The sequence below is a fragment of the Scyliorhinus canicula genome, chromosome 2 (genome assembly GCF_902713615.1).
Source record: "Scyliorhinus canicula chromosome 2, sScyCan1.1, whole genome shotgun sequence".
Classification (NCBI taxonomy): Eukaryota; Metazoa; Chordata; class Chondrichthyes; order Carcharhiniformes; family Scyliorhinidae; genus Scyliorhinus; species Scyliorhinus canicula.
In genome coordinates, this window is record NC_052147.1 from 218,414,007 (window position 1) to 218,558,185 (window position 144,179).

Below are 144,179 nucleotides of genomic sequence, written 5' to 3' on the forward strand. Positions count from 1 at the left end.
ACCTTAAAGCTTTGAACTGCATTGCTTGAATTTAGTTTCACTGTCATTAATTAACGTCGACAATCATGGACTTGGATTCCCTGGTGTTAATTTCCAATGAACGGGATTCCAAGCTGGCTGTGTGCAATTGAAAAATACACACTCAAATTTTATGTCACCCTAGAAATTGTCAAAGAAGCAGACACAACATTCTAAAGGTATGCAGCTGGGGTGAGGGTGTGCATCAGGGTCTGGGAGCAGATGGTCAATGGCATGTGTGGTTATCAGTCATGATCTTATCGAATGGTAGAGCAGTAGCCAAATTACCTATTCCTGCTCCTATTTCTTATGATCTTATTATGATAAGTCCAGAAAGAGTAGGCTTCATGGACCAGATAGTCTTTTCCCATCATTTTCATATTCATAGAAAGTTAATTATGTTCCTGAGTGAATATCGAAGCAGAGACAGCAGATAAAAGAGTTCTTAAATGACATTCAGTCATTTGTTCGCACATAAGTGCTTCAGTAAGTGCTTCAATTCTGACACATGGTGCAAAGGTACACTTGGGCCTGCATTGTCACACAGATGGAATGGATCTCCGTCTGCACAAAAATGATGTCAAAGGCTCAAATCTGGAGGTTCTGCCTCTGCCATTTTCAAGGGGTTTGGAGAGATGGGTGGGGTTGGAATGGGGCTGGATTCTAAAATATTTGTGTTTCCTGGAGGCTGCTGCCAATATTGATTAGTTGCCTCCATTGACGTCTGTTTTTGAGGATGGTTTGAAATCTGAAGTTTGCAGATTAAAGGAACAGGACTAAAACTTGTGGATTTGTTTAGATAGCCAGGCCACTGCTTTTGGATAAACTCCCTAACACCTTTGGGAGGAGGTTAGGTCCCTATGAGATTATCAGAAGTAGAGATGACTGTGCTTAAAAGGTGAAAGCACTCATTGGAATTGTCAAGCAGACAAAGAACTGTCAATGATGGAAAATAATTTTCAAGCTCTCAAATTACTGTCAAAGCTGTCAAAGAACTGGCAAACTCATTGGAACTGTCAAAGATTCTTGCAGCTGTTAAAGCTGTTAATGAATTTAAATCTGCTGGTCTTCAAATGTTAAAAACGTATGTGGAGTTTAAAAAACGTAGTGCATGCTCAGTCACTATGTCTGTTGGCATAAGACTACCATTGTAGGATTTGTGCTGCATGACTGACTGTAAATCTAAAATTATCGCAGTGGGGTGCCTGTTAAGTGAGCAGTTTGATTGAAAGTTTTTATAGGATAAAAATGTTTGTATTCATAAGAGGTTAAGTATTTCCGTGAAAGGTTTATTTTTAAAAGAGATTAACTGAAGCAAATTCAATGTTTTTGAATGTTTGATTTATTGATGAGCATGTTGTTTTTTAAAATGGTGATGTCATCAGTAGACACATGATTTATTTTTCATCAATATGGCTCCCGAGGTTGTCCATGGTAGTTACTGGGTGAGTTGGCATGGGAGTGGCGTAGGGAAAAGGGTGGTTGGTGGGGGTGCATAAGTTGGCATGAGTTTACACTCAGTATAGGGGCTATAAATTGACATGGGGATGAGAGGAGGCATGGGCAGGCATAGGTAGAATGGCATAGTGTGGAATCAAAATTATGAGGGGTCCTTTAGTGTGATTAGAGGGGCATAGGTTGCCATAGGGATAATAAGGGCCATGGGAGAATGGATAAAGGGGCAAAGGTTTGCATAGGTTTGCATGGAGGGAATGAAAGGCCAGTCAGAGTGCTTAGGGGCATGTGGTGGCACAGGTTAGAATGGATGGGGCATGGGGAATGTGAGGGGGTGGGTGGTGTGGGCAGGAGGGTTGTTTTTTATTTCACTAATTTTATTAAGGCATTTTGGTATAGTATACAACAATACAAAACAGTGTGCAAAACAGTGCAAAAACCAGCTCCCCTCCTACAAGGACCCCCCTAACTACCCCCCAAATCTACGTTTCCCTGACCACTCCTCCCCCCCTCGCCCCCGCTGACGATTAATTTTCCGCGGAGAAGTTGATAAATGGCTGCCACCTCCAGGCGAACCACGACAGTGACCCTCTCAGAGCGAACTTAATTTTCTCCAGACCGAAAAAGCTCGCCATATCCGATAGCCAGGCCTCCGACTTCGGGGGCTTTGAATCCCTCCATGCCAGCAGAATTCGTCGCCGGGCTACCAGGGAAGCAAAGGTCAAAACATCAGCCTCTCTCTCCCCCTGGACTCCCAAGTCCTCCGAAACGCCAAAAATTGCCACCTCTGGACTCATCACCACCCTTGTTTTCAGTACCCGGGACATAACGTCTGTGAATTCCTGCCAGTACCCCCTAAGTTTTGGACATGCCCAGAACATGTGGACATGGTTCGCTGATCCTCCCGAACATCTGGCACACCTGTCTTCCAGTCCAAAGAATTTACTCATCTGGTACACTGTCATGTGGGCCCGGTGGACAACCTTTAATTGAATCAGGCTGAGCCTAGCGCATGTTGTGGTCGCGTTTACCCTGCTCAACGCCTCCGCCCATAAGCCCTCTTCTATCTCACCTCCGAGCTCCTCTTCCCACTTAAGCTTCAGCTGCTCCGTCTGCGATTCCTCTGTCCCCATAGGTTCTTTGTATATATCTGAGACCCTCCCCTCCCCCACCTATCCACTAGACACGACCCTGTCCTGGATCCCCCTAAGTGGCAGGCGTGGGAAGGATGGAATTTGTCTGCGTAGAAAGCCCCACACCTGCAAGTACCTGAAATCATTCCCTCCCGCCAGCCCAAATTTCTCCTCTAGCGCCCTCATACTCGGGAAGCTCCCTTCCAAGAACAGATGCCCCATCCTGTCGATCCCATTCCTCCGCCATGTTCGGGACCCACCATCCATATTTCCCGGGGAAAACCGGTGATTGTCGCAAATTGGGGACAAAACCGATGCTCTCACTTCCCCCACGTGCCTTCTCCATTGGCCTCAGATCCGTAAAGTCATCACCACTATGGGGCTGGTGGAGTACTGTGCCGGTGGGAGCGGCAGGGGCACTGTAACCAGGGCTGCCAAACCGGTGCCCCTGCACGAAGCGGCCTCCACCCGCCCCCAAACCCACCCCGCACCTACCTTCCACTTCCTTATCATCGCTATGTTGGCCGCCCAGTAGTAATCACTAAAGTTTGGCAGCGCCAGTCCCCCCTTCCCCTCGGTTCCTCTGGAGCACCAATCTCCTCACTCGCGGGGACGTTCCCGCCCACACAAATCCCATAATCATTTTATTGACCTTCTTGAACAACGACCGTGGAATGAAAATGGGGAGATACTGGAATATGAACAGGAATCTCGGGAGGATTGTCATTTTAAACCGTCTGCACTCTCCCCGCTAGTGTCAGTGGGAGCGCAACCCACCTCCAGAACTCGACCCTCATTTGCTCCACCAACCGCGATAAGTTCAACTTGTGCAGCCGCCAGTCCCACGCCACCTGTATCCCTAAGTATCTAAAACTGTCCCCTACTAACCTAAACGACAGCCCCTCAGCTGACCTCCTGGTCCCTCACGTGGGCTACAAGCAACTCACTTTTTGCTATGTTTAATTTATACCCCGAGAACCGGCCGTATTCCCTCAGGATTCCTATGATTTCACCATCTCAGCCACTGGATCCGTGATGTATAAGAGCAGGTCGTCGCCGTACAATGAAACTCTATGTTCCACCCCTCCCCATACCAGCCCCTTCCAACCCCCAGAAGCTCTCAGGGCAATTGCCAGCGGCTCTATTGCTCGCGCAAACAACAGTGGGGAGAGGGGTCACCCCTGCCTTGTCCCTCGGTACAGTCTAAAATAGTCAGATGCCGTCCTATTCATCCTTACACTAGCCTCCGGAGCCTGGTACAACAGTCTGACCCAGTCGATAAAGCCCTCCCCGAATCCAAATTGTCCCAGCACTTCCCGTAAATAGTCCCACTCAACCCAGTCGAAAGCCTTCACAGCATCCATTGCCACAACTACCTCTGCCTCCTTACTCTCCGGGGGCATCATGATCACATTCAACAGCCTTCTTAGGTTGGCCACCAGCTGCCTGCCCTTGACGAACCTGGTTTGATCTTCCATAATAACGTCCGGCACACGGTTCTCAATCCTAGCAGCCAATAGCTTGGCCAGCATTTTAGCATCGACATTGAGCAGAGAGATCGTCCTATAGGACCCACATGCCTCCGGGTCTTTGTCCTTTTTCAATATCAGGGAGATGGTGGCATGTGGCATCTTCGGGGGTAAAACCCCTCTGTCTCTTGCCTAATCAAAACTCTAACCAGCACCGGCCCCACTATCTCAGAGAACGTTTTATAAAACTCCACCGGATACCCATCCGGCCCCGGGGCTTTACCCAATTGCATGGCCCTCAAGCCCCTCAGTATTTCTTTGGTCCTAATCGGGGCCCCCAGCCCGTCTACCAACGCCCTACCCACTTTTGGGAAGGTCAGTCCATCCAGAAAGCGCCGTTTCACGACGGCAGCGACCAGGTGTGGTTGCCGCCGTCGTGAAACAGTCGCGAATGACAGGCCGTTCGGCCCGTCCGGGTCGGAGAATCGCCGGTTGCCGTGATAAACGGTGAGCGGCGATTCTTCCGAGGGGGGGGGGGGGGGGGGGGGGGGGGGGGAAGAGTGAGGGGGGCGTGAAATTTGTCGGGAGGCCCTCCCGTGATTCCGTGATTCTCCCACGCGGCATGGGGAGTGGAGAATTGCGCTCTCTACGTCTGTCACCCCCGCCAGAAATCAATTTGGGAATACACCTTATGAACATGTGAATATAATGAAAACTCCTTCCCCGTCGGAAGACCACCACTCCATGGATCAGCACCCCCCCTTTTGCTCCATAAACCCCCTCAGTTCTTTTGCCATTGCCTGCACCTTACCCGTTTTTGAACACGACCGGTCTCGGCCGGAGTCAAGGACTGTGTTAAAATCACCTCCCATAATCAGCCTTGCGAGTCCAGGTCAGGTATCTTCCCCAGCAGTCTCTTAATAAAATCCCCTTCGGCCCAATTTGGGGCATATACATTGACTACAACTACCCTCATCCCCTCGAGCTTACCACTCACCATGACAAATCTGCCTCCCCTTGAGATTGTGCTACCCATCTCGAATTGCACCCGTTTGTTAACCAAAATCGCGACTCCCCTGATTTTAGTGTCCAGCCCGAGTGGAAGACCTGGCTAATCCAGCCCTTCCTTAATCTGACCTGATCAGCTACTTTCAGATGAGTCTCCTGAAGCATTATTACGTCCGCCTTCAGCGCCCTCAGATGCACAAACACACGTGCCCTTTTTACCGGCCTGTTAACCTTCTAACGTTCCAGGTGATCAGTCTGGTTGAGAGGCACCATGTCCTCCCCCCCCCCCCCCCCCCCCCCCCCACCTCGCCAATCAGCCATCTCCTTTCTTGGGGCCGCCCCTAGCCTCTGTGTCTCGCTTCCCCTGGCCCGCCTCCTGGCAGCCCCCACCTCCGATCTCCTCCATGTTACCAAACCCAAATCCCTCCCTCGTCAACAGATCAGCTACCCCCCTTCCCCCCCCATAGCAACAACACCCTGTAACCTAATCCCTGCCATAAACTAGCTATATACACACTCCCCCACCTGGCTTCCATAGACCAGCTCACCCAGCTAGCCTGGTGACTCTCGACTCCGGTACCAACAAGTCTCCCACCTATTGTTCCCTCTGACCCATCCTCCCCCCACCCCCCCCCCCCCCCCCCCCCCCCGCCCATCAACACCACTTTCCCAAACCAGCCATTCTTGAGCAATTGCTCTGAAAAAAAACCCACAAGGAACAAAGAAAACCCGAAGCGAGTGCAAATCGAATAAAACAAAATATGTAATAGGCACTTCCAACCACCCCGATCAGCACACAAAAAGCCCCCGCCACCAAATACCTTAACTACCCTCTTTTTCCAGTGAAAACTCAAATACTGAAGAGAAAAAAGAAAAGAACACAACACAAGCAAAACGTGTAAACATCGCTTAGTGACTTTTTCACGCAAGTCCAACGTGTTCGGCACCGGCCCTTCTCTCTTGGCAAAGTCCATCGCATCCTCGGGCTCCTCAAAGTAATAATGCCGTCCCTCGTGTGTGACCCACAGGCACGCCGGTTACAGCAGCCCAAACTTCACCTGCTTCTTAAACAGAATCTCTTTGACTTGCCTGTAGCCTTCCCTCCTTCTGGCCACCTCCACGCTCAGGTCCTGGTAGATGTTGTTCCAATGGCAGCTCCATGTGCGCTTGGCCCACTGTAGCACCCGCCCCTTGTCTAGGAACCTGTGGAACCTGACCACCGTCGCTCGGGTTCGGGGGGGGGGGGGCTCGCGGCTGCCTCGCCAGCGCTCTGTGCGCCCTGTCCACCTCCACCGGGCGAGGGAAGACATCATCCTCCAACAGTTTCTGGAACATGTCTGCCACATACGTGGCAGCATCCTCTCCCTTAGCCCCCTCCGGGAGACCAACGATTCTCAAATTCTACCGACGGGACCTAGTTTCCAGGTCCTCCACCTTTTCCAGGAGCCTTTTTTGTTGGTCTTTCAACCTCTCCATCTCCAACTCCACCACCGTTTGGTGATCCTCCTGCTCCTCCAGTGCCTTTTCCAGATTCTGGATTGTCTGATCCTGGCATCCAGCCTGTGCTCCAGGCGCTCGATTGATTTCTGAATCGGGTCTGAACTGTCCCGTTTCAGCACGGTGAAGCCTTCTTGGATGACCTTCAACAGATGCTCCGTTGTTGGCTGGGCTGTCTGCACCCGGGTCCAGACATCAACCATATTGTCCTCAGCAGCAGCCCTTGTTTACCCACGTCTTCAGCTGTTTGCAAATCGTTCTGCTTCTGAATTCCATACACCTATATCTGGAGTCAGTGCCTGAGTGCCTATGCCTTCAGGTCCAGCACTCAAAAGTACAAAAAAGTCAGGGAAAAAGGTCCAAAAGTCCAACTGGATCGAGAGCCACCAAATGTGCGACTTACCCCTCCATAGCCGCCACCGGAAGTCATCCTGGGCCTTTTTTTCTTGAGTAGGGAAAAAACCCTTATGTACAATGAAAATCTGAGCTTTAAGGTCTGGCATGCCAACTCTATCCAATGTCTTATAGTGTATGAGGGACCCTTTACAAAAAGATGCTTGAATTGAATGTAGAATTCCCCCATTAGGAGTTTCTAAACAAGATAAAATTGCCCAGTTCTGTGTAGATGATTGGAAATGGAATGATCCGACAGAAGCTGATTCATACTCCTCACATTAAAGAGCTCTTCCGAAAGAAGGGAACTAAGTACCTCATGAATCTCAATTTGATCAAAGGTCACTTGCATGAGGAAAAAGTGTCTCTCACACTTGCCACACCCTGAGGATTATACAAGATCACAGCTATGCCAGAAATATATCAATCACATTCCAACATCTGTTGTGTTCTGCCCTGATGAGGTTAGGATAACAGGGTAACATATATGAATGGAAATACTACTTTCAGTAAAGTGTGCAATTAACACTGCATCCACATTGCAGACATATTCGTGTGTATAGTCAAAGCAGGTGCATCTTATATGTACATTATATTTTGATAACTATCACATAATGCTATTTATCCTATGGTATTTCACAGGAAATGAAATGCTTATCAAAGATACCAGGAAAGTTCTCCCAGACTCTGTGTGTGTGTGTGTGTGTGTGTATTCTCAGTAGAAATGTAAAAGTTTGTTTCAGTCATTTCGCATTAAAATTCATGCTGTCCAGATGCGCTTTAGGCCATGTTCGTCTGATGTTGCTATAGATTAGTAACGTTGAATGCAAATGCAAACATTGATAGTGATTGTCGCTTCCCAGCCAAGGTCCACAAGCTAGAATAGTTCAGACAACGAGTGGACATAAAATAATAACATTTATATGAAGTACTTTAAAAACACAAATGTTTACATTTATATTATATGTTGATTTACAATATATGGACTTTACTGATTATATATTGAACGTTATTTTGCTGCTTTATTGCTGTTCATTTTGGCATCTGACGTCATGTTCATTTCCAAGTGTTAAGATGGGCTCAAATTGGAAAATATTTTTGGAAGCATTGATGTAGAACCAAGAGTAAGACAAAGAAAAGCTGCATTAAGGCTGCGATAGTGCAACGTTATCAATAGTAAGAGGGACTTGCTCATGAAATGAAGGTGCACAAGCTGCTTTAGCTTAGTAGATGAGAGCATTGTGAGTAACAGAAACCCCGGGCGGGATTCTCCGATTGCCGACACCAAAATCGCGTTCGCCGATTGGCTGGAGTATCCCTTTTTACTCCAAAATCAGGGGCCGGAGACGTTTTTCTAATGCTCCGCCCCTCAAAAACAGTCACGCCATTGGGATGGCCTCAGGACATCACCTGAGGCCCTCCCCCAATGCTCCATCCCCGATGGGCCGACTTCCCGATGACGTCGGTCGCATGTCCTTTCAGTTTTCGTAAACCTGACATGGCTGCTGTGGACTGTGTCCAGCGCCGCCACAGTCAGGGGGGGGGGGGGGGGGGGGTTGGGCCATTCTGCTGGAAGGGGGGCTTCAGTGGGGGCTGGGGGTTGGTAAGGGGTTGGTCTGGGGGTGGCGAGGCTGGTTATAGGTGGGCAATTTTTGGCAGGCCGGGTCCACGCATGGCCAGCACCATGCTACATGGCGCAGCCACTGCAGGCCACCGCCGTGTGCATGCGCGACCACGGACCTGGACATTCTGCGCCCATATCGGCAGGTACGCTAGGGGCATTATGTGGCGTGGCTGCTAGTCCCCCACCGGACAGAGCATCGGTGCGGGGACGGCGCCAACTTTTTGGTCGTAAGACCAGATGCATCCTCCGGACATAGCTGCAAAATCGGAGAATACAGCCCCACAAACCTTGTGAAGCTGAGAAGCCAGAGCAGAAAACTAGAGGAAGAAAGTGACGGGGAAACATCTCTGGTTAACTTACGACTTCTATAAAGGAGGAAAATACAGGTCTAGTGCAACCTTTAAAAATAACAAGTGTGGTAGTTTGCACAAAGGGAAATAACAGTGTTTATGAAGTCGTTGTCGAGTGTACTTGGTGAATGGGATTGCTTAAATGAATTTATGTGGAGTCTCTTGACTTCTCTGGTTCCATTGGAAATACATGAATAGTGTGAGCCTTTTGAAAAAGCATCAAGACCGTGATATAGCAAGGACTAACAATTATAGCAAAGGTCACATGATGTTGCCGAGAAGGATTATAATGTAAGAAAGTTTAATAAGTTAGTTGGGCTACTGAAAGCAACCTATTCTGGGGGAAATGGGCTGAAGATTATATAGCATACCAATGACATATTTCCCTTATAGTCTCCAGTCGGAAGATCATCCTTCAGAGAAGTCTTTTGGTCTGTAGATTGGATTGGATTTGTTTATTGTCACGTGTACCGAGGTACAGTGAAAAGTATTTTTCTGCAAGCAGCTCAACAGATCATTCAGTACATGGAAGAAAAGGGAATTAAACAAAATTCAAGAAAATACATGAGAATACATAAGGGCAACACAAGATATACAATGTAACTACATAAGCATTGGCATTGGTTGAAGCATACAGGGTGTAATGTAAATGAGGTCAGTCAATAAGAGGGTAATTTAGGAATCTGGTGAAAGTGGGGAAGAAGTTGTTTTTGAGTCTGTTTGTGCGTGTTCTCAGACTTCTGTATCTCCTGCCCGATGCAGAAGTCTGAGAACACGCACGAACAGACTCAAAAACAGCTTCTTCCCCACTGTCACCAGATTCCTAAATGACCCTCTTATTGACTGACCTCATGATCCTGGTGACTGAGTGTTCATATATAGGAACAAGATGTATTTGATAATACCTAACTTTGAGTGTGGAAGGTTGGCGGGTGGGGGGGGGGGGGGGGGGGGGAGAGGTGGGAATGTACATTTTGTGGCATCTTTCCCACCCATCTCCCATGCAGGCAAGCAATCACCAATCTTCAGTATGCTCTCCCCAAGCTGTATCTGTTTCAGATATAACTACTACAGTTATGATGGCCAATATGCTTTTGGGGGAGAACCTATATTTTATGTTGGGGTGATGGGTGGGGTTCCTTTAAGAACTAGGTTTCTCTCAAAGATGACTTCTGGTATAGCATCTTGTTTCCAGTAGCTGATCAGGTGACCAAGTTGCCTGGGAGGTAAACAATAGAAAAAAGGCCAGCAAGTAATCAATTGGGAGAGGAAGTACCTTGTGAGTGTTGTTTTGTTTCAAGAAGGGTTTTAGAACAATCAAAATGCAGGAAACATGTGTTTTAAGCAAAGTTCAGTAAAAATTCTGTGTAATGACTTTAAAAAGTGCAGAAACTTTGTTGATCAAATGATTTCTAGTGGTGACTTGGATGTCCAGCTCAGCTGAGGAGAGAAAAATAAATTTTAGATGCAAAACTCCAGAATTAAAGAATACTAAAACTAGGGTAGTTCTGATCTCAGGTGGCTATGCTACAAACATTAGCTATGCTTACGTTGAATGGGGAGACTCCAACCATCAAACATAGAAACTAGGTTCAGGAGTAGGCCATCCGGCCCTTCAAACCTGCTCCACCAAAAACCTGCACAAGCCAGGCTGGAGTTCAACCTGCAATCTTCTTACCCGTAGTCAGGCATGTTATCCATTGTAACAATGGCCCAACCATGTGATAGTTGGAATGGATTCGAAGGGATAACCTTACCAGCAGTAAGCAAAAAGTTCAAGAAATCTCAACCCTTATATGAATCTTTGCAGCAAAACCAAATGGTTCATTTCTAATTTCTGACTTGAATTATTGGTGGTGTAGCTCAGGTAGTTCCAGAAGGAAAGCTGAATTGAGAAGTTTGCTTTGGAGTAAAAGTAACTGTGTTAATTGCATTTTTAATATCTTTAATTTAACTATTTATTCCAGAGTGCAGTTTATTTCGTCCTCGTGTTCTTTGATTTTTTTCGTAAAATTCTTTTGTTTTCAGCTGTGACCCTGGTGGCGTAATTCTTTTAGTAAATACCTGGATTCTAGTCCACCAGCTGCACCCTCGCCTCCAGCGGGATTCTCCATTCCTGTCACCAACCAATGGGATTTCCCATTGTTAGCCACCCCACGCCACCGGGAAACCCATGGGCTTGGGTGCGTTGCCGGCGCAACAGAGAATCCAGCCATTGTGGAATACAACCCCTGGGCTTTTGGTTTCAAATAGTTATTTTAAAAAACGTTGCTGATTTCCACTGCGATCATAACACAGTCTTTACCGCAACACACATAGTGGCACGAACTGTTTGGGGCAGGTTTGGCATTGAAATGAAAGGTAATTGATTAGAGTGACTGTAACTCTAGGTCACATTTGCTTGGGATGGGGTAAGAGAATAGATATGTTTTTGGGAGGAGTATTCAGGGACAATTCTTGGGGATGGATTTGAAATGGTAGCCTTGAAGACTCCATTCTGCTCTTCTTATTAATGACTCCTGTGATGATGAACCCACTCATGCAGGCACAACATACAGACTTGGACTGACAAAGTATTTGACCATCTACAAGCTTTAAGTCAAGAGTGTAATTGTGTACTTACCAGTCCCCTGAATGGGTGCAGCTCCAACAATTCTTAAAAAACTCAGTAGCACTCATGACATATCAGAGTTCACTTCATTAATACCCCTACTTCTTCATAACCACTGGCACATTGTGGTTACAATATGCACCACCTACAGAATTCAGTGCAGCAACTCACCAAGGTTACTTTTGAATCACCTTCCTATTCTGTGAACTCAATCAATGAACTCTATCACTGAGAAGGAAATGAGTTCTAATGACATAGGAACACTAGTTACCCTTCAAATCAGATACCACCCTGATCTGGTCTATATCACTGTTCCTTTATTATAATTGGGATAATATCCAGGAAATACCTTCTGAATGCCTCTGTAGGAGCACCACCACCACATGGATTACAATGTTTCAAAGAGAATTTCAGTATTGCTGTCTCAGAGCAAAGAATGGACAATGAATACAACGTTTCCAGGCTCACCCATTCCATGACAACAAATATATATATATTATATATATATATTGATCTAAAACAGGTATGATTGTTACATTGGAGCATTGCTTTGCAGATATGTAATATAGTCATCAAATATAGATTAATGGCAATGGTTTATCATGTTAAAGAGGACTAGTTCATGCAGATACTTGAGTGAAGCACCTACCAGTAAGGAAAGGCTGACTAATTGTGGTCCAATGAATGTTGAAAATGTTTCATTTGTGGTCACTTTCAACTTAAGCTGAAACCCAGCCTTAGCAGGTACGATATAGGACCATAGCTTCCTGGTTCCCCAGCGTCACATTTAGGAGATACCCCAATCATGCTTTGGGAAATCCCTTGAGGAAGTTTCCAGATAAGGGTTTACTGGGCAATTGTCCAGAGGTGCTAACTTCCTGGACAATTGCGCTGGGCTGGGAATTATCCGACTGAAGCGATTTAAATCGCTGACTTCGGATTGTTCTGCCAGTTTTACCCTGATAATTATTCTGAAACAGTTAGAAGGAATATGTACTTAATGCCAGAGTAATTATTTTTTAAAAAACAGACCCAGCTGTGACAGGGCACCCTACACACACAGGACACTCCACAAGGGACACACCACCTCTCTCCCCTGCCCAACCAGTTTCCCCTCATCCTGTCTGACATTCCTCATTGGTCTGACTTCCCCCTCTTCCCGGTCCCACCCAACCAGTGCACCTCTTCTGGTCTGCAACCCCCCCGCCCCCGGACTGTTTCCCCACCCCCCGACTGATCCCCCCCCCCCCCCCCCCCCAACCCGGTCCGACCTCTTCCTCCTGGTCCAACGCCCCTTCTGGTCTGGCCCCAACCCCCCTCCTGGACCGACCCCACTCTCCCTTGTAGACTGAAGCCCCCCTCCAGGTCCCCCCCCCTTCCAGGTCCCCCCCCCTCTCCAGGTGCCCCCCCCTCCAGGTCCCCCCCTTCCAGGTGCCCCCCCCCCCTCCAGGTACCCCCCCCCCTCCAGGTCCCCCGCCCCCCGCCCCCTAGGTCCCCCCCCTCCAGGTCACCCCCTCCAGGTCCCCCCCTCTACGGTGTCCTCCGTCCCCGCCCCCCCGACCTAACCTCATCCCTGTTGAATATTGTCTGAGACCAGATAAAGGCACTTGTGTTATTCATTTGCATGTATAGTAGTTAGCCCCTTTAAGCTGTGATCTTCTAAAAGGTCATGTGATCTGCTCATCTAATCAGTCATTAGCAAGCGTAATCGCTGAGCAGAGTGCAGGCTTTGGCCAGTTTGATCCAGGAGGCAGACTGGCAGCATCGTGGCTGCACTACTCTGTACACAACATGTTGTGCAAATAAATGTTTGATATTTGTACCTAACTGGTGGAGCCAAATTACTACATTTGATGATGAGGCAACAGAAAGCAGCAAGTGTGCTTGCAAGATCACCGGCTCAGAACCTGGTCCAGTTGAAGTCAAGCTTATGAAGTAGAAGGTAGGTGCAGTCATGTCTGTCTGCGGAAGAGTGGGTTCCTTTGGCGCCTCAGCGGAAGATTGGTTGCCGTATGTAGAGTGACTAGAATTTTTGTTCAGAGCAAATGAAGTTGAGGAGGGGTCGAAGAAGAAGGCAGTAGTGTTAAGCGTGATTGGGACCCAAATTTATAATTGAATTCATAGTCTTACGTCCCCAAACACACCCAATGCAAGCTTGTTTATCGAGAACGGAAGTAGAAATGGGAGTGTCTGCTTCTGTAACAGGGAGCAGATCTCCAGATATCTTCGATAAAAGTGGTTCAGCCTCTGAGGCTCAGAACACATCAGCTAGATTGGTTACCTACACAGGGGAGGTCATTAAGATAATAGATCAAAACATCTGTGAGCTAGGGGCAGCAATCTCCCCAACTCCATTAATCATGGAGTCTGGCCAAGGATCAAGTCTAATGGGCCATCACAGGCTCCAAGAAATTAAACTAAGCTGGTTTGACATTCTTTAAATTAAGGAAGAAGGACGGCAGGAAGTATTCCGGAAATATCAGGATGAACTGGGAAAACTCAAAAGTTTAAAGGCAAAAATTCACCTAGACCCAAAAGCCACCCTAAAAGTGTGTCCTATCCATTGCTGGAGAAAGTTGAATCTGAGCTACAAAAACTTGAAGAACTGGGTATCATCCAGCAAATCCACTTCATTGAATGGGCAGCCCCCATAGTACCTGTTGTTAAACTAGAGAAGACACAGCCTGCATCTAGGGGACTATAAATTAACTGTAAACTAAGGAGCAAAGCTGGACAGATATCCAATCTGGAAGATGGCGGATTTACAGGCAAGACTGGCTGGAAGTCATTCATATACAAAATTGGATATGAGTCAAGCACATCAACAGTTGGAATTGGATGATACTTCCAGAGGACCTGTGACTATAAAGATCCATAAAGGATTATATCAGTACATACGCTTGCCTTTCAGCATTTTATGGCATTTATGTGCCATATTTCAAAGAATCATGGAAGGTTTATTACAGGGCTTGCTGCGTGTCGCTGTGTATTTGGATGTCGTATTAACTACTGGTGCAACTGAAGAAGACACTTGGACAATCTTGAAAAAGTATTGAGAAGGTATCAGGAGGCGGGAGTTCACCTAAAAAGAGAAAAATGGACTTTCCAGGCCTGCAAGTATTTTACTTTGGTTACCCTGTGGATGCCCAGGGATTGCATCCTATGGAGTTCAAAGTAAAGACAATAAAAGACACATCAGATCCTAAAAACACCTTGGAACTTAAATAATTCGTGGGGATGGTTAATTATTATGGGCATTTCCTTCCAAATCTGTCAACACTATTAGCCCCTTTACATGTGTTATTAAAAAAACACCAGAGATGGTTCCGGAAAGCATCACAGGGAGAAGCATTTAATAAGATCAAGCAACTATTGCATTCATCTTGCCTACTGGTACATTTTGCCTATCCAAAATTTAGTGCTAATGTGTGATGTCTCCCATACAGAGATGGGGCAGTTTATCTCACAGAATGGATGATGGATCTGAGAGGCCTGTTGCATATGTGTCAAGAGCCCTTTCAGAAGCTGAGAAAGGTTACTACAGTTGGAAAAAGAAGGTCTATCAGTTGTGTATGGAGTGAGAAAAATTCCACCAATATGTCTATGGCAGGCATTTTTGTGTTGTAACAGACCACAGGCCATTTGTAGGTCTTTTCAAGGGGGGCAAGGCAATTCCATTGATTGCATTGACCAGGATTCAGTGCTGGGCACTGATCTTATCAGCTTATAAATATACATTTGAGCACACCAGGGGCACAGATACCCAATGCTGATGCCCTTTGTCATCTTCCACTATCAGAAAGTATGCCATACCCCCCAGTGACACAAGAAATCAAGACGGTAATGAATTTTCCAGATATTTTGCCAGTGTCAGCACAGCAAATGTAATTGTGGATCAGCAGAGACCCGTTGTTATCAAAGATAAAACACAAGATTAACAGGTTGACAGAATGGGAGGATTTCTGAAGACCTGAAGCCATGCCACATTAGGAAAGACATGCTCAGCTGTGAGGATGAAATCATTCCCTGGGGAGTGAGAGCAATTGCCCCAATGCAGGGGTGGGAATTGCTCCTTGCGGAGTTGCAAATGCCCTTCTGTCAAAAAGGAAGCTGCTTGACAGAAGCCACGTTCGTCGGCCAGGTATGGATGCCGATATCAAGAGATTAGTGAAGCACTACGATCAGAACCAGTTCCAGCAGAGGTTACCTGCTGCAGCCCTTTTGACCCTTGGGAGTGACCAGATCAACCATAGATGCGGGTCCACTTCGATTTTTTCAGACCATTTTTTTGGCAAGACGTTTCTACTATTGGTAGATGCCAACTCCAAATGGTTGGAAGTATTTGTGAGGAGTTCTACAACCACGCATGCTACAGTCAAAATCTTTTGCCAGTGCTTCGCACTCCATAGGTTACCTGAATTATTCATGTCAGAGCTGCACCATATCACCCTTCATCCAATGGATTTGTTGAGCGGGCAGTTCAGATTTCCAAGGTCGGCTTAAAGAAATAGCCAGCTGCATCATTGGACATGAAACAAGGTTGGTTCCTCTTAGCGTACAGGACCACCCCGCATTCGACCACAGGTATATCTCCAGCAGAACTATTGATTATCGACGGTTAAGCACCAGGTTAAGCCTGGTATTCCCGAATTTAGCGGGGAGGGTAGAGGCAAGACAATGCAACCAAAAGAGGAACCATGATTCAACTAAAGATGGAAGGGGCTGGATTCTCCGTCGCAATGGTCCCGTTTTCCGGTGCGGCGCACTCCCGCCGGCAATGGGATCCTCTGTTCCGGCAGCTGGTCATTGTGGCAATCCCACGCTGTCGGGAAACCCGCAGGCATGGGTGCGCTGCCAGCGAAGCGGAGGATCCCGCCGATGGAGAATCCCGCAGAAAATCTTTGAAAATAGATGATCCAGTTTGTGGAGGAACTTTGTGAATGGCCCAAGCTGAGTTCCAGGAATCATTGTGGCCAAGACAGGACTGTTATGTTATGAAGTGAGTGCACTGGACAGGATTGTGGGGAAACATGTGGACCACCGATGTGGGTGGGAGTCATCCCAGAGCCAGTGTTACAGCCTGATTCGTTGTTGCCAGGTGGAGGTGTTGTTGGCTGCCCGAGAAATAAAATGTCTAATCAGCCTGTGACAGGCATGAGAATGGGTCTGACCAAAACAGAGGAGATTGGAGCCTCAGTTCCCGAAGGGAGAGCTAGTGTAACAATGTCTACAGGAAGTACCACAGCAGAAGTACCCCAGCTGGGGGAGTCGCGCTGCTCTATGAGGAAACGGAAGCCAGCAGAAAGGCTGCGTTTTTGATGGAGTGACTAAAAATATTCATTGTATATTATGGGATCTGTATAAGTTAACTATCATTTTGTGAATTAAGGACCTTAGAGAGGAAATCTTCTGAAGAGGCATGTGACCCGTTCATCCAATTGGTAGTTAAAATGTGGAATTGCTGAGCAGACTGCGGGCTTTTGCTCAGTTCGATCTGGGAGGCAGACTGGCAGCATCATGGCTGCACTATTCTACATAGCGTGATGTGTAAATAAACATTCATTGTTTCTACCTAACTGGTGGAGCCACATTACTACAGTTTGTTTTTAATTCTTGGATTATGTCAAAAGTTGAAATTGACTTACTTAAAAACAAGATGTTATGGCAGTCAACACTTGTAACTTTGGCAGAGGCTCCATTGCCAAGTTCCTTCAGTCTTCTGTTAATAATGTCATTGAGCAGAGTAGAAGCTCCACAGAAATGCTTGATGTGGTACACGGAAGAGATTTAAAAAATTAAAAAAAAAATTAATTTAGAGTACCCAATTCATTTTTTCCAATTAAGGGGCAATTTAGCGTGGCCAAACCACCTACCCTGCACATCTTTGGGTTGTGGGGGCGAAACCCACGCAAACACGGGGAGAATGTGCAAACTCCACACGGACAGTGACCCAGAGTCGGGATCGAACCTGGGACCTTGGTGCCGTGAGGTTGCAGGGCTAACCCACTGCACCACCGTGCTGCCCAGGGAAGAGATATAACAGAATGAAGTCTGACAGAATTCGGACAAGATAATCGGTCTTTAGAAATATCCATCACAAGACTGCGGAATAATTTGAAATTACCCTACATTCTAGCTCTCCCTGCTGAATAAACTATTTATTGCCAATTAATTGTCAATAACCGCATTAGTTATTTTAAGCTGTAAAACTTCCGGTCACTTTGGTAGTCTACTGTACCAATGTGACAGTTGACAATGCACAAGTGTATCGATTCCAATATGCACACCTCTCCAAAATAGGGGGCTGGATTCTCCGCTGTCGGGATTTTCCATTTTGTTAGCAGCCCGGAGATTTCCCAATGGCATGGACTGCCCACAATGGAAAACACCATTGCCCAGCTGGTGAGACGGAGAATCCCGCCCAGGGTATTTGTTAGCCCAGATTTCATGCACTATGAGAAGACAAAATGTAAAGACTGTAAAAAGACTGTAAAAAAACTAGTCTTTACATGGTATTATCTATTCATTCATTGGTATTGCTGTGAAATTGTTGAGAGAGGTGTACTTTAAAGGACAACCCAAATGAAACAATTTGCCTAATGGGGAAAAATCTGCGTTTGTCTCCTTTTCAAATAACAGCATAATGTTCAAATAAAACCAAATAAACAATCATATACAGTAGTGGATTCCTATCCATTTTGTAACAGATCCTTAGCAGTATTTTAGATATGCGTGCAACTTCACATCCTCTTTCTGAGTGGCCTCAGGTAGGCTAGCAAGAACACACAGGTATTATTTCTAAATTTGCACAGCTATCTTTCCCTTTATTTAAAAAAATACTTAATGGAGCAAAATTAATGTTACTGCCCCTCATTGCATGCAAAGCATCGAGCTAGATTTTTTTTTACCCATTTTTAGTCAGTGGACAGATAATATCTTGCACTGGGAAAAGAATTAATGAGATTAACAGAACAAACATCTGTCCATTATCAATTAAGTAATTAAACTTTGGCTCAATTCATATCCTGCGGTTGAGAAGCCCAATCTCAGTGGTGGTGAACACTTTGAACTGCTAACCACATCTCTAATGAGATTTTTCATTTCTCAGACAAATCATTTAGTGAAAATGCTCTAGAGAAGTGTCAGATTGTTCCCAGTTTGGTGAAGAGTAAGCAGGAAAGAAACTTGCATTTTGTCTGCTGCCTTCATGCTGACTACTAGTTACAAAGGCTCATTAGTGCTCCTGGAGAAGGAAATAATATTGCAAATATACCTACCCTTACCCCAGCTGAAGATTTATGACTACAGGCAATAGCTGGGCATTAAAATATTGACTTTGAACACATACCGAAGTGTCCCTATAGAGAGGAAGTATGGCTTCCACCGTGACTCTTTCATCTTTGAGCTTTATGGGAAGGTTTATCTCTATGCTGGCTTTAAGTTCTCACTTGAAATTAATTTGGCTCACATTGAACTTTGATCTTTATGCACAAGTGATTTTTAAAATATATGGGTTTGCTTAATTGGAATGTAGAGGCAGGTTTCAGGAAGCAAGTTAAGATGTTATGATTATTAACTGTAAAACTGGGCTGGATTCTCTGCATCGCGACGCCGAAATCGTAGCTGGCGCCAGGGTGGTGAGTCCAGTTTGACGGCATAATCGGGCTCGGCACTGGTTTGTCAATTCTCTTGGAAACGAAAATTGGCGTCACCGGGCAGTACGGTGCACCACCGGAGGGCCATTGCCAGAGGCCCGCTCAGCAATCCTCTGCCTCCGACGGCATGGAATTAACCTGCTATTGCCGGTTGGGATGTTCGCGTGGCGGCTGTGGGCTCAGTCCATGGCTGCCCTGGACTGGGGTGGGCAGATCAGAGACCAGGGGGGCCTTATAGGCGGCCGGGGAATCTCCTTCTTGGGTCTGGCTCCACGGTCCGAGTCCACCATGGAATGTGACATGGCGCCGCCGCCGCCGTGCGCATGCGCGGTCTCTGAACCGGAAGTGCGGGGGCCCGTATCTGTAGAAAAAGCTGCGAGATTCACTCGGGTCCCTGCTAGCCCCCTGCAGGGCTATGACTTCATTTCACTTTTTTGCAGGAATTTCAGGAGTAAAACTCCACCGTTTTGACACCGGCGTGGGGGCATAGTTTTAATAATGAAGAATCCAGCCCCCTATTTCTCTGTTGCTAATGTGCTTAATTCTGTGTTTAAATTAAAGTTTGTTTTACCATAAAAGCTGTCCGCTGGTCAGTGTTGTCACTCATGTGATGCAGTAACAGTTAAAAGTTGGGTTCTCATTCGGAATCCCATAACATATTGGGGTTCTCATTCTTGGACCCAAAACATTAGCACATGATTTCCCCTCTAAACATGTGGACATTAGGAAATGTGCGAATCCTTGGTGTGTGTCAGTTTATTCAGGAGAATGGTTTGAACACCAGTACATCCCTGAAGCTGAACAGACGGAATTTAACTTAAAACCTACTGTATCTGACCTGGAAATAATTAAGGCTTAATATGGGCACCAAAATTCAAAACTGTTCTATTCCACAGGAGATATCACTCACAAAGTAAGAACGAAGATATTAAGTTCAAAATTTTCAGCTGAAGAACAATTAATGTGGCTTTGGATTATTTGCTTGTGGTACAGATCGATTTAATATACATTAATGCATAGCAGGTTAGATTTTGTTGTTTTAAACACATTGGGCCGAGTTTCAGTCTGCGAGCGCCATCAGAGAGAATAGTGACGCGGGCCTAAAAATCCAGCAATGTCACGAGGTACCCGCCCTCCATTTAAATGCATTATAATAAATGTTAATATTATTAACAAGCTCCCCAACATCTGGGCCGGGAGTCTCCAAAATCCCGGCCAAGTGTTGACGCCGGCGTAAATATCGGAGTGTTTCACGCCGCCGTCATCGGGCCTCTTGGCCCAAAGATTCAGTGGGCCACAACGGCTCAGCACAGCGCCGGAGTGCTGCGCACTGCTCCAGTGCCGATATGCGGTCCTGCACTGCTGGCGTTTATCTGCGCATGCGCATGGTGGCCGTTTACGCGCCGGTGATGCGCAACATGGCAGAGCCACACAGCGGGCTCGCACAGAAGGAGGTAGGCCCCCTCCAGATAGCACGCACCCGCCGATCAGTAGCCCCCGATCGCAGGCCTGGCTGTCGTGCAGGCCACCCCGGAGTCTGATCCCCTGCACCCCCCATCAGGACGGCCACCGCGGCTGCGGGTCCGAGCTCCCGCCGGGTGGTACTAGGTTGGAACCATACCATCGGAATTCGGCTGGTCGACCGCGGAGAATTGCCGCGGAACCCGCGACCGGCGCAGCGTCGATCGCGCGCGCGTGTGACTGGCGGCGATTCGCCGGTCGCCGGGGAATTGCGTACCGGCGTCGGAGCGGCGTGGCGAAAATTTCCGGTGTGTCCAACGATTTTTCGACCTGGCGCGGTCTCGGAGAATCCTGGCCATGATGCCTCCCTTACCAAATATTCATATATCAACGAGGTTTAGAATAGCTTTTTAAATACAGAATTCAGTCAAGAGGACCCCTCCTGCGGTGTGAAGTTAAGTATATCTCCCTGGGAGAGAGGGATATGCCTGGGAAGTGTCGGAGGCAGTGCTGGGAGGGTCCTCGTGGTAGTGGGGGGATTACATTAATGGCTGGTGGGGAGGGTAGGCATGGTGGGCTGTGAAGGGGGATCTTGCAGGAATGGGGGGAGCGGTCACTGAGGGCAGGGGTGGGGGGAGACGCTGGCAATGCATCCGCGGTAGTGGGTGGTGCTGGAAGCCTTCGAAGATTGTCTGGGTGTGGTGGGAAGGCCCTGATGATTGTCTGGGGCCGTGGTGCGGAGCCGTTAGTACCACCTTGGTGGGGGATGGGGCCGTTCAGTTTCAGTTCTGATTGGCGCGCCATTTAAAGGTGGCTCCCCGATCTCTCTCGAGCCAGGTGCTGACTATTGGGCCCCACCCCGCCAGAGTGATAGTGTAAACCCCGCCCATTCATTGTTTTTATATAAAGAGGTTGAATATCTGGAGAGAAAACTGACCTGTGCAACTGGGGAGTTACAAGCAAATTTTCAGTCTGAGCCTGACACTTTGAAAAAATATGGAAAGATTCCACCCAGCAAGTTGGTTTAATTACTTTAATTAGGGATTGATTGGTGTCAGTGTTTTGATGTCCATACCACTAACAGTTGGCTTGGTGTAAATTGATGTACCATATGCATTAAGTTGTGTTTTCTTACATAAAAACTAATCCATTCTTTATTAATCAGCAGCTGCTTTAGTGTGATCCAGTTCGGTCCATCACAATTTTGTTTTTGTTCTTTTATGGGATATGGGCATCCCTGGCAATGCCAACATTTATTGACTATCCCTTAATGCCAGGAGAAGGTGGTGGTGAGCTGTTTTCTTGAACTGCTGAAATCCATGTGGTGTCGGTCCATCTACAATGCTGGTAGGGAGGGAGTTACAGGAATTTGACCCAGCTGCAGTGAAAGAATGGTGATGTAGTTCGAAGTCAGGATGGTGCGTGGCTTGGAGAGAAGATCCAGGTCATGATGTTTCCATCATGGGCAGCACGGTAGCATTGTGGTTAGCACAATTGTTTCACAGCACCAGGGTCCCTGATTCGATTCCCGGCTTGGGTCACTGTCTGTGCGGAGCCTGCACATTCTCCCCGTATGTGCGTGGGTTTCCTCCGGGTGCTCCGGTTTCCTTCCACAGTCCAAAGATGTGCAGGTTAGGTGGATTGGTCATGCTAAATTGCCCTTAGTGTCCAAAATTGCCCTTAGTGTTGGGTGGGGCTATTGGGTTATGGGGATAGGGTGGAGGTGTTGACCTTGGGTAGGGTGCTCTTTCCAAGAGCTGGTGCAGACTCGATGGGCCGAATGGCCTCCTTCTGCACTGTTAATTCCTACAGCCTACAGCCATACTAGTCTGAAAACGCCCAATCTCATCTGATCCTGGTAGCTAAGCAGACTCAGGCCTGGTTAGTGTTGGTCGTTCTGATTTAGTGTGTTTAACACTCCTCCAACAGAGGAAGTGTGCTTAACACTCGCTTGGCTCTGTTTCTTGTTTCTATGCTCTGGAGTCGCCAGGTGCCATAAGAGTCACCGTCACAAGCATCAAGGTCAAGTTCAAAGCAATAAAGCTATACACCAATTAGTAAGTCCAAACAGTTAGAGTTTATTATAACAATTATAATAAATACTCATGCACACGCTAAAGACTAACTTACTTCTCTACCATTAAACGACTAATACTTATCTAAGAAGGAACAGCCAAGGTCAGGGAACAAGGCCTTTGTTCCGTTCTGGTCTGCAACTTCTTGATACTACTGGTCGGCACGGGTATAAGTAATGCCTGGGTCAAGGTAGCGATCGTCGTTTTGGCACTTACTTATCGATGGCTGCTGCTCGACGGCTGGTGTAAAAGACAGGATCTGGAGTCGGAGGCCGGAGACAGGAGAACGAACCATGTGCGGGACCTTCTTTTATAGGTTCCAGGAGGTCCGTGCCCCTTGGGGCGGGCTTCCTCACCTGCTAGGGATCGATTGGGCCTTTTCCCAATCGATATTATTTGAACCCCCCTATCCTAGGGTCGTTCCTTGATGGCTGGGGTGGTTCTTAGGACTCAATTCCTGGTTTCGCTGGCTCCATCGTGTCTGCTTCGCTATTGAAAGTATCGATTGATACTTGAGTGTATCTATTGTGCCCGGGACTGTCCCGGTATCACCTCATTAATATGTAAACTGTTTTCCCATTTACAGCGCTGCCTGAACTCTGCAGCTGTCGGGAAACCGGTTTTTGCAAGTGTCTCAATGCTGAAAGCTTCTGCAAGCTGTTTGCTCTTTACTATGTCCGTTTTTCCCTGTATTCTTTGCAGTCTTCCATTTTGTGTTACTGGTGTCCATCTTAGATGGCTACATTAGTACTTGGATGGGAGACCGCCTGGAAATACCAGGTGCAGTAGGCTTAAATCACCTACAGCCGTACTAGTCTGAAAATGCCTGATCTCATCTGATCTTGGAAGCTAAGCAGACTCAGGCCTGGTTAGTACTTGGATGGGAGACTGTCTGAGAATACCAGGCTTAAATCTCTGGGGCTGGTTTAGCACACTGGGTTAAATCACTGGCTTTTAAAGCAGACCAAGGCAGGCCAGCAGCATGGTTCAATTCCCGTACCAGCCTCCCAGAACAAGTGCAGAATGTGGCGACTAGGGGCTTTTCACAGTAACTTCATTGAAGCCTACTTGTGACAATAAATGATTTTCACTTTCACTAATTGTGACAATAAATGATTTTCACTTTCACTAATTGTATGATCTATATTGTCGAGGTTATGGGTTTGTAAGGTGCTTTTGAAGAATCCTCAACGAGTTGCTGCTGTGCATCCTGTAGATGGTGCGCACTGCTGCCACTGTGCATCGGTGGTGGAGGGAATGAATTTTAAAGGTGGTGGTTGAGGTGCCAACAAGCGGCTGCTTTGTCCTGGATGGTGTCCAGCTTCTTGAGTGTTGCTGCATTCATCCAGGTAAGTGGCAGGCATGCTATCACACTCCTGACCCTTGCCTTGTAGATGGTGGATATGCTTTGGGGAATCAGAAGGTGCGTTATCCTCCACAGAATTTCCAGCCTCTGACCTGTTCTTGTAGCCACAGTATCAATATGGCTGGTTCATTTTAGTTTGTGATGAACAGTAACCCCAGGATATTAATACTGGGGGATTCAGCAATGGTAATGCCATTCAAGGGGAAATCGTTTGATGCTCTCTTGTTGGAGATGATCATTGCTTGGCATTTTATGGTGCGAATGTTACTTGTTACTTGCCACTTATCAGCCCAAGCCTGAATGGTGATCCAGCTCTTGCTGCATATGGGCATTATCTGAGGGGTCATGAATGATGCTGAACATTATGCAAGCATCAACAAAAATCCTCATTTCTGATCTTATGATTGTGGGATGGTCATTGATGAAACAGTTGTAGATGGTGGGCCTAGGACACTACCACGAGGAACACCTGCAGCGACTAAAATGATTGACCTACAACAACCAAAAGCATCTTCCTTTGTGCTATGTATAAGTCCAATGAGTGGAGTGCTTCCCTGATTCCCTTTGACACCAATGTTGCTCCTTAATGCCACACTCGATTAAATACTGTCTTGATGTCATAGGAGTTTGTCTCACCTTACCTCTTGAGTCCAGCTTTTTTGTCCATGTTTGGATCAAGATTGTAATGAGGACGTATTACTTTAGAGACATTAAGGGTGAAATTGGTCTTGGGCACTAACATAAAACAGGCCATAGTGAATGGAAAGTTTGTTTGACACCATGTCCAGTTTTGAAGTCAATGGAATCATGGAGCTGATTTAGACTACCACCAAAAAGCAATTACACCACCACAGTAATCAAATTACGTTTGAAAAAAATTGCTTTGAGAACTTAATTTTGTCAGTATTGTTGTTTAACATTAATACGTTACAGTGTAACAAAAACACGATGTAAGTTGAATAAATTTGATTTTATGATTAATATGACAATTTATCAAGGATGTTAATTTAAGAAAATGGGTTATTCAACCGTGACTACATTTCTACTTTTGCAATACATAATGTGTTACAGATAGCAGCTTGTTGACAGGAGTTGGTGCAGCATAAAGTATCAGTAGTATCTTATAATTCATAGAATTTAATTTGATGTAATTCTCAAATAGGTTGAGTCTGGTGCTGTGCATGAAATGATGTGTAATGGTTTCATCTCCATGTAATCAAGTATCCTATTTGAAAGACGGTTGCCTAAGGTCACCACATAGTAATTTAGATTGCAGTACTTAAATAATAGTAAGCAAAGTAAATGAGAAGTTGTACATTGTAGTTGAATACAATCACACAATGCATCACAATGCTGTGCCCTTAATGTATCTAAAGTAATGCAGCTTTGGAAATTTTACTTTACATATTTAATTTGCGTGTGTTTCAGCTTTATATGTGCTGAATATATAAAGATCTGATTGTAGCAGACACAGACTACAATGAAATCTGAAAAGCTGATAGATGCAGTATTCAGGATTATATATCCTGATACAATCCTATATAAACCTCTCCTGCTGTAGGCCGTGACAATGGTACTTACTGCACAGTATTCTCATCAAGCTACCTCCCCACTTTTCTCTCCATTGACTGTCACATCCAGGCTAGATTTTTCCAGTCTCCTCTTCGTGCGTCTCCTTTTTAACTTGCTTGAAAAATTCCTAATTCATTCAAATCTTTACTGTTTTGAAGTTGTCCCGACAAGGTTTAATTCACTCATCACCTCTGTCCTTACTGATTAACTCTGGTTCCTGTAATAACACTCACGAGACACACTGGGAAGATCCCATTGATTTCCCCGTGGGGCTTGTGGAAAAAGAGCTTTCCCGCTGATGGGTGGAGGCCTATCAGCTGGGGCTCAAAGAATCAACCCTTAAAAGCCGGCCTAGATTGTGACTGGCATGATTGGTAGTTCTGGTTGGGACCTATGTGCTGTACGTTGCGGCTTTTTCTGTTGGCTGAAAATAAATTGCTGTTTTGATTCACCTCCTTCGATCCCCTGAGCTTTTATAGTTCCCCATCTCCAAACATATTGGGCAGGATTCTCCGTCCCGCCAGACCCGTTTTCTGGTGTGACGTGCCCCTGCCAGCAGTGGATCCTTCATCCCGGCAGCCGGCCAATCGGCTTTCTCATTGTGGCCACCCCCACGCAGTCGGGAAATCAGCTTGAGTGCACTGCCGGCGAAGCGGAGGATCCCGCCTGCCGAGAATCCTGCCCATTGAACTTGAAACCTCAATTTCATCTATTTTCAATCACGGTTTCATTTACTCTTTAATCTCCTCAGGTGTATGGCCAGAACTTTACATTGCCTGGGCAAGCACGCCCAATGGGTGAAAACTGCAGACCTATATTTACTCCCATGTTCTTTGTTCCCTGATTCTAGTCTTCTGTGCATCCCCATTTTTTTGCTGTACCAATGGTGGCAGAGCCTAAACTTACTATAATCTCATTCTCTGCAGTCCCCTGTCTATCCCTCTATCTTTGCTCTACAATTTAGGAACTTTCTTAAATATTAGAATGGTTTCTCCGTTGCCCAGCACCGGTCTTGGATTCCTGATTGGGTGGAAAATAGAGCTTCGCACGAAAAACGGGATCAGTGCCAGGTGCCAAACCCACTGTGATGCTCCGATTCCTTGCTGGCAGCAGCAGCGGGCCACCTGCCCCGCGCTGACGGCACTATGCAAAACCACAACGTGCATGTATTTAAACCTGATTAACAGGCTGGAAGCCCAGTTTTCCACTATCCCCACCCCTCATTGTGGCCACCCCCACGCCGTCGGGAATAAGGCAAGCATGATTTGGTGCAAGTATTTACAAGCAGGGCCCAGGCGCCATGGTCATTAAAGGGAAGCAAGGAAGAAAGCAAACCATTGAAGCATTTCGGATTTGCTCGGGGGTGTATGCCTGGACCTCAGGGAATAGCAGGAACAACTTGGTGGCAGTGCGTGGGCTCTTGGGGCTGGATTCTCCGCAGCTCTGCGCCGGAATAACGTTTGGCGCGGGGGCGGAGAATCGACGTTCCCGACCGGATCGCGATCGGCACCGCTCCGCCGCTCGTCCGTCAATCACGCAGCGCGGCTGGAGAGCCATTGGCAGAGGTCCTCCCAGCGATACTCCGATCCCGACCGGCCGATTTCCCGATGGCGTGGTTCTAACCACGTGTGGCCGGTCAGGACTCACGCACGGCAGCTGCGGACTCAGTCAGTGGCCGCCCTGGTGGGGGGCAGGGATATCCAGCACCGGGGGGGGGGGGGCTTATAATAATAATAATCACTTATTTTCACAAGTAGGCTTCAAAGAAGTTACTGGGAAGGCCACTAGTCACCACATTTCCGCCGCCTGTTCGTGGAGGCTGGTACGGGAATTGAACACGCGCTGCTGGCATTGTTCCACATGGCAAGCCAGGTATTTAGCCCACTGTGCTAAATCAGCCCCCTATAGGAGGCCGGGGCAGCGATTGGGCCGGTCCAATGCAGGGGCGCGGGGACGATCGGGGGTACCTTGTTTCTTGATGATCCGCGGTCCGAGTCTGCCATGGGGCTCGGCGCGGCCGCTGGAGGCTGCCGCCGTGCGCATGCGCAGACTTGGAACCCAAAGTGCGGGGGCCTGTATTCGCTAGCCCCCTGCAGGTAAGTGAATAGCTCTTTATTTTTTGCAGGAAACCGGGTGTCCCCTCAGGTTTGGGGTGCTCTGGTTGTGACCCCATTACCGCATAAATTCATTTAAACCCACCCCCAAGCTGCAACGTATAGGTTCCTGGCTGCTGACAGTGCCAAAGCAAGTCCAGAGAAGACCCTGCAAGAGAGGAGCCTGTCCCAGAATCACAGGGGCCAGCCAGTAAGGCTCACGTACTGGCCATCCACCAGCTTAAGTATAATCTATCTTTCTTATCTTTAGTGGTCATCCAAGTGTTTCCCGTGATAGCACATCAGGAGTGGAGGTGGCCTGCTGTTTGTCTTGCCCTCTGCCCTGTGATGGCCTTGATGTTTGTTCTCTGGAGGGCCTGGGCCTGGATGGGCCTAGTTGACTTTCAGGTGTCACTGGTGATGACATGTCACCCTTTTCCACCCACTGCCCAGCAGATGCGGCTCCCCTGTAGGAGGCGCTGGGATAGCTTCATTTCCTTCTTCCTCGGTATGCTAGCTGGCCTTCGAGCTACAACCCCAGGATGGAGGGGAGAATGGAGCGAGTTCTGGAGGCCTGCCCGCGTCTGAACCATGGTGTCAATGCCCTCAGCCATGGTGCATGAGACTGGGTCATGTCCCTCAGCAAGTGAGTCATATCGCTCATAGCCTCGGTCATGTCCCTTTGTGCCTGTGACCTGTACCTCTCTGACTGGCTAAAGTGAGTCAGCGCCTGACCAATGCTCTTGATGCCCTCAATCATGACCCTTTGTGAATGGGCGAAGCTCTGGAGCGCCACAGCAATGTCCATATGAGCCTGAGACATGTTCGCCTGTGACTGGGCCTCCTGTTCTACTCCTTGACCATGGACAGCGCAGTGTGCCCCAAGCCTTGAACGTCCTCACACATGGCCTTGACGCCTTGCCCCAGGCCTTCCACCGAAGTGCCGCCCTTTCAGTGTTGGCTCGGGTGCCATGCATTGTCGGCACTATCTCCTGCACCTGAAGGCGAGTGGACGCTTCCAGCTGGACTTGCAGGCGCCGGAATGTTGCTGACACCCCCTCCTCTATATTCTGGCTCTGCTTCTATATCTGCATCAGTGATGGGATCATCTTTTCCAGAAACACAACATCTGTCTGGATGACAGCCTTTCCCTGGGATCGGCAGCCCTCGGGCCATTCGCTCCCTCGGGAGTCCCTGCCTCCACATGATGTGCTGCAGCATGTGTGTGGTGCTCACCAGAGGGTGACTGACATTATCCACCGAGGTGACAGTATCTGCGATGTTGGATGGTGCAGGTGAAAGCAGTGTCGAAACGTCGATGTCTCCCCCAGAGTGGTGCTCCGGGGTGTTCTGAAGGTCTGGATGGGGGCCAACGACCCCCAGACGGCCTCATCTGATGGGGAATCTGCAAGACAAAGACATGGGTGAGACCTTTGGAAGATCTGGTCTGTGGGGTGTTGTTGGCCTCGAGGGAATTTGGGGGCATATGTGAGGAGTGAGGGATGGGCACAGAGGTAGTTACTCATTCAAGCTACTGAAAGGAGATTGTTTACGACCTTACAGCATTGCATACCAGTCATCTTGGTGATGGTGGCAGCACTCACAACCTCTGCTACCTCATCCCAGGTCTCATTCAGTATAGCGGGCTTCAGTCTCCGCCCCATCCTGAGGAAGAGGGTGTCCCTCCTCTCCTCAATGGTGTCCAGTATGTGTTCAATATTAGCATCCAGGAACATAGAACATACAGTGCAGAAGGAGGCCATTCGGCCCATCGAGTCTGCACCAACCCACTTAAGCCCTCACTTCCTGCCTATCCCCGTATCCCAATAACCCCTCCTAACCTTTTTGAACACTAAGGGCAATTTAGCATGGCCAATTCACCTAACCTACACGTCTTTGGACTGTGTGAGGAAACCGGAGCACCTGGAGAAAACCCATGCAGACACTGGGAGAACATGCAGACTCCGCAAAGATAGTGATCCAGCGGGGAAGCGAACATGGGACCCTGGTGCTGGAAATCCACTTGTGCTACCGTGCCGCTCTTTTAGAAACCATCTTCGTGGCCAGAATGATAGTCTGCTGAGTGGAGCTCTTAAAAGCTGCTGCAGCTTGTCAGGCTCTGAACATTGTAAGAGTGCTACCTATTTGTTCTTCTTTAGCCTCTGTTTATTCCCTTATTTCCCCTCTCTTTTACTTTTGTTGTTACATTTTTGATCCATGGATGTTTATGGACCAGTGGCTTTAAAGCAAAGCAGCCTGAAGCAGCCGGAACCTTTAATTTAAACAGTAGGATCAAAAAGGCTGTGCTGTTTTGGACTGGTGATTTCAGGCTGGCTGACGTCAGTGGTGACTCAGTTTGATTGATTTGGCTGGTAGCTAATGAATTGGCCCAAAGGGCTGTGGTCTGCCTGGTAACAGGTGGCGATTGGATCTGATCCCAGCGGAATGTTTTTAGAGTCACAAAGTTCCAGTTTAGTTTCACTTTTGATTCTGCAGCCTGGATGGAGGAATCTAACTAATCCTCTCCAAAAATATCTAACTAATCTTCTCCATAAGGCCACTGTGAGGGCTGACGCTCTATCCAGCAAAACTGGGTGTCTCAAGACTGCAAAGGCTTGACGTCAAACCACAAGCTGAATGCAAGGTCAGAGGTGAATTAAAGTGTCTCTCCAGAAAGATAAGGGCCAGATGTGAACCTCGAGCTGAAGGCCCAGTTTGATTTTCTTTTAGAAATTTGGAGTACCCAATCCATTTGTTTCTAATTAAGGGGCAATTTCAGCGTGGCCAATCCACCTACCCTGCACATCTTTGGATTGTGGGGGCGAAACCCATGCAAAGACGGGGAGAATGGGCAAACTCTACATGGACAGTGACCCAGAGCCGAGATCGAACCTGGGACATGAGGCAGCAGTGCTAGCCACAGCACCACCGTGCTGCCCAGGCCGTTTGGGAGACTAAGTCCCCACGCCAGCATTAAAACGGTGTTTTACATCAGAAAAACAGGCGCAAAACAGCCAATGATTCGTCGTTTTGCTGGGGGCTATCAGGGAGGCATTATAGAGCTCCCGGCTCTAGTTGCCGATATGGCCCTGAGCATTATGGCCCTGAGCATGCGCACAGCAGCAGCCTGCAGCGGCTACACCGTGCTTCATGGCGGACTCAGCCCACGGACACGGACCACAAAAATAGTACACCCGTTCGACCGCTCTCGCGGCCCAGATAGCCCGCCCCAGTGCCGCCAGCACCGATTGAAGGCCTCCTGCCCATGGATCGGCCCTCCTCCTCCTGTGGCGGTGCTGGACCGAGTACGCAGCTGCCACGCTAAGTTCCCGACGAGTGAGACCACACGTGTCCCACGACCTCGGGAACTCGGCAGGTCGGTGACGGAGCATTGTGGGGCAGGCCTCAGGCAATGGCCGGCTGCCTGTAAGTGCTGTATTGCATGAATAACTCAGCAAGGCCGACTGTTATCAGCTGTGAACCAGAGACTTTAATCGACCAGCATGCTGTGAGGAAAGCGTGCTGAAGAACCACCATTGGAAGCAAAGACTCTTATCTTTTGACCTTCATCCTTATTATTTTTACCCCTTCCCCCTCTGTGTTTGTCTGTCTTGTGTGTGTGGATAGAGGGTGTGACAGTTAAAGGGGGTGGTAGGTTAGCTTGTGGTTATCCAGTTGTATTTACTGCATTTTGCATCATTATTCTTCTAATAAATAAACAGTAATTGGGTTTCAACTTACAAACCTGGTGACTGTAGTTATTGAGCAGCTAAGAATTATTGGGGAATTCACTTGTGTTGTGACTCCGGGGCATGTGGGGCTGAAATTGATCACACACTTACCCAGGGTGGCGTAACAACATGATTCCCGATCCCAGCGAATGAGATGCCTGTGGAGCCGAGTCTCGGGTATGCTGCACGTGGGCTGCGTGCTGGATAATTTGCATAACATAAATCACTCCTCACTGGTGCTCCTAGAAGCAGTTCCTGTGATTCTCCACAGGCGGCCGCACTTAGTCTCTAGAATGGAGAATCTCGCCCATTGAATATCGCTATGAATCGCAGAAATTTGGTTTGCAGGTGCAGCAGGTATTTAAGAAGGCACATGGAATGTTGTCCTTCATTGCTGGAGGGATGGAATTTAAGAACAGGGAGGTTATGTTTCAGCTGTATAGGGGGCTGGTGAGGCCATACCTGGAGTATTGTGTACAGTTCTGGTCTCCTTACTTGAAAAAAGATGCACTGACACTGGAGGCTGTGTACAGGAGATTCACTAGGTTGATTCTGGAGTTGAGAGGATTGACTTATGAGGAGAGACTGAGTAGACTGGGACTATACGCATTGGAATTTAGAAGAATGAGGGGTATCTGATAGAAACATATAAAATTATGAAGGGAATAGTTAAGAAAGAAGCAGGGATGTTTTTTCCACTGGCGGTGAAACCAAGACTTGGGGACATAGCCTCAAACTAAGGAGGGAGCAGATTTAGGACTGAGTTGAAGAGGAACTTCTTCACCCAAAGGGTTGTAAATCTATGGAATTCTCTGCCCAGTGAAGCAGTTGAGGCTACCTCATTGAATGTTTTTAAGGGAAAGATAGATATATTTTTTAACAATAAATTAAGAGTCATTAGGGGCGGGTGGGTAACTAGAGCTGAGTCCACAAAAAGATCAGTCATTAGCTTATTGAATGGAGGAGCAGGCTCAAGGGGTCAGGTGGCCTACTCTTGCTCCCAGTTCTTATGTTCTTTTCCTTTTGAACAATTTTCAGTCATGTGTCCTGACTCAACCGTAGCTTCTTATTTCTTTTCTCCATGAGGTTTTTTGAGGTATTTTCTGTGGTACGAGCACTAAATGCTTCAAAGTGCCTTTTGTCCACCTGTACTCACATGGGACAGAGCATGTTGCCATGCCAAATATTTCTCTATTGAAGACTATCAACACTTAATAAATTGTGTAAAAAAATGTGGGCGAGGATTTTATCCCTGTGGGATATTTATGAAGTAAATGTCAATTGAAATGCCCCGGTGCATCGGCAAGTGGGAGGCATGTTGCGGTGGGGCCATAAAAGGCTGGCCATGGTGAAAGCTAATCTCAGAGTGCTTCAATATGGGCAGTATTGGTCTGGCTATCCATTGTAGTGTCTGATTCACCGTTTTGTTAATGCCAAGGCAACTGTGTAACAGGCTCTGCATATAACAGGAGGCTCATTTATACACTGCTCGTTTTACACCATCACTAGAGATGACCTTCTGTCCCCATGTATTTGCATGGGAAGAATATTCTATATATTAAATTGAATGTGAAAGCCATGGATCTGTCGATTGGCTATTTTGAGCTGTGTATTGACTCTGGTAGTAACAAAAATGTGCAATGCCATTGCTATAAATATATATTAACGTATGTTCATTTATTTTGAACTATCAGCTTTGACAAAGAGTCATCGGACTCGAAACGTTAGCTCTTTTCTCTCCCTGGAGATGCTGCCAGACTTGCTGAGATTTTCCAGCATTGTCCCTTTTGTATTTTGAATTATAGTTCAACTCCATAGCGCCTTCCATTACAACTGTGCGTAATTCAGCTGTACATCAGTGAAAATGGCATGTCTGATTTTACATGTCCCTCGCTGGTGACATAATTAGGTTCACACCCAGAAAGGGTGAGAAACTCAATTAAATGCATTTGTATATGTCCACCGACACCCCCCCCCCCCCCCCCCCCCCACCCCACCTCACTCCCTACTGCAAGGTCCCATCCTTACTGAACATTCATACCTGTGTACAACAGGTTTGGAAAAATGTGAATCAGCCTGGGGGAGAGGGACATGTCCGGGTCATGCCCTCGTACCTCCCCCTGACATTGGCCCCTGGAACAGATTGGCAGTGCCAGGTTGACATTGGCAATGCCAACCTGTGCCAGCGAGCAATACTGTGCGGGCCCTCTGGGGAGTCCCATTGGGGGCGGGATCATGTTCTATTTGTTGGGGGTGAGGAGCCTCCAATGCTGATGCTTGTGGTGGGGTGTCAATCTCTGAAGGAAACCCAGTGTGTAGCTCACCAGCTGGAACGGCACGGTGGCACAGTGGTTAGCACTGCTGCTTCACAGCTCCAGGGACCCAGGTTCAATTCCGGCCTCGGGTGACTGTCTGTGTGGACTTTGCACTTTCTCTCTGGGACTGTGTGGGTTTCCTCCAGGTGCTCCGATTTCCTCCCGCAGTCCAAAGTTGTGCAAGTTAGGTGGATTGGCCATGCTGAATTGCCCCTTAGAGTCCAAACAATTAGGTGGGGTTACTGGGTTACGGGGATAGGGTGGAGGCGTGAGGTTGGGTGAGGTGCTCTTTCTGGGAGCCGGTGCAGACCCGATGGGAAAATGGCCTCCTTCTGCACTGTAAATTCTATGATTCTCTGAATCAATTCGCCAATCACAGAAGGTTGCACAGCCATGCTTTCTTTCTCTTAAAATATTTTTATTCTCCTCCTTTTTCACATTTTCTTCCAAATTTGCACACACCAACAATAAACAGTAATGAATATAGAAAAAGAAAGAAAATTGCTTTATTGTCATGAGTAGGCTTCAATGAAGTTACTGTGAAAAGCCCCTAGTCGCCACATTCCGGCGCCTGTCCGGGGAGGCTGGTACGGGAATATAATGTCCATCCCCATATCAACAACAACAATCCCATCCTCCCGCCAAACCCCAAACAACTGCCCGCATGTTAACATAAAATGATTCACATTTAGAACATAGAACATTACAGCGCAGTACAGGCCCTTCGGCCCTCGATGTTGCGCCATCCTGTGAAACCCCTCTAAAGCCCATCTACACTATTCCCTTATCGTCCATATGCCTATCCAATGACCATTTGAATGCGTTTAGTGTTGGCGAGTCCACTACTGTTGCAGGCAGGGCTTTCCACGCCCTTACTACTCTCTGAGTAAAGAACCTACCTCTGACATCTGTCCTATATCTATCTCCCCTCAATTTAAAGCTATATCCTCTCATGCTAGACATCACCATCCGAGGAAAAAGGCTCTCAATGTCCACCCTATCTAATCCCCCGATCATCTTGTATGCCTCAATGAAATCACCTCTTAACCTTCTTCTCTCTAACGAAAACAGCCTCAAGTCCTTCAGCCTTTCCTCATAAGATCTTCCCTCCATACCAGGCAACATCCTTGTAAATCTCCTCTGTACCCTTTCCAATGCTTCCACATCCTTCCTATAATGTGGCGACAGAACTGCACGCAATACTCCAAATGCGGCTGCACCAGAGTTTTGTACAACTGCAACATGACCTCATGGCTCCGAAACTCAATTCCTCTACCAATAAAAGCTAACACACCGTACGCCTTCTTAACAACCCTCTCAACCTGGGTGGCAACTTTCAGGGATCTATGGACATGGACACCGAGATCTCTCTGCTCGTCCACACTACCAAAAATCTTACCATTAGCCCAGTACTCTGTCTTCCTGTTATTCCTTCCACCTCACACTTTTCTGCATTAAACTCCATTTGCCACCTGTCAGCCCAGCTCTTATCTATGTCCCTCTGTAACTTGTAACATCCTTCTGCACTGTCCACAACTCCACCGACTTTAGTGTCATCTGCAAATTTACTCACCCATCCTTCTACGCCCTCCTCCAAGTCATTTATAAAAATGACGAACAACAGCGGCCCCAAAACAGATCCTTGTGGTACACCACTAGTAACTGGACACCAGTCAGAACATTTCCCATCAACCACCACTCTTTGTCTTCTATCAGCTAGCCAATTTCTGATCCAAACTGCTAAATCACCCTGAATCCCATGCCTCTGTATTTTCTGCAATAGCCTACCGTGGGGAACCTTATCAAATGCTTTACTGAAATCCATATACACCACATCAACTGCTTTACCCTCATCCACCTGTTTGGTCACCTTCTCGAAGAACTCAATGAGGTTTGTGAGGCACGACCTACCCTTCACAAAACCATGTTGACTATCTCTAATCAAATTATTCCTTTCCAGATGATTATACATCCTATCTCTTATAAACCTTTCCAAGACTTTTCCCACAACAGAAGTATGTCTCACTGGTCTATAGTTACTGGGGTTATCTCTACTCCCCTTCTTGAACAAGGGGAAAACATTTGCTATCCTCCAGTCTTCTGGCACTATTCCTGTAGACAAAGATGACTTAAAGATCAAAGCCAAAGGCTCAGCAATCTCCTCCCTAGCTTCCCAGAGAATCCTAGGATAAATCCCATCCGGCCCAGGGGATTTATCTATTTTCACACTTTCCAGAATCGCTAACACCTCCTCCGTATGAACCTCAAGCCCTTCTAGTCTAGTAGCCTGTATCTCAGTATTCTCCTTGACAACTTTGTCTTTTTCCTGTGTGAATGCAGACAAAAAATACTCACTTAGCACCTCTCCTATCTCCTCGGACTCCGCGCACAAGTTCCCACTACTGTCCTTGACTGGCCCTACTCTTACCTTAGTCATTCTTTTATTCCTGACATATCTATAGACAGCTTTAGAGTTATCCTTGATCCTACCTGCTAAAGACTTCTCATGTCCTCGCCTGGCTCTTCTTAGCTCTCTCTTTAGAGCCTTCCTAGCTAACTTGTAACTCTCAAGCGCCCTAACTGAACCATCACGTCTCATCTTTACATAAGCCTCCTTCTTCCTCTTGACAAGTGTTTCAACTGCTTTAGTAAACCATGGTTCCCTCGCTCGACCACTTCCTCCCTGCCTAACAGGTACATACTTATCAATGACACGCAGTAGCTGTACTTAAACATGCTCCACATTTCCATTGTGCCCATCCCCTGCAGTTTTCCTCTCCAGCCGATGCATCCTAAGTCTTGCCTCATCACATCATAATTGCCTTTCCCCCAGATATGACTCTTGCCTAATTTTTCCAAACCTGTTGACATATACATAAACAAATAACACAATGGAATCAGGAATCACCCATAGTCACCATGAACACATACAGTCCCCCTCCCCCCAACCTTCCCAACCCCCCCCACTAATGTTCGATGTTATCCAATTCTTGAAAGCGCATAATGAATAATGCCCATAAATTTGTTGCTCTATTTATTTATCTTGGTGAACCACAAGTCTTTGCCTTAAATCGATCAAATGACCACACAACCAATTAGTTAGTTCAAAAGATGGTTTATTTACATACACAAGAGTTATCTCAACATACAAACACAATCTACCATGAGTTAAACTACACCTATCAGCTACAATAACCGATACTTAACTTCAGGGCAACCGGCACTGTGCAAATGGATAAAGGCATTTATATGGATTTCACTTAGCTGGTTCGAAGAAAGTGGCTCTGTCTCTGCTGGATTCATCCATCGGCTAGCAATCATTGGTCTTGAACTTAGCTGGCTGTTCCTGCTGCAATTGGCTAGGCACAGGCCAGATCCAAGATAGACAGAACACATGGCTGTGCTCTCTTTTATCCCCCGCTCTTTGGGGTGGTCCTTAACTTTGGGCCCAATAGTTCGACAGGGCTCTGATCACAGTCTTCGATTTCGGCCAATCAAGGGGCAGGTGCCTTGGTAGCTGAGCGGGTCCTTAGGGATCATTGACCTTAGGAGTTGTGCTTTCTGAGCAAGGGAGTGGTGCCGATCAGTCTGTGGCTGTACCGGTTGCTTGATTGGAGTTCTATTGTCCTGGGAAAATGGGCCATTGAAATGTAAATGAGTGGGGGGTTTTGGTCCGGTCTGGTTACCTGTGTTTTAGATACACACAGGCTGTGTATCTACCTGTCTGAGTCCTGGGTTGGCCATAATTCCCATGGTCCTTTGCAGGTGGCCATCTTAGATAGCTGCAAACTGTAGAACCCCTCCATCCTTCCCCTCAGTTCAAACTTAACATTCTCAAGAGTCAAGAATTCCAACAGGTGCCCCCGCCACACCAGGGCACAGGGTGGAGAGATTGCTCTCCATCCCAACAGGATCCACCTTCGGGCGATCAACGAGGTGAAGGCTACAACATTTGCCTCCGCACCCGTTTCCAACCCCAGTTGGTCCGACACCCGAATATGGCCTCCCGAGGACCCAGGTCCAGTTTCATGTGCACCACTTTAGAGATTACCCTGAAAACCTCTTTCCAGTAATCCTCCAGCTTTGCACAGGACCAAAATATATTAACGTGATTTGCGACCCCCCCCCCCCCACCCCCCGCAACGTTCACACACATCTTCTAACCCCTCAAACATCCTCGCCCTTGTGACGAGTGCTCTGTATACCACCTACTGCTGCATCAGCCCCAAACTCGTGCATGAGGTGGAGGCGTTCACTCTCCGGAACACCTCACACCACAACCCCTCCTCCATACCCTCTCCCAACTCTTCCTCACACTTTGCTTTGATCACTTCCAATCTCTTCTCCTCTTCCAATATAGCCCCATAAACTGCCGACACTACCCCCCTTCTCCAGTACCCCTGTCGTCAGAACCTCCTCCAGCAACGTGGAGGCCGGCACAACCGGGAAGCTCTGCATCTCCTTCCTGGCAAATCTCGAACCTGCATGTATCTAAACATTTGCCCCTGCTCCAGCCCATACTTCGCGTCCAGCTACTTCAATCCTGCAAACTGATCTCCAAGAAACAAATCTGTTAGTGTCTTAATCCCCTTCTCCTCCCATTTCTGACAATTTCCGTCCCGCTTCACCTGGCTCAAATCTGTGGTTCCCCCGAATCGGCATTTCCCTTGACCTGCCTCCAACCCAAAGTGTTGGCGAAACTGCCTCCAAATTCTCAATGAAGCTATTATTACTGGACTCCCTGAGTATTTCCCCGGGGCCATCGGGAGCAGCGCTGTTGCTAGCGCCTTCAATCCCGACACCCTACACAAACTCTCCTCCATTCTGACTCACTGGGAATGAGCCTCACAGATCTAGCGCCACACCTTCTCCATGTTCGCTGCCCAGTAATAATACATCAGGTTCGGAAGACCCAAACCCCCTGCCCGCCTTCCTCTCTGGAGCACACCTTTCTAACTCTGGCCACCTTCCCTCCCCATATGAATGAGGTAATCATTCCTTCAGGCCCTCTGAAAAATGCCTTTGGCAGGAAAATTGGCAGGCATTGGAAAATAAACAGAAATCATGGCAACACGCTCATTTTAACCGCCTGTACCCGACCCGCCAGTGACAGAGGGAGACCATCCCACCTTGCCAGATCAGCTTTCACTCTCCCCACCAAAGTAGAAACAAAGCCATGCTTTTTGTTCAGATTTTGAGCCTCTCTGAAAAAGGGATTAATTGGGTGTGGGTTACACTGTCAGTGTGCAGGGGTAGGTCCCAAGAGAGACGGCCTTGCCGGCTTCACAGAGATTGGGGCGCCGTTTAAAATCAGCACAAAAAAACCCCTCTAGCCGTCCTGCCACAGACTCAGGCGACTCCCCCAATCCGCACACACCACCACCACCAACATCTCGATTTTCGATTCTCGTTACATGTTCCTCCATGTTGCCGTTCTCGTTGATGGATAGCGCAGACTGAAAATAGCCCTCTCTGAAAAGATACAGGTGCATTCAGCCCATAGGTCTAAAATACATTCAAAATGAGACTTGGCTATGTTACCTTGACAATCAGAACGTTTCATGACTCTACTCTGGTTACTGTGAGCTATAGTTCTTGCTCTTTGTGTTTCAGTTGAGCACTAAGTTTATGTCATTTTTCTCTTCGTCATTCTCTGCTTCCATTTCATACTATTTGAAATTACCTCATGATTTTCTTCTGCATGACCTTCCAATTTGAGCCTAATTTTTCCCTCTAATCTATTTACCCATGAAATCCACAGCTTTGACACTCTCACTTTATTCTTAGTTGTAATGCAAGCTTTACTGCACTCGTAAAATATTTTAGATTTTTCTTACTGCTGGTGTTTCATTAAACTACGTTCTAATATTTAAATAAAGCTGGTCATTTTCAATTGGACCACATTTAGACTAATCTAAAAACCTGCTGGTGATAAAATGGTGCAAAATAGTTCTCAGTCAGATTTTCCAGTCCTCCAGAACCCATTCTATTCATGCACCTCCAGATAATGACCAGAAAATATATCTCACAGTGTTTCATAACATCAATAAGATCGGTACTGTCTATGTTTATATATCATAACATTAAAAGAAACCCAGAAATATATTTAACTGTTGGCTCTGTCTTAACTTACTGGAACGACAAGTTCCCAAATCTGGAAAGGATTAATACTTAAATAAATGGATTTATATCCGTTTTAAATGTGTACATTGAATATTTCACAAAGCAAATGATATACTGTAGAATGGCTTATAATCACTCAAGGAATAATTATGGGAGCAGGAGACATCGATATATTCATGGAGATTTAGAATTGAGTGATAGGTTTGACTGCCCTCTGACTGTACACAGGTCTACAATATTTGCAATGAGAATATCTTCGCTGGTCGCTCGCAGTAGGCATCTAACAGATCTTTAAACAAACATTAGCATCAGGTGAATTACTAAATGGATAAATGAAATAATTATTTAGGTGAACGGATTATTAATGACATTTTCTTATAAATTGCTGCATGTTCAGAATACAATATACGGTCTGGAGAATATGTAGGATTCTATCCCTGTCTTTTTTTGTTGCTCTCTGTTACTTTTAGTTAGCAAATTAAATCATCTATTTCTGAATTTGAAATTGGCCAGATATTCTAAAACATTTTTTCTTTTCAATAAAAAGTCTTTGGTTAATAGAGATGGTTTATGCATTAACTTATTTTCAACTTACAAGTACTGAAAGTGGCTAAATTCAGAACTAATTACCAAGGTTCTGTTGGTAATTTTAACTAGGATAATTATTATGCAAAGCATACCCACCCAGAATGTTTGCATAACTATCACAAGCGCTTTTATAAATGATGCTTTAATTAGTCTTAATTAGAATTTGTTTAAGTCAGCAGGGAATGCAGAGCCCGTGAAATGATGTATGTAATAAGCATCAGGCTCACTTTTTTACTTGGGGAATAGAGCTGACAAAATCACATCACATTAAATTGATTCAGTCAGAATTAAAATTCTTATGGTATTAATTAAATGGGGTATCTCATTAGCAAGCTGCAGGGCGACGGAGCGACTCTTCTGTGACCAGATGTGGTAGAAGTACTGGAGAACACTAACAGACCCTGCAGTGTCCAAAAAACACCGTGTTAAGACTCAAGTCAAAGGTGCCATTGGCTGATAGCACCTCTATCTAGAATTGTGAATTAAATCGTTTATGAATATTAAATAAATAACATGAAGTAAATATTAGCCTTTAAGTCATTACCTTTCTGTTTTTCAAATTGGAGGGAATCCTCTACCCATTTTGAAATATTTATTTACTTTTATTAAAAGTAATTGATACGTTTTAAAAATGTTATCATCTGCTCCAAGACTACATTAAGAACCAGTTACAGGAGAGTTTAATGCTGCCCTAGCCCAACTCTTTGTCATAAATCTGAAGTTAGCTCTGCTTTACTAAATGAATGTAATCTACTGACTATACTGTTCCTGTAAGATATCAATATTTCACCATTTTTATTATCATTTTTCCATGCTGATTTGATAAGTGATCTGGATTGGCATTGTTAGCAAAACAGATGAAAGATGCGCGTAACACTTATTCAAATTAGTGGCTGTGCAACAGATTTTCTATATTTGTGGAATATTAACAGATTGCTTCTTTATATCTGGTCTGACACAGTTTTGAGAAGTATTTTGCCTCATAAGGAGTCATTACCATTGGGCCACTAGATCATCTTGATTGATTGAAAGCTTGTTTTAGCATGAAATAAAATGATAAAGTGTGATTCTCTCTTGTCAGATTCACAATCTCAGCTACATCAACAGAAGAAGGCATTGGACAGGGGCAAGAAGAGCAGGACATTTTTAGGGGCGGCACGGTGGCCCCAAGGTCCCAGGTTCAATTCTAGACTTAGGTGACTGTCTGAGTGGAGTTTGCGCTTTCCTCCCTGTGTTTGCGTGAGTTTCCCCCAGGTGCTCCGGTTTCCTCCCACAGTCCAAAGATGTGCCGGTTCGGTGGATTGGCTTGATAAATTGCACCCTGGTGTCCAAAAGGTTAGGTGGGGGTACTGGGTTATCGGGATAGGGTGGAGGCATGGGCATAAGTAGGGTGCTCTTTCCAAGGGCTGGTGCAGACCAGATAGGTTGAATGGCCTCCCTCTGTACTGTAAATTCTATGATTTTGTGATTGTTGCTCAGCACATAGCTGACTCAAGACTAGTGGCAACTAAAGTTTTAAAGCAGATCTTCTATAATCTTGGCTAAGGAATCAGGAAATCTGAAGGCACCTTGAAGAGAGCGAATAAAATAAATTGAAAATGATTTGCATAGGCACACCATGGCACTAAGAGGTTGATCACATGTTCCTGACTGTTAATTCCCACACCTAAGATTCTAGAAATATCACTTAGTTCCCAATCTTAACTTTGCTAGTGCAGGTAGGTGTTACATACAGCCCCGAGGATAAAATAAAATCAGGCAGTCCAGGTACATTGTGCCAGCTGATGGCATATCCACATGTTACTGACCATTTGTACCACTCTTGAATTGTGGAAATATAAAGCTTTGATATAGATGTGTGACCAAGGTTCTTCCTAACAGGTGACATTTTGAACATTATGGAAGAACCAACCTTTCTTGTGGCCCCTTTCCTTTTAATTTTTTTCTACAATTAAGGGACAATTTAGTGTGGCCAATCCACCTATCCTGCACATTTTTAGGGTTGTGGGGGTGCGACCCACAGAGACATAGAGGGAATGTGCAAACTCCACATGGACAATGACCCGGTGCCAGGAGCTGTGCAATAACTAATATTTAAAATTTGGCTCTGCAACTATTCGTTAGTGGTGCCATGACAGAACAGATTGAGGCCACCAACATTAAATGGTTTCACACTCATAAAATGCTGAGACCATTTTGCAACAGTGCATAATGGTCATTGTTACATAGGAACATAGGAATTAGGAGCAGAAGTAGGCAATTCAGTCCTTTGAGCCTGCTCAATCAGGTCATGGCGGATCTCCTCCTGGTCTCAAATCACCTCCCCACATGTTTCCCATATCCCTTTAACCCTTTTCTTATCAGAAATATTTCTATCTCTTTCTTATACAGTTTAACGACTCAGATTCCACCGCACTATGGGGCAGCGAGTTCCACAAATTCACCACCCTCTGCAGTAAGAGAGATAACCTGCCATTCATGCATCTTAAAACGTCAGTTCAGAGTGTCTAGGACAAGGTTAGCTCCATCTAGTCCATATGCATGCTGAATAGGAAGATGGGGGAATCTCTGATAATAGAGGGTTCCTAAGCTCACAGTGTGAGGTAGCTGCTACATACATTGGACTTCATTTTTCGAGAAAGAAAATCCTGTATTTTAATCATAATGATTTTGATATCCCTTTAAAACGCATTTGTTGATCTCACCATCAAGTGCATCTCACCATCTTGTTTACCTCATTTATCATGAATTCTTATCGTAAATACCATTAACATACTGACAGAAACATGAGTCACTGAATTATTTTCCAGGCCTATATAGGTTTAGTGAGATTTTACTAGATTAGAAATATATCACTTGAACTTTTGTGAGAGGGCCATAATGGGACTTCTGCTGGGAAGATCTCAGAATGACATCTTCCCTACTCCCTCTCTTCATAACTAAAATGTTCCATCCCAGGCAACAATCTGTTGAATCGCATCTAATAATAATCTTTATTAGTGTCACAAGTAGGCTTACATTAACACTGCAATGAAGTTACTGTGAAAATCCCCTAGTCGCCACAGTCTGGCGCCTGCTAGGGTACACTGAAGGAGAATTCAGAATGTCCAATTCACCTGACAAGCACGTCTTTCAGGACTTGTGGGAGGAAACCGGAGCACCCGGAGGAAACCCACGCATACACAGGGAGAACGTGCAGACTCCGCACAGACAGTGACCCAAGCGGGAATCGAACCTGGGATCCTGGTGCTGTGAAGCAACAGTGCTAGCCACTGTACTACCGCAAAGTGTCTGAAGATCTGGAGAGAGAACCCAGCACACACCGGTTCTCAGTCAGAACCTGACACTTATTTGGGAAAAATCTAGCTTTTAACTTGAAAATGGATGCTGTGAAGATTTAACTTGTTATTGTCGATTGTGACCTAAACAGGCTAGGAAGTAGAAGTCTGCATATGTTGATTGTTTCTATTAGAACAATTGAATACTGAAGAATTAAAGGTACAAGCTGTTATGAATAATAGATCTTTAATATTCTTGAAAATTAAACTGCTTACAATAGATTTACAAGAAAGTGCGAATTGTCATAGATTAATAATTTACCACAATTTAGGATCAGACTTCATACTCAGACAGAGGATGGGTTATTCAATAACAAGCCATATTATCTCATTCATCATTGCTCACCTCAGGTACTTTAGTCTGCAGAGAGCACCTTCTTCAATTTCTGTTAATATATTGTGAACTGTTGTGAAATCAATTGAAAGAGGGGCCTGGTGCTTACTGAGTGTTATTTGAGTAGATTGTGTTGCACGGTGCACCCATTATGGGTTTACTTTTGGTTAAAGAGAAAATCATTGCCGATGTATTTGCACAAATCGTTAACCTTCAGTGGAAGGTATATTATCACAAAATGCTGTATTTTTTGCATGTTCCCTGATCAAAATGCATGAAATTATCATTGGCATTATTTATATATATGACTTTGAGTTAAAATGATATATAATATGAGGTCAAAGCTCAGGTATAATAGTTGATTTGGAACCATCTGGAGTGCGTATCTTTTTAACCATGCTTGGATGAGTTGGCCAGCAACCCAATAGACCAGCATACAATAAAATCTGAGCAATTTGATTAACTCACTGTTCAGAACAATATTCCATCTCTCCTATTTACCCAATAACTCAATCAAAAACATGCCCAGTATAGTTGTTCTACATCACATCATGTGAACAACACGTGTAGACCTTTATTGTCAGACTCTGCTGAGCTTCTAATAATAATAATCTATATGGTTCTTATGATTTTGTTGTAGAACCTTGTACGGTAATGGGATTTACCCATTTTAATGCTTTATTTTCATTAAGAAACTGTCAAAACAATGAAAACGCTGGCTCATTTGGGATTTAACTCATGAGAACACAGTCCCATGGGCTTTCTATATATTTTGTTTTACGCTAATCTCTTAACAGTGCTCAATATGATTGATTATATCACAATTTGATTTTTAAATGCAGAAATCAGTTTACAGCCATTCTGTTTAAAGTGCTCTTCTTCATAAGGGTCTTTCAAAACAGCAGTGAATTAAATGAATTTATCCTGTTCATAGTTGAAATGTGAAGTGCCTTATTTATTATAGATTTACCTATGGTTGCTTGTTCATTTCAGTTTTTCCTCAGATCGAATCAATTTTCATAAATAAAAAAAATGATAGGGAGTTGCTTGCTGGGAGTAAAACTCAAACTATTTTGGTTTCTATGATTACTTGACACCATGTGATTAAAATTCACATTTGTAATTTATTTATGAACATTGCAGGGCCATAGATTTATCAGTTTGTTTCTATTTTCTGATTATACTTTAGAACTCTGTGACTGAAATCACTCATTGTCTGTTTTGGTACCCGAGTTTGAACTCAAATAATTGTTTAGAATAGAAATTTAGTGATTACCTCTACAGGTCAGCGCTGAAATGTGTTTTCAGCCTCAGCTCAATCCCCAGTAGACTTTACTACACAGCATGACATAACACTGCTACGGATTTAAGGTTGGAAATCGATGCAATATTAGTCAGGGCAGGCAGTGCTGCATCTTCATACCTGATTGTGGGCAACAACATAATGTGTACCTCCAAAATCTGTGATTCATTTCCAAATTATTCAATTAGTTCTTCTTACTGCCTGTGTCCCGCTGGTCTAATCCAATTGATTTACACAAACATATTGTGTATTGATATAAATTGTTTGCCAGCAGGAATCTAGTTCTGGATACAGACAGTTTCCTGTGGACTTTTCATACTGAGTTCAGTGGAGCTGAAATTGGCAGCTTTATAGCATATCAGAGTGAGGACTTTCCTGTACCAAGCAAGTTCTTGTGGGTTTGCACTGTTTCCACAAAGCTGGAGTGTTGCAGGTGGAGCACTGTTGCTTCACAGCGCCAGGGACCCTGGTTCGATTCCTGGCTTGGGTCACTGTCTGTGCAGAGTCTGCACATTCTCCCTGTGTCTGTGTGGATTTCCTCCAGGTGCTCAGGTTTCCTCCCACAAGTCCTGAAAGACGTTCTTGTTAGGTGAATCGGATATTCTGAATTCTCCCTCATTGTACCCAAACAGGTGGCGGAGTCTGGCGACAAGGCGGTTTTCACAGTAACTTCATTGCAGTGTTAATGTAAGCCTATTTGTGACAATAATAAAAATTTATTTTATTTTATTTTACAGTTTACAGGTAATGAATTGTTCATCTTCCACCCAAAACAAAAAGTATTTCTGGTCTACAGAATTAATTATTGACTAAACTGCAGCAGGCATATATTGTGACAGGTTCACACACTCACTGCAAAGGTAATTATTAATAGCTGGAGAAACACAGTTCGTGACTGCACTTGTTGTGACACAAATAGTAGCTCATAGCTGAGTCAAAATTATCCATCTCGTAATGGCAAGGAACACCTAGGGCCCCCATTGTGCCCCATCCAATACTTAACTTGTTCTTAAATTTGCAGCTGAAGTTCCTGCAAATAGTCAGGAAGAAACTACCTTATCATGTTGTCCCAAAATGCTTTGCAATTTATTAATTACCTTTGAAGTTAAGTCACTGTTGTTATTTAGGAAAACACAGCAGCAAAACAGCTAACTACACACAGCCAAAGTTCAAATTGTAAATTAAATGGATGGCCCGTTTGAAGTAAACAGCAAAGATGGAGTCCGAAGAGTTCATAAGAAAGACGTTTATTCAGTGTAACAGCAGTATTTACACAGGAGCCAGTTACACATCTCAGGGTCCTCACACCTTTCTGTCAACTGCTACAGCAGCTGACCTGTTATACTAGTGCTGGTTAACTCACAGTCCAATCAGCACAAGGGAACAATCATCCCCAGCTGGATGAGTCCCATGTGGGTTATGACACCGTTAATCTGCATTTTGGCCATGTTGTTGATTAAGAGAGGAATGCTGACCAAGGCACTGGGCAAACTTGTACTTCATTTTCAAATAGTCCAAAGGGACCTTTAATACCACTCCAATTGCTAATTTTAAAGGCAGGAACACTAGCAATGCAGCACCATCGGCATGATATTGAAATGTGTCAGCCCAGAATTTGTGTTCAAGTCTCAAGTGAGATTTGAAGCATTGCTTCTTGATTCAAAGGCAAGCGAGTTTGGAATTGAGCCAAGAGTTCGTAGAAGCATTTTGGAGGTAAAGAAGAATTAACAGCATACAGTGGTTATTGTTCACAGCACTAGATTGCGCAACCTGTTTTTAATCCCCATGAAATTGTGAAATAAAATTCAATTAATCTAGTCATGTGAACTGCTATCAGAAAACAAAATTCTAGTCCCGCAGTATGTGGTTGATGCTTGGATTACTTGTTTCTGCCCCTACAGAGTTGGAGCTTCCATCTGCTAACTTGGTTCTGACATGACACCAGCTGGGTTTTCTGGATTAGGGGTCAGTAGGTTGTGAACTCTTTTCAGGGTGGTCTGCCAATGGCCCTCAGGAAAATAAATGTAGTGCCACAGTGGGACCACTGGCTCTCTAAGAGATGGAAGTCAACATTAAAAGTATCTGACCGCCAGTCGTCTAGATCAGCCCATCTGAGACTGTGACCTTCAGCAGGTGAGGCATCAGACAGAGGGGAATGAAAGGAGATCTCTACTAAACTGTCTCCTTCTACATCTCACAAATGAGACTGTACCCATCAATATCCCAAGTCCACTGTCCTGGTTCACTTGGTGGTCTTGAAGGAAAATAGGAACATGGAAGAATGGGAGAAAATGAGCTGGAAACCTGGGCCAGAAGGTGGGTGAAGAGCAGCAATTTCTGGGCAGAATAACAGAGAATCCATTCTTTAATAATCCTCAAAGTGGCTGAGCAAGCCATCTAGTTACGGAACCAATTGCATTGAAAAGCTCACCCCACTTTCTCAGGGTAACTAAAGATAGACAATAAATCCAATATCGACAACTTTGTGAGAACAAATAAAGATATTCTGCAACAAGAGCACAGCGCCAAATGTAAACATTGGTTTATCTTTCTTCAAGAGTGACTGGAGCATAGATTATTCATATCACCCGTTAAGGAAATGAATTTGTTTTTTACTTCAGACTTCACACTAGAGTGGTATCCATGACTCTGTTTATTTGAATCTACTTGCTTTCCTTATGTAAAAATTGATTTGGATGGGTTGCGAACTTTAGTGAGCTATATTTATCTTAATGCAATGGTGTCAGTCTTAAGATCATTTGACAGAGTACATATCTTGAAGTAAAAAAGAAAAAAAAAACGAGATCTAATTTTGACAACTAAACTGCTATATTATTTTCTTACCCAACCCTTGCCCCACACCGCTGCTTAATGCAAGTGCTGCATTGGTCAAAAGCAAAACCTCTTTCTTCCTGTTGGAGCTTTAGCTTGTCAAGAGATTTATCCACTTGAGGAAAGTTGTCATTCTCACTGATTCTTCAATATTATTCCCAACAATGCCAATAGCTGTGCCATCTGTGTTTAGACACTGTAAAAGAAACCTCCCTGCGACTGTCATACAAATCAGGGTCACCATCAAGGTCACACTAAAGGGAGGTTCAGGACACTGAGAAGATGTTCAGTCACATGATATTCTGAAATACAGCATTTCAGTACAAGTCCTCCAACATCCCAAGCTGCTCCCAGCCTGGAGCTGTCTGCAGTCCACTGGGATATGTGTATTATGGCTGGGTTAATTTACTGATTAATCTCCAGTCAGTGGTTTGTTCTTTCCCCAGATGGCCAATTAAAATTACAACTGGCAGAACAGTGCCCTGTTGGCAGTCTGCTGTGGGGCCAGAGCTGGAGGCACGAACAGAAGGTGTAGGCCCATCCTTGCTGAAACTGTCGGCTTTAATCAAAGACACTGCCTTCTCAATGCTGCATGGATATTGGGATATATGGCACAGGCTGCAGCTCTGCTGTTATTTACTCTCAAAGCCACCATTCCCTGAGCTGCTCCAGTATTCCAAGCATCACTGGCTTTCACCAACAGCAAACACTGCAGATAAAATAAGCCAGAGGGTAAAACCGCTTTAACAGCTTCTGAAATGTAATAGCCTTTCTCCTGATCCCAGCCTCGAAGGATTGATGATCTAATATCATTCACTTCCTCACAAATATAAAAATAATTTAACAGTTGTTTGCGTAAATCAAACACAAAACACCCTTGTGAAGCTACTAAAAATATGTCCATGGAATGTATTTAAGAGCTTACAGTACCGCAGTAGCAGTAATAAAAACTAGCATTAACCCAACTTCTATGATCAGCTTTAGACTTGCTCAAGATTGTTTTTTTCTCAAGTTATGTATGGAGCACTGGCTCCAATGACAAGGCCACTTACACCTGTAGGTAACTGACAGTTAACCCCAATTTTCACTTCTTTGTAATTCAAAGAGATTTGTTCCTGCTCATATTAAATAACTGGTAGAATTGACTGCATGATCGACTTTATCTGTGGGAGGATAAACCTAAGAATCTTATCGTATTTATTGGTTGATTTATGAAATTTAACTGGTTGTTACTTTGTCACCTAGAAATTTTGTGCTGTTGAATACCCGGGCTGAGAAGAATCACTTTAATCTTCATAAAATAACCATTTTGTTGATGAAATGTATCAGCTGCCATAGCTAAAAAATCTGTAAACCATGTGTTCATTTAACAAGGTGATATCAACTGAATTGAAGCAAAAGTACGGAGGGTATCATTTTATTTTACAAATACAGCTCACATTTCATTACAGCTCATATAATCTCCATACGCATGTTTATATGCACCTATAGTCTCTATGGCAACCTAATGAATGCTATGGCTACAAGAGCAGCCGCAGATCAGTGCAAGCTCACCTAAAAAAAGGAATTGTGATTAATGAACATGCTCGCCATTAAGACTGATGCAAAGGTTTGTACTGAGGCTATTGAGAGAAGCCTAATACAGCAACACTTAATTGTACCATGTTTTAATTCAAGGAGTCTGTTTAAAGCCACTAACATCATAATTTAACAATTGAAGAGAATCTTTATGGCATGGACTGTCCATTTTTTGGTTAATTTGCCAATTCAGCTAGATTTCATTTCATTCAAAATTACAACAATTATTTTATTTGATTCTTAGCAGAAATTTATCAAAAGCAATTTCACAGGGCTGCACGGTGGTGTAGTGGTTAGCATCGCTGCCTCACGGTGCCGAGGTCCCAGGTTCGATCCCGGCCCCGGGTCACTGTCAGTGTGGAGTTTGCACATTCTCCCTATGTTTGTGTGGGTTTCACCCCCACAACCTAGAGATGTGCTGGTTAGTTAGGTGGATTGGCCATGCTAAATTGCCCCTTAATTGGAAAAAATGAATTGGGAACTCTAAATTTATAAAATAAAAGTATCATTCATGATTTCAGGAAAGCGTCTCAAAGTGTTTTACAACTAATAAAGTACTTTTGATGTATGGATACTGTTCTAATACAGAAAAATAAGGCAATCAATTAAATATGAAAGAAATGACATGATCACCTATTTTTAAAGCATGATTTTCACTTCGGAGGTGATAGTTCAAGTCATGAAATTTCCTAACTTTGCCTCAGTAGGAAGTGTCCTGTCAGACCCAATTTTCACTTTGGGAAGGCAGGGATGGGATATAGGTGGGTCCGCCTTCCTGGATATAGATCAAAGGCAGCCAAAAAGGTGGGCAAGAGTCAAGGTGAGATAGTTAAAAGGCCACCTTAGTTCTCTGGGACTTTGTCCCAGTTGGTGCTTATATTTTACGTCATATAGCCCTCATCACTCACATCCCATCACTGCTCCCCATTCCCATGTCACCCTCATATCTTCCAGAGGAACTCATGCACCCTTCCATCCCCAATCGCTCCTCATTCTCTCTATGCAAACTCATGATACTGACATGCCCATTCAAACAGTAAACATGCTCTGCAGAATTGATGAATCCAATAGTAACAATGGCATTTGTAAAACTGTTTAAAACCACTAATTCATAATTTTCTTAATACACAAACTGTTTTTGAGAGAACCTTATAAAAGTGTCAATCAACCTAATCGATACAGTATCAATAATTGGAACAAACCCAGTTGTCACTTACTTATCTTGTGCAAATAGACACTGAGCCATTGACAAAAGAGATCAAAGAAAAAACAAATTATTATAACATCATAAAGTTGCCAATCATTCAAAGTTTCACTTCTCTGTATTGTCAATAAAGTTAATCCTTTTATGGGAGTCTGGGCTCTCAAAAGATGTCATGTGCTTATAGCTTCTGTTCTTCATGACATGAAGGTCTGGTTGATTGCTTTCTAGAATTTTAGAAACAGCAGCTTTCAAAAGAAATCTATGAATGGATGTATTTTAAACAGTCTACGCATCCCATTGGCATGGCTGAAATGAGGGACCATAAGAGTGGGGTGCATGAGTTTGCTTGAGTTGATGTGAATGAGGCATGGGGGTTATCCAAATCTAGATTTGAAACTATAGGGCCATGGTTCATGACTCCTATGAGGGGTTTAGAAGCAGAAGCTAGTCTGACTCCATAAAAATTAGACAGGGGGCGAGGTTGGGTGCGGGGTGCTAAGAGGTGGTGGATGTGTTAGGGGGGTTGGTTCGACGTTGACTGCAATTGGATGCAGGGAAGCTAGAAACAAATGTCTAACACCGGAGATGATCCAACACAGTTTTATTTAAACTATGAACTGCTGTACATGTTCAGCTGTGGGTTGACACTCTACTAATCCTACTGACCACCTCTTACTGGCTCGACCAGACCTACTAGCTATCACATGGCAATAATGTCCACTGCCTTGTGTACTCTGACTGTCTCAGTGTCTGGGTCCCGAAAAGAGTGGGAGTCTTAATGCCCTGTGGGCTTTATAGTGGTGGTGTCCTGTCTGGTGATTGGTTGTTCTGTGGTGTGTGTTCATTGGTCATCCTATGTGTCAATCACTGCCTGTCTGCATCTCATTATATACATGAGTGGCTATTATGACATTGGTTACCCCATTGGTGGAGCCAGCCAATTTAGGAATACTGGTGTGGGCTTGCTACTTACCCATGTTTTCCGCTCCAGTGAAAATTGAGGCACTGCCACGATTTTTAAATAGTTGTGGCGTCCTTACAACTCAATGGAACTTTAGCCCTATGTGTTGTTTAGGGGATACAGACTGCTGGCATCATGGAGGGGGACAGCCTATTACATAATTAAGATTCCAGTTAAGGGCCATTTTACTGACATGAGCACTTTGCTGGTGCACAGAGACTGCCAGCTTAATCGACTCAGCTTCCATGCAGCACATTCGGGGGGGGGGGGGTCACCAAATTCAGAGGCCACTAAATTATTGGCAATGTAGAGTCAATGATTCTACATAATTGAACCTGACTTTTTCAATGTCTAACTGAGGAGGATGGTCTCCCCATCATTGTTTTCATAATTATCAAACAATGACTCAAAATTCTTCAAAAAGAAATCCTCCAATCAGCAAATACAAAATAGTTTATTTTTGCAGACTTCACCGCAGTTTAAACAGAGTGGCAACATCAGAGATTTTAAGTAAGTCCCCATTAGGCTGTTAAAACCTGCATATGAACCTATTGCTCTGCACATTAAAAACTTCATCAAACAAGAATACAAAATGGGCATGATTTTCTCTGCCATCTGATTCTTAGTTTCTCCTTGTTGAAATAAGTATGTTAATGACTTTCCTGCAGACATTATACATTCAATTACCTTATTCAATGCCTGCTTTGGAAGAGGCTCATGGTTTGCCCTTGGTTTGCCATCTTTTAAGGTGCTTTCTGGAAAGTGACTATATGCAAACAGTACAGATAAAATGGTTTGCACAGTAAACAGAAATCCAATATTGTTTCCAGGTAGCAAAGTGTGCACTGTATATAATGCAGAGATTGTTTTGTTGTTATATGCCTTTAAGGGATACCAGCATTATATTATTAGAAGGGAAATGTGTCAAGTGATGCAGTCTTAGTTTCATTTTTGCTTTGACCAAGGCAGAAAATAGCTCTGATACTTTCAAGCTTTGTAACTATGTATAACTGTTCTTATGTGCCTCGTCTGAATAACTGAACCCACAGTGCTCACATAAAGAGCTGGTAAGCAGAAAGAACCCTCGTGGTGAGATTGGAGTGCATAACCTATCAGTTCAGTGAGTAGGTCGGTGTGTGTAGAGGACCAGTACCGGGTTAGCTCAGTCGGGAAAGCTGAGTGAACAGGGTGTGGGCTAGGTCTCCAACGAGAAAGAGAGAATCAAACAATAAATAAGGCATTAGCATCATGCCAGAGGTGGTTGTGATTATAACAGGCGGCTTTGGGTGTTTCTGAACAATAAATTGAATAAAAAGCAAAGATGCTATTGCTCCATGTGAAGACAATTCACCTTCATGGGCGGAGCTTTGGAAAAGCATGTGAAAGTGTCTCTACAGTAACACTCATCCCAGGCAATACCGAAGAAGCAATGTCAAAAGGATATTGACAGAAGGTTCACAAAATTCCCTGACCTACTGTCCAAATTCACTGTTTAAACAGTGCATACAGCTATGAGACTGAATATTAAGGGATAGGGGAGGTGCTCCAGGGTTGAGGGGGGGGGGGTTATTGGCTGCGAATGGCAGCCAGTCAGTCAATGCTGCTCAATACCAACACACCCCGCACCCATAACGTGCCGTCGAGGAGCTAACAAAATCAATTGGGACTTCCTCCCCTCGCTGGAGAGGCAGTCGCGGCCTCAGGAGCTGCTGGACAATCCAATTGCCCGGCAGTTTCATCAGTATCAACGGTGCCAAGAGCACATTGGCGGGCACTGCTAATACTGCAAGAAAAAGGAGGAAAAAGGCTCATGGATCCTCCAAAACAATAAAGTTTGAGCACGGTGGATTTGGGCAGTTCAGAGAGATGAGTGCGGGGGACAGGTTTAAGGCTGTGAATCAGTAGGAAGAAAGGGAATTTAGATCTTACTTGGGCTGCCCCCAATTGGCAAAGGAAGCTCCCAAAGATAGGACACCCCCTTCCTTCCCACCCTTTGAGGTGATTATTTATGAAATCAGGGGGTGGATTCCCCCCTAACCGGCGGGGCGGGGAGGTCCCGGCGAGACAAACTGGCGTGAATTACTCCGGCGTCAGGCCGCCCAAGAGGGGAGGAATCCTCCGCTCCTTTAGGGGCCAAGCCCTCATCTTGAGGGTGTTGGAACCAACAATTCTACGGACACCTGCTTGTAGGATTAGAATAGCGGTTTTAATATACTTACAACAGAGCCAGCCTGTTAGCCGTTGAACTTTCGGTGAACTGGCCGGCTGACCCTGTGGCAATGATCTTTATACAGCAGCTCCCAGGGGAGGAGTCCTGGGCGGAGCCAAGGGTGAAGCCCTGTACAACTCTCGAGCATTCCCAGAGCTACTCCCCCTGGAGGTCAGGTAGTGCAACTGCACTTACAATATAGACACATGTATATACAGGTTATAATCCGGTGTGAATCACATTCACCACATTCACCCCCGTGAAAAAAATCGAGTCCAGCGGGGGTGGTGGCTCACAGAGTTAGTCTGTCCAGTGGATGAATTGTTCTTTTCGATCTGAGGAGCACCGGGTTGCAGCCTCTTGCGGTGGCTGGGTGGGTGTTGAGAGCTGGGGTACGATGGCAGACTCCGGGGCGGGTCTCGTCCAAACTTTATACACCTCTGGCTCGACCGGAGACTGGGGGCAGGCTGGTTCTGGCGCGTGGAACCGGTGGGGTGAGCTTGCGGAATCGGGGGCGCGAGGGGGCGGCAGCATAGGTAACGGGGTAAGGGGTTCCTCAGCGGGGGTGGGGGGGGGGCTGGATCCAGTGGGTGCCAGGTCCCGAAGGGATACTGTGTCCTGGCGACCGTCCGGGAATTCCACGAATGCCTACTGGGGGTTGGAATGGAGGAGGTGCACCTTTTCAACAAGGGGGTCAGTTTTGTGCCCCCTCACATGCTTCCTCAGGAGGACCGGGCCTGGTGTCCTCAGCCACGCCGGAAGTGAGACTCCCGTGGTAGTGCCCCTAGAAAAAATGAAGAGTCGCTCGTGAGGGGTTTGATTTGTAGCTGTACAGAGGAGGGATCTGATAGCGTGGAGCGTGTCTGGGAGGACTTCTTGCCATTGGGAGACTTGGAGTTTTCTAGACCGGAGGGTCGCGTTCTCCCTCTCCACCTGTCCATTCCCCCTGTGGTTGTAGCTGGTAGTCCTGCTCGAGGCATTGCCCTTGCGAGCAGGTACTGACGCAGCTCGTCGCTCATAAAGGACGAACCCCGGTCGCTGTGCACGTAGCTGGGGAAACCGAACAGGGTGAAGACACTATGCAGGGCCCTAATGACTGTGTGGGAGGTCATATCAGGGCATGGAATGGCAAAAGGGAATCGGGAGAACTCGTCGATGATGTTGAGGAAATAAATGTTCTTGTTAGTGGAGGGGAGTGTCCCTTTGAAATCGATCGCAAGGCGTTCAAAGGGCCTAGAAGCCTTGACCGGGTGGGCCCTGTCTGGTCTATAGAAGTGTGGTTTGCACTCCGCACAGATCGGGCAGTCCCTGGTGACCGCTTTTACCTCCTTGTTGGAGAAAGGCAGGTTTCGGGCTCTGATGTAGTGGGCTAGCCGGGTGACCCCTGGATGGCAGAGGTCCACGTGGATGGCTTTCAGATGGCTGATCTGCGCGCTGGCGCATGTCCCGCGGGATAGGGCATCCGAGGGCTCGTTGAGCTTCCCCGGTCGATATTTAATATCATAACTATAGGTGGAGAGTTCGATCCTCCACCGAAGGATTTTATCATTTTTTATTTTGCCCCTTTGCGAGTTGTCAAACATAAAGGCAACGGATCGTTGGTCGGTGATGAGGGTGAACCTCCTACCTGCGAAGTAGTGTCTCCAGTGACGAACAGCCTCCACGATGGCTTGCGCTTCCTTCTTGACTGAGGAGTGTCGGAGTTCTGAAGCGGATAGGGTACGGGAGAAAAATGCAACGGGCCTCCCTGCCTGATTTAAAGTGGCTGCTAGAGCTAACTCTGAGGCGTCGCTCTCAACCTGAAAGGGAGTGGATTCATCCACCGCCCGCATGGCTGCTTTGGCGATGTCTTCCTTGATGCAGCTGAAGGCCTCAGCAGACAGGGGAAATTGTGTGGCCTTAAAGAGTGGGCGGGCTTTGTCCGCATATTGAGGGATCACTGGGCGTAGTATGAAAAGAACCCCAAGCACCGTTTGAGGGCCTTGGGGCAATGAGGGAGGGGGAGTTCTAAGAGGGGGTCCGGATCTGGGCCCAGGACTCCGTTCTCCACGACGTAGCCGAGGATGGCCAGTCTGTTTGTGCGGAAAACGCATTTCTCCTTGTTATAAGTGAGATTTAATTTCTGTGCCGTTTGGAGAAAACGGTGGAGGTTGGCGTCGTGGTCCTGCTGGTCATAGCCGCAGATGGTAACATTGTCCAGATACGGAAATGTGGCCCGCAGCCCGTACTGGTCTACCATTCGGTCCATTGCTCGTTGGAACACCGAAACCCCGTTGGTGACGCCGAAGGGAACTCGGAGGAAGTGGAAGAGGCGGCCATCGGCCTCGAACGCCGTGTAGTGGCGGTCCTCCGGGCGGATTGGGAGCTGGTGGTATGCAGACATCAGATCCACCGTGGAAAATAGCCGATATTGGGTGATCTGGTTAACCATGTCTGCAATTCTGGGGAGGGGGATACGCGTCTAGGAGCGTAAAGCGATTTATGGTCTGGCTATAGTCGACGACCATGCAAAACTTTTCCCCGGTCTTGACGACCACCACCTGAGCCCTCCAGGGACTATTACTGGCCTCTATGATCCCCTCACTGAGCAGCCGTCGGACCTCCTATCGGATAAAGACCATATCCTGTAGGCTGTATCGCCTGCTGCGAGTAGCTACTGGCTTGCAATCTGGAGTGAGATTGGTGAAGCGAGGAGGGGGGGAGATGCGCAGCGTGGCTAGGCTGCAGATAGTGAGTGGGGGCTGGGGCCCGCCAAAGCTGAGGGTGAGGCTCTTGAGGTTGCACTAGAAATCCAGGCCTAATAAGAGTGGCGCGCAGAGGTCGGGCAGGACATAAAGTTTAAATTTAGAATAACTAGCGCCTCGAATTGTGAGCATAGCGACGGTGAGTCCTTGGATTTGGACTGAGTGGGAGCCCGAAGCGAGAGCGATAGTTTGGCTCACCGGAAAAATAGAAAGCGAACAGCGTCTTACCAGTTCTGGATGGATAAAGTTCTCGGTGCTCCTGGAGTCAAAGAGGCATGGTGTGCTGTACCCGTTGATCTGGACCTCCGCAATCGAACTTCGTAGGTGCTTGGGGCGGGATGATCCAGGGTGACCGCGTTGAGTTGCCGGCCGCGTGGTGAGTGCCCGAGGAAGTCGTATTCTTGAGATGAGCTTTCTGAGCATGCCGATGCAGATGGGGCCCGTGGATCGCACGTGGTGAGCAGCGAGGAAGATGGCGGCCCCCATGAGTCGCACGTTGCCCGCCGCATGGTGGGGGTTTGCCAAGATGGCGGCCTCCATGGATCGCACGTGGTGGGAGGGGGGGTGAGTCAGGGCGTAGGCCGCAGCGTTTCAGGCCCTGCGGGCCCGCTGGTGTTGGGAGCGATTTGTTCTCTCTGCAGGGTAGTTACAAACTGGGGCCCTTTTCGCGAGGCACACTCTGGCATAGTGGCCTTTCTTCCCGCAGCTGCTGCAGGTCGCGGATCGGGCTGGGCAGTGCTGCCGCGGGTGCTGGCTTTGGCCACAGAAATGGCAGGCTGGGGCAGCTGAGTAGCTGGCTGGAGCAGCTGAGTAGCTGGCTGGGGCAGCAGAGTAACTGGCTTTGGCAGCGCGGTAGCTGGGGGGCCATGCGGCACAGGCCTGGGGGGACTGTTGGTCGGGGGTCCACGATGAGGTCGCGGGGTCCGCGGGAAACAACATGAGTCTGCGGAAGGAAACTTCCATAGTGGTAGCAGCCTCCACAGTAGTGTCTAAGTCCTTGTCCCCTTTTTCTAGCAGTCTTTGGTGCACATAGTTAGACCTAAGGCCCGCTACAAAAACGTCCCGCACAGCAAGCTCCCTATGTTCAGCCGCGGTAAGGGCTTGATAATTACAGTCATTGGAAAGGTTGTTCAATTCCCTCACAAACTCGGCAAGCGTTTCCGTAGGCCGCTGACGGCGAGTCGTAAACACGTGGCGTGCATTAACCTCGTTAATGGGCCGAACGTACATTTTGTCCAATATTGCCAGCGCTCCGGTGTAAGAACCGGTCGGATTCAGCTGTGTGGAGATTCTGTGGCTTACCCTCGCGTGCAATAGGCTGATTTTTTGTTCCTCCATTGTTCCGGCGGTGCTGGCTTCTGCCAGGTAGGCTTTAAAACATCTCAGCCAGTGGGAAAATATTTCTTTAGCCTCTGCATCCTGTGGGTCGAGTTCTAGGCGTCCGGGCTTGAGGGCTGCTTCCATGATTTCTTCGACTGTTTCCTAAGTATAATAAATTGTTGGAACCAACAATTCTACGGACACGTGCTTGTAGGATTAGATTAGCGGTTTTAATATACTTACAACAGAGCCAGCCTGTTAGCCGTTGAACTTTCGGTGAACTGGCCGGCTGACCCTGTGGCACTGATCTTTATACAGCAGCTCCCGGGGAGGAGTTCTGGGCGGAGCCAAGGGAGAAGCCCCGTACAACTCTCGAGCATTCCCAGAGCTACTCCCCTGGAGGTCAGGTAGTGCAACTGCACTTACAATTTAGACACATGTATATACAGGTTATAATCCGGTGTGAATCACATTCACCACAGAGGGGCTAGGCCTGTGCTGGAGTGGTTGGCGCGCCGTCGGCCGGCGGGAAAGGCCTTTGGCGCCACGCCAGCCGGGGCCGAAGGGACTCCGTCAGCCGGCAGAAGTCCGCGCATGCGTGGGAGTGTCAACGGCTGCTGACGTCATCCCCACGCATGCGCAGGGGGAGGTCACCTCCGCGTCGGCCATCGCGGAGGTTGATGCCCGACGCAGAAGGAAAAGAGTGCCGCCACGGCACAGGCACGCCCATGGATCGGTAGGCCCTGTTCGCAGGCCAGGCAACCATGGTGGCACCCCCCAGGGCCAGATTGCCCTACCCCCCCCCCCCCCCCAGCACCTCGGAGCCTGCCCGCGCCTCCTGGTCCTGCCGGTAAGGGAGGTGTTTTAATTCACGCCGGCGGGACCGGCATAACAGCAGTGGGACTTCGGCCCATCGTGGGCCGGAGAATCACCGGGTGGGGGGGCCTGCCGACCGGCGCGCGCAATTCCCGCCCCCGCCGAATATCCGGTGCCGGAGAATTCGGTGGCCGGCGGGGGCGGGATTCAAGCCGGCCCCCGTCAATTCTCCAACCCAGCGGGGGGTGGGAGAATGCAGCCCCAGATTACCCACTGCAACCTGACTGCCCACACCAAACGTTTATATGTCATAGGCAGCATGGTATCAGGGTTAATTGGCTAGGTAACAAGCTTAATTGACCCTTGATGATTTATTTAAATATAGCGGCCAGGTTGCTGATTTCGGCACCACCCCCTCCCGATATTATGGGGGTGAGTTTGGTAGTGTGTTGAAAAGGTGGTGGGATGGACACTCACCTTGTTTTACATGGCCCCTGCCAAAGACAAGCCTATGGCGGCATGTACACCGCAGCCTATGGTTTCTTGATTCAACTGTGTCTAAATCAGACAAGCCATAAAAATTCATCGATCGATTGGGAATGAAGGTCTACATAGGCTTAATAGATCAGAATTAACAGGAAAACAGCTAAAGCATAGAGATATGGATCACATTGGAAAACTAATTCAGAATGAAGTTAAACTTCTGTATTCTTGACTTGAGTTCATGTCATTTCTACAACAGCGTACAGAATCCATAGACCACTTTGTCAATGAATGTAGAGAAAATGGTATATGTGATTTTTCAAACGCAGAGCTTGCAGACAGAATTGTTGAGTTAGTGGTCACATCCACTTCCATGGAAATATTCCAGAAAGATATGCTAGGCAAACCCAAAAGATCTAGCATTGCAGAGCTACATCAAGGATGGTTATAAATACAAAATGATCCTCGCAGGTTGACAAAGCTTACAGGTCTTAAGTACAGCTACAATTGTTGATGTACTCACTGGAATGCCCGAACCTAGCAAGACATGTGGAAGGTGTGGACTTCTCTATGCACCAGGCAAATTACCAGAAATTACCAATTCTGCAAGGCATGTGGTGGAAAGAGCCATTGGCAGTGGCAGTGCATTAGAGCAAAGGCTACAGAAAGCCACAAAGAGCTGTGCACTGATCCAAACAGACCGTACACAATATGCACATTCAGGAAATAAGAATGACTACCCGGTATCCTGTCAGAAACATATAAGGGGAATGTTGTAATATGTCTTTAATGGATATCAGCATAACAACACTAGAGGGGAAATCTACCACATGATCCAGTCTTAGTTTCAGTTTTGCATTGAGCAGAGCACACACCTGGCTCTGATGCCTTCAAGTTTTGTACCTATGTATTACTGTTTTCATGGGCCTCGTCCCAATAAATTAACCCACAATGTGTTTACCAAAGCCCTTATGAGCGATTGGTGCCTTACACAGTCGGGCCTTTTCATTGTAACTTCATTGCAGTGTTAATGTAAGCCTACTTGTGACAATAAAGATTACTAATATTATTAAACAGGCCCAAGCTATTATGTCATTATAAAACAACACATTTGACTTATCCTCCTGCCTTAAGTGGTCATCAACATGCATTAACCATTTTCTCCAAGGTGCCCCGAAGAAAGCAAAAACTAAATATTTTGCAATAGGGAACTGATGTTGTTGTTCGATGGTTACCGAATTGAGTCAAATGTTTGGTCTATATGTTTTTGAAGTGTGTGATTTAATTTCCTTTCCTGTATCACTTCATGAATCTAGTGTGATTAACATTCTTCAGCACATTTATAGATTTAGTAACAGATTTGTTTCACCTGTTGTTCCATGCTAAGATTGTGGCCCCAATATTTTAAGTTGTGGAGAGGAATCACAGACAGGAAACCCAGAAATATTGGGCTGAATTGGGAGGCAGAGGGGTCTTTAAATAACTTTTTTTGAGTTATCACATTGTTTATTCCCCATACCAATCTGTATCGTAACATTTTGGTCACGATGGCCGAATGGCCTTCTTCTGTGCTGTAAATAACAAAAAAGAAATTATGAGAGAAAGTTAGGGAGAAATGTCTGCTGTCTACCTGCTGCCATGTCATCTTGTCACTGGTGGTAAATTGCAGGCAGCCCTCCCATCCAGAGGCCAATTAAACCACTCAGCAGGCCAACAAATGACCGCTGTCCTTTTAGCAGTGGCTGGTGGGCCTTGCACTTTGTGGGGAGACTGCCAGGTAAGGCCTGGAGTGCTGCCAACAGGCTTGCGGGGGTCTATCTTCAATAGATCTCCCTAGGCTTCGTGGAATATGAATTCCGTTATTATGGTGGGCGGGAGCTAACCCAATGCGGAATGAACAGTGGGAGCTCAAAATCCCCTGCTTCAACACAGGCTATTATACTGTAGGTCCCCAAGCTTGGACTCATGTGCTATAAGCCACTGCAGTGGCCTTTTTCGTTACTTTAATAAAATGGAATGGTGTTGGAACACTGGCCTTGGCGAGGTTATCACATTGGCAATGAGCTAAACAAATTTTTTCTTTGGGCAACCTTCATTGTTGAAAACAAGTGGCTTCTCCGGTAACAAAAAAACACCTCTTTGGTAAACCTGAACCCTATGATGAAAGTGGAGAAGACTGAGTCCAACACACAGGACATCTTTGGGATAATAATATTGCGGAAAATGAGAATCAGAAAGTGATCTTGCGATAACATTCAGCGTGATAAACGGCCTGACCTATCCAGGTGTCCCTGATTCGAAGACTTTGGCGAGTTAGTAGACTTAATTTAAAAATCACTATCAGCCAAAGCTCTCTGTTTTTCTCCAGAGATATTGTTTTAACACGGCTGGGCGAATCCGAGGGAACCCCCATTACCGTGTTTTGGAAGTTATGGAAACTGGCAGAATGTTGTGAATTCAGACCATCCCTGACCAAAATGTTACGAGACAGATTGATATGGGGAATAAACAATGTAACAACTCAAAACAAATTATTGGTAAACCCAATCTGGATTTTGAAAAAAAAATTGAAATAACTCTCACTGAAAAATGGAGAAGTAGAGGTGCAGGAACTACAAGCGGCATTAGACACTGATGTCCTCCAGTCAGGGGAGGACGTTGTGTAAAAGTGACCATTTCTCAACTGAAAGCCCCTGCATAAGTATGATGCTAAGTAGTCCATTACAAGATTGGAGCTCAACTTACGTCAAGGAAACGAGATGTCAACCCTATGAATGCTAGGGAAACTGCTCTAGAGGGTTGTAGATGTCAGAAGGGGGGCTATTGTAAGCACTGCCAAAGGACTCAGCCAAGACAAAATCATAAGAATAGGCAAAATGTGTGTTACTCAGGGAAGAAGCCAAGACCAGTCCCACACCATGCAGGTATACTGGGAAAATGCACTTAAACAGCAATGCCATGACTATGGTGGCCCTGATAATGGTGGAATGGCTGGTAAATGGTCATCCATTAAAAATGGAGGTCGACACGGGAGAGCTACTGTCTTCGCCATTGGCGAACAGACATATAACTACCTCCAAACTGGTATTCATCTCTTGAGCTTAGAAGATACAAAGGTCAGACTTAGCCACCTACATGGGAGAAACATTATGAATTAAGGACACCACGATGACCCCAGTGACTTGCAGACAGAAATCATCCTGTCAATGGATGGGAGGTAGGTTTGTATGATGGATTGGGCTATGTTCACGACTCTCTGAAGTTTCTTGCGGTCTTGGGTCGAGCAGTTGCCAGACCAGGCTGTGATGCAGCCAGATAGGATGCTTTCTATGGTGCATCTATAGAAATTGGTAAAATTGTTGTGGACTGTTGTTGAAAACTCACCACTATTCTTAGAACTCCCCCTATACCAAAAAGGGCCGACGTTCTAAATGGTGACCAGGGATTCTCACTCCTTGACTCCGATGCAGGCTTCGGTGGGTGCTATTCAGGTCAAACTATATTTTCAAGTTATCCCCCGGTATAACCCATACCTTCACCGGAGATTTCATCTACTTACCACTTAGTAGCACCGATCCGGGGTCCCGCATTGCTAAGTAATTAAAGTAGACTTTAGGAATAAACCACTGTTTCAGGTTAAATTAAGTTATTTTATTATTATATTTTTTCTTTTAAAAGCTGCAATCACTTTCTTTACAGAAAGGTAAAAAGATCTTGCTTCTGGATCCTGCTGGTTGGTTGAAGGGACCTTCAGGCCCAACTTGGCAATCAATCTTCTTTAAAGTCAGTTCTTCTTTAGATGTATTCACTGGTGAGCTCAGTTGCTGTGTCTTGTCGATCCCATGTACTGAGCTATGAGAGCTGGCTCTGCTGGCTATCTCTGAGATGACTCTGAGCTGACTCTGCCGCCTCTTTAAATTCTAGTCTTCCTTAGATGTATTAGCTGTTTTAGCTCGGCTGCTATGTCTTATCTTTCCCATGACCGAGCTGGCTGTAAGCTGACTCTGCTTTTCTTGTTCCTTCTCTCCTTCTCTCTGAGTTCTGGTTCTGGGTTTATATTCTCTTTCTAACAGTTATTAAGTTTTTATGACCTTATTGTAAAGTAACTATTATTTCACTTTGATTGTAAGACGTATCTTTGATCTAAACATTCTAATACAACTAAGTATTCATTTTGGCATGGCCTCAGCCCTCAGATCTGATTACATTGTCCTTTGTGATGTTCAAAGTTCCTTTGTGATATTCAAAAATGCTTTGGTTTCAAAAGGTGTTACTTTTAATTCCTGTCATTTCTATAGTTTTATTTTTTCCAATTTTGTCCCCAGCTCATAATTTTGATTTGATTTTGGCTTTAAATTATGTTTCTCGTAGACAGTTTGTCTCCAATTTTCTTTAATTTTCCTGATATCGGCAGAACTTCACACTCAGAATTGTCAGCAAATTCAACTGAACCTCATCCTTTCCTTTTTCGCTGCTTACTAAGAGAGTTAATTTCAATGAAGGTGTGAAACATTGCTTTTAGCTGTATGCTAAAATCCACTTAGTTATTACTTGAAAGGTTTACATTTATCACTAACTCAACTGAAACTCTCATCCATGCTTTTCCAGATGCTTACTAAGATAGTTACTTTCAATGAAGGTGTGAGCCATTGTCTTCAGCTTCATACAAAATCCTGTGTGTTTGCTAAGCCTGCTTGAGAGAAAAAATCTGCATTTTATAATCCTGCACTTTGCAGCTGCTATTAACCCTTTGTGGGATCTTTCCCTATATCCTCTCATGTTTCTCTCAGACCAGATATTGCCAGACTTCCATGTTTCAAATGACAGATCTTTCCATATTTTCAATAACAGGACAGAGGAATTGTAGGTGCTGTTGTGCTTTCATGGTCGTAACGTTGACGTAGGTGGACCAGGACAGATTGTTGATGATGTTTACACCTATGTGTAAGCTGTCCACCATCTCTCCTCAACACCATTATAATCGCCTGGATGAACTGATAAGCCACTGACATACCGCCAACAAAATTGGGAGAGGGAGCCGAGGACCCGGATTCAATCCTGCCCCGGGTCACTCTCCATGTGGAGTTTGCAGGTTCTCCCCATGATACATGGGTCTCATCCCACAACCCAAAGATGTACAGGCTTGGTGGATTGACCACACTAAATTGCCCCTAATTTGAAAAAAAAAATAATTGGGTGCTTTAAATTTATATTTAAAAAAATTGGGTGGGCAGCATGGTGGCATAGTGGTTAGCACTGGTGCCTTACGGTGCCGAGGTCCTAGGTTCAATCCCGGCCCCGGGTCACTCTCTGTGTGAGTTTTGCGCATTCTCCCCATGTTTCCGTGGGTCTCACCCCCACAACCCAAAGATGTGCAGGGTAGGTGGATTGGCCACGCAAAATTGCCGCTTAATTGGAAAAATATGAATTGGGTACTCTAAATTTATTTTTAAAAATTGGGAGTGGGCACATTTGGGTTGCATTTGGTTTGACATTTTTACATTTTCATTTGCATCCGACTGAATTCTGCTTGTTCTGACGGTTAAAATAATCCTATCTCAGAAATAGGGAAGAGTAATAGGGCGCCACCCCTTTGGATTGGTGGGATGGGAATCGTCCAAGGTTTTTAGCAACCCCATGACTGCTGAACCTTGTGTGGATGCCAGCTACGCAAGGTATGAGTAAAGTCGCCATATTCCCAGATGGTCATAGGCTGCTTTCCCATTTGAGGTTTAATCACACCTCAGGTGAGGGGCAATGTTGAGAAGGTGGGACCTTTATGAATAACCTCCACTATTGGCTTTGGCTGCTGCATTCCAACAATTGAATATATTGCTGAAACTTGAGGCTGGACTTTTTTTTTTAGGTGTATGGAATAAACTCTCAATTATAATATGGCATGGTGATTGCAGTTGTTGAAAAAAGGTGGATAAATATTTAGGATTATAAAGTGTAAAAAGAGTAATAATTACAAATATAATAGGATTTCAAGACAGCAGAAGACAATCAATCTCTCTACATACCATATTGGTTTGTTTGGGCTGAGGCCAGAGGCATGTCATCCATGAAATGCAGCTAGTCAAGGTCCAGTAATGCTGCCCTCTAATAGTTGGAAATTTTGAGTATTGCAAGAAAAGCTGGCCAAGGAGGAAAGATGTAAACACGAGAGCACAAGTCTTTTTCTAAAGCCAAAGTCATACCAAGAATGAAAATTGCTCAAGGACAGTATTGGTTTTGATAAAATGTTTGTCAGTATTCCCATCTAATTTGATAAGGCCATTTCTTCGACATGGAAATTAATCAACACAGTGCTGTTCAGATAGACAAATTGAATACTTGTTAGCCGATATTAGCATTTAATTTTAAAGTGGCCTTTTCCTGACAACTAGCAATGCAACAGATGTAGGAAAGCTTAGTCTTTTTTCAATCATTGGGCTTGGAAGGCTAGGCTGTGCTGTCCATATCGTATATTTTTCTTGGACAGCAAGTTGGTTAGTTTACTGGAATAAATTATTTGCCGTCTGATATCATAAAATAGCTATTTTAAAAATGCTTCCATTAATATGTGATTTGTAACATTCTCAGAATGTCCCAAAACACTTCATACATTTGTTTTGAACTGGTGACTATTGTTATATAGGCAGCATCCAATTTGTGCGCCACAAAATTCCACAAACAGAAACTGGATGAATGACCAGATTCCAGTAGCATTAATTGAGGGGAAAATATTGCCCTGGACATCGGGGAGAATTCCCCTTGTCTTCTTAAATAGTGCCTTGGCATCATAAACATAGGTCAGAAAAGGCAGGTGGGACCCCAGTTTAATGTCTCATCCAAAAGATTGAATAATCTTGAGTACGCTATTGAAGTGTTAGCCATGATTGTGCGGTCATATCGCAGGAGAGGGTCGTGCACATGCAACCTTCTGACTCAGATGATACAGGGATGAAATCTTTATTGTCAATATTAAAAAAAACATGCCTCCACACTTCAAATGCTTGCTGCCAAACAAATTTGGCTACAATATTAGCCAAATGTGTTGTATTTCCAAATGTAACATACTTGAAAATTGCCCAGTGTCAGAGTCATTAAATAGAAATAGTTAACACATTTAATATAAAAATAAGTATCTAATTGTTGACAAAGTGGCACTAAATTATGCAATATATGCCATTTTAATATACTTAGCATGCTTATGTCGATGTTCAATACAGCAAATAAAATACTCCAGTAACCTTGTGAATAGAGGTGAGTTGGATTGTTGTCATTGCTAATTATGCAAAGCATCCTTGACAGTATCAAGCTCTTTGTAATGTAATACTAGCTCCTACACAGTCTCCAATGACTAATCAACACCCATTTACATTTGTTGTACACTTTGTTGTATGACAGGTTTGCTTCCAAAGGATTCTCCTATGATCTGCTATCCCGTAATGTACATTATGGTGTAGATTTTACAAGAGCAGGGCCTGATTATGTCAAGGCTGGGAAATGGTGTGAGAATGTGACTTTTCTACTTCACCCACCTAATTTGCAATTACCTGGTGATGCAGAGGTGGCCTAAATTTGGGTAGGGTGGATTACATTTGGAGCTTTTAACATGGGCAGACAGATGCAATGTTATGTAAAGCAATCAATGTGGTATTGCTGGATAACGTCTTATGTTGGCCATGCTCTGTAATGTGTGGTACTGGACAATTAACAACCAACAGGCAGGCGAGGGTCCATGAATATGCACATCCTAAATGATGGTAGAGCTCAGTACATCAGTCCAAAAGACTGAGGTGTTTAGAACCAGAGGTGCTGAGTGAATGATCCATCTTGGCTTCCTCCTGAGATTCCCACCATCACACAAGCCAACATTTTTCAGTCAATTTGATTCGCTACATATGATATCGAGAAATGGTTGAGGAGTGCCAAATGGAACTGACGACTGTGATCATCCATAAACATCCCCATTTCTGTCCATACGATGGAGAGAAGGTCATCAATGAAACAACTGAAGAAGGGTGGGACCTGTCATAATATCCACTCATGTATATAATGAGATGCAGACAGGCAGTGATTGACACACAAGATGACCAATGAACACACAACACAGAACAACCAATCTCCAGACAGGTACCACAACTATAAAGCCCACAGGGCATTAAGACTCTCCCTCTCTTAGGACCCAGCTACTGAGACAGTCAGAGTGCACAAGCTAGTGAGCACAATTACCATGCGGTAGCTAGTAAGTCTGGTCAAGCCAGTAAGAGGTCATCAGTTGGATTAGTAGAGTGTCAACCCACAGCTGAACATGTAAAGCGGTCCATAGTTAAATAAAACAGTGTTGGATCATCTCCTGCGTCAGACGTCTGTTTCTCGCTTCACTGCATCCAGTTGACAACATCGAACCAACCTGCCTAATACATCATGGTACCAGAGTGCTATTAATCCTACCGAACCTACCTCGAGTGAATCTGCAACGACCAGCAAGCAGCCATCCAGCGAAATGGAAAATATCCAGCCTCCTCCGCAACTCTCCGGCACCCTTGCAGCCAATTGGAAAATCTTCACGTAAAAGTTCCTCCTGTAGGGCAGCATGGTGGCTCAGTGGTTAGCATTGCTGCCTCACGGCGCCGAGGTCCCAGGTTCGATACCGGCTCTGGGTCACTGTCCGTGTGGAGTTTGCACATTCTCCCCGTGTTTGCGTGGGTTTCGTCCCCACAACCCAAAAGATGTGCAGGGTAGGTGGATTGGCCACATTAAATTGCCCCTTAATTTGAAAAATGTATTTTTAAAAAAGGTGCACCTGTACATCAAGGCCTCCGACCTCGAGTCAGCATCAGATGCCAGGGAGATCGCGCTATTCCTGTCGACTGCGGGGGATCACGCCATCAATATCTACAACTCGCTTACGTTTGCCGATGGCGAAAACAAGACGAAGTTCAAGACAGTTTTGCTAAAATTTGACAGCCACTGCGACATTGAGGTGAATGAGAGCTTTGAACGGTACATCTTTCAGCAGAGGCTTCAGGTTAAAGATGAACCTTTTCAGTCCTTCCTGACCCATCTCCGCATCCTGGCGCAGTCATGTAATTATGGCTCGACAGCTGATTCCATGATCCGGGATCAGATCGTTTTCGGTGTCCACTCCGACTCCCTGCGGCAACAGCTCCTCAAAATCAAACAGTTGACACTCTCCGTTGCTATCGAGACGTGCGTAGTCCATGAGCATCACAAGAATCATTACTCCCACATCAGGCCGGCAGAAACTGCAAAACTGGCCTCCCACAAGGCAGAACGGGTGCAGGCCATTACAAAAATGCAAGGCCTGAGCATCGAGGAGAGTGGTCATTTTGCGCGCTTTTCCTGGGTCCCGACGCATGCGCGCCACGACCGTGTGGACGACAAGGCCAAAAACCCGAATGCGCAGGTGCGAATGTCGGCTGACCGCACTGCGCATGCGCGATGGCGCACGGAACACGCTGACATCAGCGTCATGATGTGTCCGAATTGTGGCTCCGCCCATTTAAAGCGGCAATGTCCAGCCAAAGGATGGCGATGTCGACAGTGTGGGAAGCCTGGCCTTCTGCAGGTCTGCCCCACCGATTATCAGCCAGCGATCCCAGATGCAGTGCAGAAGTGTCCGCTCGGTACAACAAGGCATGCAGTAATCCGATCCCGACAGCCCAACAGACCCCATTGCTGACTGCCTCGAGTCTCCAGATTGGGTGGGCATCATAACCACACGTGAGCTGGTCTCCACTGCACCTGCAAACCGCCTTTCGATCCTCAGTGTGGATCCCGACGACAAGTGGTGTGCTGTCGTCACAGTCAACCAGGCTCGCTCCCGATTTGAACCCGATTTGGCAGCACGGTAGCATTGTGGATAGCACAATCGCTTCACAGCTCCAGGGTCCCAGGTTCGATTCCGGCTTGGGTCACTGTCTGTGCGGAGTCTGCACATCCTCCCCATGTGTGCGTGGGTTTCCTCCGGGTGCTCCGGTTTCCTCCCACAGTCTAAAGATGTGCAAGTTAGGTGGATTGGACATGATAAATTGCCCTTAGTGTCCAAAATTGCCCTTAGTGTTGGGTAGGGTTACTGGGTTATGGGCATAGGGTGGAGGTGTTAACCTTGGGCTCTTTCCAGGAGCCGATGCAGACTCGATGGGCCGAATGGCCTCCTTCTGCACTGTAAATTCATTGAAACTGGACACGGTGTGTCTGCGAACCTCATATCACAGTCAGATCTCGACAGCATCCATGACCAACCAAGCATTCTTCCCCCAGCCTGCCAGCTCCTTGACTCCAATGGCAATGCCATAGTTGCCAGTGGATCATGTCAGCTAGGGGTATCTCACAAGGCAATCAAGGCAACATTACGATTCAAGATCGTCCGGCCTGACAGGGCATCTCTGCTCGGTGCTCGCACCTGCAAGCTCCTGAATCTGGTCCAGCGAGTCCACACCATGTCCTCGACACCGGCTACTGCCTCGCCCGATGTGAATCTCCAGGCCGAGATCGACGACATTCTCACACAATACCACAACGTGTTTGATGGAATGGGCACGCTCACATATCGCTACAAGGTATTGATCAAGCCGAACGCCATCCCAGTGATCCATGCACCACGCCGGGTGCCGGCTCCACTCAAGAATCGTTTGAAAAAGAAGCTACAAGACCTCCAAGACCAGGGCATCATCTCAAAGGTCACGGAACCAACAGACTGGGTCAGCTCCATGGTCTGTGTAAAAAAACCCTCTGGTGAACTCTGCATTTGCATTGATCCCAAAGACCTGAACCGCAACATCATGCGAGAGCACTACCCTATCCCAAAGAGTTAACCAGTGAGATGGCACATGCCAAATTCTTCACCAAGCTGGACGTCTCCCGTGGCTTCTGGCAAATACAGCTGGACGCGTCCAGTCGGAAGCTGTGCACGTTTAACACTCCTTTCTGCCGCTATTGCTACAACCGCATGCCTTTCGGTATCATATCAGCTTCCAAAGTATTACATTGCATTATGGAGCAAATGATGGAGGGCATCGAGGGGGTGCGAGTCTATGTGAACGACGTGATCATCTGGTCCACAATGCCCGAGGATCACATTGCCAGCCTCAAACAGGTCTTCCAGCAGATTCATGAAAATGGCCTCCAGGTCAACAGGGCCAAATGCTCATTTGGTCAATCCGCTGTCAAGTTTCTGGGTGACCACATTTCACAGCAAGGTGTGCAACCTGACGCCGACAAGGTGCTGGCGATCAATGCCATGAAGACCCCAGAGGACAAGAAGGCGGTCCTCCGCATCCTCGGGATGGTAAATTTTCTCGGGAAATTCATTCCCGATTTGGCAGCCCACACCACGGCCTTCCGGCATCTCATAAAGAAGTCAACAGTGTTCCAGTGGCTGCCCGCACATGAAAAGGAATGGATTGAGCTGAAGGCGAAGCTCACCCAGCCCCAGTACTGCCGTTCTTTGACCCAACCAGGGACACCAAGATATCTACTGACGCAAGCCAGGTCGGCATTGGGGCGGTGCTCCTCCAGCGAGATGACTCCTTGTCCTGGGCTCCAGTGGCATATGCCTCCAGGGCCATGACGTCGACTGAGCAACGGTATGCCCAGATCGAAAAGGAATGCTTGGGTCTCCTGACAGGAATAGTCAAGTTTCATGACTACGTATACGGCCTGCCGAAGTTCACGGTGGAAACAGACCACAGGCCTTTAGTCCACATAATCCAGAAGGATTTAAATGTCATGACACCTCGGCTACAGCAAATTCTTCTTCGTCTCTGCCGATATGGCTTCTAATTTGTCTACACACCGGGTAAGGAGCTGATCATCGCGGATGCCCTATCCCGATCCATCACCATGACGTATGAACAGGGCGACTTCATCTGCCACATAGAGGCACAGGTACAGTTGTGTGCCAGCAACCTCCCAACCACTGATGAATGAGTGGTCCAAATACGCGAAGAAACTGCCAAAGATCCTCGACTGCAGCGTGTGATGCAACACCTCACCCATGGCTGGCAAAGAGGGAAATATCCCCAGTTCTTTAACGTTAAGGATGAGTTAACGGTTGTTGAGGGAATCCTTTTAAACTGGATAGGATCGTCATTCCTCAAAGCATGCGAGCTATGGTGCACAGACAGATCCATGAGGGTCACCTTGGGGTCGAAAAATGTCGACGCAGAGCTCGGGAGGCGGTTTATTGGCCGGGCATCAACCAGGACATTGCCGACAGGGTCCTCAACTGCACAACCTGCCAGAAGTTTTAACCAGCTCAGCCCAAGATAACACTGCAAAGGCACAAAATTGTGACCTCTCCGTGGTCTAAAGTGGGGATAGACCTCCTTCACACCAATGGGTGTGACTACGTGCTCTTGGTCGACTACTCCAGTTACCCGGAAGTAGTGAAATTGTCGGACCTCACATCCAAGTCAGTCATCAAAGCCTGCAAAGAGACGTTTGCCAGGCATGGGATACCACTCACAGTAATGAGTGACAACGGTCCATGTTTCTACAGCCACGAATGGTCCGACTTTGCACGATACTACAACTTCAGTCACATCACCTCCAGTCCCCATTACCCGCAATCAAACGGGAAGGCCCGAAAGGGGTCCATATTGTCAAGCGGTTGTTGTGCAAGGCTGCAGACCCAGACTCCGATTTCAACTTGGCGCTGCTGGCTTACAGGGCAACCCCTCTGTCGACTGGTTTGTCTCCGGCGCAGATGCTCATGAACCACAACCTGAGGACGACTGTTCCAGCCATCCATATTCCAGACCTTGACCACCTCACAGTGCTGCAAAAGGTGCATCGGTCCAGGGACCAGCAGAAGATCACGTATGATGTTCATGCCATGGATCTGCCTGTGCTGGCTCCAGCAGATGTTGTTCGTGTCCAGTTGCCTGAGGGAGGTTGGTCAGCCCCAGCTGTTGTTGTCAGGAAGGCTGCCCCAAGGTCTTTCATTGTTCAAATGGCTGACGGCTCCATTCTCCGGCACAACAGGAGGGCGCTGCGGAGAGTTCCCCGCCCACCACCTGACCGCATTGCTCCGCTGACTATCATGCCTCTTCCGGTTGTCTCCTGCCACGAGGCCACCGATCTGCCAGCAATCCCGCCTGTCCACGACACCACCGCAATGGCAGCATCCCGCCTGTCCAAGTGCCGGCGTCTCCTGCTCCCCCACTGCGGCGATCGACAACAATTTGTCGCCCGCCTTGTGGTGAATTATAAACCTAGTAATTCACACTGCGTTGTGTCATATGTATTGTGTCCTCGTGGGCTCTGTATACGAGCCGTTGCGCGGCTCTGCCCATAGGGGGAGATGAAGAGTTTGTACTGGGCTCCACCCTTGGCTCCACCCATGGCTCCTCCCACTAACCAAAAGTATAAAGATCTGCAGTCGTGAGCCTGCTGCCAGTTCATCTCGTTGCAGGCAGGCTCAGTTGTAAGACTATTAAAACCACTGTTCACTTCCAATCACATGTCTTGTGAATTGATGGTCTCAATTTAATAGTCTTAGGAAACTTGAAGAAAACTACAATGGAATCAGCCCTCAAACCTGACCGGCTAGAACTCGACCCGCAGGCTGCAGAGGCGAAAGAAATCTTTCTACACTGGCTTAGATGTTTCAAGGCCTACCTGGCTGAATCAAGCACTTCAGAAACTACGGAGGAGCAGAAACTCAGCCTACTGCACGCAAGGGTGAGCCACCGTATCTCTACTCAACTTAACAGTACTACCTCGTATATGGCGGCCCTGGCCATGCTCGATCGAATGTACGTGAGGCCCATCAACGAGGTCTACGCGCACCACATTTTTACGACCCGCCGCCAGCGCCCTGCGGAGTCGCTGGACAAATTCCTGCACGATCTAAAAGCCTTAGCTCGGGACTGCAATTATCAAGCTGTATTAGCCTACCAGCATATGGAGCTCGCTGTCCGAGATGTATACGTGGCAGGGCTCAGGTCAAACTATGTGCGCCAGCGGTTGCTTGAAAAAGGGGCCCAGAACTTGGACGACACTGTAGAGTTAACTACAACCATGGAGGTCTCGTTCTGCAGCCTCACCTCGTTCCCCGCGGTCGCGGACCAAGCGACCCCATCCTGGGCCCCCGACCAGCGACTGCCCCAGGCCTGCACCGCGCGGCTACCCACCCACTACGCAGCCCCAGTGTGCCATTTTTGCGGACACCCTCAGCACCCACGGCTGCACTGCCCGGCCCACAACGCGACCTGCAGCAGCTGCGGTCGCTAAGGACACTATGCCCGGGTCTGCCTGGCGAAGAAATCCCCCTCTCCAAACTCTCCCGCAGCCCAGGGCACTCGCTTCGAAAACTCGCAGGCCCGCAGGCCCCGAAATGTTGCGGCCTGTATGCCGACTCCGCCCCCACCCGATACGTGCGACTCATGGGGGCCGCCATCTTGGCAACCCTCCTCCACACGGCCGGCCACATGCGACTTATGGGGCCGCCATCTTGGGCACCATCTTCCTCACCGCCCGCCACATGCGATCCATGGGGGTGGCCATCTTGGGACCCATCCTCTTCAAACTCTGAAACTCACCTCGAAGACTACGACCTCGGCGGACAGTCATCACGGGGCCACTCCAGCACAGCTGATCGAGCCGCCAACTACCCGCAACTCAGCGCGGTCACGTTGGACCAGTCGCGTCCGAAACACCTCCGCAACTCGATGATGACCATTAAAATCTACTGGTACAGTACACCGTGCCTCTTCGACTCCGGGAGCACCGAGAGCTTCGTACACCCAGATCTGGTAAGACACTGTTCGCTCCCTATTTTCCCTGCACGTCAAACGATCTCCCTTGCTTCGGGCTCACACTCTGTTCACCTCCCTAACGATTCAGGGCACCAGCAACTCGAACTTCCAGCTATATGTACTCCCCGAACTCTGCGCCCCACTCTTACTGGGACTCGACTTCCAGTGTAATCTCAAAAGCCTCACACTCAGCTTCGGCAGACCCCTACCTCCACTCACTATCTGCGACGCTAAAAATCGACCCCCCTCCACTCTTTGCCAACCTCACTCCAGACTGCAAATCCGTAGCCACTCGCAGCAGGTGGTACCACCTGCAGGACAGGGTGTTTATCAGAACCGAGGTCCATAGGCTCCTACGTGAGGGGATCATAGAAGCCAGTAATAGCCCTTGGAGAGCTCAGGTGGTGGTCGTCAAGACCGGGGAAAAATTCTGAATGGTAGTGGACTATTAATCGGTTCATGCTCCTTGATGCGTACCCCCTCCCCAGGATTGCAGACATGGTGAATCAGATCGGCCAGCATCGCATTTTCTCAACGGTGGATCTGAAGTCTGCATACCACCAGCTCCCAATCCGCCCGGAGGACCGCCACTACACGGCGGTCGAGGCAGATGGCCGCCTCTTCCATTTCCTCCGGGTTCCCTTTGGCATCACAAATGCGGTCTCGGTGTTCCAACGAGCAATGGACCAAATGGTGGACCAGTATGGGCTGCGGACCACGTTTCCGTACTTGGACAACGTTACCATCTGCGGCCATGATCAGCAGGACCATGACGCTAACCTCCATTGATTTCTCCAGACTGCCCAGAAACCCAACCTCACGAATAACACGGAGAAATGCGTTTTCCGCATGACCAGGCTAGCCATCCTCGGCTATGTCGTGGAAAACGGAGTCCTGGGCCCCGCCCGGACCATTTGCAACTCCCTCTCCCTCATTGTCCCAGGGCCCTCAAAAGGTGCCTGGGATTTTTCTCGTATTATGCCCAGTGGGTCCCTCAGTATGCGGACAAAGCCCGCCCACTATTTAAGGCCACATTCTTTCCTCTGTCAGATGAGGCTCGCCAGGCCTTCACCTGCATCAAGAAGGACATTGTCAAAGCGGCCATGCGGGTGGTGGATGAATCCGTCCCCTTTCAGGTGGAGAGCGATGCCTTAGAGGTCGCTCTCGCTGCCACACTAAACCAGGCAGGGAGACCAGGCACCTTCTTCTCCCAAACTCTCTCCGCTTCGGAACTTCGACACTCCTCAGTCGAAAAGGAAGCACAAGCCATCGTGGAAGCGATACGTCACTGGAGGCACTACCTCACAGGTAGGAGGTTCACCCTCATCACCGACCAAAGATCGGTTGTCTTCATGTTTGACAACTCATAAAGGGGCAAAATTAAAAATGATAAGATCCTATGGTGGGGGATCGAACTCTCCACCTCCAAGTACGATATTATGTATCGACCGGGGAAGCTCAACGAGCCCCCAGGTGCCCTGTCCCTGGCACGTGCGCCAGCGCGCAAGACGACCGCCTGAAAGCTATCCACAATGACCTCTGCCACCCAGGGGTCACCCGGCTCGCCCACAACGTCAAAGCCCAAAATCTGCCTTTCTCCACCGAGGAGGTAAAAGCCATCACCAGGGATTGCACGATCTGTGTGGAGTGCAAACTGCACTTCTATAGACCAGACAAGGCCCACCTGGCAAAGGCATCCCGGCCCTTTGAACGCCTAAGCGTCGATTTCAAAGGGCCACTCCCCTCGACCAATCGGAATATGTACTTCCTGTGCGTCATTGACGAGTTCTCCCGCTTCCCCTTTGCTCTCCTGTGCCCCGATATGACCTCCCGCACAGTCATCAGAGCCCTGCACAGTGTCTTCACTCTATTCAGTTTCCCCAGCTACATACACAGCGACAGGGGTTCGTCCTTTATGAGCGACGAGCTGCGTCAGTACCTGCTCGACAAGGGCATTGCCTCGAGCAGGACTACCAGCTACAACCCTAGGGGGAACGGGCAGGTGGAGAGGGAGAACGCGATGCTCTGGAAGACCGTCCTATTGACCCTCCGGTCCAGGAATCTCCCGACCTCCCATTGGCAGGAAGTCCTCCCCGACGCGCTCCATGCTATTAGGTCCCTCCTATGTACAGCCACCAACCAGACCCCTCACGAATGGCTATTTGTTTTTTCTAGTGGCACTACCACGGGGGTTTTGCTCCCAGCATGGTTGAAGACACAGGGCCCGGTTCTCCTCTGGAAGCACGTCCGGGCACACAAAACTGACCCACTCGTAGAGAGAGTGCTCCTACTCCACTCGAACCCCCAATACGCCTTCATCGAATACCCTGACGGCCGTCAGGACACTTTCCCTCCGGGACCTGGCGCCTGCAGGATTCAATCCCACCACTACTATCGCCGAGGTACCCCTCACACTACACCCCACACAACCCTCCGCACCCTGCGCCCCCGCACCTACAGGTTCACTGCCCGTGTTCCGCGCCCCCGCGCCTATGGGTTTCCGGTGCTCCCCGTCGCCAGTCGAACCAGTCCGGTATGAAGCTTGGACCGAATCACCCCCGGAGTCCACCATCGTACCCTCACCGACCGCCACCACCCAGCAACCAGAAGAGGCTGCAACCCCGGTGCTTCGCCGATCCCAAAGGACGACTCGGCCGCCGGACCGGCTCAATTTGTAGACCCATCACCCCCGGCGGACTTGATTTTTTTTTACAGGGGGTGAATGTGGTGAATTATAAACCTAGTATTCACACTGTGTTGTATCATATGTATTGTGTCCTCGTGGGCTCTGTATGTGAGCCGTTGTGCGGCTCTGCCCATAGGGGGAGATGAGGAGTTTGTACTGGGCTCCACCCTTGCCTCCGCCCATGGCTCCTCCCACTAACCGGAAGTATAAAGATCTGCAGTCGTGAGCCTGCTGCCTGTTCATCTCGTCGCAGGCAGGCTCAGTTGTAAGACTATTAAAACCACTGTTCACTTCTAATCACGTGTCTTGTGAATTGATGGTCTCATTACGCCTCAAAGACTGAATCTATAGACTTAACCTTTGTAAATTTTGTTCAGTTTGCTCTGTATCTGCATGATAGACACCTTCCCATGTACATGTGTTCGTTAATTCACCACTTGTACATAGTCAGGCATGTATATACCTCCACATTCCAAAATTTATTTAAAAAAAAGGAGAGATGTCATAATATCCACTGCAAGATGATGGCGCCGGAGCGAGGCGACTCTCTGCAAGCTCTCCCCAACAGATCCACTTTTAACTTTATTTATACTCGTTCTAACCTTTTAAAAATTAATTCTAAAGCTAACATTATTACTAACCTCTCTCTCTTATGTTCTCTTGCAGGCTTGAAGATCCTCCGAGTCCCTTGGAGACCTTGTGACCCGACCCGACCTGACCTCCGTGACCTGGAAGAAGATCGGGCCCAAACCGGAAGTGAAGCCCCAACCTCGATTTGGAGCCGACCCGGGCCTCGGAGCTCCAAACCCGGCCTAACAACCGACGCCAGCCTCCGGATCGCCCGGCCTTGTCCCCGGAGCTCCCGACCCGACCCCCGATGGCAAGACACGGCTCAACGCGACCCCAAGAGACCCGCCCAGTGACCCGACCCGGAGAGGCCCGCCCAGCAACCCGACCTACCTGGTGATGGAAGGAAGGAAAATCCACATGGAGGCCCCACCGTGCCGACTTCAAAATCCGACCCCAGGAGCGCCCAGGAAGGGAACAGACCATGGGACCTAGCCCAATCTGCCCCAGGAAGCCCCTGCCCACGACCCAGGACCCCAAAAACAACGGAGACCGCGCGCAAGGACCCGAACACGCTGCAAGGTATTCCCGCGCCCGCAGAACGCCGGGACCCATCCGGATCGCAAACTCACCCCCCCAGCAACCCCTCTACCTCAACCAGCGCCCGGGGCCCTGCCAGACGCGACCCCGGAAATGTAAACAGCGCCCTGGACCTCGCTAGCGCCCTGGACTCCGCCAGCGCCCTGGACCCCGCCAGATGCAACCACCTACCTTCCACAAGGGCGGACGTCTCCCATCGGATCCCAGGATCATCCAGCAGCAGCTGCCGACCGAGAAAGCGAGGGAAACGCAGCGGTCTGCAGGTTAGACTGAAGGAACGCGGTTTCAAGACCCCTCTCCCCAGCATACTCCTGGCAAACGTCCAAGCGATTGAAAACAAGCTGGATGAACTTAACGCCAGACTTACCTCTCAGAGAGAAGTAAGAGACTGCTGTGTGCTCTGTTTCACAGAGACATGGCTCACCCCCGCCTCACCGGACTGTGCCATACAACCTGAAGGCTTCTCTATTCACCGGGCGGACCGCACGGCATCTTCAGGCAAAGCGAAGGGTGGAGGGGTTTGCCTCCTCATCAACTCCTCCTGGTGCTTGGATGTGGTGACCATGGCGACCTACTGCTCCCCAGACCTGGACTACTTGACCGTAAAGTGCCGCCCATACTATCTTCCACGTGAGTTCACTTCAGCCATTATCACAGTGGTCTACATCCCACCCCAGGCAGAAGTGAGGAAGGCGCTGGATGAACTGTACACAGTCATAAACAACTATGAAACAGAACACCCGGAGGCCCTGTTCATTGTGGCCGGAGACTTCAACAAAGCCAACCTGAAGAGTGTACTGCCAAAATTCCACCAGCACATTTCCTGTACCACCAGGGGCGACAACACTCTTGACCACTGCTACTCAAAAATCAAGGGCGCCTACCGTTCCATCCCCCGACCACACTTTGGGAAATCAGACCATAAGACTGTGCTCCTTCTCCCGGCTTACAAGCAGAAACTCAAGCGGGAGAACCCAGCTAAGAAGGTTGTGCAGTGCTGGTCCGATGAGACAGAAGAGCTCTTACGTGACTGCTTGGAGACAGTGGACTGGTCCATATTTAAGAACTCAGCGACTAACTTAAATGAGTATGTCACCACCGTCACAGACTTCATCAGCAAATGTGTGGACGACTGCGTGCCAAAGAATGCAGTACGTACGTTCCCCAACTGGAAACCATGGCTCAACCGCGAGATTGACTCCCTACTGAAGGACAGATCTGAGGCGTTCAAGGCAGACGACCCTGTCCTATACAAGAAATCCAGGTACGACCTCCGCAAAGCCATCCAAGATGCCAAGAGAGAATATCAAACTAAACTAGAGTCACAGACAGACTCTCGGCGGTTGTGGCAAGGACTAAGCAACATAACGAGCTACAAAGCGAAGCCAAGCAGTATCTCTGGCAGCAGTGCACCCCTCCCCGATCAACTTAATGCATTCTATGCTCGGTTTGAGCAGGCAACCAACAATCCGCTATCGAGTGCCCCAGCAACCCATAATTCACCCATACCCACCATCACAGTTTCCGAAGTCAGATCGGCCTTCCTGAAAGTGAACCCACGGAAGGCGATGGGCCCGGACGGGATCCCCGGTCGTGCACTCAGAGCCTGCGCGGACCAGCTGGCAGAGGTTTTCACAGACATCTTTAACCTATCCCTACTCCACTCCGAGGTCCCTACCTGCTTCAAGAAGACCACCATCATACCGGTACCAAAGAAGAACCAGGCAACGTGCCTCAATGACTACCGCCCGGTGGCCCTGACATCAGTTGTAATGAAATGCTTCGAGAGGCTGATCATGAAGCGCATCACCTCCATACTCCCGGAACGCCTTGACCCACTTCAATTCGCATACCGTCGCAACCAGTCCACATCAGACGCCATTTCCCTGGCCCTACACTCATCCCTAGAGCATCTCGAAAACAAGGACTCCTACATCAGACTCCTATTTATTGACTACAGCTCCGCCTTCAACACCATAATCCCAGCCAAGCTCATATCCAAGCTCCAAAACCTAGGACTTGGCTCTCCACTCTGCAACTGGATCCTTGACTTTCTGACCAACAGACCACAGTCAGTAAGAATGAACACCAACACCTCCTCCACAATAGTCCTCAATACCGGTGCCCCACAAGGCTGTGTACTTAGCCTCCTACTCTACTCCCTGTACACACACGACTGCATGGCAAAACTGGGTTCCAACTCCATCTACAAGTTTGCTGACGATACGACCATAGTGGGCCGGATCTCGAATAACGACGAGTCCGAATACAGGAGGGAGATAGAGAACCTAGTGGAGTGGTGCAGCGACAACAATCTCTCCCTTAATGCCAGCAAAACTAAAGAGCTGGTCATCGACTTCAGGAAGCAAAGTACTGTGCACACCCCTGTCAGAATCAACGGAGCCGAGGTAGAGATGGTGAGCAGTTTCAAATTCCTAGGGGTGCACATCACCAAAAATCTATCCTGGTCCACTCATGTCGACGCTATCACCAAGAAAGCACAACAGCGCCTTTACTTCCTCCGGAAACTAAGGAAATTCGGCATGTCCACATTAACCCTTACCAACTTTTACAGATGCACTATAGAGAGCATCCTATCGGGCTGCATCACAGCCTGGTATGGCAACTGCTCGGCCCAGGACCGCAAGGAACTTCAGAGAGTCGTGAACACCGCCCAGTCCATCACACGAACCTGCCTCCCATCCATTGATTCCATCTACACCTCCCGCTGCCGGGGGAAAGCAGGCAGCATAATCAAGGATCCCTCCCACCCGGCTTACTCACTTTTCCAACTTCTTCCATCGGGCAGGAGATTCAGAAGTCTGAGAACACGGACGAACTGACTCAAAAACAGCTTCTTCCCCACTGTCACCAGACTCCTAAATGACCCTCTTATAGACTGACCTCATTAACACTACACCCGTGTCTGCTTCATCCGATGCCAATGCTTATGTAGTACATTGTATATATTGTGTTGCCCTATTATGTATTCTTATGTATTTTCTTGAATTCTGTTTAATTCCCTTTTCTTCCCATGTACTGAATGATCTGTTGAGCTGCTTGCAGAAAAATACTTTTCACTGTACCTCGGTACACGTGACAATAAACAAATCCAATCCAATCCACTCATGTATATAATGAGATGCAGACAGGCAATTATTGACACACAGGATGACCAATGAACACACAACACAGAACAACCAATCACCAGACAGGACACCACCACTATAAAGCCCACAGGGCATTAAGACTCTCCCTCTCTCAGGACCCAGCAACTGAGACAGTCAGAGTGCACAAGCTAGTGAGCACTATTACCATGCGGTAGCTAGTAAGTCTGGTCAAGCCAGTAAGAGGTCATCAGTTGGATTAGTAGAGTGTCAACCCACAGCTGAACATGTACAGCAGTCCACTAGTTAAATAAAACAGTGTTGGATCATCTCCTGTGTCAGACGTCTGTTTCTAGCTTCACGGCATCCAGTTGCAGTCAACGTCGAATCAACCTGCCTAACACATCAGGACCGTAGGACACTACCTTGAGGAATTCCTGCAGCAATGCAATGTGGCTGAAGTGATAGGCTGCCACCAGCCATAACCTTCCTATATCTGAGCTATCATTTAAACCAGTGGAGAACCTTCCCCCTGGTTTTAATTTATTCAGTATCAGGCGCTTTTACTTTTACTTTGTTCCTTGACTTGACTGAATGCTTCCTTGTTGTAGACTCACCTCTGGAATGGAACACCTTCCAAACACACCACCACTACCATCTAAGGACAGGAGCAGTAGATATCTGGGAACCCCTACCTGGAGGTTTCCTTCAAATTCACTCACCACGCCGACTTGGAAATATAACACCGTTCCTTCACTGTGGTTAGATCATAATCCAGGAACTCCCTCCGTACAGCATTGTGGGTGTACCTACAACTCAGCAACTGCAGCAGTTTAAGAAGGTAGCTCTCCACCACCACTAGCCAGTGATACCCACATCCCCTAAATGACCGGTGCAGTAACACAGTGGTTAGCACTGTTGCTTCACAGTGCCAGGGTCCTGGGTTCGATTCTCAGCTTGGGTCACTGTCTGTGTCAAGTTTGCACGCTCTCCCCGTGTCTGCGTGGGTTTCCTCCGGGTGCTCCGGTTTCCTCCCACAAGTCCCGAAAGACGTGTTTGTTAGGTGAATTGGACATTCTGAATTCTCCCTCAGTGTCCCCGAACAGGCACCGGAATGTGGAGACAAGGGAATTTTCACAGCAACCTCACTGCAGTGTAATGTAAGCTGACATGTGACACGATTAAATATTATTATTATTATTATCTCTGTGTTCCCCATTATTAGCTCACCAGTATCATCCTCTAAAGGGTCAACATTTACTTTAGCGATTCTCTTACCCTTTATATACTTATAGAAGCTTTTAGTATCAATGTTTATGTTTTCTGCTAGTTTACTTTCATAGTTCACCTTAGCTCGTTTGATTTTATTTTTCGTAGCCTTTTGCTGAACTTTAAAGTTCTCCCAATCCTCCAGCTTTCCATTCGGTTTTGCAGTATGGTATGCCTAGTTTTTGCCTTTATACCTTCCTTTTTTTTTATAAATTTAGATTATCCAATTATTTTTTCCAATTAAGGGGCAATTTAGCGTGGCCAATCCACCTACTCTGCACGTTTTTGGGTTGTGGGGGCGAAACCCACGCAGACACAGGGAGAATGTGCAAACTCCACACAGACAGTGACCCAGAGCCGGGATCGAACCTGGGACCTCAGCGCCGTGAGGCAGTTGTGCTAACCACTAGGCCACCGTGCTGCCCTGCCTTTATACCTTCCTTGACCTCCTTGTTTAGCCATGGATAGTTTTTCTCACTTTTACAATTCCCCTTCCTCTCAGGAATGTACTTTGATTGAGTGGTATTTAATATCTCCCGAAACATCCACCATCATTCCTCAACTGTCCTACTCTCAATTATATGTCTCCAGTCTACTTGGGCCAATTCTTTCCTCAGGCCTGTATAATTACTTCTGTCGAACACTACTCTGGTATGGCTCTCTGTCTTCTCTTGCTCAATCTGTATTTGAAATTCCAGCACGCTGAGATCACTCCTTCCAAGAGAATCCTTAACGACAAGACTATTTATCAACCCTTCTTTGTTCCATAATACAAAATCTAAAATAGTCTGTTCCCTGTTGGGCTCCAGAACATACTGCCCAAGAAACAATCTCTCATACACTCTATGAAATCTTCCTCAAGGATACCCTTGCCAATTTGATTAATTCAGTCAATATGCATATTAAAATCACCCATGATTACCATTGTGCCCTTCTCACAAGCCCTCATTATTTCTTGGTTTATACTATGCCCCACTTTGGAAGTACTGCTCGGGGGCCTGTAAATTACTCCTATCAAGGAGTTTTTCCCTTGTTTTTTATTTCCACCCAAATCGATTCAACATTTTGACCCTTAGTGCCAATATAATTTCTTAATGCAGCCTTGATGCCATCATTAACCAATAAAGCAACTCCACCTCCTGTTCCATCCTGTCTATCTTTTCAGAATACTGAGCAAGTACTGAGTGATAAACCAGGGGCTGGTTTAGCACACTGGGCTAAATCATTGGCTTTTAAAGCAGACCAAGGTAGGCCAGCAGCACGCTTCAATTCCCGTACCAGCCACCCTGAACAGGCTCCGGAATGTGGCGACTAGGGGCTTTTCACAGTAACTTCACTGAAGCCTACTCATGACAATAAGCGATTTTCATTTTTTCATTTCATTTCATTCTTGGAGATTCAACTCCCAGTCCTGGTCCTCCTGCAACTTTGTTTCAGTAATTCCCCACCAAATCATACCCGTTTGTCTCTATTTGTGCCGTCAGCTCATTGACCTTATTCCAAACACGGTATGCATTTAGGTGCAAGGTTTTTAAATATGTCCTGCTGTTTTGTCTTTCCCTTGCAGGATTTTCTTGTGCACTATGCCTTTCACACATTCTGACCTCCTTTATTAATCTCTGATAACACTCAGCCTCATTCTCAACTTTCACTCCCACAGTCATCTTGTATTTTAATTTTTTTTACATTTCCCTTCCCCTCCTTAGTTGTTAGACTGGCCCTGCCTGTTCATCCTATTAATCTCTACCTTCTCCTCACATGTCGACCTGTTGTTTTGGTTCTATTAACCATTATACGCCTTGTAGTTTTACCCTTCCCTTCACCTCTATTTGTGGCAATCTGAGTAACCCCCCCACAACCATTTCCAACAATCTCACCCCTTAACTTGATTGGACTCCTCCCGGTCATACTTCTTTTCCATAGGATTCCTCTCCTAATTACACCCCTTCCCCTTTAATGACTTACCCACCAACATACTACCAGTGAGATACCTACGGCTACTGAGTATAGAATCATAGAATTTACAGTGCAGAAGGAGACCATTTGGCCCATCGAGTCTCCACCAGCCCCTGAAAGAGCACCTTACCTAAGCCCATACCTCCAACCCAACCCGTAACCTAGCAACCCCACTGAACATTTTGGACATGACAGGGCAATTTAGCGTGATCAATCCATCTAACAGCACGTCTTTTGGGACTTGTGGGAGTAAACCCGAGCACCCGCAGGAAACCTACGCAGACGTGGGGAGAACATGCAGACTCCGCACAGACAGTGACCCAAACCGGGCATCGAACACGGGTCCCTGGCATTGTGAAGCAACAATGCTAACCACTGTGCTGCATAATTGCAGTGCAGGAACATCAGTTCTCTCGTTTGAATGAGTCCCAAGATATCAGGTGCACCTTAAGCCTACTTCTTCTGTTTCAGTGACTGTTACCTTTGTCCGGTTCATGCCAGCCTGCCAGCATAAACAGTTTTCCAGTCCAGTGTTTTTGGGAAAGGACAGTGGAAAGAAAACTGAAAAAATAAATTGCTGTGAAAAGGAGGCAGCAGGAAGCACCATCAAGTAACATTACTCTGATCTTTCTGTTTCCATTCAGATCAAAACCTAGGCTGATGACAAATTTATTTCCATTGGATTCTCGCAGTGTGTATTAAATGGACATTTATACAGTCATTCATTGTTGTAATGTACAATCTCCATTTCCACTTTATAAAATAACAAATTATTTATCACATTTAAAATTATCAGTTTTGCACACACATGCTAGAGTGCAGAATGAAAGAGTGAAGTCCATGTTGGCAGGATTAGTCTGACTGCTTTAACAAAAGAATGGGGCTTTATTAATTACAAGACATATGTTTGCAATGACACTGATAGACCATGTTTGTCTGCAAGGCTCCCAGTTGCCTTTGAAAGGTGTAAGGTTGTAACGCACATAAATAATTTAGTAATTCAGCCTATAGTTCAAAAGCAAAGCACATAATTTTCCAGAATCAGTGATGATGTCAAGCCAAGGTTTGTCTTTAAACTTGGAGGCAGTTTAATCCTTTTTTTCTCTGTAAATTTCCATTTCATAGATCTTTGATCAACAGTAAAATGCATTCAAGCTTTGTGGCATGACCATCATCAAAAACAGTAATGCATTCTGTTCAGGAATACTAGAAAATCAAATTTATCTGTGTCATTTCTTAAAAATGTAACACTGCTTTCAAACCCCATATGTATTGCATATTTTGTGCCAACATAAATAGTTTTGACTTTGTTCTGGTTTATTTAAGTTGCTTAATTTGAATTGTTGAATAATTCAATATTTATGTTGCGCAAATTGATTTGAACTATGAAGCACATTTCCTGGTATGAATCTTGACCATAATTTCTTTTTACAGTAAAGCTATGGGAAACCATGAGACTTGATTTCAGTCGTCAGTTGTGTTCACGCAGGCTTTGCATGCTGCCCTGGGCATTCTCAGGCAATTCTTGGAGTAACATTGGAATGGACTGGGCAAAGGAAGATGGAAGAAAGGTAACTGGATAAAGTACATTGTAGAAATTGTTCCAAAACAGCAGTAATCCCGTTCCTGACATGTGTACACCTAAATAACTTTAAAATGCTGCAGGATTTGAAAGGTTTAACCAAATCCCTCATAATTGAATTGGATAAAATGTAACTGTTCTTGGATTTATTCTTTATTTTATCAGCTTTAATTGGATCCTTGAAGATAAATATGATCGTAAGGAGTTTTAAGTTTCAAAACTATTAAAAGTCTGAGGGTGGATTTTTATCAGCGGCAAGCTGTTCATGACGGCTCAATTGAAAGTCTGTACCCTGTCTGCTCTCTTGCCTTTCTCTCGTCCCCCTCATGACTCAAAGTGAAATTTTAAGTGCCGGCGGTGTGTACAGGAGATTCCACAGTGGTGGGAGCTTTACAATGGTTAAACCTGCCCCAGCTAAAAATGCTGCAGCTCCAGGCATACTATAAAATAACTTCCTGGTTAAACAGGGAGGCCCTGTATCATGGCCAAAGCTTTGTGCCTGCCCAACTCCATTGCCTTTAGCATAAGATTTATTGAGAGCACAGAGATGGCACGGATGTTTCTTCCAATTCAAATTTCACTTGTAAATATTTCACATTACATTGGTTTCACTTTATGCATGTGTGCATCATCATTATTTGTTGAGGTTAGCTTAGTCAGAGATCTAAATGTGCTGGCACGCCTCATGGATGGCACACAATGATGGTTACAGAGGAGTTAGGGAAATTTCCTTTATTGTGGAAGAAAAAATGTTGTGCTGTTTTGTTAACTATTTATTGAATGTTAGTGTTAGTTTCCAATGTTGGACTCGTAATTCTGTGGGCCCAGCTGGCACTGCCTTAAATGCATTGGAAAGTAGATTGTCCAAGCTCACTCTCAGCAGGGATAATTGAAATGTTGTAGGTGAACTCAAAACCCTGTTAGGACTCTGCCATTCGACACCCTACGATAGACCCAAAATAGTGCTGACACCGCCCATTAGGGCCCTCCATTTCTTGTCTTGACTGACTGCCCCCACCAACTCTCCACCACACCAGGTCCGTCCCACTTCATTCCTCTATATCTCCAATGCCACCTTCTGTCCTCTCTTGGATCTCACTTCCACTTCTCTATGCAATTGAACTCTAATTTTTCAACCCCACCACCACCCTTGACTCATCCGTGATGATCCCCAGCCTCCATGTCATTCTCCTGCTCACCTCCAACTGTGCCACAACATTCAACAAAGAAAACCTCCTGACCTCAGACACAGCTGCAAATGGCAACTGCTGTCCACCACCTTTACCAACTGTGAACCGGGTACCATGAGATTATGCTCCGCTGTCTTTATCATGAAGGCAGAACATAATTAAAAACAGTTTGATGCTAATGAGAATTCATTGCATGCAAATATGTTACATGCACACAGGACGGCGCGAGGCATGATACATTGTTACTTTAATCTCTGCATCTCAAACCCACCATTGGGAAATTGAATTTTCACATCCCGCCTAATTCAGTCATTGCATAGGTCATGTTTCCTGCTCTTACGAACTCGATAAAATCCCACCACCCCTTGAATTGCTGATCATCATTAGTGATAGGCTCTAATTTTGGCACAGAAATCCCCTAATCTAAAAACCTGGTCTGTATAAGCTATACCTAATAAGTTGAACAAAGCTGAGAAACCAGAGCTGATCCATTTTTGCCATTGCATTCCTTCCAATTAAATGAACCACTTTAGCAATGAATTACTGTTAGATTAATCATTTTTGCCCACTTGCTGCCTAAATGTTTCCGACTCGCTTTATGTGTCGGGTGCCACATGACATGCAGTAGGGGTCAAAACCTGATTGAATCATATTAGTTATTAACACATTTTAGTTTATAAACAACAGAAGAGCTGTCATTTTTTGGGGATCTGTTTGACTAATTGGCCACAAGAGGCTCTCAGCATAACTTATATTAAAATGTTTCTAAATCAGATAAATTTAACTAGCAAAGAAATTAAATCCACTGAACATGTTAGGGTTTCAAATTTGATCCTGAGAAAACATTTATCATTTCAATTTAATGCCTTAGAAGTCGCTTAGAGACTTCAATAAACATTCACTATTATCTTGGGATAGACCATTCATATGAGCCCAGCAGTCTGTAGTTGGCAGAAAGCATTCATCTTGAAAGATGATAGTCAGTTTCATTAGCTGCTCAACTGGCTAAAACCTGGACATGGGGAAGGTTAGTGATCAAGCATTGACTTCCTCTCCACACATAAAGAAACACACAGGCACCAAATTGGGCTTCCAGGCCATTGATTTGGTGATTTGGAAGCCCGGGGAGACTAAAAATTGTGGCAGAGCCACAGTGATTGTCATTCTTGGGAGAGCAATACTGCAGGCATGCCATGGGCTGGATTCTCCACCCCACCGCGCCAGATGCCCCGTTACGTCAGCTCGTCAATGGGGTTTCCCATTGTGGGACGCCGTCGGGAAATCCCCGGGCTGCCGGCAAAGTGGAGCTTCCCGCCGGCGGAGAATCCAGTCCCATGTCTGCACAAAAGCATACATAGAAACATACATAGAAAACAGAAGCAGGAGGAGGCCATTCGACCATTTGTGTCTGCTCCGCCATTTATTATGATCACGGCTGATCACCCAACTCAATAGCCCAATCTCGCTTTTCCCCTCATATCCTTTAATCCCCTTCGCCCTCAGAGCTATACCTAATTCCTTCGTGAGATTACGCCATGTTTTGGCCTCAACTACGTTTTTTGATAGTGAATTCCACAGATTCACCACTCTCTGGGTGAAGAGATTTCTCCTCACCTCAGTCCTAAAAGGTTTTCCCTTATCCTCAAACTATGACCCCGAATTCTGGACTTCCCACCATCGGGAACATTCTTTCTGAATCTACCCTGTCTAATCCTGTGAGAATTTTATAAGTTTCTATGATATCCCTGTTCACGCTTCTAAACTCCGATGATTATTATGCTAATCGATTTAATCTCTTCTAATATGACAGTCCCGCCATCCCAGGAATCAGTCTGGTAAACTTTCGCTGCACTCCCTCCATAGCAAGAACATCCTTCCTCAGATAAGGACACCAAAACTGCACAAAATACGCCAGTAAAGGTTGGGTGGGTTTAAGGGATGGGTTGGGTGAGTGGGTCCAGGTACAGAGAGGGTCGGTGCAGATTTGATGGGCCAAATGGCCTCCTTCTGAACATAGGGATTCTATGATTAGGAAGGCTTGAGCCGTGAAAAGACTCTTCAGATTATCAGGCAATTTGGTATCCATTTATGGAATATCCATCTTAAGGAGTGAATGCAAACCATGGTACAGAACAATCTCAAGACTACATAAATAGTGAGAGACAAAACAATGAAGGGTGATAAACATAAGGATGCAATTTTAAATTGAAAGGGTTAGGGGACGTTCTTGTATCTTGGGTCACCAAGGACAGGAGTGATGGATGAGTAGGTGGGGGATAGGTTATAGGTAGCATCATTTTAGATATGTTGATGTTTAGAGAGTATTGACGATGGGAGACTGGCTTCGAGAGCATTGAATTAATTAAGGCTAGAGGTGAAAGGTGTATTGATAAACATTTCAGCAGCAGAAAGGCTGAGGCAGAGGTAAAAGTCGGTTCTGCTATGGAGATAGACGTAAGTATACCTTTGAGATGGGAACTCATTTTGGAGTCGAACAGCACACCAAAGTTGCAAACAGTTTGGTTTACACTGAGATCGTGGCCGGAATGTTCTGGCCATTGTGATTCACTTTTCCCACCGGCAGAGCACCGCTCTCCGTGGATTTCCTGGCGGTGTTGGGTGGCTTCAATGGGAATTCCCATTGTCAAGCAGTGGGAGTATAGAATCCCTGTCGCCAGCGTATGATACACCACCAAGAAACACATAGCTGGGGGAGCGGAGAATCCTGCTCAGTGGCTGTGAGGGGGATGGGAATGGTGGCAAGGATTTAGAGTTCATGGCGGGTGTTAAGATAGTAAATTGACTGTCGACTATTTTTTTCCTTTGATGGGAGAGGAGGATTGAATTGGGGATGACGGTAAAGGTTTGTGGCACGGGGCTTCAATCTTCCCAATGTATCACTGAAATGAATTGCATCTCATACACATTTGGATATGAGGCAAGTTGTTTCAAAACACAAAAGAAGTAAAGGACCCAAAAGAAGTGGTGGACAGATAGAACTGCATATATCAGTGTACATAAAGGGTACGATATTACGGAAAAGTTTAGAAGTGTGGTGGCGAACGGGAACTTCGGCAAACTTCCCGGCGCTTGGCCCAGCGAGGCCGTCACCAGTATCAAACATTAATTGGTCCACTTAACGAGGTCCCACGGGCTTCACGCCATGAATGATGATCCTGCCAGCTGATTCAGTGGGACCACACTCACCAGCCTCACACCAACAAGGGGGGGGGAAGCACTTAAACCAATCTATCAGAGAAAACCCCACACAGCCGCGCCACCAAGGAGACAAGCCTTGGGGATGCTACAATTTGGGGATGCCAGTCTGGTCAGATTGTTGGATGCGGTCGAGTCCAGACGGGATGCCTTGTTCCCCCGAGGGGCTCGGAGGGTCAGCCACAGGGCAGGCAGTGCTGCCTGGGAGGAAGTGGCAATGGTAGTCAGCTCGGGAAGTGCCAGCAAGAGGACAGGCACCCAGTGTTGTCAGAAGATCAACAACCTCCACTGACCGTACATTTGGGTTGGAACCAACCCCCTGGCATCAACCCTGCTGGCCACCCTGCGCACCCCCCACCCCTCACCCCCTCAACGACAATTCAACTGGCACCGCTCTGACCCAGCACCAAACCGTGTCCCGGTCCACCCAAGTCCAGCAGTGCCCATCCTCCCCCTTCCACCCCCCCCCCCCCCAACCCCTGCCCGTCTCCGCAATGAACAAAGTGTGCAGCTCACAATGTGCCCTCGGTGTCCCTGCTAGACAAGTTGGCCCACAACATACAGGAGAGGGCCCTGATGGGCGGCGGGGTGCCAGACATCAGAGTCCTCACCCACTTCGAGAAACGAGCCCTGGAGTTCAGGGCCGAGGGACAGATCGGTTACCAACCTAGAGGTTGGCATATGGTGCAGAGGCATGCCACCCAGATGGCCTGTCACATGTGAGCTGTTAATGTCATTCTCTCCCTCCGCCCTCTCCCCAGGCCACCAGGCACATCACGTGTAGGTGACCGAGCATTCAGCAGACAGGCAGGAGTCAGACTCTGGACTAGATTGAGGAGCACCGGCACTTAGCTCTCCCCGGGTTATCATCACGCCCCCTGCCTTCGGCAGTGACCCGCCGACACAGTCCTATCACCCTGGACTGATGTAACACAGACACTGGGAGGCTGGAACAAGGTGGGTGGGGGGGGGGGGGAGAATGGGGGGAAGTGGGGGAGGTGGGGGCGGCACTAACGGGTTCAGGGGCAGTTGGGGACACATATGCACAGCATTCAAACACATTGCACATGAGAAATATGCCGCACCTGACATTTTCTTCTGCAATAAGGACCAACCTCCAATCCCCTGCCCCAGCTCCCCGGGCATGGTGGTCCTGGATCTCCACTACCCCCCCCAGGTTACATCACATGGGGATGGAACAGGCTGGTGTGGCGGGGGGGGGGGGGTGGGGGGGGTTGGTTTACTGGGGGGGGGGTGAGTGGGGGAGCTACTCAGATGATGGATGAGCCATGTCCTATTTGAAGCGGGTGAGGATGAGGGTCTCCCTGGCCCTCTGGGCATGCTGGACCCGCGCCGCTGATGCCTGTCCTTCATCCTCCAGCTGGTTCTGTGGGTCCTCCGTGGTCTCGTCCTCCAGCCCATCCTTGTCTGGCGCTTCCTCATCCTCCTCCTCCTCGGTGGCCGTATGTTCCTGTGGTGATATGCATCACTGTAAATACACAAGGCGTTAATGTAATGTAAATACACTACAACTAAGTAAACACTCGAGGGAGCACCGGAGATACTGGTTTAGCACACTGGGCTAAATCGCTGGCTTTGAAAAGCAGACCAAGGCAGGCCAGCAGCACGGTTCAATTCCCGTACCAGCCTCCCCGGACATGCGCCGGAATGTTGCGACTAGGTGCTTTTCACAGTAACTTCATTGAAGCCTACTCGTGACAATAATCGATTTTCATTTCATTTTCATTTCACATGCAGACATACAGATAATGAGCACATAAATTAGGACACGATCAATGGGCAGTCAAGATCAATGGGCAGTCAAGACACCCAGAGGTGACACTACCACAAGGGGGCAACCCATATAAAAGGACAGAGCACACATGTTCTGTCTCTTTCCACAGGCGACATTCAGAGAGAAGGACAGGGGCAGATCAGAAGCATCACACTCTCCACATGGCTTAGAGCAGACTGGTTGGTTAGACTGAGTTACTATAGAAAGATTAGCAGGAGAGTCGAACTCAAGTAGGAGAATTGTTAACTGTTCAATAAATGTGTTCAACCTATCTCCAAGTCTGAACCTTCCTTTGTCAGAGCATACATCAAGGAAGCAGCTTTTGCTACATGAAGAAGCATAACACAACATGGTACCAGTGAGTGCCTCTTGAATCTATATAGTTCAACTCAACATATCCGTGGCACCCAGACAAGATGATCGAGATTTTGGTTCCTCAGCAGGTCAGGCTCAGGTACCACGGCAATCTCAGTGCCAACTGGCGTGCATTCAAGCAGACGTTTGAGATCTACATGGTAGCATCCGATCTGGATGGCGTGGCCAATGCTGAGAAGATAAAGCTTCTACTCACCATTGCGGGTAAAAGTGTAACAGAAATCTTCAACTCCTTCAAGTACTCCAAAGGGCAACACAAGAGAGACTTCCAGACAGTCCTGGATAAGTTTGAAAACTACTGCGAGGTAAACACAACAGAGGAAATCGGTAAAACTGGCGCCAATACTCACCACGATGCAAAGGTAGGCTTGCAACAGCAGCAAACAGCAATTTTGATTGGCAGCCATCTTGAGAAAGGAGCCGCATATGCGCAATTCTCCAGAAGATGCAAACCGGCAAATCAGTGTTTTGCGCATGCGCGAGAAGCCGCGGATGCGTAGTTGCGAAAAGGGCGCACAGTAAAGGAAAACCGATCTGTGCATGCACAATCCATTCCTACACTCTGGGCGCGATTCTCCGCACTCACGCCGGTTCGGAGAATAGCGGGCCGCGCATATTTTCACGACGACGCCAGTCCCCCACACAAACTACACGTCGGCATTCCCGGCAAAGGCCTCGAAAGCCCCCCCCGACATGACCAGAATCGCAACTTATTGGCCCCCCGGATGGGCCGAAGTCCCGACGTCATCACGCAATGCTTTCACGCCGGCCAACACACCTGCTTTTCAAGTTCGTCAACCAGTCGTGCTGGCTGACGAGAGCTTTGAGTAGGTGAGCGCACCGCTCAGCGCACTGCTGGAGTCTGGCCACAATGGGGAAGGCATCCCCGAGAACGGGAGGGGGGTCAAGAGCGGGTGGGGGAGTGGGGGAGACTGAGGGGGGGAGTGGGGGATACTGAGGGGGGGGAGTGGGGGAGACTGAGGGGGGGACTGAGGGGGGGAGTGGGGGAGACTGAGGGTGGAGTGGGGGAGACGGAGGGGGGAGTGGGGGAGACGGAGGGGGGAGTGGGAGTGGGGGGGGGGGGTAGGGAGAGAGTGAGCAAGTGACCCGTCCAACCCCGGTTACAAAATGTCTGCCACCATGCCATGGCGTGCCGGTCACGAGGACACGGCCGCTGGTTGCCCTGTGGCTTACGGCCACAGGCCACTGACGCACCGGTGAAGAGGACGTAGTTAACTGCCCGTTGGATGCAGAAATTGACCTGGGGTTAGGCTGCCCGCGTGTCAGCAGCGCGACCAGGCCACCGGGACACACAGGTATCCCGTGGCAGGCGGCTGCCGAGGTGTAGACTAACCTCCGTCTAACATGTCCCGATTCTCTGCCCCCCACCACCCTTCTGTAGGTTAGCACAATGTCTGCGAACAGAACGGCTATGTTCTGCGCAGTGGTTGGGGCCGCTGTACTGCATTTGGAGATGCAGCAGCATCCACAGCCACAACCCGCAGTGGATGCAGGGCCAGCTGCAGCAGCAGAGGGAAGGGCCGAGGAGTTGCCAGTCGTCGAGCAGCATGGGGGGGAGGAGGAGGGGGAGGAGGAGAGTGAGGGTGCAGCCACAGCGCCAGAGGCGACGACCAAGGCCGAGGGTGTACCGTGTCCGGATCTCTTTCCTAACAATGACGGACATCACCTGCAGGAGGAGACTCCGGCTGAGTAAGCGGACGGTGATACATATCTGTCACCTTGTGGCGCACCTCGCCCCACGTGGAACGGGGGGGAGGACACGCGATCCCGGTTGCCATCAAGGTGACGTTCGCTCTTAACTTCTATGCGACCGGCTCCTTCAAGTCTCTGAGCGGGGACCTCTCCGGGATCTCCCAGTCATCGGTCTACAGGTGTATCCGGGATGTGACCGACGCCCTCTATGCCATCGCGGACTGCTACATTACCTTTCCCGAGGACCGAGCAACTCAAGACTCACGAGCTCGTGGATTTCCCAGCGTGGCCGGGATACCGATGGTGCAGGGAGCAATCGATTGTGTTCACGTCCCCATGCGCCCGCCTGCAGGGGACAGGGAGGTGTTCAAAAACAGGAGGGGGACATACTCCATGAATATGCAGGTGGTATGTGACCCCCACATGACGTTCATGAACGTCTGTGCAAGGTTCCCAGGGAGTGTGCATGACTCCTACATACTGGCGCAGTCATACATCCCTGCGATGTTTGAGGGACGTCCCCCCCTGGCTGAGGGGCTGGTTGCTAGGCGACAGGGGTTATCCGCTGAGGTCTTGGCTGATGACGCCTATACGGAGGCCTCAGACCAATGAGGAAACACGATACAATGAGGCCCATGCAGCAACCAGGGGTGTGGTGGAGCGCTGCTTTGGCCTCCTGAAGATGAGATTTAGGTGCCTGGACCGCTCCGGAGGGGCCCTGCAGTACCAGGCCGACAGGGTCACTCGCATTGTTGTGGTCTGCTGTGCGCTGCACAACATCGCGATGCAGAGGGGAGATGACCTGCTGCAGGAGGCGGAGGGAGAAGCCAGTGGAAGTGGTGCCAGCACAGAGGAGGAGGAGGAGGAGGAGGAGGAGGAGGAGAGGGAGGAGGAGGAGGAGGAGGCTGGCGGAGTGGCGGGCGCAGCACGCAGACACGACCCAGGTGCTGGTGATGTCCAGGAGGCGGCACGACGGACCCGGCGAGGACGGTGGGCATGCGACGCCTTGGTGGCAGCACGGTTCACGCGTCGTATGCGACGTCCCCGCTGAACACCAAACCACCACCTGCATCGCTAGTCGTGCAGAGGGTCAACACACAACTGCCACCACCACAGCACCACCGCCCCCCCCCCCCCCCCACCCCCTCTCAGTGTACACTGCTCCATTTCGACATCACCCTTACCACTGGGTCCAGACGGTATGGCACAACATTGATGGCTGTGTCAGCGGGTGTGATCAGTGCCATGTGGAATGATGACAGCCCGCTCTGCGAAGAGCTGTGAGCTCAGAATCGTTAGAGAGAGTCTGACCCATGGCAATAGCTGAACCATCCACCTTGGTGGCCGCTGAGTTCGTCACGGACACTCCATCACGTGCCCGCGTGGGCTAGCTGTGGGAGGGGGTGGGGGGAAGGGACTGCACACCCGGCACCGAAGTTTCACCGCTGGTCAACCCCAGCAACACTCGGTCACCATCACGATTCCTGTGGCTGTGGAACAATCACATGGTATTACAAGTAAGGTGGAACAGTGCGTTTAATGTGAACAATAATTTACAGGTGCCCTAGCCCCTACAACTAAACTGTGCCCTTCACCCGTGCCAACTTACTCAGTGTCTCTCTTTGTTGTCTTACCACTACGTCTAAGTGATTCCCCAGATGATACAGCAGGAGTGGAGGAGGACTGCTGCGAATCGCCCCCTTCGACTTGTTTCTCCTTCGGCAAGTGTTTCCTGGGGCGACCCGGCCTTGATGGGCCAGGCTGTTCTGCGGGCGTCTCGGGTGATGTTGTGCCACCCTGCTCTGCCTGCTGCATCAGGGATGGGACGGGGGGTGGCCGAGAATTCCGGGACGTCCCGTGATGGAGTTAATGGGACGGGCCCCGAAACCTCCTCCTCCCTCGGGGATCCCGGTGGCCCCCGGGCCTCACTTTGGGACAGAGGTGCGAGCGGGGAGGTGCCCCGTCGCGCCACCGCCACCTAGTGCTGCCAGTCCTGGAGGCCTGCAACGGTATCCACTAGGATCCGAATGTTTGCAGAGACGGAGTCCAGGGAGTTAGACATTCCCGCCAGGGACTGTGCGATCTCAACCTGTGAGTGCACGACACCATCCAGCACATGTGTCAGGCGGTTGATGCTCTCCGCGACTGACTGCTGGGACTGTGCCGTCGACTGCTGGAACTGTGCCATCGACTGCTGTGACTGTGCCATGGCGTGCTGCGACTGGGCCATGACCTGCTGAGACTCGGCCATGGCCCGCAGGGCGCCGGCAATGTCGTGTTGGCTCTGGCGCATTGCTGCCTGTGAGAGGGCAACCCTGTCCAGGGCCGAGGATGACGCGTGCACATTAAGCCCCAACGCGTTGCATAACCTGACCCATTGGCTCCACCGCGGATGCCACCCGTGCGGTGTCGGCCTGGGTTGCTGCCATGAGCGGCACCACTCCCTGCTCGTGGACGTGGTTCGACTCCTCTAACAGCGTCTGCAGAGTCTGGAAGACAGCCCTCATCCCGTCATTGTGTCCCTGGGTTTCTTGATGCATCGGCTGTGCAGGTGGGTTGAGAAACTCCAGGAACTCGGAAAACATCTGGGAGCCAGCTGCATGCTGGGCCTGGCCTGGACTCTGCCAGGGTAGCACGGTAGCACCAGGGTAGCACGGTAGCATGGTGGTTAGCATAAATGCTTCACAGCTCCAGGGTCTCAGGTTCGATTCCCGGCTGGGTCACTGACTGTGCGGAGTCTGCACGTCCTCCCCGTGTGTGCGTGGGTTTCCTCCGGGTGCTCCGGTTTCCTCCCACAGTCCAAAGATGTGCGGGTTAGGTGGATCGGCCAGGCTAAATTGCCCTTAGTGTCCTAAAAAATAAGGTTAATGGGGATTGTTGGGTTACTGGTATAGGGTGGATATGTGGGCTTGATTGGGTGGTCATTGCTCGGCACAACATCGAGGGCCGAAGGGCCTGTTCTGTGCTGTACTGTTCTAAAAAAAAAAGAACACAGAAAGACTCCACATCGAGACCACTGCATGACTCCACACAGGGAGTGATGCCAGACTCCAGAGAGAAAGCGATACAAGACTCCACAGTGAGCTCATTGATAGACTCCACGATGGAAGCAACGCAAGACTCCAGAGCGCAGTACTTGCATGAACAAGACCATGAAGGTCCAGCAACCTTATCTGAGCAACCAGCAGCAGACGATGCAAGTCTGCCACGCTAAAGTGCACAGCAAGACGACTATGACAGTCTACCCAGATTATTTGAGCCTCCAGTCCAGGTCAGACAGGACAGATGACATCAGGGAAAAAAAGTCTAAATCAGGCACCGAAGTGATTTGTCCATTTGCACACATCCTGATGACTTCCTGGTTCCTTAAGCACAGGGACACTGACGGCGTTCACAAGGAAATTACAACATCAACATCGACACTTCAAAGACAAAACAAGACAGCCACTCGACCGTATAAATTCATGAACTTTGGACTCATACATATTATTTGGTATTGTATAATCATCACTGTCATCATGACTTGTACATGTCATCACTTATGTACCTATTTTGTTCAATTCTCTTTAACACTGCACAGAAAATATGTAACACGGAAAAAGGGGGGAATGTGGTGATATGCATTACTGTAAATACACAAGGGGTAAATGTAAATACATTACAACTAAGTAAACGCTAAAGGGAAACGTCATGACATGCAGACATACAACTGATGAACACATAGAATAGGACACGACCAATGGGCAGTCAAGACACCCAGAGGTGACACTACCACAAGGGGGCAACCCTATAAAAGGACAGGGCACACATGCTCTGTCTCTTTCCACAGGTGACATTCAGCGAGAAGGACAGGGGCAGATCAGAAACATCACACCCACCACATGGCTTAGAGCAGACTGGTTGGTTAGACTGAGTTACTATAGAAAGATTAGCAAGAGAGTCGAACTCAAGTAGGAGAATTGTTCACTGTTCAATGAATGTGTTAAACCTATCTCCAAGTCTGAACCTTCCTTTGTCAGAGCATACATCAAGGAAGCAGCTTATGCTACATGAAGAAGCATAACACAAGAGTTCCTACCCCTCCATCACCAGCACACACCCTACTGCTGTATTCGGTTGTATAGGACACAGTAAACCACCACAAAGAGGGAAACCCTCTGGAAGTCAAACTGCAGTTTACCACCAGAGCGGTTGAGGCATCGGAACCACATTTTCAGGAGTCTGAAGCACTGCTCACTGACAGCCTGGTGGCCCCATGGGCCTCATTGTATCAGTTCTCCACATGGATCACCGGCCTCTGTACTAGCATCAGTAGCCAGATCCTCAGCAGGTACCTCTTATCCCCCAAAAGCCAACCTGGACTGGTCCTGGAAGAGGAAGGGGATGTCTGACTGCCCAGGATGTAGCTGTCGTGAATACCCCCTGGAATGATGCATGATCTTCATGTGGTGGTCGCTCATGAGTTGGATGTTCAGGGAATGGAACCCCTTCCTGTTGAGGGCACTCCCTGACGGCCCGGTGCGCGCAAGGCATGCATGCCATCTATCAGCTCTTGGACCTGGGGTATCCTGGTAATGATGGAGCATCTTGTTTGGCCTGGTGCAGGTCAAAGTTTATGTGGTTAGCTGTTCAGGCATACAGGGCATCCATGACCTCACGGATGAACTTGTGGTCTGCAGCTTGTGAAATGCAGCACGAGTCCCCGCTGAGATCCTGAGGCATAGACGTTCAGGGCTGCAGGGACCTGGACGGCCACTGGGAGTGAGTATCCTCCTCCTACACATGGTGTCAAATCTGCGAGGACATGGCACAGGTGCCTCCTGCAGCACACACTGTCCGTCATCTGTTCGAAAGATCAGCGACGCCTGTACACTTTGGGCCGTTGCTTTTCTCCTCCTCTGGGTCTCTCCCTGGCCTGATATGGGGCCGGGTACTCGGGATGTGGGGTGGGGCCTACATATGGGCCACCATCTTGAGCCTATGTTGACGCTGCTGCCTCTGCCTTCTCCGGTATCTGGCTACCGGGCCTGCCAGCAGCACCGCAAAGGCAGCTGCCACGGGGTCCTGGATATCATCCATCCTGTGTATTTTCTGTAAGGAATTGAGAGACAACCACCCTGGGACCCTCCAGTCGCCCATGACTCCCCTCTCCCCCCTCACACCCCCTGCCATCCCGCAGGGTGCCTCTCACCACACCTTGCCCAAGCTCCCCCGGCGGCAGCGAGGGCCCCGGGTCACCGGTCCCAGATACTGTACCCGCTCGTAATGTTACCTGGACCAGGCACTGGTCCCGTTCCCAATGCACACATCCTACTTCTGGTCGCAGAACTTTCCCCTGTGCTGGGGCCCAGCCCCTGGGTGTTTGGACGCTGGAAGCTGAGTCCGTGGGGTTGCTTCCTGCAGTGCTCAGGCACAGTGTCCAGGCCTTAAGGTTTGGTTGGGATGCTAGGCAATAACTCCTAGATGCCACATGGCATGCCCACCCCATGGGAATCCACTTGGGAGTGTGTAGTGTTCACTGAGCATCAATTGGCAATTCTCTATTAGCAATACCATCAGCCACACAGCCAGAGGCCTCCATGGTCAGTGGGGCTTATCGGTGGGACTGACAGGCAGGTGCTGTCATTTCTCCCGTTATGGGTACACTCGATCCAGGGGGTGGCATAGCAGACCTGTGGGCACTGAGGCACCCAGCCCCACAGCCCAGGGACGTCCACCCCCCCCCCCCATCAATGGCAGACCACCCCTTCCCCATCCTGCCAACTGAGGCTGCCCCCCCCCGCTACCCCCCCCAGCAGTGGCCAGCAACCCCAGTGCCCCAGGTTCACTGCCCAGGGCCAAAGATGGCTACTCACCTCCTCGGATCCCCACAGCAGCCATTCCGCCAGCTTCAAATTTTTTAAAAGGTGGGCTAATTGGCGCCCACATGACCTCTTGCTTTGCTCGGGATGCGGTTACATCACGGGACTCTGACCCATCCTCAATACTCTCCAATATTCGGCACATCCAAAATACTATCTCCCATCAACTTCCATTAGCCCACCTCACCTGCCCTTGTTGATTCAGAGTAGCTGTTAGCTCCCCAACCATTTCAATTTAAAATTCATATTCTCATGTTTAATAGACACCTCACTCTTTGTGTAACCACCCCTAGCCCTACAACCCTTCTGGAACTCTCCATTCCTCCCAATCTGGTCTCTAATGCATTCCCCCTTCCCTTTGCTCACCATTGATAGCGTATCTTCAGCTATCTAAGCTCATGCTTTGAATTCCCTCTTTAACCCCCTTCCATCTCTCCACCTCTATTTGGATTGTGGGAGTGTAAAATTATAGAAGGAAAGAAAATACCTGCATCTATGTAACACTCTATCCTAACCTAGATCCAAGCCTCACATCAATTACTTTAAATAACAATGACGATTGTCAGTACAGGTGAGCAGCAGCCATTTTGCACACAGCAAGATCCAACAAACAGCATTAAGATGGGTGAACAGTTGATCAGTATTCCACAGGATTGACGACACTGGGAGGGCTCCTTGCTTTTATTTGAATGGAGCCATGGAACCTTTTAATAACCACCTGAACAACCAGATGGAGCCCCGATTAACATTTCATGAATAAGAGGACATAAGTCAAATAATTAATTATGTTTTATGCATATTAGCATCTTAAGTAGTCTACAGGCATGCTACTTGTGATAGAAGCTGCATATCATTGAACCTCATATCAATTCATATTTCCTGTTCTGAAACTATGCAGGGAATTTTAATCTAACTTGCCTGGTGGGAAACTGACACAATCAGATTGCGTGCCTGTTTTACATGTTGCCCAATGTTACTTTACATATGCAATCTGATTACTCCGGTTTCCCACTGGATGGGCTAAGCTACAATGAACCACTATGAATCAAGCTTTAAACTATTATGTCCTCTTTATATTTGGTAACACAGAGAGACAGCAAGAAGCAGTCTGCTTGCTCAATATTTTGACAGAAAAGGCAGAACATAGTTCAAATTACAGTCTCATTCATTGCCAAAAATGTTTTCACGATAATCCTTAAAAATAATGGTTTCCTTTCCATATTTTCAAAAGATCCATTGTCACTATGGAGGTATCTGACTCACAAGTAAAGCAACCTAGAACTCTGTGATATTTGATTGGTGATTTACCAACATAGCCACTTTTAAATTATCTGGATTAATCCCTCGTTGGTATTCTTCTCTTACATTTCTTTCAGCTCAGTTTATAAATATTCTTCTGTTTACAAATAGTTTTACATTACAAAAATGTTATTACCTCATTTCTTGGCCTCAACAGACTTGTGAGAAAAGATATCGCCGGGTGGGAGAATAGCGGGAGGGCCTCCCGACATTTTTCCCGCCCTCCCACTATTCCCCCCCATGCCCGACCCACGCCACGAATCGCCACTCGCCGTTTTTTACGGCGAGCGCCGAATCTCCGAGGCCGATGGGCTGAGCGGCCGGGCCTTCACGCCCGTTTCAACACGGCAGCAAACACACCTGCTCGCTGCCATCGTGAAACGGCCGCCAGATGCCCGTTTGGGGCATCTAGAGGCCCGATTGGCACGGGAGCACCAAGGCTGTGCTCGGGAGGGGCCAGCGTCCAAAACAGACGTACTCTTTCCCCTCCGCCGCCCGGCAAGATCAAGCCGCCACGTCCTGCCGGGCGGCTGAGGAGAAAGACGCCAACTGCGCATGCGCGGGTTGGCGTTGTTCAACCTGCGCATGTGTGGCTGACGTCATCGGCCGCGTCAGCCGCTGTGGCGCTTGACGTGCGGCCTTGACGACCGTCGTCAAGGCAACGCCGCCGTGACGCACGGGGCCGCGCTCCTAGCCCCGCCCGGGGGGAAAATCCCGGAAGTGGCCGTGAAGGCTGCCGTTGGTCACGGCCTGTCCCACGGCAGCCTTTACGATTCTCCGCATTTGTGCATCAGCAACTGTGTGGTGCTCACCAGAATGTGCCCTAGAGGTCTGTCCACTAACATTGCCCATCGAGGTGTGTATCTCTGCACTGGTGGAGGGTGTTTTCTTTTTTTTAAATAATATTTTATTGAGGTATGATGACAGCGGTGATGTGTTCATGGTGGCATCCTTGGAACTCTCCTCCGAGGTGGTCTCATGAAGGGCAGGGTGGGGGACAACTCCGGATGGGCCAGCACCATCGAGTGGAGGACCTGCGGGAGAATGGACATATGATTAGTGGGAGGAATGGGTCATTTGGTATGGCAATAACAACTCATGTGTGACAGTCCATCTTGGTGGATCCTCACCTCTGCGGCTTGCGTCAACCTCCACATTGCTGACCACTTTGTCCTCAGCCATCCCCGTAACCTCCAGCACCCGGTCCTCGATGGTGGTGAGGATTATAATGCCTGGCACCCCGCTGCCCATCTTGGCCCTCTCCTGATGATTGTGGGGCAACTTCTCGTACGGAGACACAGAGAGGGCATTGCTAGCCTCACGCCTGTTCCAGCACTGGTGGGATGTGTGTGGTTGGGGAGGGGGGTGGGATAGGTTTCGGGGAGGGGCTTGGGGAGGGGGCAGTATGGGCGGGCCAGGGCGCGACACGGTACTGGGCGGAGAAGGTGCTGGATGCAGGCGCGGGGTGCGTGGAGGGGGGTGGGTGCCAACTCACCCATGTGGCCCAGTGCAGGTCATTGACCTTCTTGCAGCACTGATGCCAGTCCTCCTGGCCACACTTTCCGAGCTGATGATCTCTGCCACATCATCATAGGCGGCACTGGCTGCCCTGTGGCTCACCGTCTGGGATGCGCAGATGAAAAGGGCATGTCCCCTGGACTTGACCGCCTCCAAGAGCCTCCCCAGGACTGCATCTCCAAATCATGGCGCTAGTCTTAGCGGCGCCATGGCTGCGAGCTGAGCGGGGTTGGCTATGTAAGTACTGTTTAAGTGCTGCTGGACCTTGTTCGCGGGTGGTTGGTGAGTGCAGTCACGATGAATCAGCTGGCGAGCCTTCATTTGCGGCGTGAAGCCCGTGGGGCCTGGTTAAGTGGACCAATTAACATTGCGGTGACGGTCTTGATGGGCTGAGCGCTGGGAAGTTTGTGGCAGTTTCAGCTCGCTTCCAAACTTTTAAACTTTTTGGAAGAATTGTGCCCAAAGAGTGAGATCTTCTGGCTGTTCATGCCAGCGGATCTTCCGGTCCTGTCAACAGGCCTCCCAGCAGCATAGGGTAGATTCAATGGGAAATCCCATTGATAGCAACAGGACCAGAAGGTCCCACTTCCCGTCACAGAGAAACACGCCGCAGGGAGGCCAGAGAATCTTGCCCTTGACTTTTCCAAACCGGACCTAAAGGCTTGGAATACACCTTTACCCAATATCTAACTTGCAGCAGGCCAGAGATTGGACAGAAAACCTTTTCTTATATTGCTTTTCTCATGTAAATATCCTTGACTAGAAGATGGTAAAATAAACAGAAGCTACCTGCGGAATATTTACAGTATCTATAAATTTAATGAACCATCTTAAGGAGGGAAAAACTACAATTGCATCTCGAAGGTAAGTTATCGCTTTACATGGCAGTTCCTTCACTGAGTGTCAACAGAGTGTCTTTGGCCTATCTCTGAAGGGGTTAATGGATATTTAATTTTTTCAGTCAGGCCGGAAACCACTTCAAAAAATAAATGACAAGAAAAAAGCAAATTTAAATAATCCTCTCAAAAAGAGTGGCCAGAAACAAAGCCCAGAAGATGCTTGTAGTTGAACAGAATGAGCTGGTAATAGCTTTGAATTGCATGTCAAAATAAGCAGGTTGTGGCCATCCAATGGGACAAGGTTTTGGGGCTCCGATGGGTGAGCACAGAGACCTGCTGCGGGATTCTCCGACCCCCCCCCGCCAGGTCGGAGAATCTGATCAGCACTCTGATGGTTCTTCTTCAAAGGCCTTGCTTTTCTTTACCACTTCATCTTTCTTTTTGAGTTTTGGAATTCAAAAATGGAAGCTCACAGATCGTCATGTGTCAAGATTTGCAGTGTTAGCAAAAAGTGAATAAGTGAAATAAATCCCAGTGACCCAATCAGTGCTTTTATTGATGCAGTGGCTTCTACTCACGGCCACTTCTATGTAGTACTTCTGTTTCTTGCTCAGATGCCCGTGGCAATTGCCCTCATCATAAAAGTGCCAGTGGGGCACCTCCAGAGACTGCTGCACCGGCATTAATTCAGGGGCAGCCTCTGTCACAGGGCCCTGCAGCATCCTGAGTCAAAAGGCCGATGATGGTGATCTGGATTGCTGGAGGGGATCATCAGCTGAGGTCCAAATGGTATCAACTCCCTGCATCTTTGCAACATTAGCTCCACTGACTGCACATGCTATCAAGTGTGGCATACATTCTGTGCATGTCCGTGTGCAGTTCCTGTACACACTTTGAGTACTGCCCAAATATGGCTGTCTATGATATTGGCCACTCTCATAAAGGAAAAAATCGAAGTGTTCAAGGCTCTGAGCCATCCTTGACTAGAAGATGGTAAAATAAACAGAAGCTACCTGCGGAATATTTACAGTATCTATAAATTTAATGAACCATCTTAAGGAGGGAAAAACTACAATTGCATCTCGAAGGTAAGTTATCGCTTTACATGGCAGTTCCTTCACTGAGTGTCAACAGAGTGTCTTTGGCCTATCTCTGAAGGGGTTAATGGATATTTAATTTTTTCAGTCAGGCCGGAAACCACTTCAAAAAATAAATGACAAGAAAAAAGCAAATTTAAATAATCCTCTCAAAAAGAGTGGCCAGAAACAAAGCCCAGAAGATGCTTGTAGTTGAACAGAATGAGCTGGTAATAGCTTTGAATTGCATGTCAAAATAAGCAGGTTGTGGCCATCCAATGGGACAAGGTTTTGGGGCTCCGATGGGTGAGCACAGAGACCTGCTGCGGGATTCTCCGACCCCCCCCGCCAGGTCGGAGAATCTGATCAGCACTCTGATGGTTCTTCTTCAAAGGCCTTGCTTTTCTTTACCACTTCATCTTTCTTTTTGAGTTTTGGAATTCAAAAATGGAAGCTCACAGATCGTCATGTGTCAAGATTTGCAGTGTTAGCAAAAAGTGAATAAGTGAAATAAATCCCAGTGACCCAATCAGTGCTTTTATTGATGCAGTGGCTTCTACTCACGGCCACTTCTATGTAGTACTTCTGTTTCTTGCTCAGATGCCCGTGGCAATTGCCCTCATCATAAAAGTGCCAGTGGGGCACCTCCAGAGACTGCTGCACCGGCATTAATTCAGGGGCAGCCTCTGTCACAGGGCCCTGCAGCATCCTGAGTCAAAAGGCCGATGATGGTGATCTGGATTGCTGGAGGGGATCATCAGCTGAGGTCCAAATGGTATCAACTCCCTGCATCTTTGCAACATTAGCTCCACTGACTGCACATGCTATCAAGTGTGGCATACATTCTGTGCATGTCCGTGTGCAGTTCCTGTACACACTTTGAGTACTGCCCAAATATGGCTGTCTATGATATTGGCCACTCTCATAAAGGAAAAAATCGAAGTGTTCAAGGCTCTGAGCCATGCTGATGCACAAGAGCTGAATGGGCCTAAATTTCAGACCCTCATGCCAATCGAAGGAACCCCAAAGTCATTCCCCCTCACCTGGCTTTCTCCCTTTCCTCCAGCTCTGATGCTCTAGTCATCCCTGCATATCTCACACTTACTTTTAAAACTAGTTCCACCACTTTACACTTTCACAAGGCATGGGGAATCGAAATTTCCAAAAAGTAACAACATTTATTTTACAACAATTATATGCAGGAGTACCGGTAGAGCCTCACCGATTGCTCTCTCCTTTTGGTCATTTCCAGACCTGTCAACCTTTTATACAGGTACGGGTAAGCCACCCCTAGCAGGGGAGCTCCTACTCCTCAAGGATTATCCGCATGCCGTTTGTCCAATATAGATTATTACAATCGCTGCATGTCCACTTCTGGAATTGCCTGTAGTTTTGGCAATGGCCACTACGCCAGGTGGCACTGTTGGAACAAGAGAGCTTCTGGCCATTTTATTGGTCAACAGGGGCTGGATTCTCCGACCCCCCCACTGGGTCGGAGAATCGCCGGGGGTTGGTGTGAATCCCGCCCCCGCCATCCTCCAAATTCTCCAGTCCCCCAAAAATCGGCCCGGCGTGAGTCGCGTTGCCCGCCTCAGAGAATGGCAGGGTCCGGCTCGACTCAATGGGCCCCGGAGCTGCCTGACTTCTCCAGCCTGTGATGGGCCGAAGTCCCGCCTGTTTTTTGCCAGTCCCGCCGGCGTAAATTGGAGTAGGTCCTTACCGGCGGGACCTGGCGGCGCGGCCGGCCTCCGGGGTTCTTGGGGGGGCACGGGGGGATCTGGCCTCAACACCTTCAGGGGCTAGGCCCGCCCCGGAGTGGATTGCGCCGGCCGGGGAGGTGCCCCCACGGTGGCCTGGCCCGCGATCGGGGCCCACCGATCCACGGGCGGACCTGTGCCGTGGGAGCACTCTATCCTTCCGCACCGGAGGCTGTACCGGTCTGCCATTCCCGGTGCGGAAACAAAGCCCTCTGCGCATGTGCGGGGATGCCGGCAGCACACGCTGGCGCTCCCGCGCATGCGCCAACTCACGCCAGCCGGTCGAGGCCCTTTGGCACCGGTTGGCATAGCGCCAAGCCCCTATACCGTCGGCCGGCCGGCGCAATCCACTCCGGGGCGGGCCTAGCCCCTGAAGGTGTTGAGGATTCCGCACCTTTGGGCGGTCCGACGCAGGAGTGGTTCACGCCACACCGTCCCGCCAGAGTTGCCCACCCCGCTACTTACAGAAGAATCCCGCCGCAGTTTTCTGAGGGGAGACTTCTTCCCAATGAGGCTGGAAGGCCTGCTTGCAAGCCAATTAACAGCCCAACAGTCATTAAATAGCAGCTATGTGGAGGTGAGCGTGCCTCTGTTTGTTATACCGATGGATGGGAGCGTCACCCCAGCAGAACATTCAGCTCCATGGGCACGATCCTACGGCCATGCTGAGCCAAAAAGCAGCTCACTGTGCGCAGCGTGGCCGTTGAAAGCTGGGAGACCCCTCTCCCAGGATCTGCCTGACTTATAACACCTCGTGAGATTATTAATAATAATTGTCACGAGTAGGCTTCAATGAAGTCACTGTGAAAAACCCCGAGTCGCCACATTCCGGCGCCTGTTCAGAGAGGCCGGTATGGGAATTGAACCTGTGCTGCTGGTCTTGTTCTGCGTTACAGGCCAGCTGTCTTAGCTCACTGTGCTCGTGAGAGGTTGCGATGTGAATCCCGCCCACAATGGGCGGGATCACATTTTAGCAAATCTGCACATTAGAGCGAGGCATAAGCTTCAGTCTAATGTGCAGATTCCCAAGGTACTTGGGGCTTTGGCACAAACAGGGACCAGGCGGTATGGCACTCGTAGGAATATCCCAGGGGTTGGAGGCCCTCAGCTGCAGGCCCTTTGTGTAGAGAGGTTCCCTAGCACTGCTGGTGATCTTGGCAGTCACAGACTCACATCCTGGCAGTAACCATGCGAGCTGGCAGTGCCATCTGGGCATGGCCAGGCTGGCACCCAGGTGCCACTGCCAGGGTACCAGGCAGGCACTGCTGAGGCTCCCCGGTGGCACCTCCAGCTGACATAGGCACTGCCCCTGGTCAGGGGTTGAGGGGAGAGGGGTCAAAAACAGAAAATGGGACTGAAAGGGGAGGGGGGCAAATCGGGGCACAAGAGAAAATAGCTCACCAGTAGACAATCACTCCAAGTGCGGGCCTGACGGAGAGAATCTCCCCGAGGCCAAAAGATGTACGTTGAACAGCGAGATGTTTCTCGGTGCTCCTACTTGAATTTGACTCTCCTGTTAATCCTGCTATAGCTACTCAGACTGAGGAACCAGTCTTCTACAATCCACGTGGTGGGCGTGATGTGTTTCAAATCAACCCTGTGTACTCATCGAGTTTCTCCACTGGAAAGAGGAAGATCATGTGTGCTGTGTCCTTATATATGGGTTGGTGTAATGCCCCCCTGTGGTTGTGTCACCTCTGTGTGTGTCGTGACTGCCCATTGGTCGTGTCCTATCTTACTGACCTATTGGTTGAATGTCTGTGTGTCATGTCTCTGGTGCTCCCTCTAGTGTCTATGTGGTATATGTTACATTAACCCTTTGTGTATTTACAGAGATGCATATCACCACAGTGGACAGAGACCGAAAGAGCAGCAGAGGATGGGGCCACTAAACTAATAGCCCAAATGCTATGGAAAAACTAAAAACCAGTAATGTCTGGAGACTCGATCAGCAGGGGAAACTCCTACAGTTAAATGCATTTGGCTGCAGACGTGCTGCTTACAATCTTTCTGCTTCTTTGTACATGATTGGGTAAAATTATACAATGGCGTTCTGACCTCTCACTGTGAAGATGCCTCGCTGGGCTCCTCATGCAGCAGACAATTATGAATCATTTGTTAACATTCATTGGAGTACAAAAATAAGAGCTGTAAGATGCCAATGGGAGCTTGCTCTCATATTTTGAAAAGCAACGAGTTATGTTTTTATACATGGATCACAATAACTGATCTGGTTTTCCTATTTTGATCTTTGTGGTAACGAGACAAATACTGTAAGGTATTAAACATTCCGAAAGTAACATGGTGACCATTCCTACAATAAAAAAAACAGACAACACCTCAAAATCATATTTGACAGCCTTTATTATATATTTTAACAAAAAAACTTAAGGAAAGGACCAAGATTTGTTGAGAAGAACATCATGAACACTACAAAGATAGAGATAAAAAATTGAGGTAAATCATAAATATTAAAGGTGGAGGATGGAAGATGGCGAGATGAGAGAATCTTTTGCAAACTTCCCTGTGATAAATTTTCTTCGAGTTGTGTTGGTACAGCACAACACAACAAGTAAATGTCACCCCTTGTTTTGGTGAAAAAGCAATATTGAAGAGTAAATAGAGGAAATAGTAAGACACACTAAGGTGAGTGAAAGGAGGTCCACGTATGATCAAACTGTAATGTAAGAACACAAGCCTTTCAACCTTTAAGATTAAAAATTATTGCAGCAGCATTACTTCCTTCCTCATTTTCAAAGGCTGCTGGAAGATGTGAGATTTGCAGACCTGATAATGAGTCAGTTAATGACACAAATGATACCTCCAGAACCTTACTAAACCATCCCGGTTCCACAATTTAATCTGTAATAAATAGCCCGGCATCAATGTACAATGGTTTCGCATAATGGTGAATGAAATATGCTGGTATGATAGGTACAATAAATCTGCATTTTCCTATGGTTCCCTGAGGCTAAGACAATATGTAACAGGAATACTACTGTCAGGATGAGCAGATCTCAAGGCCGTCATAAAATCTAAATGGGGACTAATTAGGAGTCTCTTCTCTTTCACAGTTACTATTTCTATTGACATTTTCCGTGCATGATCCCTTCCATAACATCATAAGTCACAAAGGTAAGAACTCCCAAGATTGCATGGAAAAAGCTTTAATGGAGATTCTGAACTCTGAGGCAAAGCATAAATTTCACTGCTGAAACTGCAGTATCCGCACTGAGAGTATTCACTTTACAAACTTTAAAATCTATAAACTGATGATCTCCCCGTTGCAAATTTCTGTTTTCTTCTGCTTTCCTCTCAACCATGTTTTGATAATAAATTATTGAATGCAAATAAATCTTATTTTTAGTCCACAGAGTACTGTTTTATTTCAGAATGGATTGAAGCTACAATATCTTGCTTCCACGGTACAGTACGATAGCACAGTGGTTAGTACTGTTGCTTCACAGCTCCAGGGTCTCAGATTCTCGGGTTCGATTCCTGGCTTGGGTCATTATCTGTGCAGAGTCTGCATGTTCTCGCTGTGTCTGCATGGGTTTCCTCTGGGTGCTCCGGTTTTCTCCCACAGGTTAGGTGGTTTGGTCATGCTAAATTGCCCTTAGTGTCCAAAAAAGAAGGTTCAGGTGGGGTTACTGGATTAGAGGGATGGAGGTGTGGGCTTAAGTAGGGTGCTGTTTCCAAGGGCCAGTACAGACTCGATGGGCTGAATGGCGTCCTTCTGCACTGTAGACTCTATGATCCTATGAAATGGTCTTGTATCATTCAAATCATGAGCTAGAATTAACAATTGACGGAATAGCATACTACTCAGTTGAGTTAAATTGCCTTATTCGCAGCATTTCTAATGCATTTAGAACCATCCTCAAGAAACAGTCACTGTTAATGCCCTCCTTTTCTGCATGCTAAAAGAGTTAATTGTCCAAAACATTGTGTCAAGCAACCAAAATAACACAGAAAAGCAGGATTTGATTGGTGAACAATTTTTAAATTATTAGATATTTTGAATTGAGAAACTCGGAATTAATAAAAGTTGGATGTACCAATATTTGCAAACTATAAAAGCTATGCAATACAGAACCTTTGACTTTCCTTTCTTTGTGAGATGCCGGACTAAGTACCAATTTCTCCAGTTACTACTCGTGCAGCTAAAATGAACAAATGTAATCGATTCATTGTCTGCTGATGCTTCACCCTGAGCTGTTTTCCTGGGCAGTTTTTGTCAATGGTGGCACACCATTGCACCCAATTCCCAGGGGAAGGGCAAACCATCTAAGCTAACTAGCCTCAAAATGTCACAACTTAGACCCATATTTTTGTTTCTGGGTCAGGTGTTTACAGTTGAGAGAATTCCCTTGTTAAACTCCATGGAGACCACGTCTGCCACACTACCCTCATCAAGCTTCCTTGTGCCTTACTCAAAAAATGCAATCAAATTTATCTGATACGACTTTCTCTTAACAAATCCATGCTGACTGTCTTTGATTAATTAATTAATTAATTAAGATGCAACAGGCCTCTTAAAGGGAGGCAATGGGGTGACTTGTTAGCTCTCCAGCCATCGGCCATGACCGAACAAACTGAAAGGAAGACATGTATTTTATTTAAACTTTGGTTTGTCATGAGACTGTGAATCCATTAAAAGAGTACAATGAATAAGGTGAGTTTGAAGTCGCACAAGATGCAAGAATGATTTTTTCAAACTTTGGTTTGTCATGAGCATGCTAATACCATTGAAGGAACTATAATGTATAAAATGCGGCAATCACTTGCTAGCGAGTATGATTGTCCACATAAGACACTCCGTGTTACTGGTTATGGGTTCTGTGGGTCCTTGCGTGGCTGATGAGCCCGATCCTAGAGCCGCATCTTCAATCACTCATTTGGCAGGAGTTTCCAAAAGGTGGCATCGGTCCTTGGACGTTAGGTGACGGGTATTCCTTTCTCAGGCTCCTTTTCCAGGCCTCCTCTTGTCATCGGGTGTTCTTGAAAATTATGACCCGACAATCAGGAGGTTCCTCCAAGTAGGTCTCTTCGCAGCAAACATCTCCCAGGCATTGATGTCTATGTTCCATTTATTGAGGTAAGTCTACAAGGTGTCTTTGAAGAACTTTCTTTATCCTCCACTTGTTCGGGATTCTTCCTTTAGTTGGGTGAAGAAGATTTGCTTTGGCAGTCAGGACTCTGACATCTCAAGCAACGTAGTTGGTTTTGGATGATCTTGACCTCAATACTGGTGGTATTGACTCCTTCAAGGACACTCATATTAGCACACCTGTCCTCCCACCTTTTGCAATGTAATTTAAGCTGTATAATTTACAAGGCTCCCTAATGTAATGTTCATCATTAGAAGCCTCAGCGATGACTTCAAATGCATTAACAAAGTTTAGTGCCTTAGTAGATATATACAACCTCCTGTAAGCTAATGTTAACTACCTGTCTGACAGGTATTGTCGCGAACCAATCACCCACTCATAAGAATGTACTGCCAGAGGACATGCCAAAATGATATCAGAGGAGATGTGTACCAGGACACAGTGCTTCAGCAGCTGCTACTTTTGGATGTTCAATTAACAATTGTCAAAACCCTCGCCCCAGGGCTGAGGGCAGTCCAGCAACAGTGAGGCGCAACCCCTGAATTAAGCTTTGGCCATGAGGAGATGGAGAGTGAGGCAGGATCTTGCCTTGATGACCCCAGGTGATTGAGAGGAGTGAGAAGGTGAGGATGGGAGAGTGTGAGGGATGGGGGGAGAGTGTGAGGGGATTGGGGTGCAGGAGGAGGTGTCAGAGACAGAGACATCTATGCACAGTCCCCCTTGGAGGGTTAAAGGTCATGATCATGCTCCAGTGGGCATGATGCACTATCAATTATGACGAGACGAGAGTAGAATGTAATCGAGGCTTTATTACACAGAGATGTGTGGCCTCCAACAGCAGCTGACGAAATGGCTGCATACGGAGAGCACACATATTTATACTTCGTCTACTGGGCGGAGCCAGCAGGTAGGGATCTGCCCCCGTACCTGTAGTACAGGGGCCTTACCGTAAAACCCATATATATACAGTATAATACATCAGTGGTGACTACCACAGGGCAGGAACATGGAGCATCGGGAGACACCCTTTGGGGAACAGTATTTGTCTAATGATTAGCAGATGTGTGGGTGGAACCATGGCGCAGTGGTTGCCTCAGAGCTCCAGGGTCCTGGGTTCAATTCCGGCCTCAGGTAACTGGCTGTGTGGAGTTTGCACTTTCTCCCGGTGTCTGCGTGGGTTTCCTCCAGGTGCTCCGGTTTCCTCCCACAGTCCAAAAATGTGCAGGTTAGCTGGATTGGCCATGCTAAATTGCCCTTAGTGTCAAAACAGTTTGGTGGGGTTACTGGGCTATGGAGATCAGGTGGAGGCGTAGTCTTAAGTAGGGTGCTCTTTCCAAGGGTCGATGGGCTCGATGGGTACAGACTCGATGGGCTGAATGGCCACCTTCTGCACTGTAAATTCTATGATTCTATGATCTGGCAGAGTTCCCTGAGACAATGGGATGTGTTGGACTGCAAATGGGGTGTCCATCACTGTCATGAACTCCACATTGTTCCGGGGGCTCAACCACATGAGCAAGACCATGGCCAACCTCATGGAAAGGCAAATGCAGCAGCATTCAGAGTGGATAAAATAGCTGTGGTATCGGCCTGGTAAGGATGCAAGCCTTCCTCAGTAGCCTGGGTCAGTCCACTCAGAGTATGAATGCTGACATCTATGGAATACACAAAGAGCTCTGTACCCTTCACAGGTCATTCGTATTGTTGGCACAGTGGTTCCTGGATTGGATAACTGCTGTGCACCAGTGTCCAGGCCCATCAAGCCAACCTGAAGACCAAGCAAGAGATATGGAGGTCACTGAGGTGGGTGAAGGTACCAAGAGCTCCTCTGAATCCTCATATTCCATTACCTCCCCATCTGCCAGAGCCATTCTCAGCTCCACATGTGTCAGTAACTATTGCCCATGCGGAGATCAGATGCATGGGCCACTGTCTGAAGGAGGTGCCTGCACGGCATGATAGGCCACGATGTTCCTCAATGTCCTTTAAACAGGTAAGTGTGCAGCCTGCCTCCACCTCCTCTGAGACAACATGGCGGGAATTGTGGCGGAGTGTGCATGAGCGCAGGGTGCTGTCTCAACTAAAGCAGTAATAGGTTCACCTTAGTTACTGTATTCACATTGTATATATCATATTTGATATATATCTTTCACTTCCATGTGACTCAGAATGTGGATGTCAAATAGAGAGCTCAAAGAAATGATAAAACTGTGAGGTAGCTTCTTACCAGTAATATTGAGGGCAGAATGCTGAGTTGCTTCTTGATGAGGCTTCACTAGAAGCAATGATGTGGCCAAGTTGGTAAGGCATATGAGAGTTCCTTTCTTATAGAATTTACATAGAATTTACAGTGCAGAAGGAGGCCATTCGGCCCATCGAGTCTGCACCGGCTCCTGGAAAGAGCACCCTACCCAAGGTCAAAACCTCCACCCTATCCCCATAACCCAGTAACCCCACCCAACACTAAGGGCAATTTTTGGACACTAAGGGCAATTTATCATGGCCAATCCACCTAACCTGCACATCTTTGGACTGTGGGAGGAAACTGGAGCACCCGGAGGAAACCCACGCACACACGGGGAGGATGTGCAGACTCCGCACAGACAGTGACCCAAGTCGGAATCGAACCTGGGACCCTGGAGCTGTGAAGCAATTGTGCTATCCACAATGCTACCGTGTCACATAAGAGTCCAGAGGTCAAAGGCTCAAGCACTAAGATGCTTGATGTATGTTTCAGTTTCCCTCTAAGGCTCTCTTTAAGGGAGGCTTAATGATCCGACTCCATGATCAGATGCTGGTCAGGAAGTGTATTTGAAGCATGAGTGCTGGCGCTATACATTCCTCTGCACTGCAGTGTTGCACTTTGGCCTTGGTGTGGGCAGTGCAGCTCGGTAGGCCATGTAGTGTTCAATTAATATATGTCGTCTGCTGTTGCCACCACAATGGCTGCATTGTCATTTCCAATATCACAGGCTGTGGTTTGAGCATCTGCAGAGATATATGTGAGCCACGACTGATGCATATGGCACTCAATTCTTATCCATGACCATTGGCCAGAATGGATGTGGCACAAGTTGGTTGGGATTCTCCGGTTGCCGACGCCGAAATCGAGTTCGGCGATTTGCCGGAAGAATCAAAGTTTCCGACCAAATCGGGATTGACGCCGCTTTCGCAATGTTTCGCTCCAGCCAAAGCGGCGTGCTCTCTGAGTATCCGGCACGATGTATCGACGGCTTCAGGACGTTGCCTGAGGCCCGCCCCTCGATGCTGCCCCCCACCCCGATTGGCCGTGTTCCCGACGGCGTGGGTCTCTCATGGTCTCACCTGTCAGGAACTCGGCGTGGCAGCTGCGGACTCAGTCCAGCACTGCCACAGTCTGGGGAGGGCTGATCCGCAGGCAGGAGGAACTTTGCCAGCGGTGAGGGGCACTGTGGGGGGTGGTCCGGGGCACGTGAGCCAGCCAAAAGGGAGGGGCACTATTTCGCAGGCCGGGTCTGTGAGCGGCCTGTGCCATGTTGCATGGCACGGCCGCTGCGGTCCGCCACCATGCGTATGCACGATCACGGACCTGGCAATTCTTCGGGCCTTATTGACAGCTAGAGCCGGGTGCTCTACGCTGCTTCGATGCTAGCCCTCTGCCAAACGGAGGATCGGTGGCCGTTTTATGCCATTTTTCCTGTCGTGAAACTCCACCGTTCCCACACTGGCTTGGAGACATAGCCTCAAAATCGGAGAATCCACCCTGTTATTTGAATGAGCTGCAATGTCACAGTTGTCTAATCATCATGCGCAAGGTGCCATATTTGCACGAGTGATGCAACATCCACTCATGTCAGTGTGTACAGGATAATGACTTAATTCATGCAATTATCTGCATCATGGGCATGGCTTGATGATGGTCAGCATGGATGCCTCATTCACGGTCAATGGCATTCATGTGAGGGGACCAGGATGAAAGGGACTTATTACCATGTGCAATTTGAAAGATGCTGATGACCATGATTATGACGAGAAGGGCAGCTGCAGTTTGAATATGACTAAATCAAACTCATTGATGCTGCTTGTAAGGCATGGGCAGTCTTGAGAGATTGTGGCATCAAGCTTCAAGGATCACTCGGGACTGTCTGAAAACTGTTGTTATTTTGGAGGACCCTATCAAAATCTATTCTTTTCAAAAAAAAAAAATTTAGAGCACCCAATTAATTTTTTCCAATTAAGGGGCAATTTAGCGCGTTCAATCCACCTAGCTTGCGCACCTTTGGGTTTTGGGGGCGAAACCCATGTAAACACGGGGAGAATATGCAAACCCCACACGGACAGTGACCCAGAGCCGGGATCGAACCTGGGACCTCGGCGCCATGAGACTGCAGTGCTACCACTGCGCCACCGTGCTGCCCCTTCAAAATCTATTCTGAGCAAGGACCAGTATGACCAGCATACCTTCCTGCATGGCCTTAGCCTTGGATGCTGTCCTTGTCGCTGTTCTGCCATTGGCGAGCTCATTGTCCTCATTTGTTTTGGGTTACAGAATGAGCTAAATGTACATGAGCTTCCTCCTGCTCCTACTTACCTTCTTCCTCAGAGGTTGAAGTTCTGTCCGTGGACTCATCGTCATCTCGTTGGAAGCTCCTCTGCTCCGCCATGTTGTGCAGCATGCAGAATACAACAACTGTTCTCAAGCCCTTGTGGGGCAAATTAGAGAGCTCGACCTGAGCAATTGAGGTGTTGGAATCTCATTTTAAAATACCAACTGCCTCCTCTCTGGGGTTCATGGTGATGACATGGCTGCTATTCTAGTTTCGCTCTGTCTCGAATTGTGGTTTCTAAAGGGGTCATTAACCATGTTCTTAGGGAACAGCCCTCGTCATCTGGGAGCCATCCCCAGATCTTAATAAATGACTGAAATAGATTAGGAGCTGAAAATTCCTGAGGATGAAGAAGCCATGGCAGATGTCTGGGCATCTTACACACACTTGAAGAAACAACATATTGTCGTCACAAACCACGTGCACATTGAGTGAAATGACATGTAGTTCATGAAGGTATCTGTATGTTGAGTAGAACCGTTAGTGCATAATAAGTCGTCAATGATGCACCTGAGGGAAGCCTGCAATTTAGGAAAAGTCTGTGGCTCTCTGAGTCGAAGATTCCAGGTCTATGGGGAAACTGATGTACTTCCCCGACTCCAGTCCCACTCCTGTGATAAAGTGTTTGCCGGGGTGCATGGTGGGGGGATGCAGGCGTGTGGGAGGTGCTGGACAGATTTTCTGGCAATATCCAGAGGCTCTCTGTCAAGGCAAAATGTGGGGCTTAGTTTTATTTTTCAGGGTTAATGTTTAGGTTATCAATCAGGGCAACAAAATGGATATGTTACTCTGTCTCAATGGAAAGTGGCACTGTATCTTGGTTAAGTGTATGCACTGACAATTCTATATTAAATGTGAATGTGATTCTAGCCTGTGGTGTGTCATTATATGACTGCACTATATGCAAACTAGATAGTGCAAGTCTGGGTGTCTGGTACAACCTTTTTCAACAGTATTACTCCATGCATTTATAAATTCTCTGGTTTTATTTCTTCCTAAAATTCTACTTCATCCCGTTCAGAATGTGAAATTTTCAAATGAGCCAATTTCTTGCTCCTGCTCAGACACATTATGCCACAGTAAGGTAATAAGCATGTTTGCTCTTGCAGTTTCTGACACACAGTGCCTGTTTTTTGCCCATGTTGTCAGGGGGATGCTGAGCATGAGATTAACTGCCGCCCCCCCCCCCCCCCCAGGAAAAGAAGCAATGCAGCAACTTCTTTGCAGCTGGATCGAGAATAGCATTGACAGATGTTTTGGCAGAAGGGCACCTGTCTGCTTTCTGACTAGGGAATGACACATGACACTGGGGGACTTAACTAGAAGAAAGAAAAGAATTAGACAACCATGAGAAGACAAGAGGAGCTCACAACTTTAGAACATTAAACTGAGAAAAACCTTTCAAAGTCTGATTTGGGATGTAAAACCTAACAGGGAACATGCCTGGCTGTCCAATATCTGCTCTAGAGAAGGTCCCTTCTCTAGATAATGAGCCTCAGCCTCCTGAAGCATGAATTTAAACACTGCTCTTTTTGAGGGTATGTACCTGTTGGAATGCAGACTTCCCAGAATCAGCATGTGAATTAAAAAGATACCTGCAGAACAGAATGCATAATATTTGTCTGGAACTGGAAAAGTACCTATTCGTCTGGGCCCTTTATTTTTAATTCCTTTTTTAAAAATTGTTTATGGGATGTGGACATCACTGGCTAGGCCAGCATTTATTGCCCATCCCTTGAGAAGGTGGTAATGAGCTGCCTTCTCGAACTGCTGCAGTCCCTGAGCAGTTTACTACTAAGCAAGTGCCCCTTGATAGTGCTGTTGCTGACCCATTCCATCATGGAGATTCATGCGTTATTACAAAACTAGACTTGCCACTCCCATTTATTCAGGCAGCGATTTACCTAAATGGGAAAAAGGTCCCAAAGCGAGCGCGTTTAGCCGTGTGTTTCCCGCCTGCACCCGCCCCAACACCCGTGCAGGGCACCCCCGGCCCAATCGCACCTGCGCATTAAATGCCAGCTTGGCACCTTGGCAGTGCCTATCTGGCACCCTGGCAGTACCAGGCTGGCCATGCCAAGGTGCCAGGCTGGCAGTGCCAGGGTGCCCAAGTGGCACCAGCAGTGACAGAGAATCACCACACCCAAAGATAATGCATCTTGGGGTCTCAGATCCCCGGGGAGAACCCATGAATTCTGTTCCATCTGGTCCCCGTTTGTGGCGAGCAGTACTGACCCCGAGGTCTCCGAGGTGAGGGAGATTGATCCCACTCCTCGGGTAAATCAGGAATTTCACATTACAGTGAGACGAGCTGTCTTGCTCTAAAATGCAGATTTGCTAAACAGTGATCCAGTCCACAATGGGCGGGAATCACATCGTGACGTCTCGCGAATTGGCAAATGATGTGGAGATTGTGAACGATCTCGCGAGGCGTTGCAAGCCGGGTACATTTTGAAAGCAGGGTCTGCTGACTTTTATAGTCGTTGTTGCAATGTAGGAAATCAGACAGTCAATTTGCACACAGCACACTCTCACAAACCGCCATATGATTTGTGGTTTTTATTAAGGAGTGTAAGAATTGGGCAGAACATTGGAGGTAACGCTCCTGCTCTTCTTTGAAATTCTACCACATGATCTTTTATGTCCATCTTGATAGGGTAGACAGTTTACCGTCTCATCCTAAAACCAACAGCTTCTAGAGTGCAACACCTCACTGGAGTGTCAGCTTTGATTCTTGTTCTGAAGTCCTGCAGTGGGACACGACCCCAAAATCTTCTGGCTCAGAGGACAGGAGTACTACCAACCGAACCGCACATTAGGTGCTGTACCACTTTCTGCCACCACTCTATACACCTAAATACTCATAAGAAACCAGAATATCAAAGAAAGGAAACCAAAATAAAAGGATACACAGTGACTTCAGCCATAATAACTGGTTTATGTGGACAGAAATGTTTGATCTCCCACCACCCATCAACACAAAAATGCATCAACCTCAGGAAACATTACCCCTATTGTATGCACATCCACATCAGCAACCCAGTGAAACTCTGCATTCCTTCCCACAACTCAAAGCTTTTAGAATTTAGAATGCCCTTGCGAAATGTTGCATTTACATTAACTTGCAAAAACATGAAAGAAAGTTTTTTTTTAATCTCTTCTGTTGCCTTGAATAGTTTGGAAATGAGGAGCTAGAAAGTCGATCACAACAAGTGCAACATGGCAGGTGCATGGGCTCATTCCACACCTGCAGTGTACTGACCATCATATTGGGCTCCTTTCTAGGCATCCTGGGTGCATGGCAAAAACACAATGACTAGGGTCTCCCTCCTCCTGTCCTCTGCCTCCCTATTGGCATTGAAGAACCTGATAGAATGGTTGGTAGGTATCACAGACATTTCTTTCTTCACACTCATTCCCCCCCTGACCTCTTTAAGAGATGTTCGCTGCCTGAAGGTAATATCAGTGAAGCATGTTTCCTTATCCGATCCGACAAAAAAACTCACACATTCAGGGAATGGCACAGTCGGAGCTGACAACAAGTCTGTAACAATAATGAACCGTCAGCATTGTCTTTGTAACCCCTGAAAGAGGCATGTGCCCAGTTCCCTGCTCCCCTTTTCGGGCATGATCAAATTCCAATGCCAAACTATCAGGTTTTTGCAGAACATTTCTGCCTTTATTGCAGGTATTTAATAGCTGAAACCACGGGCACACTTGATCTTCCAAGGATGTTCAGAACTCAAGGGGTTAATGAGCTTTCTAACTGAACGCAGGGATGTTAATCCAATTGCTTTGGTAGTCTGACATATTTTCCACGTTTCCTTCCAGTTTCTGTGTAATTTTGACTTGTTTATTTTCAAGTGGCACATTTAGCATCCATAATACATGACGTTGCGGTGTGTAAAATGTGACAGCAGGTCTGTACCAAAGCCCTGCTAAATCAATGATACACTGTCGACAGCATCTCGGGAAACTCAGGCCACAGCCGACTGCAGCCAGCTCCCGCCTAACTGATTGTTTTTAATACTGAAGTGACACTAGAGAGGTCAAGTAAATAAATATGCATGCATCCCCAGTTCAAATTAATAAAATTCCAATGTGCGGAGCCTGCTTGTTGAACATATGTTTGAAGCATGGCTAAGCCATCTGGCTTTGTGTCAAGCATTTACACCAACTGCAGTCTTACACTACCTGACAGCGGAAAAGCTTTATTCCCAGGGTGTTTGGGCACAAATGGAGAAATATTATTGAAATGATTATCTGCATCAAGACTCAGATTTGGTTTGACATTTTGCTGGCTCTGTGTAATCCAAAGGTCTGTCTGTTAGAATGAGGAAAGGGTCCGCCAATAAGCTGGCAGTAGCTGCAGAGAGTACTAGATGATTAATGAGGCTGAAAGACTGGTTGTACCCAGCCCACCTCCACTCAGACCTGAGGGCCAGAAAATGCATACGAAATTGGTCTTAAGCCTTTTTGTGTTTTCTCCAGAGGATGCACTAGCTAGCTCTCACTGGGCTCTCAGAACGCACTAAAATTAAAGCAGGGCAAAGACACAAACATCACAAGTTGTACTCATTCCTGATTTTGAACAGCGAGTAAAACTGCTAAAACTGGCTTGTTTACAGACTTGTTATACCACTGGCATATAATTCAATGATTAAAGCATGTTAGGATTCATAATGGTGAAGTTAGTAACTTAGATATCTGTGCGGTAAGTACAGCATACCTATTTTTCATAAATTAAGTTCACACTTATTAATATATTTGCTTTTTAAAATATTTCTCAAATGCATAAATATTGGAAAAGTGTTCTCCATTTGTTGAATTTCTTGTAACCTTTTTTTGTTACATAGGGTGCGATTTAATGGAATCTCGCGAGACATTGTGATATGGATCTTGCCCAGCGAGGGCGAGATCCAGATGAACATATTTAAGTGAGCCATTAGGCTAATTTAAATATATCTGCGCCATATTCTCCTGAAAGACCTCGCCATGGTGCCGTTTAGCACTGGTTTTCACAAACGTGGACCAGGTGTAACTGCACCTGAGGGGGTCACCAAGGCCATTAGAGACCCTTAGGAGGCCGGGCTGTGGGCAGGGTGGTGCCCTCACACTTCTGCTGATACCCGGGTACCTTGGTTCCTGCACCTTGGCAGTGCCATCCTGGCAGTGGAGGCGGTCAAAGCGGCTGCAGTGGGTGACTGAGGGGGGTTGAAAGATTGGGCAGCATTTAAAAATGGTGCCATGATCCGCGAATACTCTTCCAGCACTGGCGAGCTCAGCTTGTCAATGCAGGAAATTATGTAAGGGTGGCCTCGCTGGGCCATTCCTCCCTGAGTCCCAACAAAATGACAAAGTGCCGTTAAATAGCGGTGTCTTTCTCGGCGCTGCAGGCACCGAGCAACACTACGCTAAATGCACCCAATACGGGACTTTGTTTCTGTCTTGTTCAACCGCATCCATAGTTTTTCAAGTCAAACCCATTTGAAAAAGGAATTACATTTATCCCCAGTGAACCAGTCTGTAGATTAGTTCTTCTTTCATTGTTCAGACACAGAGGTAGATAGAAAAGACATTTCCTCGCTTATGAGAAAAAATTAAGAGCAATAAAATATACAAATTGAACCTGTAATACTAGCACTGAATACAGGGTATGTAAAATATCTGTGGACTCCAGGAGCTGAGTTCCCCTCCCCCCTCCTGCCCCACAACCCACTGAAGTTGGGTGCAAAGGGATGTTCCAGTCGGCCTTCAGTTTCCTGATGTGAAGGGTGGGTTGGTGGTGGTGGTGGGGGTAAATCAACTGCTTGGAAGTGGGCACCTGTGACAAGCCTAGGTGCCAGTGCTCCTTGCTGGATTATACTCTGCCTGCTTGGGTGAGGGCACAGCCAAAAATTATCCTGTAGAAGGCCTCCCCCCACAATGGTGGCCTAGTTGCTTTCTGTGTTTTTTAATTAATGTTTTTTTTATAAAGTCTGGAAGGATACCTTCTCGTGAAGGCAGCCTCCCAGTTTCTTACCTTGTACTGCAGAAGGTTACTCCAACTGGAGACTGGTTGGCCCTCCAGCCTTCAGACCTTGTCTAAAGCACTCAATTGGACAGGAAACCATACTTCATACCAATTAAGGACTTGCTCACATGAATATGTTAACTTTAAACAGTTCCCGGCAGGTTTCTAACTCAAAACCAAACTCAAAGAAGAGTTATATTAGATTCAAAATATTGGGCGCTATCTAACGGAATAGTGCAAGAAGAGGTTGGGCGCCATTTTTAAATGGCACCCTGACTGTTAACCCCTGGAAACAACCCCCGGACCCCCCATTGCTCCAACTCCCCAACTCATCTGCTGGGAGATCATTGAGCTCCTCAAACCCCACATAATATGAGCAGGGCAACCCCGGGCCGGTGTGGGAAAGATGCTACCTGGATACCTTGGAACTTCCAGCCTGGCACCTTGGAGGTGCCCCTTCTGGTCTGCCAGGGTGCTCAGTTAGCACTACCAGGGTGCCAGGCTGGCAATGTCATTGTGTCCAGGTGGCATAAGTAGTGCTGGAGTGCCATTTTGTCCAGATTCCCGGGGAGACCCCTCCCCCCCCCCATTGCCGCTCTGTGGGGACCAGTGCTAAACAGCACCCAGTCTCCTTGCTCAAGCCGGTAGATCTCAGGGCCGGTTAGATCTGGCATAGACACGCTGAAGTGAGTAAGTAAAATCTCGTTAGATCGCACGGGCATGTAGAGCATTGGGAATCCCAGGAGAGGTGTCGCACGGGATCCTCCAGCCATGGCCATTCCGTTTCTGGCGGGATGCAGCCAGTAAATTGTGCCCTTTAACTCTGGTTCTCTTTCCACCGATGCTGCTTTCCAGCATTTTTTGTTTTTATTTCAGGTTTCTTTTAAAAATAAATTTAGAGTACCCAATTCATTTTTTCCAATTAAGGGACAATTTAACATTGCCAATCCACCTAGCCTGCACGTCTTTTTGGGTTGTGGGGGTGAAACCCACGCAAACACGGGGAGAATGTGCAAACTCCACACGGACACTGACCCAGAACCGATATCGAAACTGGGACCTCGGCGCCGTGAGGCAGCAGGGCTAACCACTGTGCCATTGTGCTGCCCTTCAGGTTTCTAGCACCCATAGTACTTTGCTTTTATTTCATCCACAGTATTGACCTACTGCACATTATTCCAGCTCCATGGTCAAAAGCAGTGGCATTTGTACTCAACTTTCAAAGTCCATAATGAGTGGATTGAACAGCAGTTAAATAAAACTAAAGAGAAAGTTGCTATTTTGGCCAAATTCAGCAAATCGCAGCCTTCAACACGTCATCGATGAAGATGAACATCTAGCCAAGGTCATCCCCACACCCCCACTACTTGCCTTCAAACAACTGCACGACCTTAAACAAACCATTGTTTGCAGCAAACTACCCAGCCTTCAGAACAGTGATGACGACACCACACCAACCTGCCATGGCAATCTCTGCAAGACGTGCCAGATCATGGGTACCACCATTACACGTGAGAACACTACCCACCAGGTACGCAGTACATACTCGTGCGACTCGGCAAATGTTGTCTACCTCATACGTTGCAGGAAAGGATGTCCCAAAGCATGGTACTTGGGCGAGACCATGCAGACGCTGCGACAACAGGTGAATGGACATCGCCTGACAATCAGGGAACACTTCAGCAGTCAAGGGCATTCAGTGTTCTCCAAGGCAGTCTTCAGGACGTGCAAAAACACAAATTCGCTGAGCAGAAACTCATAGCCTGTTCCGCACATCTGAGTACGGCCTCAACCGGGACCTTGGATTCATGTCGCATTACATTCATCCCCCACCATCTGGCCTGGCCTTGCAAAATCCTACCAACTGTCCTAGCTTGAGGCAATTCACACCTCTTTAACCTGGGGTTACCCCTATCTCTGGATCTGTAAAGACTTAATTACCTGCAAATGCTCGTATTCAAAGCATTGTCTTGCATCTTTGACTTTGTCTATATACAGTATATATGTTTCTGGAACCCACCTCTTCATTCACCTGAGGAAGGATCAGTGCTCCGAAAGCTAGTGATTTGAAACAAACCTGTTGGACTTGAACCTGGTGTTGTAAGACTTCTTACTGTGCTCACCCCAGTCCAACGCCGGCATCTCCACATCATGACTTTATAATATGCTCTGGAGATTAAAGCAGTGATACCTGTGGTATGGTCCCCACATCAACTTGATGATTAGAAGAGAAACGGATAGGAACAGGATGTTAATGTTTGTAGCTGCCCTTCACTCTGTTTCATGGTTGAAGTATGTTAGCAGTGCTAATATTTGTATGCTCTGTCAGTGCTGGATATAGTCATAACTGCTGACTCTGAATGTCATGTCTGAAGGGCATGTTTTCTCCAAATAAATCAAATTTATTAAAGCTTAATCAGTGCAGCATTTTTAAGATAAAATTATTAATACCACATACAACAATGTTTAATTTTTGGCCTCTTGGAAAGAAATTATGAGGCCTAAATATATTTAATTTACATGCAGCTAGTTATCCGCAGAAATTCAAAGATGCTTTCTGTCTGCTGTTGCTCTTTGAGCTGTTGCTAACTTTTGGCGTTCTGATTGTGACAGACATTATATCATTTGCATTTTACTGCTCTCAGTGTCATTTTCACAGAGGAAGGAGGGTAATTTAATTGAGAATGCTGTAGATTGGTTCGTAACTATAAATTAACTAATTTCAGTCAGCAACAGAATGAAATGCTATCGAGAGCAAGTATTTGTCAGTCGGCAAAATACAAATGAAAGATCATTTTGTAAAAATAAATAAATAGGAAAATAAGCAGATATGGTGGCAATTAATGTCAAATTGAGAATATGATTTTTTTCCCGGATATCCGATACAATTTTGGTAAACTCAATTTGTGGGAAATGTAAGTCCTTAAAAAGTACAGGAATTCTGAAATAAGTCTTATTGTCCCGATGTTGGGAGCAAACATATTTGCCAGGATTTTGCACCACACATCCAATAATCTCACTGGGAATTGTGTCTGTAGGTTCGGCAAGGACAAGTTTTACATGATTGTGAGGCCCCTACAGGAGCAGCCTGCTGATTCTCAATGGGGACTACATTTAATCGCACCTGAGAATGGGTGCAGAGATTGCGATGCCGTACAAACCTGCATCCATAATGTCTGATGCAGGGGGCACGTAAACTTTGTGCTGCCTGCTGATCTGCATGATTGCAACATGCAGCCAAAGCTATTGAGTGGCTGGAAGCCTCAGCAAGGAGCCCAGGTTTGCGTGAGCTGACTCCACTGAAAGCCAGCCTGCAGTATTTAAAGCCAGTTTGCACATCTAACAGGGAAGGTGCATTGTGGCTGGAGCGGGTGCTGGAATGTTTGTGGAAGATCGTATGCGGCAGAAAAAAATGTAAATTATAAACAGCTGAGAAAGAATAGCCTATGTTTATGTAGCATCTTTCACATCCCCGGGAGATCCCAAAGTGCTAAGTCAATGAAGTACTTTTTTAAAGTGTTACACGTGGCAGCCAATTTGCGCACAGCAAGCTCCCCCACGTAGCAATACGGTAATGATTAGCGAAACTGTTTTGTGATTTGTTGATTGTGGTGTTGCACATTGATCAGGAACTCTACATATTCCTGTGGATGATCCCTGCACACATGCTAACACCCTCATTAAAATGGGGTCTGACATGACTTGCAGAAGAAGTGTGTCCGGGTGCGATTTTGGAGCCAAAACACATCTCACAGCACTGAAAAACTGATTTGCAAGGAATCAAATATTGCAGCTGTTGTCTAGTCTTAGACATAAAAGTGGCCACATGAGAGAACAAATCTGCAGGCAAAGTGAGATATCATCTTCAGGACAAAGGGCGGGATGATTGAAAACAAAAGTTATTTATTCCTTCAAAGAGTGAATTCAGCAAATATTAACTATGTAATGACACCTCTGATTAAGAACTTAAAAGTAGGTGAAATCAATGCACATATTTTCTTATTCGATGTTTTAATCATGGAGCTTAAACTACCTGAAATGATATAGAACTGGATTCTTCATCAGCACGCCGGCGGGATGCTGTGTTTCACCGGCTGATTAATGGGGTTTCTCATTGTGGGGCAGCTCCACACTGTTGGGAAACCCTCGGGCTGCCGGCAAAATGGAGCATCCCGCTGACGGAGAATCCAGCCCATGATCTTTTTTTAAATAAATTTAGAGTACCCAATTATTTTTCTTTCCAATTAAGGGGCAATTTTAGCATGGCCAATCCACCTACCCTGCACATCTTTGGGTTGTGGGGGTGAAACCCACGCAGACATGGGGAGAATGTGAAAACTCCACACAGACAGTGACCCAGGGCTGGGATTCGAACCCGGGTTCGCAGCGCTATAGTCCCAGTGCTAACCACTGCGCCACCTTGCTTCCCTCAGCACATGATCTTTAACTAACTTTAAAAATTTCCATTAGTACATCAGCAAAATCAAAACTAATAACTTTACAATAAGGCTCACTCTAGATGACAAAGGTTTGACTGGTCCTCTACAGCCCTGACAGTCAACTCATCTTTGAGATAGTTGAGTGCCCACATATTAGACATGTGAGGGGCAATCTTAAATCAGCCTGACAGAAATGGGAGGGTAGTGGACCTAATATAAATGTGCTGCATGCAATTGCTCAAGCACTTAAGTAATTTTACCCACGTGGCTCCTGCTTCATAGAATCATAGAATCTACAGTGCAGAAGAAGACCATTCGGCCCATTGAGTCTGCACGGGCCATTGGAAAGAGCACACTGCTTAAGCCCATGCCTCCACCCTATTCCCGTAACCCAGTAACCCCACTACCTTTTTGGACACTAAGGGAAATTTAGCATGGCCAATCCAGCTAACCTGCACATTTTAGGATTGTGGGAGGAAACCGGATCACCCGGAGGAAACCCACGCAGACACAGGGAGAACGTGCAGATTCCATACAGACAATCGAACCTGGGACCCTGGAGCTGTAAAGCAATAGTGCTAACCACTGTGGTACCGTGCCGCCCTGCTTGATGCTATATTTCCTGCAGCCTTCTGCTGGTTAGCCAAGTTGTTACATTGTCATATTATTCATAAAGAGCTCTGAACTAGCTGTCATGTGAATATACACTCAGAGTGCCACATTTACTGATTCACAACAGCGAGGTGTTGAGCAACAAGTATCAGTCCACCAACCACATAGAGAAGAGTGAGAAATACACTTGATGAAGCTCCAGCAGTTCGAGTCTCAAATTTTGATCATTTCAAATATATGGAAACATGGTTGTAGATCCAGAAAGAATGTTCCCAATGGTTGGGGATTAAACAGTGGTTTTAATCAACTTACAACTTTGCCTGCCTGCGACCGGTACTATACTGAAGGCGGTCCCGCATGTCTGCTGCTCTTATACTTCCTCTAAAGGGCGGAGCCATGGGCGGAGCCCGTACATGCTCCAACATCTCCCCCTGTGGGTGAAGCCACACAATGGCCCATAGATGGAGCCCACAGGGTTAATAACATAGTATAACGTAATACAGTATATTGGTGAATTAACAGTATTTATACATTCACCACACAGATGAAGACACTAATTACCCAAATATCTGGCCTTCAGTTTAGTCAAGAGAAAAGCAACAGGGCTGATGCAATGAAACAGCAAGAAAATAATGCGCAGCAGACGGAGAAAATGTTGTGCATGAACTGCGGACAACCACATGACTTCACAGAAAGAAGGAAATGTCCTGCAAAGAGATCAAGCGCAAAGTTTCTGGAAAACCCAATCAGTTAGAAAAGATGTGTGGAAGAAAGGAAGAAGACGGCGGGATTCTCCATTCCTGAGGTAAGTATTATCGCCAAATCGATATCTGTGCAGTTCGACAACAGAAAAACTGGCGCCGTACCTGGATGGATTCAGCTACTGTTGAGGGGCTAGCACCGGCACCATGTGGAACACAATTGATTCCAACGAAAACAGTGCGGGATTCGCCAGGTCCCCGATTGACACTCAGGAGGATGACAAGCTGCAGCTGCATATACACAATCACTCCTCACACACACCATCCCAGCCAACAAGATGGCAGCGAGGAGAGTGGCGTCCCGTTTCACGGACGCCGAGCTGGTGATCCTCCCATAGGTGGTGGAGGAAAGGCGGTTGACCCTGTACCACAGCCAGGGAAAGAGGCTGCCAGCTGCTGCCGTTTGCCATGCCTGGGCACAGGTGGCAGAGGCAGTCAGCGCCATGAGCAACACCGTCTGGACCTGGCCAGCAGTGCCAGAAGAAACAGCACAACTTCTTCAGGGCAGCCAGGATGAGTAGGCAACACTGTACCCCTGGCATTAACCTGCATCTTACACACTCGTAACAACAACCCCCCCCGCACGGTAACCGGACCTCCACCTTGCACCACATGCCAGCTTCCATACTGGCCGCCATAGCTGGGTCCCCTGGCCACTGAGGCCACCAGCTACCCACCCTCTGGGCTGCATGCGTCGGATGTCATTTTCTGTTACAACCCTGCCCCCCCACCCCCCGGCTTGGAAAAGGCCGCTCATAACTGCTGGTAGCAGGAGAAAACTAGAGGGGGAAATGCCGGACCTGCGGCACCTGACCATGGCAGGGTAGAGGGCCCTGGACATGGTTGGCGGCCTGGAGGAAAGGGAGGTCGCCTGCATGGAGGTCGCTGGAGGTGAGGAAATGAGACCCTGCTGAGTTGCGGTACCCCGTGACACATGTGTCAACCGCCCCACGACACCCCCTACCACCCTCACCCCCACACTACCCCCACCCTCAACCCACACCACCCTCACCACCACACCACCCTCACCCGCACACCAGCCTCAACCTCGCCATCACCCTCACCCCACACCACCCTCGCCCTCACACCCAACCTCCCCCCACACCACCCCCACCACCTCCACTCTCCTTTGGCCTGAAGTCTAATATGAACCTTGTGTCTTGTAGGACCTGCTGGTGAAGGGGCCGATCTGTCCATTGTCCCCTGGCCCTAGTGCCACAGCTGGAACCCCACCCTGTGAGTCGGGAAATGGCACAGAGAGCAGCTCAGATGGCAGCTCTCGACCTGAGAAGCAGGAGACCCCAGAGCTCGGGTCGGAGGATGACAGTGATTTCCCATCACAGCTGTCTCCAACACCCACCACCATCCCAGAGACACTCACCTCGGTTGGGCATTTTAGTGAAGAGGCTCCTGGGACACTATCCGGTGCTCCCCACACAGCTGCTCCGATACACCAGGCATTGGCCGATGTGGCACAGACACAGAGGGAGGTGGTCCAGTCCCAGAGGGAGATGGCACAGTCACTGGCTGATGTGATACAAACCCAGAAGGTGGTGGCACAGTCAATGGGTGATGTGACGCAGTCCCAGACAGAGATGATCCACTCCCTGTGCTCCATGGCTGCCAGCATGCAGACCTTGGTCGAAACCAGAGGCCGGCAACCTCCAGGACTGGCAGCGCCAGGTGGCGGGTGAACCTCAGGGGTTAGTTCCGCTCGCACCCCCACCCAATGGAGTAGCCCGGGGGCTGTCGGGCAACCCAAGGAGGGGTTAATGGAGCCCGTGCCGGTGACTCCGGCAGGGGAGGTGCCAGAACACCGCAGCACTTCAGACTCCCCCCCCCCCACTCCTGTCCCTGGCGCATCTGGTGGGCAGCGGGTAGAACAGGGCAGCACCACGCCATCTGGGACACCTGAGCAGTAGCCCGGTTCATCCAGGCCCGATCACCCAGAATAAGGCCGCCACTGGGGACCCAGGTCGCAGAGTATGAATCACAGCAGGCCAGCTCCACTCCAGATGTACTGTCTGGGAATCCACCTAGGCGTAGTGTTAGGGCCCATGAGGCCAGAAAGATAAACACCAGTTAGGTTGGCAGGGTCAGGGCACAGTTTAGTGATAGGGACTAGGGCACAAATCTGTATATACGTTGTTTCATTAAACACCTGTTTACACTGTTACAACCTGCTTCGGTGCTCTGTCAGATGGGTGTGAGGGGTGAGCTGATCTGGGCTGGCCAGAGAGGGGGTGTGAAGGGTAGGGGAATCGGCAGATGTTATGGATGGCCTGGGCTCCCCCACTTGGCGTCTGAAAGACTCCGTGATGTACACATTCAGGGCGACCATCACCTTGACAGCCACCGGCAGCGGGTGTCCTCCCCCATACACCCACAGTGCCAGGTGTGCCATGATCTGGCAGATATGTTGCACGGTCTAACTGCTCAGCCAGAGTCTTCGAAGGCATGCCCGGTCTGGCAGGTCCTGAATTGACAAGCGCTGCTGGTACACCCGAGGCCTCATGCAGAGCCTCCTTCCCACCTCCTCCTCCTTGGACAGTTGGGCAGACTGCTCATCCTGGGCAGCTGCCTTCTGTTCCTCTGGGGCAGGCTCTGCTGCTGCAGCTTCTTCCTCCTCGAGCAGCTCAAGCTCGTACAGGGCTGCAACAACCAGCAGGAAGGCCAGCCTTGCTTTTGAATTCCAATGGCCATTGTCTGCAGGGGGTGAAAGGCCAACATGTTAGTATGGAGAGTACCCCTGTGCCCAACCAGGTCCAACAGGCTACATGGTGGCCCCGGTTGGCACTGTGGGCTCTGACCCTGTATGTCCCCATCCCAATCTCCTCAACGCTGGTCCTGTTGGTGCCTGGCACCATGGGAGCCTCTGGCCCTGTCGCCCACCCCTGATTCCAGCGGTCCCATTCGCTGGCGCTGCCCTTGCCAGCGGTATGCTCCGCGGCAGTCCCCCTGCAGGGGCTACAGTGGGTGTTGGCCTAAGTGGGCCATCTGGTGCCCTGCTGGTGGGTGGCAGCCGGGTGGTGGGTGTATAGCAGAGGGTGGGGTGCGGGGGTGGGGGGTGTGTGGCCCCCATACGGTCAGTGTCCTTGTGCAGAACCAGGGGCCAAGGTGGGAGGTTTGTGGGGTGCGCAGCATGATGGCTGCCTTGTAAGCCGTGGCAATGGCAGTCATGTCTGTACACCACCCCGGACACTCTACCCGTTCCGCTGACACTCTCCCCTCCCCCCACCGACCCTGACAGACCCCCCCCCCCCCAGTGTCTGGCGTGGCAGCCTACAGTCGCGCCTCTCTGTGTCCTACCTCCCCTCTCTCTCTCTCATCGGCCACAACACCAGTTTCACAATTTTTAAAAGCACAAGTGAACCGCGCCATCAGGAACTTGGCCCATCAGAAGTGGAGAATCGCCGAGGCCCAGGAGAATACCGGGTCAGGCCCGCTAATAATATGCAAACGGTGTTTACTGCACATGCGTTCCAGAACACATTGACACCGCTTTCAAGCTGACGGAGAATTGCGATTTGGCGTCAAATTGGCACTTGCCGCAATTTTGCCGTCGGAACCTATTCTCCGCCCAATCACGTTTCCCGATTTCGGCATCAGCCAATGGAGAATCCCACCATGAGCTGAGTTGTCAAAGATAGAGCAACAGGGCAAATGAGAAAGAATGGAAACCAAAACCTCCATACCCTGGAAGGTGGCAATGTGTTTGGGAGCACAGTAGGATAGGAGCCATACAAGTCCATGGCTGTGAGAGCTCTCAAAGAAAAGAAATTCACAAAACTATTCAGATCATGATAAAGATGAGAAACCCACGACCATGATATCTGAAGCTGAAGCTAAATGCCGGAGCACAGAGTAACAGCATCCTACTCAGACTATACCAGAAGATCTTTCTTGGAAATTTAAATCAAAATGGTCACTCAAGGAATGACGTTCTGACACCAAGTGATTCATGCTCAAACGAGGGTGAACTGAGATTGGACAACTAGGAACAATCTAAATCAGAGGGACACATAAAGGAATAAGTTTATGTTCTACCTTATTGAAATAGATGGTCCTGCCATCCTGGTATTGAGCAGTTGCAAAGCTGATCTCAGTAAACCAATGAGATGAAGCAGGCCCCACTGTACACCAATGGAAAGGCACCATCTGTTCAGAAACAAGAAAGTGATTGCCAGAGTCACAGAGCTTACAGATTGGGTAAATTCCATTGTTGTGAGGGACAACCTGTGCAGCCAAATAAATAGATTGCAGTCAGATATTGAAATTCTCAAGGCCAATATTGAAAGATACAAAGAACTCTTGACAGAAAAAGAAAGTGAATTTGGAAAGCTCCAGAAACATACAGCACTCCAAGGTGAAAAGTTAGAACTAGAGAATAAAGTCGCTGGGCAGGACTTAATGTGGCAAGCAGAAAAGGAGGACATGAACGAGAAACAGCAAGCTGAGCAGTTAGCAGAGAAGGCATTCAAGAGCGGGATCATGAACCTCACGTTAAAAGGTCAACAGCACATGCTTCAAATAGAAGAACTTGAAAAAGGGCAGTGCTGAGTTCAGATAGTAATTCGTGAGTTTAATATTATATCACAGTCGGGGAAACCAATAACAAACTGCAAGAAATGCTGGAATGTTGAGGAACATGGGAATGTAGGAGCAGACAAGGCCATTCAGCCCATTGAGCCTGCACTGCCGTTCAACACGATTGTGGTTGATCAACCACTTCAATGTCTTTTTCCCACATTATCCCCATATGTTTTCACGTCATTGGCATTTAGAAATTTGTCAGTCTCTACTTTAAATATATTCAATGACTGAGCTTCCACAGCCATTGAGGTAGAGAATACCAAAGATTCACAACCCTCTGAGTAAAAACATTTTTCCTGATCTCAGTCATAAGTGGCTTCCTCCTTATTTTGATATCGTGTCCCCTGGTTCCAGATTCCCCAATCAGTGGAGACACTTTACCTGCGTCTATCCTGTCTGTTCCTTTGTAGGTTTTGATTAGATAATTTCTCATTCTTCGAAACTTTAGAGAACACAGGCCCTGTTTCCCCAATCTCACTTTACGGGACAGTCCCAGCATCTCGGGAACAACCCTGGGGAACCTTCGAAATGCCTAGCTGAATGGGCACAGCAGGAAGCTGAGTAGGTAAATAACTCCACTGCCTTGTGAATACCTCTGGAGAGTTAAAGACTGAGGGAGTAAACCCCGACAAAAAACTGGCTGTGGATTCTAATGATCATCTGATGTGTAGATATGTAATTTTCCAAAAACACTGCAATCAGGATTTGCATTAGCTGGGGAGGTCGAGAGGGGGGCCATTATATTTGGGCAGTCCAGGATCTCCAAAAACCTTTTCCAGACTTGCACCCTTGAGAGGACATTCCAGTTTGTGGCAAACATTAATACAATGCAGTTACTGGTGATAGGTCCAACTCAATTGACGTAGTGAACCAGCACTAATGCTGTCTCTGATAGTGGAAGGGAGCATCATGTCCCGCTAGTCAGTCATGCTCACTTCAAGTAGGATGGCCGCCCCTGGTTAATCAGGTGCTGACCTATCACAGTCCTTCTGCTTCAATAGATGTTTGGAGCTTAGAGTCTCTGTTCAATTAGTGGAAGAAACTCATTGCACCAGGAAAAGAAAAAAGAAAAAGTGCCATCTCCGATTGGCAAGCGGGAGCATCAGGACCATATGCACAGGATTGACAGATGACTTATACCTAGTCGATAATGTGCGCAAGACAACTGTTATCAACATGGAAAATGAAAGGCAAAACATCAACGTAGCATCCCTTCAAGAGACCAGGCTCACTGAGGGAAGGTCACTGAAAGAAAAACATTACATGTTCATCTGGCAGGGGAAGAGCTCAGACAAACGTGTGAACCGGTAAGCTTCACCGTAAGCAATTCACTGCTCTTGATGATAGAATAACACAAATGGTTCAGAACGCTCTCGCTCCATCCGTTTCTCAACTCAAACAGGTCTGGTTAAGCTCATGAGTATCTATGCTACAACACTGCTCTAATATGAGGTGAAGAAACAGTTTCTATGAAGTGCTTGACACAGCTATCAGCAGAATCCTCCAAGTCAGAACATTGTTACCTACAGGGAGATTTCAATGCAAGAGTGGGCATGGACAATGAGGCATGGACCAGGGAAAGATAAATGAGAAAAGACAGAAATGACTTGAATTTTGTTGCTACCGTGAGCTTTGTGTAACTAATACCTTCTTTCAGAATAAACCATGTCGCAAGGTGCTTTGTAGCTGGATACTTCCAAGATCAGGGCATTGGCACTAGCTGGATCGGTCATGCTCTGAACAATATTCTCACACAGCTAGCACTGACTGTAATACAGATCACTTTATTTAGTACAGAAGGCTAAGTGATGTGTAGTAATTTATACTCCAGCCGACCACCAGCCAATAATCAGCGATAGACTATTTATTTACAGACAAGAACTATGCACGGAGTGTTGCAATATAGGCCGTACTTTCTCCACTTCCAAATCCAAGAACTGAGGACAAAAGCCTCCTCTCTCTTTTAGGCCATGTTGCTCCCATCCTACTGGGTGAATAGGTCATATGGTCCAACATGAGCTTCAATATGTCTCCCCTTTCCGATCCCGTATTACATAGAGATGCAATTATCACCAACGCAGTCTACTGGAGAACTCCCTTTCTCATTGGAAGTGATGCAGTACCACTGGTAGGTGTCTCTCCATTGGAGTAGTCTCAATTGGCCAGTCTCCCCGTCTGTTCCTTCTGGTACAAGAACATCCTCCGCTGATGTCTCTTCAGCTGCAATGGTAACAGGCTTTGGGTTTGTCGAGGCCTCTTCAGTTCTCTCACTACTTTGATCAGTACTACCGGCTGTCATGCTTGAGGCCGATGATACTATCGGCTCTTGTGGTCTCTTGTAGACTCAAATGGTCAAATGGTCTAAATCAGTGTTTTTCAAACTTTTTTTCCCGGGATCCACTTTTGGCAACCGGTCGACATTTGGGACCCATACCTGCCAACCTTCGCAACCCATGCTGGCCAACGTTCGGGGCACATGCCAAGTTTGTTTACCTTTTAATGCATGCTCTAAGGGAAGCCTGCTTTGTCCTCACAATTTCATTTGAATCCAGATCAAAGGAGCAGAGGGCAATGTGCATATCAGGTGCAGACCTCAGCCAGTTCCTTTGTGCAGTCTTCATTTTAATGAAAATGGAAAATCCAATCTTACATATGCAGGTCATCTTTAAAGGCAATATCAACAAAATCCATGGGTGGAATTCTCCACTCACGGGAAAAATCGGGAAGGCCGTCCTGAACTCGGTCGAGTTTCACGACGGCCTCGGAGGTCGCTCCTCTCACCGTATTCACCCCCACTCGGGGGGCCAGGAGCGGCCCTCCGTAACTCTCGGCGCGCCGAGAATGATGCGGCCGGCGCGCCTATGTGACGTCAGCCGCGCATGCGCAGGCTGGCCGGCTCCAACCCGCGCATGCGCGGCAGACGTCACGACGGCTGACGGCTCAAACCCGCGCATGCGCAGTTGCCGTCTTCCCCTCATCTGCCTCGCAAGATATGGTGGCTTGATCTTGCGGGGCAGCGGAGGGGAAAGAGTGCGTCCCTTTGAGTGCCTCCCGAGCACGGCCGTGGTGCTCACTCCCCTCTCCGACCCCCACAAGCTTCAAATCAGCTTTTGGCGCCATGTTCACAACGGCAGCGACGAGGTGTGGTTGCCGCCGTCGTGAACCTGTCATGAACGGCAGGCCGCTCGGCCCATCCAGGTCGGAGAATCGCCGGTCGCCATGAAAAACGGCGAGCGGCGATTCTTCCGGGCGGGGGGTGGGAGAATCGCGAACGGGCGCCAGGGGTGTGTGAAATGAGTCGCCCTGCGCTCCCGCGATTCTCCCGCCCGGCATGGGGAGCGGAGAATCGCGCCCCATGTTTTACTCAGCACTGGATACTCTATCGAGATGCTACTCCAGAATGCTGACAGCCTACGGGCTTTTGTCATGCTTTTAACATGGCATTTCAGGTAAACTGTGGCAGTGTAGTCTTTTAATTTGAAGTCACCTCTAAGTTAATAACTGACTTCAAGGTCTCAAACTGAAAAGGAATTTTTCACACACCACTTTGTTTTCAAATTCTGAAACTTCTCTACTTTGCCACTACTTTCCTGCATACAACATGAGCTTCGTCTCCTTATTTGAATTGTCACTATTAACAAAGCCATACCTCAATAAATCCATCTTTACACTTCTTGTTCCGAGTTATGTTTCTTTCTTCTGAACCGTTCTCCTCAAACCCGAACATTATAACACTTTTCTGTCCTGCCCTGGACTCTCCTGGCAGCTCTCTCCAGCAGATTTTGTTATGAGATCCTGTCCATATGTGTTCCTGTTAGGGTGAAGGGCAAGGCTGACAGGAGTAGGGAACCCTGGATTACAAAACATATTGAAGTTTTGACCAGGAAATAGAAGGAGGTGTGGCTCAGGTACAAGCAGCTGAATCAAGGAATTCCCTGGAGGTGTTTAGGGGATAGAGGAGTATAATCAAGAACAAAATTAGGAGGGCAAAAAGGGGGCATGAGGTAGAATTTACAGAATTTACAGTGCAGAAGGAGGCCATTCGGCCCATCGAGTCTGCACCGGCTCTTGGAAAGAGCATCCTACCCGAGGTCAATGCCTCCACCCTATCCCCATAACCCAGTAACCCCACCCAACACTAAGGGCAATTTATCATGGCCAATCCACCTAACCTGCACATCTTTGGACTGTGGGAGGAAACCGGAGCACCCAGAGGAAACCCACGCAGACACGGGGAGGATGTGCAGACTTCGCACAGACAGTGACCCAAGCCGGAATCGAACCTGGCTCCCTGGAGCTGTGAAGCAATTGTGCTATCCACAATGCTACCATGCTGCCCAAAGGTAGCTTTGGCTGAGAAGATTAAGGTGAATCTAAATGGATTATTCAAGTGTATTAATGGGAAAAGTGTAACTAGAGAGAGAATAGGAACCCTCAAGGACCAAAGTGGACACATTTGTGTGTATTCCCGACCACTGACATCTGGCTCAGAGGCCTTTAATTACAGGGATTATCCCTGCTTCACTTGCTAAACAAAGGGAAAATATTAGCTATTCTTCAGTCCTCTGAAACCTCGCCTGTGGTCAAAGATGATGCAAAGATATCTGTTAAGGCCCCAGCTATTTCCTCTCTTGCCTCCCACAGTAACCTGGGATATACCCCATGCAGCTCAGGGGACTTGTCTACCTCAATGCATCTATTAAGATATCCAATACATCTTCCTCCATTATGCTGAGATGTCTACAGTAATCACACGCCCATCCCTAACGTTATAACTGTCATGTCCCTCTCCTTGGTGAATAGCAATGCAAATACTCATTAAGGATCTCACCCACTTCATCTGGCTCCCTTCTTTTTCCTTGAGTGGTCCTATTCTTTCCCTACCTACACTCATGCTCCTTATACATGTGTAAGGATTTTCCTTGACCCTGCTTGCCAATTACATTTCATGCCCCCTTTTAGCCCTCCTAACTCCCCGTTTGTGTTTGCTCCTACTTATCCTATATTCTTCAAAAGCTTTGCTTTTAGTTTCCTAGACCTTATGTATGCTTCCTTTTTCTTTTTGACTCGTCTCACAATTTCCCCTGTCACCCTTGATTCCCTAATCCTGCCATTTCTGTCCTTGACTTTCTCAGGAATATGCCTGTCCTGCACTCCAATCAACTGGCCTTTAAAAAACTCACACAGACCAACAAGGGAGCCAAGTTTGGAATGTGTTGACCGTAATAGTTTATCGTTCAGAAAAAATATTTTTTCTGTTGTATTCCTGGGAGCTGGCGGTTCCTTTATGACATTTGCTTTGAGTCCCTTTCGCATCCACGCTGTACCCCAAATAGGTTACTTTGCTCAGTGTGAAACGTACATTCCTCTTGTCTCAAATGCACTCCAGCATTCCTGCACATTTTCAGCACTTCTTCCAAACTAGCTAAATGCTCTTCTTCAGTAGAGCCGGTAATTAATACATTGTCTAAATACACAAGTCTGGGTGATCCTTGTAACAGATTTTCCATGCTGCACTGGAAAATTGCGAAAGCTGAAGATTCCCGCAATGTAACCGGGTATACTCATACAAGCCTTTGTGTGTATTGATGGTCACATACCCCAGGGTGACTGATCTAATTCAAGCTGCTGGTAAGCATGGCTCACGTCGAGTTTTGTATATGTTAAGCCACCAGCATAGTGGCTTAACATACAGGTCCATGATCTTTGGTATGCAATATCTGTCTAATTTGGCATCCTTCCTGCATCTACCCTGGCTAGTCCTGTTACAATTTTATAGGTTTCTATGAGATCCCCCCCTCATTCTTCTGAACTTCAGTGAATACAAACCTAAATGATTCAATCTCGTCTCAGATTTCAGTCTCCCCTTCGCAGGCACAAGTCCAGTAAACCTTCGCTGCACTCCCTTCACAGCAAGAACATTCTTCCTCAGATAAGGAGACCAAAGCTGTACACAGTATTCTAGGTGTGGCCTCACCGAGGCCCTGTATAACTACGGAAAGACATCCCTCCCTGCTCCTTTCAACACGAGAGGGTTCAAGGCGGTGAACACGAATGTTGGCATACACAATGATCGGGTCAAGGGTAACAGAGGGAGGCTGGATAGATGCAGGAGAAATGGCAATTAGAAAGGGGTGACTATGTAGGAGGACAGGAGGAACCTAATGGTAGATGGGGGAGATTGGAAATTGGTCATACCTACAAATGTGATGAGAACAATGTTTTCATTTAGTGTTGCAATCCGTATAACAAGCTTGAAACAATCGATATAGGAGTTTCAATGTTGGGAGGAGTTCAGTACAACAATTTTGGGCCGATTGAGAGGACCTTATTAATTTCTTCAAACCATGCGTAGCATGGCTCAGCTGAGTGCTGGGCTCAAGGGTCTGATGAACAAGGGACAAGCTTTGCCCCTTTACGAAGCCCTGGGGACCTTTGTGGAATCTCACCATTTGTGATACACAAATGCTTAAGAGTGGTGCTGGATGCCCTTTTTCAATGAAGCTCATCATTATATACAATTCCGCATGGAGGATACAAGCCAGGTTGCCAGGGCTGTGGGATTTGCTGCAATCTCAGTTTTATTGCAAGCACGGATGCCCTTGACTGCACATTGGTGGCCATGATAGTTCCCTGTGAGACTAATAAATAGAAAAGTATTTTATACTCTGAATATCCAGCTAATTTGTAGTCAGAGAATACAGATCCCCCATGTGTGTGCTAGATACCCAGGATGCTCTCACAACTCTTACATCGTGAGTCACTGGCAGCTTATAGGATTGACTCCTTGGTGACAAAATGCATGGCAATAATACCCGTTCATCAGCCACAGAGTGTATCTGAAGAAAGACACAATGCAGCACTCTCTGCCACGGGTCCATAACGGAGCAAATGTTTGACCTCCTGAAGATGCATTTTCGATGTTTGAAATGTTTGACCAGGCAGGCATTTCCAATACTCACCACAGAGAGAGTCTCACTTCATTGTTCTTTGATGGGCTCTACACAACCTAGCACTCTAAAGGGGTGGATGTTGTCTGAGGGAGACATTGAAGAGTTAGATGTCTCCTCGGATGAGGAGGGTGTTGAAGGGGATGACTCTAAAGAGGTCAAGGATTGAGACAAGACACAGAAGATGCCATTGCAGGGACATGATGTGGCAGGCATATCTGTGACAACCTCATAGCCACAAGATTCCAGGAGGAATAAGGTGAAGGCATATTTTCAAAATCAAAGCTTCCTCCAGCCTTTGATGTAGGGGACACACCAACATCTTCACTCTCAGTGTGAACATTTCAGGAAAGGCAGAAATCTCGCCGTGATCACGGAAGTAGCATTAGTCACCTTCTGCCCGAATGATGCATCGGCCTCAGAAGACATTGTAACCGTGGCAATTTGCGGCCATTGGGGAATGTGCTTGGCACTCCCATGGTGAATGATCTTAAGCAACTCCACATAATATGGTCCTTGGTGTCACCAAGTCAGTGGGCACGGCAGCTTTCAGGTGACTGAATAACTCATGTCAATATGACATCAGCTGAGCAAAGCATTCTGAAAACACACATTCTTCAATAGCTTGAGGTTGGATGTCTCAAGACAGAGCAGCATCTAGAGAGTTCTATTTCTCCCATTGATTACTGTTATGAATGCAAATACAGAGCTATCATCTTGCTCCACCCCAATCTCTCTTCACACATCGGGATACCATAACCTTTAACTCTACATCATGTGCCCAGAGCTGTGAGATTTGTTTGCATTTCTTCACAGAGAGTGCCTCACCAGGACCATTATTTGATTATCTACAAAGTGTCAGGACACAGCAATTGTCAGAAGCCTCACAAGTTTCTTGCCCTGCATAACCTTTGAATTAGGGAGGAACCTGATCCAGTCCGTATCGACCCATCAACCAGTGACAACAGCTTTCCATCATAGAACTTTGCTGAGGACCTAGATTTGCAAATGCATCACTTTCAGAGCATGACAGTCCTCGATGTGGTCCAACTCACACAGGCATACCCTCAGTCAATGAATGCACTGCCATGTGATGAATTCCTATCAGGCTGTGGGCTGTGTGTTTACACAAGGATCACATAACACATCGCTCGGCAGCTATCCAGTCGCAATTTAAGATCCTCACAGACAAGGAGCTGGTTTCAACATGTTGCGAACACACCACTGACATCATACACTCATACAAACATTTATAACTTCCTCACTTCATTAGTTCAGCGTCATGTATGGGGAGAGTGGAAACAAAGAATGGAATGATGTTCAGCCTTAAACATGAAGACAAAATCCTCCTGCAGAGGTGCTGGAAGCCTATGGGATTCAACATTTGATATTACTTTTTCCAATAGCTCACTCTCATAAAGTAAACAGCATTGCAAACTACAGATTGGAGAAACAGTGATAACATTAGTCATGACGAATACTTGTGCCTTCCACAAACAACAGACATCAGTGCCATAACAGCAGGATAAACACTAATCTAGATGAGCATTTCTCCAGAATCCAAAGAATGTCTGCCTGAGATTTAAGGCTGACAGGTGTATTGGCCAGCCATCAATGTCACATTTGATGTGCCTTTGCTGATGTGGCAGATGTGGAAATAATGCCTTCTCACTCTGGTAAGATTGTGAGAAGTATTGCAACTGAAGATCGAGGTGGGAGTTTATTGGGGCGGGCTGGGTGCATTGATGACCCTTGAATGAACGTGGGACATTTAAGCAAATTGAAGATCAATTGAATCCATGAGACATAGAGAAAGATTAATGCAGCATACATTTCCAGAAGTGAAAAGTCAAAACAATGAGTGAACACCTGTGCCACCTGTGTACAGTCAAAGCATCTTATTTTTTCTTACCCGACGACTACCTCGAGGTGTATCTCCGACATCCACAGCACAGGTGGAAGCCGTTTGCTGACTACTATGCTCTGTTGTCTGAGATGACTTGGCGAGTGTCTTCTGGTGGCTTGAGGCCCCCAAGGGTCTCCTGCTCAGGTGCCTGACTAATCCAGAGGCCCAGGCTAATGCTCTGGGGACATGGGTATGAAATTAAATTCAGCTGATAAATCTTGAATTAAAAAAAGCTAGTCTCTGTAATGGTGCCATGAAACCACTGTTGATTATCGTAAAAACCCATCTGGTTCACTAATGACCTTCAGGGAAGGAAATCTGTTGATCTTACTTGGTCTTGCCTACATATGACTAGAGACACACAGTCATGCTGGGCCATGCGGTTACATATGGTGGTTGTTTACAATTCTGCTGCTAAAGGTGTTAGATCTGTTCTGAATCTATCCCATTTAGCATTGTGGTAGTGCCACAAACTCGATGGAGTGTATCCTCAATGTGAAGACTGGCCTTCACTCCACAAGCACTGTGTGATTGTCACTGCTACCAACATTGTCATGGACATATACATAGAAGATAGGAGCAGAAGATAGGCCCTTCGAGTCTGCTCCACCATTTATCACGATCATGACTGATCATCCAACTCAATAGCCTAATCCTGCTTTCTCCCCATAGCCTTTGATCCCATTCTCCTCAAGTGCTATATCTAGCTGCCTCTTGAATATATTCAATGTTTTAGCATCAACTGCTTCCTGTGGTAATGAATTCCACAGGCTCACCACTCTGCGTGAAGAAATGTCTCCTCAGCTCTGTCTGAAATGGTTTACCCTGAATCCTCAGATTGTGACCCCTAGTTCTGGACAGAACCATAATTGGTAACATCTTCGCTGCATCTACCCTGTCCAGTCCTGTTAGAATTTGATAAGTCTCTATGAGATTCCCCCTCATTCTTCTGATTTCCAGCGAGAAAAATCCTTACCTAGTCAATCTCTCCTCATATGACAGTCCCGCCATCCCTGGAATCAGTCTGGTAAACCTTTGCTACAGTCCCTCGAGAGCAAGAACATCCTTCCTCAGAAAAGGAGACCAAAACTGCACACAATAATCTAGGTGCGGCCTCAGCAAGGCCCTGTATAATTGCAGCAACACATCCCTGCTCCTGTACTCGAAACCTCTTGCAATGAAGGCCAACATACCATTAGCCTTCTTTACCGCCCGCTGCACTTGAAATGAAATGAAATGAAATGAAATGAAAATCGCTTATTGTCACGAGTAGGCTTCAATGAAGTTACTGCGAAAAGCCCCTAGTCGCCACATTCCGGCGCCTGTCCAGGGAGGCTGGTACGGGAATTGAACCGTGCTGCTGGCCTGCTTGGTCTGCTTTAAAAGTCAGCGATTTAGCCGAGTGAGCTAAACCAGCCCCAGATTAAGTAAGATTAAGTAAGCACTTACCTTCAGTGACTGATGCACAAGGACACCCAGGTCCCGCTGCACAATCTCCTCTCCCAATTTACAACTATTCAGGTAGTAATTTGCCTTCCTGTTTTTGCTTACAAAGTGAATAACCTCACACTTATCCAAATAATACTGCATCTGCCATTGATTTGCCCACTCGTCCAACCTGCCCAGATCTTGCTGTAGGATCCCTGCGTCCTCGTCACAGTTCACCCTCCCACCCAACTTGGTATCATCCGGAAATTTGAGATGTTACATTTTGTTCCCTCATCCAAATCGTTAATATATATTGTGAATAGCAGGGGTCCCAGCGCCGAACCCTGTGGCACCCCACTAGTTATTGCCTGCCAATTTGAAAAGGACCCATTATCCCTACTCTTTGTTTCCCCTCTGCCAACCAGTTTTCTATCCATCTCAATACACTTCCCCCAATCCAATGCTCTTTAATTTTGCACAATAATCTCTTATGCGGGACTTTGTTAGCGCCTTCTGAAAGTCCAAATATACCACATCGACTGGCTCCCCCTTGTCAACTGTACTGGTTACATCTTCAAAGAATTCCAACAGATTTGTCAAGCATGATTTCACCTTCATAAATCCATGCTGACTCTGACTGATCCTGCCAATGCTTTCTAAATGTTCCGCTATAAAGTCCGCTATAATGGATTCAAGCATTTTCCCCACTACCGATGTTAAGTTTACTGGTCTATAATTCTCTGCTTTCTCTCTACCTCCCTTTTTGAATATTGGAATGACATGAGCTACCCTCCAATCTGCAGGACTGTTCCAGAGTCCATAGAATCCCGGTAGATGACCACCAATGCATCCACTATTTCCAGAGCCACCTCCTTAAGCACTCTGGGATGCAGATTCTCAGGCCCTGGGGATGTATCCCCCTTCAATCCCATCAATTTTCC

At 47.5% G+C, this 144,179-nt stretch overlaps 1 long non-coding RNA gene and 1 pseudogene across 1 annotated transcript; both read left to right on the top strand.

Moving 5' to 3' along the window:
- The first annotated feature begins 13,366 nt into the window (after positions 1-13,366).
- LOC119962446 lies at positions 13,367-110,209 on the top strand. Its single transcript, XR_005459875.1, has 3 exons — positions 13,367-13,500; positions 86,053-86,189; positions 108,673-110,209. It is a non-coding gene; the product is annotated as an uncharacterized LOC119962446 (long non-coding RNA).
- LOC119962536 lies at positions 23,548-23,663 on the top strand (annotated as a pseudogene).
- Positions 110,210-144,179: the final 33,970 nt, after the last annotated feature.